The sequence below is a fragment of the Topomyia yanbarensis genome, chromosome 2 (assembly GCF_030247195.1).
Source record: "Topomyia yanbarensis strain Yona2022 chromosome 2, ASM3024719v1, whole genome shotgun sequence".
In the NCBI taxonomy this organism is placed as follows: Eukaryota; Metazoa; Arthropoda; class Insecta; order Diptera; family Culicidae; genus Topomyia; species Topomyia yanbarensis.
This window is the reverse complement of record NC_080671.1, coordinates 430572569-430691548: the sequence shown is the minus strand read 5'-3', so window position 1 is coordinate 430691548 and position 118980 is coordinate 430572569. Positions and strand designations below refer to the sequence as shown.

The 118980-nt window shown below is 40.5% G+C and overlaps 7 protein-coding genes, 1 long non-coding RNA gene and 1 pseudogene across 9 annotated transcripts; 3 read left to right on the top strand and 6 right to left on the bottom strand.

Annotated features, from left to right (window-relative positions):
* Nucleotides 1–33206: 33206 nt before the first annotated feature.
* Nucleotides 33207–34915, bottom strand: LOC131685391 (uncharacterized). The gene is made up of 2 exons (XM_058969093.1): nt 34760–34915; nt 33207–34643 (listed from the first exon to the last, which is right to left on the bottom strand). The coding sequence occupies exon 2, from the start codon at nt 34630–34632 to the stop codon at nt 33460–33462; it is 1173 nt and encodes a 390-aa protein (XP_058825076.1). The 5' UTR covers nt 34633–34643; nt 34760–34915; the 3' UTR covers nt 33207–33459.
* A 2572-nt stretch (nt 34916–37487) lies between these two features.
* On the top strand, nt 37488–43337 carry LOC131680985 (uncharacterized). The gene is made up of 3 exons (XM_058961693.1): nt 37488–39177; nt 39250–42988; nt 43061–43337. Exons 1-3 carry the CDS (start codon nt 37488–37490, stop codon nt 43335–43337), a joined length of 5706 nt encoding a protein of 1901 aa, XP_058817676.1.
* Nucleotides 43338–44932: 1595 nt separating this feature from the next.
* Nucleotides 44933–46430, top strand: LOC131685394 (uncharacterized). The gene is made up of 2 exons (XM_058969095.1): nt 44933–44989; nt 45106–46430. Exon 2 carries the CDS (start codon nt 45117–45119, stop codon nt 46257–46259), a length of 1143 nt encoding a protein of 380 aa, XP_058825078.1. The 5' UTR covers nt 44933–44989; nt 45106–45116; the 3' UTR covers nt 46260–46430.
* Nucleotides 46431–57977: 11547 nt separating this feature from the next.
* Nucleotides 57978–79086, bottom strand: LOC131685388 (uncharacterized). 2 transcript variants are annotated; one of them, XM_058969086.1, is made up of 3 exons: nt 78680–79082; nt 78272–78361; nt 57978–59418 (listed from the first exon to the last, which is right to left on the bottom strand). In XM_058969086.1, exons 1-3 carry the CDS (start codon nt 78914–78916, stop codon nt 58078–58080), a joined length of 1668 nt encoding a protein of 555 aa, XP_058825069.1. In that variant the 5' UTR covers nt 78917–79082; the 3' UTR covers nt 57978–58077. The 2 variants fall into 2 exon arrangements, with proteins under 2 accessions (XP_058825069.1, XP_058825070.1); XM_058969087.1 differs by lacking the exon at nt 78272–78361 and having other exon boundaries at nt 78680–79086.
* Nucleotides 79087–88721: 9635 nt separating this feature from the next.
* On the bottom strand, nt 88722–89077 carry LOC131685411 (uncharacterized). The gene is made up of 3 exons (XR_009304794.1): nt 88936–89077; nt 88818–88879; nt 88722–88758 (listed from the first exon to the last, which is right to left on the bottom strand). It is a non-coding gene; the product is annotated as an uncharacterized LOC131685411 (long non-coding RNA).
* Nucleotides 89078–91059: 1982 nt separating this feature from the next.
* Nucleotides 91060–93001, bottom strand: LOC131685390 (uncharacterized). Its single transcript, XM_058969092.1, has 2 exons — nt 92856–93001; nt 91060–92787 (listed from the first exon to the last, which is right to left on the bottom strand). Exons 1-2 carry the CDS (start codon nt 92878–92880, stop codon nt 91529–91531), a joined length of 1284 nt encoding a protein of 427 aa, XP_058825075.1. The 5' UTR covers nt 92881–93001; the 3' UTR covers nt 91060–91528.
* A 2931-nt stretch (nt 93002–95932) lies between these two features.
* On the bottom strand, nt 95933–97751 carry LOC131685396 (uncharacterized). Its single transcript, XM_058969097.1, has 5 exons — nt 97146–97751; nt 96757–97086; nt 96555–96669; nt 96358–96482; nt 95933–96301 (listed from the first exon to the last, which is right to left on the bottom strand). Exons 1-5 carry the CDS (start codon nt 97251–97253, stop codon nt 95975–95977), a joined length of 1005 nt encoding a protein of 334 aa, XP_058825080.1. The 5' UTR covers nt 97254–97751; the 3' UTR covers nt 95933–95974.
* A 15399-nt stretch (nt 97752–113150) lies between these two features.
* Nucleotides 113151–114682, top strand: LOC131685406 (uncharacterized; annotated as a pseudogene).
* LOC131685395 (uncharacterized) lies at nt 114633–116023 on the bottom strand. Its single transcript, XM_058969096.1, has one exon. The coding sequence runs from the start codon at nt 115891–115893 to the stop codon at nt 114790–114792; it is 1104 nt and encodes a 367-aa protein (XP_058825079.1). The 5' UTR covers nt 115894–116023; the 3' UTR covers nt 114633–114789.
* Between the last annotated feature and the right edge of the window lie 2957 nt (nt 116024–118980).

The following is a 118980-nucleotide window of genomic DNA, read 5'->3' as shown; positions in this document are numbered from 1 at the left end:
AAATTGGGTAAGCAAACACCAACATGTCTCACTAGGGCGAAAATTTGGTAAAACCAGTCTTTGTACATGAAGGGCACAAATCCTAACTTATTAGTCATGGGTGCGTTTCGACTTCGTCTCACCAGAAACCGTGTCTTATCGGCATAAACAGAACTTCTGGTCGGACGGGACATCACGTTTGACCAGTCGTTCGATTGCGTTACGTTGTGACGATGATTTTGGCGGATTGCACACTGACTTCATGACGTATGACTGCTGATTATCTAATAAGAGTTACTTAGGAAGTGGTTAGTAGGAATTCATACCAATCCGACCCATATTAAAACCTCAACACATGATAGCCATCATTGCCGGCCGCTCCCATCTCCATCGTTCACGGGGAAGGATAAAGGATAAGGTAGACGGGAAGTGTTGATGCTCCACCTACTTAACGGAAGGACGACGATTCATCAGACTCTTCCATAGGTGTCGCAGAGTTGGTGGTTTGGAAGGGTTCAAGGTCTAGGATTCGCTCCAAGCAAGCGATGCCATCTGTAAAGAATATTTTATTATGTAGTTGTTTAGTTAGTCTTCGAGTACACGATCACTCGAAAAAGAAAAGATCTTGTTTAGTTTTTGGTTCTTTTTAAACTCTGGGCAGCCGGCTACCGAGAGTATCCCATGTTTCCTAAACAAAAGCAATTTGAACTTCACACAGCCGACCGTGGGAGTATTGTCTAGAAAAGCTAATCTTATCTGCGTAATGGGCCGGATCCTATCTATTGAAACAGTATTTAGACAGAATTCGCTACTTCTTCTCTACGGTATATTTATTTGGTTGAAAACTACCACGTTATACAGACAAAGAGTTATGATAGCGCGAGATGTTATAAATCAAGGTATGTATTTCCTATTTTACGTATCGGATGATTTGTAAAATACACGTATACAAGCGAAAATAACGACCTTTGAAGAGAAATATAAAGAATTGTTAACCTGATGCACGGGCTGGTTAGCAATAACGGAACTTGAAATTAGATTCATAAAAACAGACGCGGCGAATTTTCAGTACGTATTAACCCGCGATCATAGATACTAGTCAGATTAAAGTCTTGTTGCGGCTGATTTCCGATCAGCTATTCATTTTTACGGTAGTGTTTCCTTGATTACATCTGTTCGCACCATCTCATTCTGCTACTATCGGTAGAAGGCTGATAGCACCCAGTCGTCGCCGGTCTAAGGACCAAACGTCATCAATAGACTTAGGGTGCTTACAGAGTGGCGGCGAGAAGCTGAGCTGGCGCTGGAACTGACATTAGAATGCGAGATGCGAGAAACCTGCTTGCTGCAAACCAAATGGGTGATGTCAGAGTGAAAGCCGAGCGGATCGGCGCCGACTGCCCGCTTTCACTCTGACAGGCTCCATTCAATATGCTGCAAGCAGGTTTCTCGCATCTCGCACTCTAATGTCAGTACCAGCCCCAGCTCAGCTTCTCGCCGCCACTCTGTAAGCACCCTTAGACTCGCGTGGAGGCATGAGATAGGAGACTTGTGAGAACTAGAGATTAAAAAACAAAGAAACGACATGCTTCGTCCTGAATCCGAGCTCAGCTATAACCCAGTGAGCAAATTTTCTGGCAGAGACCGCTCAGCTAGATTTCTGTACGTCTTGGTTTGGCAGCCCTGTCAGATTTCTGCGCGTATCCTGTCGGATTAGTTGAGCTAGGGCGAGCTCGGTTTTGCTCGCGTTTTCTGGCAAATTTTGACAGGAACCGAGCTAAGCCCTGGCATAACTCGGACATAAACTGTGCAAAGATCCTGGCAATTCCTACCTGTTAAAATTTAGCACGAATCGAGCAAAACATCTGACAAATATGTGGCAGGAAGCGTGCAGAGATCTTGGCCGTACATTTCTGGCTGGATTCTGAATAAAAGTGAGCAGCATCGGTTAGTTTAACCGCTTCTGTCAGAAACGGTTGTTGCATTTGAGCGAATTCGTTGCCAGAATTCTCGCACAAATCGCGCAAAATGCTCGCAGAAACTCTGCCAGCATCAATTTCGCTTTGCTCAACTTTTGCTAAATTTCTGCTTGCCACGCTGACCGGGTAGAAGCTTCCCGGTCAGCGTGGCAAGCAGAAAGTTAGCAAATGTTGAGCAAAGCGAAATGGATGCTGGCAGTTTCTGCGAGCATTTTGCGCGATTTGTGCGAGAATTCTGGCAACGAATTCGCTCAAATGCAACAACCGTTTCTGACAGAAGCGGTTAAACCAACCGATGCTGCTCACTTTTATTCAGAATCCAGCCAGAAATGTACGGCCAAGATCTCTGCACGCTTCCTGCCACATATTCATATTGTATTCTTTGAGCAAGATTCCATACTGAATCCATTCAGGATTTCAAACTGGTTCCGGAATGGATTTTACGGATAGGTGGAATATGTTGGTGTGGCGGCGCTAGTGTTTATCGTATATTAATTCAAATGTTTACACACGTTTTTTAAATATTTTTGTTCGATCATGGATGTCTGTTCTCTGTGACTATGTTATATCACCGTTTGACAACCAACGTTTGACCAGTCGTTCAATTGAAACACAAAGTGTGTTTTAGTTTTAGAGATTTAGCATCAAGCCGGCGCTAATCTATTCCGGTTTCTGATGAGATGAAGTCGAAATGCACCCATGACTAATAAAATATAACCCATTAATAAGCTTTTGGCAGACTTATTTCATTCAACTTCAATACCATAACCGTACGTTCGCAACTAACGCTTAACTTCACTCATTGGGTTCTGCACAACATGTGGGTTCTACTTCTTCTGTAAGAAACCCACTTTTCTTTATGTCTTCCTCAGATTTGACCTCTAAAGCAACCATGCGCGCAGGAGGCGAAACAATTTTTCGTTCTCGACATTTCTTTTCATTAAAAATTGAAAATAGCAAAAATTTGTCAAATTTTTATCTACCCGCCCCGTAGTGCTAGAAAAGTTAAAAGAGGTTCCTCTCAACGGATAACCAGGCACGGTGTGTCATTCAAGAATGACTAAACGACAGTACAAGCGGGAAATCCACTTTGGTCGTCAGTTATATTCCAGCTGAAAACTAGATACAAAGTTCGATGCCCACATCAAGGTCTATCACAATCCCCTGGACGTTAATTGCTGGGAATCACGAAAGATGGCCGGTCAATGAAAATGTATGCTTGATGATTCAGTTAAAGTAGGCAGTCGAAACTTCAGAAGAAATTCTATGCGATAAGCCGGGGATCCTACAAAGAGGATCGCTAAAATTTGTAAGTTATGAATATAAGAGAAGGATATCTGCCACCAAAATTGAACCAGTAAGTACTACATATTACCATATTGAATACATAGTTCGAAATCATTAACGTTTCCGGGATATGTCGCTATCATTTAGGGGAGACTGAGGAGACTTGATCCCCTTTTTTATTTTTCAGTCCAACTCCGTGGAATGATAAAAAACTATGTATTTTTTGTAGTTTTATATTGTTTCTAGGGATGACTAATAATCATAAAAAAATTACATGGAAATATTATACTGGACATGAGCTATGAGCATTTCTGGAAAACAACAAAAAAATGCAAAATTCTTAGATTAGTGGAGACTCGATCCCTAATTTGGGGACACTTGATTCCTTTATGAAAACGTGTTAAAAAGAGCATGTAGGGTAATAAGTCTATTTTTGCCCTGTTTCTACTATCATCCTACCCATCTGAATCCTTTGGTTAGAGCAGCGTCTGCCCTTTTTGCTCCACGCATTGACTCAAATGGTATTGCGATAATGGGGGTACTCGATTAGAGATTTTGCTGCGCTCAAACTGAAGATTTTCGCCATTCTCAAGACAATTTTGTTATTATATTGGCTCTTAATAAGAGGCGAAGGACCTTAACGTTAAAACCTCTATAATCGAAATAAAAAAATGAACCTTAATAACAAATCAAAGAAGCTGAAATAATAAAATTATTATTGTAATAATGTGGTACCCTTCTTAATACGGCAAAAACGGGTACATTACCCCATTCAATTTTATAAATGGATTGTAGTATTGATTAAATTGTTATGATTAGATATTGTTATTTTTGTTACTACATATTACGCATCTCTCACCTGATTTTTTTACGAATTCCCCAAATCTCCGTGCAATTATTTGAAAGCTGTCTTTATTATGGTTGAGGAACGTCCAATGTGGGATGAATGGTTGCTACGTATACTGTAGTAACATTTTTTTATGACAACAATGACTTCAATTGTTCTGGTGTGAATTTGGTTATTTTCAGTGGTGTGTATGAAGTATGGCGAAGGAGATCAAATCTCCACGAATTTGAAGGGATCAAGTGAACCCATAGCATCTATTCCAGCAAACTTTAGTAAAAATATAGTTGAACAAAAGAATCAGCTCAATCATAACATATTCATATAATTGACATTCTCCTGTAATTCTGTATGCAAAAGTAGAGTATGTAGTGGGTGATTTTATCAACTTTATAAAAGTTTGAAAATTTAAAAAATAAATCTTCAGTTCTTCTGAGATTTTTTTTTAAATCGGTAAAAATTCGGTTACACAAAAGTCCAATTTCTTTTTTCTGTGTTAATGAAATTTATGTTTAGATAAAACTACGCAACTTTATAGTAAATTCGATTAATGTATTCTGATTCGCCTTTGAGTTACAATGATGGGATCAAGTCTCCCCGGGGATCAAGTCTCCTCAGTCTCCCCTAGTGATCTTTTAAATTGGTAAATTTTTCGATTTCGTGAATATATTGGAGTAGTCTGCACTGTGAGTGTGAATCTTCCACAAGCTTTAGTGAGGGTCCATCGAAATAAATCTCAGATAGGTTCAGAGTTGCACACCACTTTTCGAATTCATTTTGTGATTCCGAATGGAGGTGAATTACGCTGCTGTCAGTTTTTTTTGAATGAGTGACTTTCATTTTGTGTTCTATATCCTGCTCCGTGGTCCACAATCAATAAGACCACATTGGTTCCGTAGCTTTCGGATCGTCAAGTGTTTTTATTTCCATCGTTTGTGCGGAGAGCGACAATCCAATGCCGAGCCGGGTATAAAGAGACCAATCGAGAACCCGAAAGTACTCCGAAGTATTTCATTATTTGTGAACGGATAGACACGTTTTCAAGTTTATCAATACACTCTGGGATGGATCGCAGGCTGTGCACAGTTTAAATGAATGTCCATCAGCTTGTAACCGTTGGTTCCATCATTTAGCTTTTTGATGTAAATAATATGTGTCGTTTGTTGAACATTCACGTTTCATGTGCTACAATACACAACAGTAAGTAGGGAAGCTAAAGGGTGCGTACCGCTGTAAAGAGAGTTTGCCATCTTTAAGAGAACGTATGGCACTGATCGCGGATGGCGCGAAACTTTTAAAAATGGATTGCCGATAAGGAATTGGAGGAAAATGCAACCTGAAATTCTTATAAAAGGACCAGCAGTTTTCAGCTCTGGTCTCTTTTAATATCAGGCGTCCATATGCTGTAGTTTATTTTAACTGGTGAAGTTAAGTGTATAACCCCCCCTCCCCCCCCCATTTGGGGCGGGAAGTTGGTATCAATTGTTGCGATTCATTCAGGTAGCCAAAGATTTACCCTGTGGAATCGATGGAGTTATTTAGCAACTTTGCGTTGCAATTTTCATCACCAGGACCTCTTAGCGCGATATCAAATCGTCCAGCACACGGTTCGGCTCGCGAATCCGGGAGGATTCCGCGCCTAACACATTAAGGATCACAACACGTCATCTGGCGCTGCACGCCAGCAGTTCACACCCTCGGGCAAAGGCCCTAATCGCAAAGGAGGGTCCCCTCTCGGTGTTGACCATTGCGGTCAGCCACGGTCAAGCCAGCAACGCCCGCTGGTCCGTCCACCCGCTGCATCAGGATCACCATCGTACCGGTACCGTTGAGTGATAGCAGTAGTGCACACGCCACATTAAAACTCAAATTGTATATGTCATCCCACACCCACACACAACAAATACCTCAATGAAAACTGTGATAAGAAAAGTGAATGTTCTAGGTTTTTGTTCATGATCCGCGTAGCCCTTGATTACCCGGTAGCTAGCCGACCCTGCGATACCAGCAAATGAGTCGGTTCTGCCGTAGAGCCTTGTTAATCGTTAAGTTACAAGCTTTACTGAAAATCGGTGAGGTCGTTTCTTGTTTCTTTATAAAACTTCTCCAAACCATTCCAATTTGGAAGTAGCCATATGCTACAACTTTCGTTGTCATTTTTTATGAATATGCTTGAAGTGCAAAGGTAGTGTTTTCAAAATACTATTAAATTTTGTTTAACACAGTGTGGCTTTTGACATCATTTGCTGAATCTTTAGGAGAGTCAATCAGTAGCAATCCTACACGAGTTTGCATACATTGAATGGTTTTCATAAAGAATTCGCAGACGGTGTGGCAAAGAGCGAGTAAAGGCGCTTTAACCTTGGCTTATTAGCCAGAGCAAGGTGTAAATACCTCTGTCCCATCGCAAAGGACCAAAGGAGTGACATTAACCTTCTTAGCCAAGTCACTCCCAACGATTTATTGTATACCCCTTAATGAAACGGTCGGTATGGTTGTCCTCGTTTCTTCCACTATTAAGATTCAAAAAGATTCGTTAATTAAATTATTCATTAAATGAATGATTTAATTACCATATAATTTTGAATCGACTTCAAACCCAACTCTGCACAGTAGGCTTGGCCGTTTTAATATTTGCGGCATACGAAAATATGCTTCAAATATTAATAATGACAAGAAAAACACTAGACTAACTGTAGTGTTTTCCAGGATGCTTTTCAATATTGGCTGCGTAAGGGTTAGAATAGAATAGAATAGAATAGAATGTCTTCCTCAGATTTGACCTCTTTGGGATACTTCCGAAGTGTCTGCTTCATAGTTGCCCAGCATGTTTCGATAGACCTTAGTTCCGATGCATGGGGGGAAAGACTTCATGGCCTTGGGTACGGAAGTTACCCCGTTGGCTTCGTATCACCCCAGTACAGCGTGTGAATGGTGGCACGTAACTAAATCCGGCCAGAAGCTCGTAGGGCCCTCGGGTTGCTTCAACGGAGGAAGCAGACGCTTCTGTACACACTCCTTGAGATAGATCTCCCCGTCTACAGTCCTGGTAGTCACGAACGGCGTACTTAGTTTGCCAATTGAGCAGATGGCTTGCCAAATCGTGTATTTCTTGGCAAACTTTGAAAGTTTCTGCTACCTTACTTCCACCGGAACATTAACCTCGTGCTGGGCGGTGAAGTACAGTAGGCCCGGAAGCTGCCGGAAGTCCTCCTTGACGTAAGTCTCATCCTCCATCATGAAACAATGAGCCTTCGTCGGCATCTGGGTGTAATTATAAATGATATAAAACAATATTTGCTTCTAACATTTGCGGAAAACATAACTTACATAATAAAAACGAATACAGTGGAGACCCGATATGATCAGCCCCCGATTTTGTCTTCATCCGATTTTTTCTGATTTTGATCCGATTTTGTCAGCTTCATATAAAATTGATAGTTGGTAGTTTGATGGTCTCTAGCAGACGAACCAAGCTGAACTCGAGTGAATCCTTTATTGAGCATACTTTTCTTATCTTAGAGATCCGAAATATGCAAAAATTCAAATTTTAAATTTTGCACTGTCAGACCCCCTTAAGGGAAATTTAAACTAAGTAATCAGAAAGGGTTATAACTTACATAATAAAAACGAATACAGTGGAGACCCGATATGATCAGCCCCCGATTTTGTCTTCATCCGATTTTTTCTGATTTTGATCCGATTTTGTCAGCTTCATATAAAATTGATAGTTGGTAGTTTGATGGTCTCTAGCAGACGAACCAAGCTGAACTCGAGTGAATCCTTTATTGAGCATACTTTTCTTATCTTAGAGATCCGAAATATGCAAAAATTCAAATTTTAAATTTTGCACTGTCAGACCCCCTTAAGGGAAATTTAAACTAAGTAATCAGTATGCTAAATTTTCTATACGCAGGAAAATTTAGCATATTTAAACCAAAAATATGTGTTATTAAATTCAATCATTTGTTCTTTATCACTTCAACCAACAAAATGATTGGTTTGAAAATATTTTTTATCAGATCAACAATAAATTTTTGCTTTCATTATAAACATTTTTAATTTCAATAATTTTCCTTTAAATTCAATTCAAAATTTTATTAAAAAAGGGAACAAAAAATGGAACTATATTTTTTTTTATTAAAGCAATTCAATAAATAAATTTATTGTCTCCCGACAAATAATTTTATTTATTGAATTTAATTCATATTTTTATTGAACCTACAAATCCTTTTTCTGCGTGTAGGGACTAAAGAAGAATATTTTAAGAGCTTCTGTTTTTTAAAAAGAAAGAACAATATTTCTCCCGATGTTCTCAATGTACCCGTTTTATCAGTTTAAAATTCACTAAGGGGCTGATAAAAACGGGTCTTTACTGTATTACAAAAAAAATCCGGTGAGTTCATGCGAAAATGCAACTTGTATTAGACTTGAGAATTATGGATTAGCACGTTAAAGGAAGTGTAAAATGATATTTGGGAGCTTCCCCCGGGCTCATGTCTAAGTCGCCTTCTATACAATTTTTATTTCAATGACATTGATAGATGTCTTGACAAAGCCTGCTGGCACCCAAAGCTATCGACTTACAAGCAGGGATGCCAAGTGTTTTTCCAAAAAATCTGTATTTTTTATGAAAAAATCTGGAATTGTCTGGATGACGCTTAATTTGCACCATGCAGCATATGGATTAAATTGCGTCTCTGAGCACCTTGGATTGCTGGAGCTTCCATCTGATGAAAATTCGACAAAATTTGTCCACTTTTAGCGAATAAACTAGGGTATAATGTGTTTCCAGCTTCTCTAAACAGTTTTGTTATGAAGTGTATGTAAGGATAGTGAAGACAAACGGCATGATTATCTGTCAGTAATATTCCAAACGAACAAACGACCTCTCAAAATACATGGATTTCACCGTTTGGAATGACACTGACAAATAATTATTGTTCCAATTTTAACATTGACGTCACTCTCCTTATATGCCCTCAGGAAAAGTTGAAGCTCAAAAGGTGGTTTAAAAATCAACTATACATTCACGCAGAAAAAATTAGCATATTTAAACCAAAAATATGTGTTATTGAATTCAATCAATTATTGTTTATCACTTTAACCAACAAAATTATTAATTTCACAATATTTTTTTATTAGAAAAACAATGTATTTTTGCTTTCAATAAAAGCATTTTTAATTTCAATAATTTTCTTTTATTTGCAATAAAAAAAAAAAATTTAGAAAGCAAAACGATAAACTTTTTTATTGAAACAATAAATAAATTTTATTGAATTCAATACATAAATTTATTGTCTCCCGACCAATAATTTTATTTATTGAGTTTAATCCATATTTTTATTGAACCTACAAATCATTTTTCTGCGTGTTCTTGTAACTTATTTTCTTGTTTTTCAAATTGTCTGGACAAATCTGGACGTTAAAACATAAATCTGTATGTCTGGATGACGCTTAAAAATCTGAAGGAATCAAGATAGATCTGGAAAGTTGGCACACCTGCTTACAAGGACCATTGATCAATTACAAGGACCATTGATCAATTTGAGCTGGGTATCGAATTCTCCACGAAGCGTGAACCAACAAAACTACAGCTTCTATTAATGGGTCAAACTGTCGATCAGGTCTTTCCAGTAAAATTCCCCGAGATTTGGTTCGACTCGAAAGGTACCTGGGGATGTCACATTAGGTATCTGAAACGAAACTACCAACAACACTACCTGACACTTCCCCTGTGCTGCCTTGGTGGTGCCAACTCACACCAGAGTACTGCTACGTGATCGACTTCATCCTCTCCACCGTACCTGTATTGAAGCCGGGAACGACCTGACGATCTGACCGGTTTTGAAGGTTTTCCTGCGGGTCCGACCCGATCAGAAATACATAACAGAAATATTTCAAAACTATATCTCGCATTGTTACTTGTTATAAATTTTTGTTATTTTAACTACTAACGAGACCTAATTTATAACACAATATGATACAAAAATTGTGTTCTGATATAATCTTGTTATTTCATTCTGATCGGGGATGAGGACCACCGGACGTCCTACTATCTGCTATCTTGGTAGTCCGAAACTCGTCGTTGATCTTACGTTTTCCATAAGGATAAGCGTGTATTTATTTGTATTGTTATTATTTTTCCTATCATTGTTGTCCGCACTCTCCCCCTCGTCTTTTATACTGCTGTTATGCCGATGTTGCAATCAATTTTTTGACATTGAAAATGTCTTACTGCACTATCTGGGGCAGGGTGCCATTCTAAAATCTAAAATCAAACAATGTCACGTTTTTGTGTCACTATTTTGAACGCTAATAACTTTGTTATTTATGAACGGATTTTCGTCTGGTTATCACCAAACAATTCGGAATTAACTAAAATTATGTTTTATTGCAATACTGATTTTGTATTTCAATAGCACACTATTGAAAAACAAGCAAAAATGAATAGATCTCGGACAACGTGAAAACTCTCATACATCAGTCAATCTATCCCCGGCAGAGCCATCAAAAGGTAGCACCTTAGTGACTCAAACGAACACGAAAAGTTATAAATAAATGTGCCGCGTGCCTGTTTGAATCAGTTGTTGCTCTTTTTCCAGACAAGTAACATCATGTGTATAGCATCTCGTACGACAGATTTGAGCACCTAGCACACTACGCTTCTATGAATGACGTCATCTTCGACTATTTAAAGAATATCATTCCTCGAACAAGTTCATTCTCCCGTCGAACGTCGGGCCGTAAAAAACAGCGGTAGCAATCAGGCATGTTGGCAATGCGCTGCGATGAGTGCTGCATTTGATCACTGCTACCGCTGGGGGCGGGGACGACGACAGATCTAGGCATTCAGCGGCCAAGTGCTCGTGATCAGTAAGCCCACAAGTACAGATTTATCTGGAAAGGTATAGATTTTTGAATCATTTTTAGTACAAATTCTGTACGGTACAGATTACAGATTTTCATAAAAAAGTACAGGTTGGTAAAGATTTTTTACATGACGGCCAGGTAAAATAATTTAACCCTGCGATGCATCCCAGTAAATAGCAGGTAAACGATGAGTTAGGCAACAGTGATGGCAAGGATCAGAAGTGTAACTGATACTGATTGAGCTTGAACTGAAGCTGATATTAGAATATGATATGCGAGAAACCTGCTTCCAGCAAAGTAAGGAATCTTGCTCAAAGAAAACAACCGATTCCGACCCTATCGGTTGATGCATTTGAGCTGGAATTCATGCTGGAAGTCCGAATCGGTTCCGGACTAGTTTGACTGGGTAGAGGAACAACCGCTGTCAATTCTCTCGAACTCAGCCACAAAAAACATGACGACAGTAGCGCACCTGGTTTGGATATCCCAACTACCTTCGAAACCGTTGGAGATTTTACACAAGTTGAATGCTGAAGATGGACGTCTATTCTCTGTGGTCAAATGTAAGCCAATGTTGTGCATGAGTATATTTACCAACCTTTGCAGTCTTTTTATGACTTATTCGCAAAATTTTAAAACTATATCCTAAAGTGGGCCAAAATACCTTTTTGGCTTTCTCATATAGAAAGGTAATGCAATCGCTCTAAAAATCGTCAACCTAATTTTTTTTTGGCTTGTATAGGCTTAGGTAGGAGTATGCAGTAAGGGATTGCTACTTTAAAATTATAACTAGTTTCAAATTTCTTAACGGATCTTCCTCGTTCATTCGCCGCTTGTTTCAAGCGATGTTTCAGTATCGATACGTAGTATTAAAAAATGCAAACATGTCGATTTCGGAAAAAATGTGGGTTAGCCCCTTTTGCACGCCAACCATGCATTTTTTGAGTAACCTTACCATTTTGAAACAAATATCCCAAATGGACAACAAATGGCCTTTTCCAGTTGCGTTGGTATTGAACCATTGCGACGTTTCAATTTGGATCAGGAAAACGAATTATTTAAAAAGCAAGTTGGAGGCAAACAAATGGCATCTGGCGTATGATATCTCAATACAGATTGTAAAATCATCGATTTTGCAGTCAATAGCTGATTACATCTACTGTTGCTGTATCCCGCAGCAAAGTTCATCAAAACATCATTTCGTAAGATACGGATTTAATAGACTTGTACATCAAAATCCAGCTGATGCACGATTTGGCTATTGTTATTTCGAGAATCATCCCCTACCCAAAACAGACCGAGGAGCAAGGACGAAACTAGCAGAGTAGAATGGCAAGAACAGTCGGCAGAACGAATAAAACACATATTTATTTGTAGGAAAATTTCACCCATCACTGGCATAGCGGTCGAACATCTTTCATTCTTTTTTCAGAAGCATGAAGCAACGATGTGCTCATTCCATGCTGCATTTCGCCTCAAATCTCTCCCTCGCATTCAACAGAAGCCTATTGTTGCTTTGTGCTAATTCTTTCCCTTTCTGGGAACGATGAAACCTTATAACTCGCGTGTTCCTTGGTGCATACAGGCAAAATCCTATTGTCGGTTATTTGCTCATTCCTATTTACCAACGTCGTTAATAGAATTTTAAATAAGATACCATTGAACTCGAATATTTGTGTTGTCATGGGTTCACCCGTGCTCACACACATAGCAGATATTCTTTGTTGGAGATTGACGTCTTTAAGTAACTGTCGGCCGAAGGAGAGCATAACCTGAGTCCTTACTGGTGTTCCATCGAACGTAGAAGGTAAGAACGCAAGTTATGTACTTTAATGGTAGGTAAATCCTTCACGAATGGATGCGACAACACCACACCACGCTTGCAATATTAGAGGATTCCGAGAAGATCCTTAGCCTGTAGGAAATGTTTAGAAAAAGCTAAAATCCAATTTTTAAAATAAACATAACCTAGAGAAAATTATTCAGATCCTCGTAAGCAATTCTTAATACAGTAAGCGTCATTTGATTTATTTTATCTGACAGTTATCAAAACGCTCAATACGCCAGAACCTATTTGTTTAGACTTTCGTAACAACCTAAATGTGAATACGCCTTGACGGAAATACCTACAGAATTCTCGAATCCCCCCAAAACAAGCTGGCATGTATCACTCCTTCAATAAAAAACGGCTCCATCTTTCAGGACAAACGAAAAAACTGGGACGACTGACATACCGCATCATCTAATAAGCTGACAGTCAATTATTTCATTCCTCGGTCACCACTCTCTTGCAGTCAGCTGGAAAGGACAATTTCGTCAGAACTATCGAATAGCTGAAATGTCGTTATTTTTCCCCCTTGTCTTGTCAGTCGGTTGTTTCTTTTTTTCCCAGAACATCATATTTTACACATTTTTCTGGTGAGCGTACGAGTTTTTTTTCCCTTTCTGTCATAATGGAATAGGGGGATACATTGATACACACAAAGAACCGGCAATGTCTTTATGGATCTTTGACGGTTTCAAGTAGATGACTCTATGGATTATGCTTATTTATGTAAGGAACAGGAGGAAGCGGTAAATCGCCGTAAAAGCATCGATAGAGGGACCGTCGATGAACATTCTAATCATGGTTTTATGAGTATGTCTGCTACCACTGAGTCATGATGAGTTGGGCAGTTTATGTTTATGCTCGTATCTAAAATTTTAGGATAGAAGGAAGCTCGAACCAAAAATATGATTGATTGATATTTCGGTATATTTTAAATGTTTTTAAATACGACTGATTCTAGGATACAGAATAATGCCTTGATAACATTATAACAAGGGAATCGTTACTTTTATATAAGGATCGTTTTTTGATTCAGTCTGTTTATTTTATTAGGCACGGTACCGTGAAGCTTGACGGTACCAATTTTTGCATTATACATTTTAGAATTCTGAAGAGTTACGATATTAAGTTTTTGAAAATAACATTTAAAACTATGAAACAATTTTTAGACTTTTAAAAAATATGTAACCTTTGGACGACCAGACAACATGCTCGATGTCGTGATCACTATCCCCACAAGGGCAGAGACTGTTTTTCAAAAGTCCAATACGCCGCAGATGCACATCCAATGTGTAATGATTTGATATGATGCGGGACATCACACAGTTGGAATAGACCATTTGAACCGACCAATATGAATTGTGATCGCAGGCTGATTTTCCCTGTTTCGAGAAATCTAGTCTTGAGAGATAATGCTATTCTCAAATAACTTGTTTAATACAATCAACAAACTCCTTTTCGTCGAATCAAGTAAGGTTCTTTAGCAAGTTGATGTTGATGCTAACCCAGGAGAGTTGTGCAAAAAAATAAAAAAAATTGGAATGAACCAGTGTTAGTGCGAAAGGACACAATACCTAACTTATTTAGTATTTAGCGTTTCGGATTCTCCTCATCAGTAAGTAGCACCTTCTTGGTACCAGTTAGATGCTAAATCTAAACTAGTACCGCAGAGAACAGACATCCATGATCGAACAAAAATATTTAAAAAACGTGTGTAAACATTTGAATTAATATACGATAAACACTAGCGCCACCACACCAACCTATCCCAACTATCCGTCAAATCAATTCCGGAACCGGTTCGAAATCCTGAATCCCAGTTAAGCTCAGCCGGGAATGAACCGGAATTCTGGCTGGTTCCAGTTCGTAGTCCGGCTCTAGTGACACAACCGATTCTAGTTAGAATCGGTTGTGTCGCTGGAGCCCGTGGACGAACTGGAACCAGCCAGAATTCCAGTTCATTTCCGGCTGAACTTTACTGGGATGGACTCAGTATGGAATCTTGCTCAAAGAAAACAACCGATTCCGAGTCTATCGGTTGATGCATTTGAGCTGAAATTCATGCTGGAAGTCCGAACCGGTTCCGGACTAGTTTGACTGGGTAGAGAAATTACCGCTGTCAATTCTGTCGAACTCAGCCATAAAAAAACATGACGACAGTAGCGCACCTCCCTCTAAGAACGGTTGGTTTCAAAATCGTCCAATGAAGGACGTTCGTTGGACCAATTTGGACAACGTCCAAATAACCGTTCAACGAACGTCCATTGTTGGACCCGTGTTGAACGATTTTGAAACAATTTTTTGGACGTCTTAGTGGGCTGGTTTAGATATCCCAACTACCTCCGAAACCGTTAGAGATTTTACACAAGTTGAATGCTGAAGTTAGGTATTGTGTCCTTTCGCACTAACACTGGTTCATTCCAATTTTTTTAAATTTTTTTGCATAATTTCAGGCGTTTGGAACTTAAACCAAAGGAATGTTTTGAATTACACTTTTCCCATCAGCAAAGCCCGAACTTGACTTCCGAGACATCACTCGGGACAAGCCAGTCTAGCTAGTGCCAATCTTGGTACTAGTTTAGATGTAGCATCTAACTGGTACCAAGAAGGTGCTAGTTACTGATAAGGAGAATCCGAAACGCTAAATACTAACCTGAAGAGTTGTTGACAATAGAGCAAGTGAGAACTCCACCATCGTAAATGATTCGTTTGCTGTATCGTGAGGGGACGCGACGCGGTATGTACCGGCACAAGGTACGGTCAGACTTTTTTTTTGCGAAATCGAACATCCAGCGTTTGGAGTAAACGACGCTTTCGTTGGCATTGTTTCGGTTGCGCATACGTCGGACCGTGCCCTAAAGAGTTTCGATGCTTCTTTTGTCAACCTGTCGACGAATCAGCGCCAATAATCGATTTTTTGGCTTTCATTATTATTTATTTATATGATGTTACATCAATTAATTTGATATAATCTGATCAACGATTCATCTCCATAACATTTGGTTCACGGCTGCTTCTCTCCACCCACGGTTGTGTCCGATACCTTCCACATAGACAGCTGTGCTCATTGTCGTCTTGTACCAGCCGGATTTGAGCAGAACACAATTTCAGCAGGGTGCCCTGCTCATCGTATCCTTACGGCCTTGGCCACCTTCTGGATACTTGATTCGCTGTAGAGCCTGGCGAGCTCATGGTTCATCCTTCGCTTCCACACACCGTTCTCCAGCAGGCTGCCAAAGATAGTCCTAAGCACACGGCGAAGCCAGGGCCGTTGGAACACTTTTTTCCCGAGTGGGTAGTAAGATTCGGAATGATTTTTACCCGTACTGCCGAAAGTTCAGACATGGCGTGTGTGAGTGAAAATGCCCTTTGTTAACGGGTTGTAGGACCGACGGCTCAGCGAAAATGTGTTTGATAATTACTGAACTACAAATGTTCCACAGCGAAGTACCAATTACTCCATTCTTTTAAATTTCGTCGCATTAATTTTCCGTTCCTTACGATAAAACCTTCTTTTCGCGGATACTGAAGCCCACATGATAGTGGTGACTAATGAGAACGACGACTGACTTCCTTTCAGGCTTAATGTAGATCGATTTGAGTATTTCTCCGATAACACAAATAATGCCGATAAGTCTCCTTTTCGATACAAATTATATCCATTTAATACAACTGGTCGCTGGATGGTTTACTTCCGGACCAAAGATAAGCCTTTTAACATCTACGATATATGGCGTGATCTAGCTAAACAACGCTCGACCATGTACGCAGAAGTATTTTGTCTGCGTACCCGCCCGGGAAGTAGAGATTGATGGTGTGGGAAGTAGAGATTGATGGTGACGGTAGAGATTGATGTGGGGCCTTAATTATGAATATGGGGTTAGCTCCTTCCAGAACCCTTTGCTTTAGTCAGTGAAAATTCTGGTATGCAAGCAATTGCGTTCAACAACAGTCGAGGAGTACAAGTAAACATTTTATTTTCCATCAGCCTTATTTCGAGCCTCTCGCAGGATCTGTTCGTCCAAAGTTTTTTTCTTTTGAACTGGGTTCGTTTACTTGGTTCCCATTTTGTACCGCGGGAAATGTACTGCCGTCGTAGCGAACGATGAGCCCATTGCAGAAATAAGGCACGGTGTGAAAATGCGGTGAAAATCATGAAAAATTTTCTTTCTGTGGCAAGACTCCTAATGAACTATCGACATATCCCGTATATAAATTACATGGGGATAAACCGAAATAGTTTTTTAGGGGCACTCCGAGAATTAATGCTAAAGAGGGCTACGCCACCGGCCACAACTAATTTCTGCGCTCAATTGTTTACTAAAGAGCGAGATTCTGACAATCCCATTGAGGAAACATCTTCTTATGTGCCTATAAATTTTCGAAAGAGTAGAATCATTTCATCTCATAAGCTTTCTCGTAAAGACCTAAGAGTGCCCCTTGATGGATGCTTTCACAAAATCGAAATGAGTGGCTCAGAAAGTCCACAAGGGACATCCAATAGTCCAAGTGTCTTTATATTTCTGCCCTATTATTTTCCAAGGTTTTACACAATACATGGTTAACTTTCGACGTAGATCTTCCACAAATTTAACATTATTCGCCCGGGTAGAGAAAACACTGCGGAGGAGCGTTTTGAGGATCAAAACGTGCTATTACTTCAATCGGATTTGCCTTTGCTGGGTACCAAGTCCAAATCAAAGGCTTACTGGAATTGCGCCTCAGCTGATTCTAGAAGACTTCAACTCCAATGGTATGCCCTTGGGTTGTCTTCACAATGATAATCGATCTATCTTACTGCATGATATTCGCAACGATTTCAATATGATTATCTGGAATACGGTGGAAATGACACGAATGCCTACTCCATTTAGTTAGATTTATCGTTGTACTAGACCTCGCTAAACCCGCAACAATCGAATAAAAAAAGAAAGTCCTCCGGTGGAAGCTTACAACTTTTTGACTGGCTTGAATCTCTACACTGCGATTAAAGGTAGGACGAAACGAGTACCCGTGGACGGTCTCCCACTCCATGCTGGGCAAAGAGTGCTCAGAATTGTGCACGAAAGGGTCCTATGAGGTATTTTTGAACGTCGGATTGCCTGATTTTTTCCGAATATAGCGACGTTAGAAACGCAAATGAAAAAATTGATGAAAACAGAAAAAACACGGTTATTGGCACCGGTTCGTTGACGGATTACGGAATTTTTCGTCCGGTGGTTAGATCCTTCCTGGTGTACTCGATTCATACTTTGATCTGAGTACACGGATCCATCAATCATTTTGCGGCGAAAAAATCCACATTCAAACATTAGACGTTTCGCGATGGAAAATGATAGTAAATAAATATAAATGTAATTATTGTTCTTCAAACATACAAATTTATCTGACAGCAAAGATGCTCGCACCAAGTATTGTAGTGCGCATATCACCGTAACCACAGAGAACAGACGTCCATCTTCAGCATTCAACTTATGTAAAATCTCTAACGGTTTCGAAGGTAGTTGGGATATCTAAACCAGGTGCGCTACTGTCGTCATGTTTTCTTGTGGCTGAGTTCGACAGAATTGACAGCGGTTATTCCTCTACCCAGTCAAACTAGTCCGGAATCGATTCGGACTTCCAGCATGAATTCCAGCTCAAATGCATCAACCGATATAGTCGGAATCGGTTTTTTTCTTTGAGCAAGATTCTATACTGAATCCATCCAGGATTTTGAACCGGTTCCGGAATGGATTTGACGGATAGCTGGGATAGGTTGGTTTGGCGACGCTAGTGTTTATCGTATATTAATTCAAATGTTTACACACGTTTTTTAAACATTTTTGTTCGATCATGGATGTCTGTTCTCTGTGGTACGATTGAGAACAGCTAACAAAGACATTTTACCGGCACGATAATATGTTACATACAATAAAGGGCGTCTGCCCTCAAAATCGCGGAGTCCCTGGCCCTGCCCTGTATGAAATGTGTGAAGACAGTACTACGCCTTCTTATACAACACGAGAACAGGAATCTAGCGAGTCAATTTTTATTTGAAATTCTTCAACCCGCCGAGTGTCAAACGACTTCTAGGCTGATTTATTTCGGAGAGAGATAATTGACTATTGTCTGCATCCAGTTTCATCATATGAGATATGTTGTACTGATATCCACGATATTGTCGACGTAGAAATCTTTATTATTCATCCAGACTAGTAGTACGACATGAAAAACGATAACGTTAAAATCAATATTCTCACTAAAAAAGAGTATTTAAAAGATTGAAAGATGAATATGAATAGATTATGAAAGTACTAATTTTATGTAGCATATTTATAACATCAGTACAGCATCCCTAGGAACTATACGAAAAAATGCTCTACACTCCAGTTACAAATTTCTATAACACCGCATCGCCGGCTGCAGAAAACAGCTATAGAAGTCACAACAAAGAACTTCAAAACACGACAATCTGCAAAGCATTTGTGGTCGCCTTCTCAAAAGCCATAAGTAGCAACAAATGTGTTTTCAAGTATCCAGATTAGCTTCGGAGAAATAATGTAGTCATTTGATTTCTTCTGGCTAGAGCTTATGTTGAGGGCTTAAATGATTTAGTTTCCTTTGGCTGCACATTGCTTGACATCAGTTTTTTTCTGTCCCCTTCATCGGTCCCTCCCTCTCCATTATGACCTAGGATTTGGGACAGTGTGTTTTAGAACCAGACGCAGGGTGCCGAAAGACAAAAACACAATTTACATACTGCTGGTGCTGGGTACCAACTTGAACTTGCAGATGTTTTCTTTTCATACTTTCGGCTCTCAGTTTCCCACCATCAGTTGATTATTTTTTCTTTGAAGAAATCAAGGGATGTGAAATATGATAACTGTCGCGTACGGTTCCATGAGTTTTCCGACAGCTTGGAAGAGAAATGTGTGAAATTTTCAATTTTACAGCGGTTTGCCATCGAACGTTCCCAGAATGTTCAAGTGTTTTGGGAAGTGTAATTTTCAAGCGGTAATTAGGGAAATTATGCGAAAGAATAGTTCATGTGAGAATTGGGCAATCCATGGTCTCATGGATTTCTGATCAGCTGATTATTACTTCTGACGTAACTCGGGTGGGTGCGACGTCCGACAAAATCGTCGATTCGATGCAACATCAAACGAATCGGGCTAACGAAGTATGGTCGTCCGACGGGTTTTTCTATTCGGAGGAGTAAACTTGTTGACAAACCCCTCGCTGAATTGTCAAACAAACGTTGTGGTGGATTGCATAAGGCTGTGAACCATTCGGCGGACCATTTTTAACTTTTAGTTAAAATCTGATACTTCGAAAGTTATTTGCAAAATAACCCTACGCTGGAGCATGGTTAAAATCGACAGAGCGATAGTTAAATTTGACAGCTCGATGGTTAAAATGTTGCCCATGGTGCAGAATAAAAAGGTGGATACATATTCTGTACCTGATTGAGGCTGTCAATATTTTTCATAACAAAATAAAGGGATAAAAATGGAATCGACAACGTCAAGATTTGTTTGGATTATTTCTAAGAAAAACTAATTTTAAAATATTGACAAATGTTCACACCTTTACCACAGAGAACAGACATCCATGATCGAACAAAAATATTTAAAAAACGTGTGTAAACATTTGAATTAATACACGAAAAACACTAGCGCCGCCACACCAACCTATCCCAACAATCCGTCAAATCGATTCCGGAACCGGTTCGAAATCCTGGATGGATTCAGCATGGAATCTAGCTCAAAGAAAACAACCGATTCCGACTCTATCGGTTGACGCATTTGAGCTGGAATTCATGCTGGAAGTCCGAATCGGTTCCGGAATGAATGCTGAAGATGGACGTCTGTTCTCTGTGCCTTTAGCAACTTGCGGTCATCGTAGCTATCCAAATGTCAACTATTGAAATGGTTCGCTCTCTCGGTTAAATTTTACCATTCGAGAGAAAATAATTTTCGAACTGTTAAATTTTAACTAAAAGTAAATAAAATCGCCAAATGGTTCACAGCCTAATTACTATATATAACTGAAGTGACATGAAATACAGTTGCAATTGGCTGTTTGGGCACTTTAAAATTGGACCGCTTTTTATTTGTAAACTAGTATGTTTGGCTGCAAATGTTGACACTTCGCTAGTCTGTGTATAGTGTCTGTAACTGCTACCATCCTTTTTGGACAAATTTAAACATCTGTCAATCGATTAACGAATCTGTCCTGTAATTATTTGTTATAAAACTGCAATAGCACAGAGCATAAATTCTCTAGTTTTCCATGGTCCATAGTTTCTGTAAAAGTAAGGATAATGCTTATAGAGCTACTTTGATGTAGAGAGATCATCTAGTCGCCGATCAATCCCCGTCATCGGCATTTTTTCCGTTACTGCGATTGCAATCTACAAATTTCGCCTACAGCCTACTACAATGCTGCCGAGTGGCGATAAATGCCAGATAAGAGCTCCCTCCTGGAATTAAATGCAGGAGGATGACTCGAGTGGTTTCTTACTGTTTTCGCTGTGGGATTTGATTGAACAAAAAAAACTAATTCTCTGCCATCGTAGAGTTCGAGCGTAACTGCTTCCATACGACAAATAAGCCCCCGTAGGTCGTCTGTGTAAAGGCGAAACGTCGGGTGATATATGACCCTCTTCAAACTTCATCTTTTCCCGTTTACATTTCTTTGAAAAAATTGAAGAGAATAGCAAAAAAGTGCTTTCATATTACAAAGAAAAACGAAAAAGTATGAAAAATCTATTGAATAGCAAATAAATTGGAATCGAACAGCACGAATATAGCTGAATGCGCCGAAGAGCGGAGAGGGTCGCGGCTCAAGTGGACCATCTTTCCAAACAAACCTGCAGGTATGGAAACAAGAATTCGGACCCGAAGAGGCAGATGAAAGCTAACCGAATCTCACGACCGTGAAGCATTCGAAAGGAACCTCAGAAAATCGCATCGAGGTCAGTTTTACGACTTTTGATCCTTTTTTTTTCATTTTCTCTTTCTCTCTCTTGAAGACCCAACTAGGATAGGCTTTGACATTGTTATGGTCCCTATTGTTGTATGCTGTTATAGTGAGGGAAAACGCAGATGTAACACTTTAGCAGCATCCATCCAATGTTCCCGTTTCTCACATTACCGAAGACGCAGAACAACGCTTTCCCTTCTTTGCTACGCAGAAAACGTTGAATTGAAAGAGGACCAAAAGTCTGGGACGATCATCTTAAGACCATTATTTATGATGACATTTCCACACAACACCAAGTTGGGACGTCCTTCCCAAGAATATTACGGATGGGATCGAGTATCGATTTGATAGTAACCGATCGTTTTTTTAAGCCTGGTCAAAACTAATCCTATCAAGTGCATTTCCCGCCGAAATGATGCCACCGGTCAACCCAATCTGTGGGAGAAGTCGGTGCAGTTACATACGTGTCTCACAAATTTCCTAATTTATGGCTCAACCATGTCTGCACGCACACCTTAAACGTAATTAAAAGCCAACATAAATTATAACTTTATATGTGCGTAATTTGAAGCACCGAAGACGCGGCGGAAATAAAAAAATGAGAGAGGGATTAGAAACGTTTTCTTGTCGGTTGAAAAGGTTGTAGCATCGGGCAATTGCCTGAATTAACACATTCCCCCAGGATTTTACATCGCCTGGGAAAAATGAGCACAGAATGAACATCTAAATTCGTGTCGCGGTCCATCTTTCACTGCGAAAGGATGTTAAAAACGTCGGGCGGTGTGCTGCACTAACCAGGTCACGGGTTTTATTACGTTGCGATTAGGTCGTAAAATGCGGAAATGTAGACAAAAATTGTCTAAATGGGATTGTATGGACATTTTTATGCATGACAAAAAACAACCTATTTTGAATCCTTAGACAAAAAAGTGGGTATGTCTTTCACGGACGACATATTCTGCGGTCGTGAACTCGTCCAGATGCTTGCACTGGAGAGTCATTTCCGCCCCTAACGACCTGATCTGGGCGCCTTCACCAAGGACCTCTTGGGCCAAGGCCTTGTACACCGCACTAGATTGTGCGCCTCGCTTCAGCATCAGAAGCATTTCTCCTGTGTTGGTGCGTCTCACGCTACGCACGTCTTGCCCAAGGGAGGTGCTGATTCTAACTTGCTGTTGAATATACGCAAGTTAGAATCAGCACCTGCCGTACAAATAACTGCAACTTTGGGTAGAACTACTACCGATGTCTCCGGTGCAAATTCTATCTCATAATGGCGGCTTTCGTGGTTGAACTCCCTCAGCTGATTCTCCTAAAGTTATGATGAAATTTTGCTGATGTTACGATGAAAAAGATTTTAATTTTATTTTAATCAGTTGTAAATAAAACAAATGTTACCGTTAAGTCCCCAGTGAAGTAATGTTGCCTTGGCGAGTCCACAAAAAATAACGACTGCAAAAAAAAAACAGAAAAAATAAAAGCACGACATGCTTGGATCTGTTCTAACAAAACGCGTTGCCATTTCTTATTTTTCAGACTTTATTACTTGCCAAACAAAACTCATGCATAGGGTTCTTTAAATCTAGTTTTCGGTGAGTCAAAAGATGATGACCCTTTTGTATGGGACCTTGGCGTATTTAATTTGTATTTGCTCATACCCACGATCAAAAGAGTCGACAACTAGTACATGCCCCCCACCCAAGCGAATTGATCAACTTGCAAGTAGGACCACATATCGACCAACCAGCCAAGAAGACTTCGGAATCAATGAGAATGGACCATGCTAGTCGAAGGCCACAGGCCCAGCGCCATCTCGTACAGTGTCATTGTCATTTCTCAGCCCACACCCTGGCAGACGTTCATCCGCCCATCTAGACTCTGTCAAGATGAGGACCTACAAAGCCTAACTGTTCGTATGTGCTAGTCCGTATGGCACACCAGTTTCTTCCACAAGCAGGCGCCGGCTGTTAACCAGTCCCACAAGTTTCAGATACATTACATAGAGGATAGTCGGAGGCAGAAAATGAAGAAATAGTAGAGATTTTGGTTTGCTGAAACGTAACAAGAAAAGCAAAATATATGTGATTAGTATCGTAGTTATAATAAATAAGTAAACGATTTCTCATCTGTTGTTTGTTTCCTTCTTCGTAGTCCTTCTTCCTGTTCCTGATCTGTTTGGACTATTGGCTTTTCGTTTCTTTGGCCGTCACGTTCTCTTGCACCGAGTTGCATATATTGTAGCAAAAGAAAAAAATGGACTAAACAAAAAAAAATGAAAATAAATGGACGTCTGCTATCTGTGTTTAAATTGATGTTGCTTCTCAGTTTAGCACGACCCAGAGGGAACTTGGCCTTGATCCCAATGCTCTGTCGCCGATGTTACGTGATATTCGGTATGGAATATTCTTTGTTTGGGGGCCATTCATAAACAATGTTCGTTTTTTATCCCTGATCCGCTGATACGTCTAAAATTCATTTTTAGTTTTTATCTCGTTACGTGACGCCAGGGCCGGCGGAACACTTTTTTCCCGAGTGGGTAGTAAGATTCGAATTGATTTCTCCTCGTACTGACGAAAGTTCAGATATGGCGTGTGTAAGTGAAAATGAAAATTCCCTGATAATATCTGGTGGCTATTTGGAAACACTCTTTGTTAACAGGGCTGTTTGTCCGACGGCTCAGCGAAAATGTGTTTATTGAATACTACACCCAAAATCCAACGGGCATGTTTCTATTACTTTTGGGTAAGATTCTATTGCCTTTTTGGTAACAGACCACGCAATTGCGCATTGCGGTGTTGAACTCATATTCCCGCAAAGGTAGTAAACGGTGGAATGACGATGTAGGATAATTCGGTCGATTTCTATAATAGTATTAGTCAAACCAGCTGGAGTTCTGGCCGATTTCTACTCAAATTCAGGCCGGATTTTTTATAGGGTAACTTGGATAGTGAAAGAAATATTTTAGGCAGTTTTCGGATCCGGCCTAGGTTCCGGATCCGACACAGCTCCCGATCTGGACCAGTTCCCAAATTTGGATCTCCCGGAACTGGATCAGTTTCCGGATCTGGACTTGTTCCCGACCCAGACCAGTTTCCGGATCCGGACAAGTTCCCGAATCTGGACCAATACCCGGTAATGGACCAGTCCCTGGATCTAGCCCATCCACTTTTCCCCTTACCAGGTCAGGACTTGAACCAGGCCCAGATTTGGTGCTTAAATCCAGACAAGAGTCTGGATCCAATAAATGGATCTAAACTATATGTCTTGCTTTCCGTACATGACGGGAAGGACTGTTAATGTTTTGTGCAGTCGCTACCTTGCTGTTGACGTTCGTGATAGAAAAAAAATCAATTTAGCTACCCCACCACTATCCCGAGTCGGTTTTTTTTTCTGACTGTGCTATGAAGCTAGCTGAGTGTGAGCCGATGGTTATCTCCGGCGACCGACATCCTTTCAGGTTTAGTAGAGGTCGATTTGAATATCTATCCGATGGCAAAAATAATACCAATAAGTCTCTTTTTCGATACAAATTATATCTAATACAACCGGCCCCCGGATGGTCTACTTAACGAACAAAGACAAGCCATTTAACGTCATCGAAAAATCGTATTTTGTCTGCGTACCCGCTCGGGAAGTAGAGATTGATGGTGTAGTCTCCGAGAAGGGCCTTTTTTGCGAAATAGGGTGTGGCTCCTTTCAGATCCCTGTGCTTCAGTCAGTGTAAATTCTGGTAGGCAAGCAATTGTGTTCAGTAAAAATCGAGGAGTATTACAAAACTTATTCTCCATCAGCCTCATTTCGAGCCTTTCGCCGGATTTTTTCTTCTAAAATTTGTTCTTTTGAACGGGGCTCGTCTACTTGTTCGCCTTTTTGTAGCCCGGGGCATGAACTGAAGAACTGAACTGTAGAAATAAGGCAGGATGTGGAAAATGCGGAGAGGATCAAGACATTGGCTCCTGGTCTCGGAAAGTCCACATGGGACATCCAAAACTTCAAGTGTCTGTATATTTCAGTCATATCATTTTTCTAGGTTTACTTCCGACATAGATCTTCCTCAATTTTACCATTATTCGCCATGGCCGAATACAATGTTGAAGAGCGTTTTGGGGATCAAAACGTGCTATTATTTTAATCGGATTAGCCTTTGCTCGGTACCAGGTATTGAAGTTGTCGCTTGTTAAATCCGAATCATAGGCAAAGATTTATTGATATTCTTTCCATATACATCGCACCTCAACTGATTCGAGAAGATTTCAACTCCCACGGCATGTCATGGGGTTGTCTTCATGCTGATAACCGATATATTTTACTGCAAGATATTCGCGACAATTTCAGTATGACCATCTTGAATACAGAGGAAATGACACCAATGCCTACCAGCGCGGCCAAGTGCGTTAGATTTATCGTTGTACTCTACCTCATTAGTGTGCCCATTGATTCACTATATCCGAAACAATCGAATCAAAATGAAAAATTCCTCCGGTGGCAGTGTGCAACGTTTTGACTGGTTTGTTTTCCTACACTGAGATTAAAGGTCAGACAAAACGAATACCTGGCGCGAACAATCGTGGACGGTTTCCCACTCCGTTGTGGGCAGAGAGTGCTCAGAATTATACGCGAAAAGAAACGCAAATAAAAAACCTGATGCAAACTGAAAAACGCGCTTATTGGCACCGGTTCGTCAACGGATTAACGAGAGAAACAATATTTCGTCTAGCAGTTGGGCCCTACGTCGTGTACTCGATTCGATCTTTGATCGGAATACACGGAACTAAGAATTCTGTATCGGCGACAACAGCATTCCACGTAAATTCACATTCAAATGATAGACGTTTCGCGATGAAATTATAATAATGTATATAAACGTAATATTTGTTCTTCAAGCATACAAATTTATCTGACAGAAAAGATACTCGCGCTAAGCATTTTCCCCACAAAACTTATGATTATGTCTACATCGTTACAGTTCCAAGTAGGCGCTTCGATCGATGGAGCATGGAAAGCACTCCTAATTTTCCCGGAGAGAATATGGACGATTCTAGATTCTTTATATTGAAATCGTTCCGGATTGCTTGATACAAATATTAGTTTGAGTTCATTCGCATTGATCTATTCCGGGTAATAAGAAAAGTGACACTTAGATTAGAGTCGTAATGAGAAGGCGGACACTTGGGCATTAGAAAGTAATATTTGTGAGACATCGCGCAGCTTTAATGAATTTTTCAGTTAGATTTAGAGTTAGAGAACGCTCGAAAATTGGCAAATTTTGTGGGATAATGGAAGTTTAGGAATCCCAAAGGTATCAACCAACCTTGGTTAAAAAGGATGGATGAGCGTCGTGACTTCCTTCGGGTGGCATCTCGGATCATGTCCAATCATTATACGTTGAAAGCGCATCTCCGGCGTATTGAGGTCGCACAGTGGGGCAGAATGCTACTTTCGACGCTCAAAACCACTAGCGCCCTGGGTATGTATCCTGGAGAATTAGTGTCTTCAGAAAAGTATCTTGGATAGAAATGAGCATTATTTTGACAACTTTCGTTTTGATCTAGATAAGTATAAACTGATCTAGATCAGTTCTATCTTTTGACAGACGCGTTCTATCAAAAAACTTTCTTCGACAAACTTGTTTGTTTTGATATTTTTAGCATATATACCAAAGACACTTATACTCTATAACCTATGTAGATGGCGCTACCTGACATTTAAATAAAGTGCTCGAGAAAATGAATTATTCCATTGTTTTATCATTGGATTATCATTTATCATTAGATTAAAATGTTTTATTCCTAAATCTTTGAAAATATACAATAATAAAACAATTTACAAGGAGTGATAAATGTTATTATGATATTTAAAGGGTGTTTTCATCATAAATAATAAAAAAAAAATGTTTTACAAAATTTGTAATAACCCACAAAGCAGCAGATGGCGGCAGCTGGAATTTCGTTTGTGACTAGTAGAGACCTTTAACTTAATAATCACGAAGAGAAAAAAGTGGGGCAAGCTGGGGCTTTTTTTCGGCAGACACATAAAATGAGGAGAAAAAATATATCAATCACGTGAAATAATCCCTAGTTCTCTTGAAAATTTTTGAGTTATCAAAAAAATTTGAAATTAATTTCTTGTTTTTTTTAATTCAAATATGATATGTCGGACTGAGAAGAAATATATAAAGTAATTTATAAAGAAATTTTATTCAAATGCCTATAGTTTTCCAAGTTGTAGTTCAGTCATAAGGCAGTGATTATTCTCTTCAAGAAATGTTTCGTGAGAACGATTTGAATTAATTCACTTCCGCTGATTTTTTAATACAACAGCTTTGCTTACTTTTTTCTTTCAGCATCACTTTCAAGATTCCTTTTTTTCTCAATCTGCTTTGATACATGTAAATACCTTTCACTCCAACATTCGATGTCATGCTCGTTAAACATTTCAAAGATAGTTTTCATGTTTTGCGGAACATTTCGTACATTTGACAATTTAACCACGATAAACCAAATCAGTGCAACCACAGAAAACAGACATATAAGCTAGAACAAAGTTTCTCGAAAAACCTGTGCAAACATTTAAAAGAAAATACGTTGATAATCACAATCGCATACCGGTTTGCATCTAGGATAGGATCCGCCAGCTGGCTTCTTCTTATATTTTGCTAATCCCTGCTGAAAACGTCATACCCCCACTCGACCAATGTTGCCAAAATATTTGTTTTGTTACAGTCGTGTCCAAAACTTAAATTGTTCTGAATAAAATATTCTATATTATGTATCAATTTCACGCTCCGGGAAAAACCAATGATGTAGTCTTTATATCCGCATTTAAATAATCATTACGGGTCTTCCATCGGAATACAGCAAAGCAAAATAATATATATTTGTTGTTGGCCATTACGAAAAATATTTCCATGCTCTTCATTTTTGTAAGTTGCTTTCTGAGTCGAGCAACCTCATTCACAAGATCAATCTTCTCTGTTCGCATTTGGTTTAAATATTCTAAAACTACTTTTTTGCAAGGCTTAATTTTTGTTTAGTTTGTATAGGTGTTTAGGTTTGTTCCAGTACTTTATGTGATTTTTTCGGAGAAAACAGCAGTAGAAAATAACACGCATCTATTTACACCGATGATTGATGCAGTTGAAAACTGTAAAATTCAACTGTATCGATAATACTAAAAGAAGAACAACAAGCGATTTCCAGGATAACTTTCTCATGGTTTGCCCCAAAGTATTGCGAATCTTTTCTTAAATCCACATTGCGACTTTTCAGCCATGCGCCACCGGGCCGTGCGTTGAATTACGCGCCCATCTAGTTTGCATCAGTGCGAGTGAGAAAACATTTTGACGTTTGTTTTTGTTTCGACCGCACTCGTGTGTATCCCATATAGCAACAACTCGACGAAATGCTATATTATCTCGCGATAGACAATACTCCCAATTTACTCGGCGCTGGAACAAAGACAATTTTTACATGAAGTTGAAATAATTTTCATACTTAGGCTAAATAGTCACCCAGGTAACCAATAAGCATGCTGAATGCGTCTTAACGGCTACTTGATAAGCACTTAAGTCGTTTTAAATGCTATTTAAAAGTCGCTTTTGGCAAAATATACGGCTACATTACTGCTGTGCTATGAAAATGCTTTTTTACTACTGTTGTGCATTCAGAATGCTGCTTCCTGACAAGAAGTTTTCAAAAAGTTTTTCAAATGCTGATTAACAACAGTTATGCATAACGAATGCCAGCATACTGCAAGAAGCATCCGGAATGCAAATTTTACGCTACTTTACTGCATACACTAATGCTTGTTGGTTACCTGGGCAGTTACTCGGTTAGACTTCGAAAAGAGACATTTCCGCATTAATCCGCACACCGCGCTACCGGATCTCTCGGAAACCTGTAGAACTTCAGTTCTGGATAATATGTTTGAATTCGTCTGCCAGAAAATGCCTTGCACTTCATAATTACAGACGGACGTTATGGAAAGAAAGCGGAATCTTAAGAAAACAAAAAAAAAACAAAACGGTAAACAAACGTCGTTTTACGTTTTATATCACAATTAGGCAATCCATTAGACGTTTGTTTGACAATTCAGCGGTGGGTTCTGTCAACAAGTCTACTCCTGCGAACAGAAAAACTCGTCCGACAAACAACTTTCGTTAGTCCGATTCGTATGATGTTGGGTCAAACCACAGATAACAGACGTTTAGGCTCGATTTGAATCGTGTGTAAATACCCGCTACTGAAATTCCGAATAAATCAGATGTCTGAAACATGTTTGGCAAACGTTTGCAGATGGCGCAGTGATCACTACAATGCAGTTAGAGTGCAGCTGTCAAACACGTGTAGCAAACAGTTGCGCAGATGGCAATAGTGAAACACGGATTTTCAACGTATATCAATTTGAAAGTTTACACAGGTTTTTGAAGAAATTTTGTTCTAGCCTAAACGTCTGTTATCTGTGGTCAAACCAACGATATTGTCGGACGTCACACCCCTCGGAGTAACGTCAGAATAAGTAAACAAGAAATAATCAGCTGATCAGAAACGTCTCATGGATTGCCTAATACGACAACACCTCCAAGCAGCCCTTTAGTACTTTTAGTTTCCAAGCCGAACGTTTGCCAATGTCACTTTCGTCCAATCACGAGCTGGTTCAGAATTGGTTCAAAAACAGGGGACAGAGCTGGCGGATCCTATCCTAGGTTTGCATGCGTGAGTCACCATTGTATCCAAGTTTGCAAACAAGTGCCGTATAGCGATTGCTGGCCGATCGCAGCGCCGGTCAGTGGCAAGTTGCTACTTGCTGTTGTCATTTCAAAGCGACAGTTTTATTTCTTACACAAGTTGAAAACTGTACTTGTATGTCAGTTCTCAGTGGTGCAACGGACAAATCATGACAAACTGACAGAATTAGCACCTTACATGCTCGTTAGAAAGTTTTATAAAATGAGTTTTACTTACGCAAATTCACAGAAGAAACTACTGCTAATAAATCAGCAACTCGTTTTAGAGTATATGAACTTGTTCTTATTATTGTTATTTGTCTTATACTTTATGTATTTTGCATGGGCTTAAACTAGCTCTTAACGCCTACCAAGATTAGAGTTGCGACAAAATTTCAGCTGCAGATGCCCATTGAGTAATGATTGCGGAATTCGAAAACTGGCTATTTATCGTAGAAATACATCTTTTTCACCTAACCTCAAGGTCTGTAGATAAAAAATAAAGATAAAGATAAAGTTCTCTACTAGTCACAAACGAAATTCCAGCTGCCGCCATCTGCCGCTTCGTGGGTTATTACAAATTTTGTAAAACATATTTTTGTAATATTAATGATGAAAACACCCTTTAAATGTCATAATAACATTTATCACTCCTTGAAACTTGTTTTATTATTGTATATTTTCGAAGATTTTGGAATAAAACATTTTAATCCAATGATTTTTTGATAAAAAAATGTAAAAATTCATTTTCTTGAGCACTTTTTTTTAAATGCCACATAGCGCCATCTACATAGGTTATAGAGCATAAGTGTCTTGTATATATACTAAACATATTAAAACAAACAAGTTTGCAGAAGAAAGTTTTTTGATAGAACGCGTCTGTCAAAAGATAGAACTGATCTAGATCAGTTTCTACTTATCTAGATCAAAACGAAAGTTGTCAAAATAATGCTCATTTCTATCGAAGATACTTTTCTGAAGACACTAATTCTCCAGGATACATACCCAGGGCGCTAGTGGTTTTGAGCGTCGAAAGTAGCATTCTGCTCCACTGTGGGTCGTAAAGAGCGTTCTCTGTGCTTGCGGTGACGGCTATCGCGACATTAAACATGTTGTCTGGTCGTGCACCTAGTGTTCTACACACCAAAAAAAAACTAAATTTTACCGTTGATGTATTTCAAAACTTACCACAATCTAACAAACCGTAATTGACGAAATGACGAAATATAACCGTGTGCTGTTTAATTTTACATGAAAGATGTACTTTTCAAGCGTAGTGCCAAAAAATTACACATTTTAAATAAACGCCATATGTGGAGTAAAATTACGTGACTCGCAAAATTCAACGACATGTTAAATTAAAATCAAATGTAAAACGATATCATTTCTGATGCTCGTATAGTCATGGTCAAGAGACCTAAATTTACACGATTTTTTCTAGCTGTGTAGTGCCAGATCTGCGTTAAACGAATCCCTTCGGCCTGGTTCTAGTCCGAGATATGCTGGCTATCCTCCAAATTTATTTATATCTACTCTTTTGGTTGACTTACTGACAGGTACCTGCAAATGTGTTCCCAAGAGTTCCAAGCGGATCCAAGGAGGCCAGTTGTCGATCCGGTTCATGATGTTCTGATAGTGATCATCCGTTTGCCACAAAGCAACAAGTTTAGTTTCTTTTTTTCCTTGTCATTTTTCTCCGATTGTTCTCTGATACGGTCTCTGCTACTGATGTTGGGATCAACAATCTTTTGCCTTCCTTATACAAAGTCTACTAATTGTCTAGTGATTGTTTTTCCTTGCTTCAATTTTTAATCAAATGATTATTCATGTTAAAAAATTACAAATTGTTTATATTGTCCTTAAAAATATTTCTAACTTAAGATGTAGATGTGTCAAAATGTATTTCCATGAGTATAAATATAATAAATAATTTCAAATAAATCCTAACCATTCTCAAGAAATTTAAATTGTAAAGAAATTTATATCTAAATAATAATATGCAATTGTTTTACATCGAGGATTTCCAACGCAAGAATTTTGTGCGAAAAAAACACATACGTGGTGAATCTCAGGTTGTGATTTGATCCAAACTTTCGAGTGGGTAATTCCCCCCTCGGTAATTTTCGAGTGGGTACTACTAGAAAAACTCTAGAAAGAGAACTGCGGAGACTCCATTTTGACTCGATTGGATTCGCGTTTAGCTGTCAAAAAAGGGATCCAATCGAACATTGCCTATCCTTATAACATTGGACGTGTTGCCATACAATGCCGGGACATACGTTGCCAAAAATGCTGTTTTTCTCTCCGCAGTTCTCTTACTAGAGTTTTTCTAGGTACTACTACCCATACTACCCACGCATTCCGCCGGCCCTGCGTGACGCTCTTCCCCTATTGTAAATATCCGATATGGTTTATGAATGGTCCCCTGGTGATATATTTAGAACAGACAATCCAATGAAAAATAGGATTGACAGGATTTTAGTCCGCTCTTGGCGCCTTGTGTCACATCTTCATGTTTGTTATACATACTAACAATACCAAAGCATGTGATGTGATGACCAGAAGATTAGAGAAGCAATTTCTCCCCAGTAAGGCAAAAATACTTCTATGTGTAAAACCGTGGCTTAAATTGGAAAACAAAATGTAGACCACAGCAATCCAAGTTCGTTCTAACGAAAATAAACGAATTGAAAAAATAGTGTAGTGCAAAACATTTTTATATTTATTTTAAACAAAACAAATCGTGGATGAATGAAAACGGCTTGAATATAATTCTGTTGAATTCAAATAGAAGCATGTTTTTTTTTAAATTATGCTGTTCAAAAAACGCCATGTATAATGAATTTATACATAAATTGGCTCGAGGATACTTTCCAATAGATCCTCTCTGAGAAATTTAAACAAACCGACATTTAACAATATATAATATGCAAAATATGATGTTTCTTCCATTTAGTGATGTACATCCTTGACTGAATTATAGGCAGAACTCATAAGGTCCTGTTGGAGAACCAGTATTCATTCCCATTTCTTGCTTGGCCGCTTCAAGCATTTTGCGAAATCGTTTTTTGGCGGTCTTTGCTTTCTGGTAACATCTCGGCTGCACACCGGCGCGTAAATCTTCATAGATTCTACGTTGCGCTTTTTTATCATTTCTACTCTGAATCTTTATGGTTTGGGATTTTGTTGGTCCTCTTCGTAGCGGTTTAGCAACGTATTGTCGACCAGTGTTGTGTGATTGTAGTAGCAAAGATTCATTGGGGTCACCTAGTGCCCAGCGTGTTACTGCATCATTCTCGTTCACTTTAAGTACATCGGGATAGTTTTGAAGACACTGTTGAATATTATGTCGCAAATCATCTTCCAGATATCGCTGTTTCTTTAAATCGTTGGGCACAGGAACTGCATTCCATAAGCGCTGGGCATTTCGAGCCTTGTGCTTACCTTGCGTACCGCGGTATTCTACCGCTCCGGTTTTAATGTCATATTTTACTGCGCACACAACATGACCGTAGCGGGCCATGTGCTTCTCGAAAAATTGTTGGCTGAACACAAAACCTGATTTCATATTTTTAAAGTAAATGGTACGATCCGCTGGAAAGTAGACTGGTTCACGCCCGTCCAACACATTTAGCGTGTAGGCTTCGAATATGGTCCGATTACATCGTTCAATAGCCAGTTGGGCGTCCTTTTCTGAAACGAAATACACTAACATGTCATACAATCCAGCACGTGTCTGGAACTCCCGATAATAGTCATCCGTTTGTTGAAACCACCAGCGTACGAACAGCCCTTTGGAGGCAAAGAATCTCCGAAGTGAAAAATCTAGCTTCGTGACATCAGCACAGCGAAAATTGCTCACAAACACGGGCCAGAGATTCGCCAGCGGCCAGTTCGGGTCACAGCGAGGATCCTTCAATGTAGGATGCAAATCCTGCAATGTATATTTTCGCTGCATTTGATACTCTGTCGAAGTGCTAGCCAGGGCAGTGGAATCATTAAAAGAACTGCCAGCTTGGTTATCATCCTCCTGTTCAACCCCATCGTCGCAATAATCTTGGATTGGTTGTCCATCGTTGTCGAATGAATCCTCATATTCCTGCTTCAGGTCGTCCATCAAAGTTGGGTTGCTAAAATCCGGTTCCGACATTGGAAATAAATCTGCATAAGAGAAAAGCAAATCTAACTAAACATCTAGGATGAGAGACGCGGTAAATCTGGTTTTAAAAATGCGCGGGTGATTTTTGCTCGCGGCCGTTAATCTTCCTGCTACTTACAGTTATTTACTTTGATATTGAAACACTTCAAATAAGGTGGAAACAACCGTCGAAATAATCAGCGTCGATCTTTTCTTGTGGACAACGGCAAAAAAAACCGAAATGACGCTCCAGTAAATCCAGCTCAGAAGCAGTCCCAACCAGAGATGCCAGATTTGAAGATTTGTCTTCATCCCGGTCAGCGTGGCAAGCAGAAAGTTAGCAAAAGTTGAGCAAAGCGAAATTGATGCTGGCAGAGTTTCTGCGAGCCAGAGATGCCAGGTACTTTTTTCAAATGTCTGCAATAATAATTTTAAAAGTCTGGGAAGAACAGGGAAGAACAAAAAATGTCAGGAAAGCTAGTGTAACCAAAAGCCTTTATATTCAAAAATCTGCAACCAACCTAGAAAATCTGCAAATATCTTCAACCAAACTAAAAAATCTGCAAATATATGCGTCATAGAAAAAATCTGCAGCTTAAATCAAAAGTCTGCGAATTTGCAGACTTGTCTGCAAATCTGGCATCTCTGCTGCGAGCATTTTGCGCGATTTGTGCGAGAATTCTGGCAACGAATTCGCTCAAATGCAACAACCGTTTCTGACAGAAGCGGTTAAACCAACCGATGCTGCTCACTTTTATGCAGAATCCAGCCAGAAAAGTACGGCCATGATCTCTGCACGCTTCCTGTCACATCTTTGTCAGATGTTTTGCTCGATTCGTGCTAAATTCTACCAGGTACGAATAGCCTGGATCTTTCCACTTTATGTCCGAGTTATACCAGGGTTTTGCTCGGTTCCTGACAAAATTTGCCAAAAACGCAAGCGAAACCCCAGTGAGCAAATTTTCTGGCAGAGACCGCTCTGCTAGATTTCTGCCAGTCTTGGTTTGGCAGCCCTGTCAGATTTCTGCGCGTATCCTGTCGGGTTAGTTGAGCTAGGGCAAACTCGGTTTCGCTCGCGTTTTCTGGCAAATTTTGACTGGAACCGAGCTAAACCCTGGCATAACTCGGACATAAACTGTGCAAAGATCCAGGCAATTCCTACCTGGTAGAATTTAGCACGAATCGAGCAAAACATCTGACAAAGATGTGGCAGGAAGCGTGCAGAGATCTTGGCCGTACATTTCTGGTTAGATTTTGGATAAAAGTGAGCAACACCGGTTGGTTTAACCGCTTCTGTCAGAAACGGTTGTTGCATTAGAGCGAATTCGTTGCCAGAATTCTCGCACAAATCGCGCAAAATGCTCGCAGAAACTCTGCCAGCATCAATTTCGCTTTGCTCAACTTTTGCTAACTTTCTGCTTGCCACGCTGACCGGGCTCCTGCCAGAAAATATTTCGACATAGATTTTTCATTAGGGCTTAAATCGCAAATGTAAACAAACTGCGTTTTCCCTATTATGGCATTATGCGACTAAAATACTACAAGATTGAGTTGAAAATTAGTTAAAATAGTTTATAGATCGATTTATAATTAAAGAAAACAAAACGGCGAAACATTCATTTTCTTCGAGGTTTCGACTTAGGCCCTTCTTCTCATATGGAATATAAAGGCTAAACTTACATTTTTTGACAGAACCGGGCGTACGGTTATTATTCACAAAATTATTCTTTAAATGGCGGTTCTATTATATCAATGATAAGCAATATCTACTATGATCATGTCTACTCAATAGTTGTTGCACATAAACATTCGAATATTTCGATATTTTCATGAAATTTGAAGAAAACATGCACGCGCCCTTTAATTTACATTGGGTTTCTATGCGCCCATTTGCTGAGCCCTATTAAAAAGTATACTGTCAAGCTCGCCTATTTACCCAGCCCTACCCAGCAAGACAGAGTCAGTTTAGCCCAGCCCTCTGCTAGACAGCCATTTTGTCCTAGCCAACATCTGCCTTTGTTAAAATCACAACAACCCAATGCTATTGCACGGGCGACGTGGGCCTAGATGCAGCTAGGCCCATCATATGTTGACTACTGTTGTCACATCACTATGGATTGTGACGCACCTCTTACTACACCTCATTGATCGACCGGTCGAACAACCGCAGCTCCGACCCTGTACTACTTAGCTGTCATACATCCGCCGACCGAGAAGTGACACGTAGGTAAGAAAAAGTGCAAGTCAGAGAGTTGAATTAACGTGATAGCTGAAGTAGCGTGCAGGAAGAATTAATTTATTATCCTACAGAATTATTGATTATTCTACTTATATCTAGAGTAAAATACCTAGGGCAGTGATTGACATATCTTACACACGAAACATTTATTTAACAAAGAACACAGAGGGTAAAATAATCTTGTAAAAATCTACATATAAAACCTAACCTAAATCATGCATTTACAGTTAATAGTACGGATAGTTGCGTCTAGTACGGGCAAATAAGTATCACAAGGAAACTAAACGTGAGTAGTATAAGCATTGTTTGTTAAACCACACCTATGTCATACACACAAATCCCATGAAACCATGAAGGTAAATAATTATAATGAACTTATACCTTTATTCCCAAAGGGATTTTATAACCTCCCTCTACGTTTCGGTACAAATATACGAGAGTTACAAAACCGGAAATCATCTCCTTTATTGTCCGTTTACTTGCGCAACATTTTATAAAATCCGTTTATCAATCGGGGGCTCTAGTCGGTATGTCAAAGAAAGGTGACGGTCAGGGAACTTCCCCAGCAAACGATGCTCTACCGCCGGGAGTGAGCTGCGACATATGTAAGAATCCGGATAACAGTCGGATGGTAGCGTGTGATTCGTGTGGGCAGTGGTTTCATTTCGCGTGTGTTAGTGTGGATTCAAATGTTCAGGATGAGGAGTGGAGTTGCAAGAAATGCCTTGAGGCGGTGATTCAACTTCCAGCCGGTGCATCTACACCTAATACCGACACTGGAGTAATACCAAAACCCGGAACCAGGCTAACAGAATCTAATCTGGAGGAGTACGTGCAGAAACAGTTGGCGGTGATGCAGGTGGGCTTTGAACGCTTGTTGAAGGCGAAAGATGATCGGCATCTGAAGGAGCTCAGAGATCAACGGAAGAAATATGAACAGGTGTTGAAAGACACGGAGCGACGTGTGCTAGAGCGTGTGGAAAGGCAAAACTTAATTAGCTCAAGTGGGGGTGGATTAACGGCGAGTTCAACTGTAAATCAACCGGCACAGATGGTGTCCAGTGGATCGACTGGTAATCAAAACCCGAAATTGTTAGGTAGCAGATCAACAGCGAGTTCTACGAGTTATCATCCACAGCAGGTGGCAGGAGGATCAACGACAGGTGCGATCGGAAGTCAGCCGTTGCCATGGACGTTGGGAACCGGACCGACAGCAAGTTCGACGGAAAATCCACTGCCACAAATTAATGCACAAGAGGTGAGTCAGGGCAATGAGGCTCTAGCACATGAGTTGATGTTGCTGGAGGAGCAGCAGGCATTAGAGAAGAAACATATGGAGGAGCGAAGCCGCCTTTTACAACGGCATGCGATGTTCGGCGGAGGAGCAGCCGGTGGAATCGGACTGAATCCTCAGGCGACAGCATTCCAACCGATTGGTAGCGGGTTTTTCGGTGTTTCTTCGCTAAGTCAAGGTCAGATTTCAGCGCGTCAAGCTATCAACAAGGAGCTTCCCATATTTTCCGGCAACCCAGAAGAATGGCCGCTTTTTCTAGCAAGCTACGAGAACTCGACCAGGATTTGCGGATATAGCGACGAAGAAAACATGCTTCGACTTCAACGAAGCCTCAAGGGAAAGGCAATGGAAACGGTACGTTGTCGTCTGTTGCATCCTGCCAACTTACCGGGGGTTATAGCGACGCTGAGAACCCTGTTTGGGAGACCGGAAGTCATCGTCCATTCGCTGGTGAATAAGATCCGGGAAATGCCATCGCCGAAAGCTGAAAAACTGTGCACGCTGATCGATTTCGGAGTTGCAGTTCAAAACGTCTGCGCGACCATCACAGCTTCAGGTCTCGACGAGTATATGTGCAACGTGGCGCTACTCCAAGAACTGACGGAGAGATTGCCGCCTTCTATTAGACTGAACTGGGCGTACCATCGGCAGGGACTGAACAGAGTCACTCTTTCGGAATTCGGAGACTGGCTTGGGAAGTTAGTTGAAGCAGCGAGCATAGTCACGATGCCAACCCTCAACATCTCGAAACCAGAGAGACGTGGAAGGAAAGACGACAACTACATCAACGTTCACTCGGAAAGCAACTCTAGTTGCGAAGTTCTCTCGTTAGATCGCCCGATTACTGCATCAAAGGGCTGTCTCGTATGTTTGAACGAATGCAGCGGTCTGGACACGTGTGGCAAGTTTCTCGCCTTGGGCGTCGGGTCCCGTTGGACAGTTGTGAAAGAGCAAAGGTTGTGCAGAAAGTGTCTACGGAGGCATTACGGTGCCTGCCACGTGAAAACACCCTGTGGAAGAAACGGTTGCTCGTTCATGCACAACACATTGTTGCACGACGACAAGTGATATAACAAACGTTTGACTCCCGAACCAGCGCAGCAGTCTAACGAGAGTTCAACAACACAGAGCTGCAACACGCATTCGAAGAGGGCGGGAAAGGTTTTATTTCGGTACGTGCCTGTTACGATCTACGGTAAGGGAAAGCAAGTGACAACCTATGCTTTCCTCGACGATGGGTCGTCGGCGACTTTGATGGAGCACAGCCTACTGAGAGAATTAGATCTTAAAGGAACGCCCTATCCATTGTGCTTGAATTGGACGGGTGGCCACCAGCGGGAAGAAGATGAGTCAGTCTTACTGACGTTGAAGATCTCCGGTGTAAATGACACTCGTGAAGTGTTCGACCTTCCAGAGGTTTATACGGTTAGGGATCTTTCTCTTCCGAAACAGTCGGTCTCAGTCTCGCAGTTGGCAACTAAGTACAGCTATCTCAAAGGTTTGCCATTGAAATCCTACGATGATGTCTCTCCACGGATCCTTATAGGGATGAACAATTGCCGCCTGGGTCACGCCCTGAGAAGTGTCGAAGGTGGTGAGAACGAACCGGTGGTGTCCAAAACCCGCCTTGGATGGATGATATACGGACCTTGCACCATGGAATCTGGTACGACGAACTCCGGCTATAGCAGTTATCACAGTTTCCACATCTGTCCCTGTGTTAGGGAAGAAGAAAGGGATCTGAATGCGGCACTTAAGGAATACTACTCAATTGAGTCGTTGGGAATCTCTGGTTCACAAAAATCACTACATTCAAAAGATGAGGAGCGCGCGATTAAAATTCTGTCAACCGAAACACGACTGGTAGGGAATCGCTACGAGACCGGCCTATTGTGGCGCTATGATCAAGTACAGCTACCCGACAACAAGGGAATGGCTGCAAAGCGCCTAGCTTGTCTACAGAAGCGAATGAGACGGGAACCCGAATTAGCTGCGGCGATGCGATCGAAAATGCTTGAGTACGAGGAGAAGGGTTACGTTCGGCGACTGTCGGCAATGGAGAAGGCGGAGAAACATTCTAACGACTGGTATCTACCAATCTTCCCAGTAACCAACCCGAACAAACCAGGGAAGCTACGAATCGTATTCGACGCGGCCGCCAAGGTCAACGGCGTCTCACTGAACTCGTTCCTCCTAACGGGACCCGATCAATTGGTGTCACTGCTTACAGTTCTGTATAAGTTTCGCGAGTTTCGCGTCGCCGTAGTGGGAGACATTCGGGAAATGTTCTTCCAAGTACAGATGAAGAAGCTAGACCAACGAAGCCAGATGATTTTGTGGAGCAACGGTAATCCGGAGGATGAACCCGAAGTGTATGCGGTAGCAGTTATGACGTTCGGTGCGGCATGCTCTCCAAGCTGTGCGCACTATGTCAAGAACCGAAACGCTGAAAGATTCGAAGAGTATCCACGAGCGGTAGAGTGCATAAAGTATGAGCATTATGTCGACGACATGTTGATGAGTGTTGAGACTGAGGAGGAAGCTGTAAAACTAGCCAGCGAGATACGATCTATCCACTCTCAGGGAGGATTCGAGATACGCAATTGGTTATCAAATTCCCGTTCGGTCATCGATAATCTGCACGAGGTCAGTACCACGGAAAAGAACATGAGCCTTTGCGCGGAGATGACGACGGAAAAGGTGCTCGGTATGTGGTGGGACACCACAACAGACACGTTCACGTTCAAATTATCACCGAAGCACGACGAGCAGCTACTTTCCGGAATCAGGATGCCAACAAAACGAGAAGTTCTGAGAACATTGATGGCTATATACGATCCGATGGGATTCATTTGTAATTTCCTCATCTACTTGAAGATCCTGATGCAGGAAATCTGGCGTTCCGGATGTGGTTGGGATGATGAAATCAACGGAAAGCTGGCCGAAAAGTGGCAGACGTGGATCGAAGCGTTGCCGAACGTCCATCAAGTTAAGATTCCTCGTTGCTACCGAATTATAACATCTGCCAAACCAGCCAACAATGTGGAATTGCATATTTTCTGCGATGCCAGCGAGAATGGGATGGCTGCTGTGGCCTACTTCAGGTTCGAGGAAGAAGGAAAGGTGGAATGTGCGATGATTGGATCTAAAACACGCGTAGCCCCTCTGAAGTTTCTCTCTATCCCTCGACTTGAGCTGCAAGCTGCCGTTATTGGAGCTCGTCTAGCCGACTGTATCGCCAAATCACATCGTATTAAGATCATGCGCCGTGTTTTCTGGACAGACTCCCGTGATGTGATATGCTGGTTACGATCTGACCATCGGCGCTATAGCCAGTTCGTTGCCTTCAGGGTCAGTGAGCTGCTGGATACAACTCAAGTGGACGAGTGGAGATGGTTGCCAACTAAGATGAACGTAGCGGACGAAGGTACGAAGTGGCAAAGGCTGCCAGACTTACGCCCTAGTAGCCGCTGGTTTCGCGCACAGGATTTTCTTTGGGAATCGGAAGCCGAATGGCCTGGTCACAATCGAGATCAAGGATCAACTGTAGAAGAAATTCGACCCAGTGTCCTACATCATACAGTTACCGAGCCGCTAGTGAGTTTCGAGCGCTTCTCCAAATGGAAACGTCTGCTGAGATCGATGGCATATGCCCGTCGTTTCATCACGAATCTTCATAAGCGCATCGAAGGGGCCACCGCCGAGCTGGGACCACTAACGCAGGAAGAGCTGAAACTGGCGGAAAGCACAATTTACCGGATTGTTCAACAGCAGGCGTACCCTGACGAAATGCGCTTGATCCGTAGCAATAGCTCAGATGCCAGTCCGTGGAAACGTACCTTGCCAAAAAGCAGCTCGTTGTACAAGCTGAGTCCAGCTATCGATGAACTCGGTGTTCTACGGATGCGAGGGCGTATAAACGCATGCGAATGGGTTGACGAGGCGACCAAAAACCCCATCCTGCTTCCAAGACGGAATCCCGTGACTGATCTGGTGCTCGCTGAGTACCACGCTTCTTGCCGTCATCAGAATCATCACACAGCGCTGAGCCAGGTTCGATTGAAATTCAGCATCCCTCGTCTTCGTTCAGAGTTCGATCGTGTACGCAGAAACTGTCAGCGTTGTAAAGTCCGACAATCAATGCCACAACCTCCAGCGATGGGAAACCTCCCGCTTGCCCGTATGGCAGCATTTCAAAGACCGTTCTCGTACACCGGGATTGACTATTTCGGGCCAATGTCGGTAACAGTTGGCAGAAGGGTCGAGAAAAGATGGGGAGTACTACTTACCTGCATGACAACCCGAAGTGTGCACATTGAAGTAGCACATTCGTTAACGACGGATTCTTGTATTCTGGCACTGCGCAATTTCATTGCGAGGAGGGGTTCCCCTTTGGAGATTATAAGCGATCGAGGAACTAACTTCATAGGAGCGTCGCGAGAGCTGCGCGAGGCCATGCAGAAAATCGACATGACGAAACTTATGGTTGAATTCGTCAGTCCTAACACAAAGTGGACGTTCAATCCACCGGCCGCTCCACATTTTGGTGGCTGCTGGGAGCGTTTGATCCAGTCGATTAAAAAGATCATGAACGATTTCGACGTCCCACGCCTGCCATCCGACGAGATTCTGCGATCCATGCTATTGGAGATCGAGATGATCCTGAACTCAAGACCGCTCACTGACATACCGCTAGAAAACGACGCGGAACTTCCGTTAACGCCGAACCACTTCCTATTAGGATCGGCAAACGGGACTAAGCCCCCGATTATCTTCGATAACGAACCGGCAGCCCTCAAGCGGTCATGGACGATGGCCCAGCTGTACGCCGACAGGTTTTGAAAAAGATGGGTGGCCGAGTACCCGCCCACGTTGACACGCAAGACAAAATGGTTTCAACCGGTGAGGCCCATCCAGAAGGGTGATCTGGTGCTAATCGTGGACTGCAATCTTCCACGGAATTGTTGGCCACGAGGACGTGTGGTCGAAGTGGTTCAAGCCAAAGACGGACAGGTTCGTCGAGTCACCGTGCAGACTGCGACTGGGCTTCTGGAGAGGCCAGCGACCAAGATTGCGGTGCTGGATGTCGGTGCTAACGGTGGTAAGCCACATGGACAGTGGCGTACCGGGGGGGAGTGTCACATCACTATGGATTGTGACGCACCTCTTACTACACCTCATTGATCGACCGGTCGAACAACCGCAGCTCCGACCCTGTACTACTTAGCTGTCATACATCCGCCGACCGAGAAGTGACACGTAGGTAAGAAAAAGTGCAAGTCAGAGAGTTGAATTAACGTGATAGCTGAAGTAGCGTGCAGGAAGAATTAATTTATTATCCTACAGAATTATTGATTATTCTACTTATATCTAGAGTAAAATACCTAGGGCAGTGATTGACATATCTTACACACGAAACATTTATTTAACAAAGAACACAGAGGGTAAAATAATCTTGTAAAAATCTACATATAAAACCTAACCTAAATCATGCATTTACAGTTAATAGTACGGATAGTTGCGTCTAGTACGGGCAAATAAGTATCACAAGGAAACTAAACGTGAGTAGTATAAGCATTGTTTGTTAAACCACACCTATGTCATACACACAAATCCCATGAAACCATGAAGGTAATTAATTATAATGAACTTATACCTTTATTCCCAAAGGGATTTTATAACCTCCCTCTACGTTTCGGTACAAATATACGAGAGTTACAAAACCGGAAATCATCTCCTTTATTGTCCGTTTACTTGCGCAACAACTGTCAAAGTCCGTATATCTCCATAGCGGATGACAGGAGTGACACCCTCCTGGTTTAGCCCATTTACCGCGCCCTTCTGAAAATTATGTACACAGTTTAGCCCTTCCGCAAATGGTGGTTGCTGAAGGGCGAAATCACGACTGGGATCCAAATTGGTCGTAAGCATTTTTTTAGTTTCTTCCCACTAAAACCACATAGGAATCAAATTCTTTGTTATATTGTTATAAGGTTTAACCAATGATGCTTTAGAAAAAACATGATCATAAAATAATTTATACCTACAATAAAAGTTACATTTAAAAAAGCATCGCCGAATATTGAAACTGATTTTTCTCCATTTGAGCACATTGCGACTTAGGCCCTAATGAAAGATCTGTGTCGATTTGCTCACTGGGTTGACGCCTGTTGTTCCAGGGGCTGGATGTTGTTGGCTCGAATCAAAACTTGTCGAAAGTAAACAAAGTTCATTTCATATCGTCAACCTGGCGCCCAGGTGGTGAAATCTACGGAGTGCTGGAGCGTTGCCAAAAAGAATTATTTTCAGATTAAATTTTACTAAACATCCCAGTTTAACTCAGCCGGAATGCTGGCTGGTTCTAAATCGTATTCCGGCTGTTGTGACACAACCGATTCAAGTTAGAATGTTCAAGGGGTACCATTTCGATGCGGCTTAGCCGCATAACCGAGGCCTAGGAACCGAAGCGGCGCAAAGCCGCTGAGGATCCGCCGGGAGAGGTGGCCACCGACATGCAGTCAGAAGCAAGCGAACCTGTGACCCACTCGTTTGCCCGGCTTACTCAAACATAGGGGCTATCCCTAGTTTAAGTCCGACTGAGCGGTAGCGAAGTCGGATAGCACGCGCAAAAGCGATGTGGCGTAGCCACATTGGGTGCTGGACACAAAATAAAATTGGCAACGCTAGTAAAATGTAAACACAAATGAACACTCCGGATGAACCTATCGTTAATTGACATTTCGACGAGTTTTGATTCGAGCCAATAATATGGGCCCGTTTGTCCGTTGTTTCCACTTTATTCGAAGTGTACACCAGCATCAAAATAAAAAAAAACTGTAAGTATCGGGAACATTTAGAGTCGCGAGTATCGAGAATAATAATTTTCTTTTAAACCAGATTTTCAGGTGCGCAGTTCCCTCCTACCCAATTACGCACTGTTTTTCTCTTGCAGATTTATTTTCAATGTCGGAACCGGATTTTAGCAAACCAACTTTGTTGGACGACCTGAAGCAGGAATATGAGGATTCATTTGACGATGACGGACAATCATTCCGAAACTATAGCGATGATGCTGTCCAGCAGGATGATTACTACCAAGCTTGCAGTTCTTTCAATGATTCCACTGCACTCGCTAGTACTACGCCAGAGTATCAAATGCAGCAAAAGTATACATTGCAGGATTTGCATCCCACAGTAAAGGATCCTCGCTGTGATCCGAATTGGCCGCTGGCGACTCTGTGGCCCGTGTTTGTGAGCAATTTTCGCTGTGCTGAAATAAAGATGCTAGATTTTAGACTACGAAGATTCTTTGCATCAAACGATCTGTTCGTGCGCTGGTGGTTCCAGCCTGCGGATGACTACTATCGAGATTTCCAGACACGTGCTGGATTGTATGACATGTTAGTGTATTTCGTTTCAGAAAAAGACGCCCAACAGGCTATTGAACGATGCAATCGAATCACATATGAAGCTTTCACGTTAAACGTGTTGGATGGACGTGAACCAGTCTACTTTCCAGTGGATCGTACCCTTTACTTTAAACATATGATTGCAGGTTTTGATTTCAGCCAACAATATTTCGAAAATAACATGGCCCGCTTCGGCCATATTGTGTGCGCAGTAAAATATGGCATTAAATCCGGAGCAGTAGAATACCGTGATACGAAAAGTAGGGACACGGCTCAATATATACAACGCTTATGGGATGCAGTTCCTGTGCCCAAAAATTTGAAGAAACAACGATATCTGGAAGATGATATGCGAGATAATATTTTGCAGTGTATTCTGACATGTCCCGGAGCATTTAAATTAGACGAGAATGAAACAATCACTCGCTGGGCACTAGGTAGCCTTGATAGGTCTTGTCTAGAAGAACCAAACCACACTGTGCAGCGCATTGCTATAGCGGTAAAAAAGAAGCCAACGGAAGCCCAAGCTATAAAGATTCAGCGTAGAAAGGATAGACAAGTTAGAGAAATACGACGACGGATCTGTAGAGATTTACGCGCCGGTGTGCCACCGAGATGTTACCATAAAACCATGGGAGCTATAAGACTATTTCGTAGAATACTCACACAGATCAAGCGGGAAAAGAAACTGCCTTGAGTGTCCTCAAGCAGTTTTTTTGCTGAATACATTTTAATTCTATAACGTTGAACTTGAACAGAATTTTTTCAGGCATAGCTTAACTTGGCGACAAGTTAATTTTTTTTAACTGAAATATACTTTACAATTAAAATATATTTCTATTGACAGGTTGGTTGATGTAATGTTGAATTATAGCAAATCGTTTTTTTGTTTCTAATTTGGAATAAAATGTAAAATAAAACTTCGTTGTTGATCCTATCACAGAGAACAAACGTCCAACTCGTTATAAAGTGAAAAAATAGCAAATAGTTGCGAATGTAGTTGGGAGGTCATTACCAGGTGCGCCACTGTCATTTCCTTTGGTGGCTGAGTTCGACGTCAATCGGGCCTTAGCTTAGTCCGTTAACTAAGTTAGTGTCGCATTCTGATGAGAAGTCGAAACGCAAATTCCATTACTAATGTAGTTATAGGTTTTGTGCTCTTCACGCGCAAAGATGGTTTTAAACAATTTTCTCCTTAAGGCTCAAGTTACCTATTTTGAGCATGTGTTAGAATTGAACGCTTGGTAGTGTGCGTAAGAAAAACTGTGTTCAGCTTTGCCACCGGATTATTCATTTAAACCTTTTCAAAACTCTAAAAGAAGAATATCAGTCGATTTATTAAATCATCACGATTAAAATCATGCAAAATAGCTGGTGGAAAAACCATCGGCTTGGCTGAATGGTGCTTTTGAAAAAGTGGCTGTGGTTTTTTCACTACGCAGTTGTGTTGCGTGCCCGTGACAGTGTGGTGGTGTGGCGAAAAATCACCACCACTTTTTCAAAAGCACCATTCCGCCCGGTCAATTGTTTTTCCACCAACTATTTTGCATGATTTGAATCGTGATAGTCTAATAAATCGACTAATTTTCTTCTTTTAGAGTTTAATGAATGCTTTATATGGACAAACCGGTGACGAAGTTGAACGCATTTTTTTCAACGCATACTATCAAGCGTTCAATTCGTGTAGACGCTCACCGAATAGTCTTTGAACCTTAAAGAAAAACTGTAAAACTTCCTATTCAATAAATTTATCGAAACTGTATGGAGCTAGATTATTTACTCAATTAAATTGGCAACTTCTCCATACATTCTTCAGAAATCAAATAAGCATGCCTCTACTGTCAAATTCCCTTTTCTTTATTCGCGAATTCTATTTCGTTTTATTTTTGAACAATACAATTCTATTCTTCAGCTTCAGTTTAATTTTAGAACGGGTTTAAATTTTCGCATTCTACTAGTCACTACCTTTCAAATGACATCCATATTGATGGTGGTTTTAAGTCTTTAATGTGGTTTTTGTTTGAGGCGAAACTGAGTCAGTTCCTAACCCCAACTGCTGTCAAAATGTATGAACTGACAGCGGTATGACTGCATTAAAAAATCCGTACCGGTTCCGGAATGAGTTTAACTGGGTGGTAGTAGAAAAACTCATAGTAAGAGAACTGCGGAGAAAAAAACAGCATTTTTGGCAACGTATGCCCCCGCATTGTATGGCAACACGTCCAATGTTATAAGGATAGGCAATGTTCGATTGGATTCGTTTTTTGACAGCTAAACGCGAATCCAATCGACCCAAAATGGAGTCTCCGCAGTTCTCTTTCTAGAGTTTTTCTACTGCCTACCACCTATAGAAAAACTCTAGAAAGAGAACTGCGGAGACTCCATTTTGGGTCGATTGGATTCGCGTTTAGCTGTCAAAAAACGAATCCAATCGAACATTGCCTATACTTATAACATTGGACGTGTTGCCATACAATGCCGGGGCATACGTTGCCAAAAATGCTGTTTTTCTCTCCGCAGTTCTCTTACTATGAGTTTTTCTAGTAGGCAGCGGTGGAAAACCGCCAGTGTTCCCAGTCGTAACAGTATATTAATTCAAATGTTTACACATGTTGTTGGTGACCCAACAAATAATAGACCGAGATATTTCCGGCTCCGTATTCAGATTTATTGAATAAAAAGTTCCTGAAATTGGACGGCTATCTTAATTCATTGTTCTTTAGTAAGACCCTGCGCTAACTTACGTTTAGTGATTCTCGGTCTGCTTGCCAATTTTATCGGTTATCTGGCCTACACCTACTCTTCGTCCAGGAAACTGCGATGCTAACAAAATCATAAATTTAAGTAGATTTAAGTACATAAGTAAATTTAAGTAGGTTTAAGATTTCAATTCCAATTTAGTTACCTTTACGCTCTCGATTAATTCACGGCAATGATTGTTTTTATGATAGGTTAATTCCATTTAGCATTAATTTTAGGTTAGTTTTATATATCGCTACGTAGTTGCAAGCCTGATTTTCAAGCTCTTTTTACTTCCCTTCATAATCCTCCAAATGTCAATTTGGCTCATGGTTGAGTTCATGTTGGTTGTTGCCCCGTTTTCCCAGGGGTTTGTGTTGCTCGACATTGCGCAGGTAACACTCCCCCCGGAGTGCAACCAGATCCTCCTTGGTCTGCACTAGCATCAACGCCAATGTCGAGTACCGCCAACTTCACCGCTGGACGTTCATATATCCCGATAACTGTAGCTCGTCTCACCTGTCCGTCTTTGGAGTAACTTACAGCAATCACCCTCCCCTTTGGCCAGCTGTTCCTTGGAGACTTCGAGTCAACAATAATCACCATGTCGCCACAGAGAACAGACATCCATGATCGAACAAAAATATTTAAAAAACGTGTGTAAACATTTGAATTAATATACGAAAAACACTAGCGCCGCCACACCAACCTATCCCAACTATCCGTCAAATCGATTCCGGAACCGGTTCGAAATCCTGGATGGATTCAGCATGGAATCTAGCTCAAAGAAAACAACCGATTCCGACTCTATCGGTTGACGCATTTGAGCTGGAATTCATGCTGGAAGTCCGAATCGGTTCCGAACTAGTTTGACTGGGTAGAGGAGTAACCGCTGTCAATTCTGTCGTACTCAGCCACAAAAAAACATGACGACAGTAGCGCACCTGGTTTAGATATCCAAACTACCTTCGAAACCGTTAGAGATTTTACACAAGTTGAATGCTGAAGATGGACGTCTGTTCTCTGTGATGTCGCCAACTGCAATCGGTTTAACGAGGTTGAACCACTTGGTCCTTCGAGTCAGAGTTGGAAGGTAATCGGCAAGCCAACGGTGCCAGAATATATTGGCCATCGTTTGTGACATCTGCCAGCTACGCTTCAGTACAGTGGAAGAATCGTCGAAGAGAGCGAGAGGCTTTAGTCCATCAGAAGACCCCAGTAGAAAATGATTTGGCGTGAGAACGGATGCATTTTCATCATCGAGTGGGATGTGCGTTTGGAGGTTATTTTTAACTGTTCGAATCATCCGCTCCCACGCACCACCCATATGCGGAGAGGCTGGGGGAATGAATTTCCATGCTGTGTTTGGAGATACTATTTCGGCAATTAGTTTTTCCTTGTTTATTTTTTGCAATTCACTGGTGAGTTCCTTGGATGCACCTTGGAAGTTTGTACCTCTGTCGCTATGAATTTCTACAGGAACACCACGTCTGGCCATGAAGCATCTTAGGGCCATGATGCACGAGTCGGTACTCAACGAGTGGGCGAGTTCGATGTGAATCGCACGAACCGTTAAGCAGGTTATCAGTACTCCCCATCTTTTTTCCGTTCGTCGTCCTAGTGATACAGTCATTGGGCCAAAGTAATCTATTCCTACGTAAGCAAATGGCCTAGTGAATGCTGCGAGTCTGGCTGCAGGAAGATCTCCCATCGCGGGAGCACACGGGGCGGCACGTTCTAACTTACAGCGTTGGCAGTTTCCTCGAAGTTTCCTGTACATTGTTCGAAGTTTTGGTATGTAAAAACGAAGCCGAAGCTTATTGATGGCTGTCTCGTGATTGCGATGGAGGAGATTTTGGTGGTAGTACTGAACGATAAGCTGGGTGATATGGTGTGTTGGAGAAAGTATTATTGGGTTGTGAGATTCTAAGTCGGTGTTTCGACAAGCACTGGTCCGACCCCGGTTACGCATAACTTTCTTGTCATCTAGGTAGGGAGATTCACGAAGTAGCCGACTCTTTGCTGGGAGCCTCGGATGTATGTTACCATTTGCTGTTTTCAGGACTGCGAATTCCTCTGGATACGCTTCTTTTTGAACTTGTCGAAATAGAACATTCTCAGCTTGCAACAACTCTTCCTGCGTTAGTGGATAAATTCTGCAAACTTTCTGCCGCTTCTTGTTGCTCCTCGACTGGAACCTGTCCACGAGAGCTTTGAACCGATTGACCGCACGTAGTATGAGGGCTGTCACTCTACGTAATCGTACCCAGCTGGAGAATTTTGTGACGTCAATGATCCGTATGGTTGCTTTAGCATGCAGCAGCAAATGAGGTCGAATTTCTTCATCAGTGCTACCCAAACTCGCTGGCATTGCAGGCCACTCATTTGTTGGTCGATATACAAATTCGGGACCTTTAAACCACCTGCTAGTCTCTGACACGTCAGGAAATCGTTGCCATTTCGTACCGTCATCTGCTACGTTTTGTTTTGTTGGTACCCATCTCCACTCGCTCAGATCTGTGCTCTCTAGGATTTCGCTTACCCGAAATGCGACGAATTGGCTGTACCTCCTGTGGTCGGAATGCAACTAGCATAGCAAGCAGCATAGCATAGCAGAGGTACCCATCTCCACTCGCTCAGATCTGTGCTCTCTAGGATTTCGCTTACCCGAAATGCGACGAATTGGCTGTACCTCCTGTGGTCGGAATGCAACTAGCATAGCAAGTCTCTGGAGTCCGTCCAGAATAAACGTTTAGTTACTTTAATCGTAAGGGATTTTTGAATGCTGTTAGCCAGGCGAGCCCCAAGAACTCCTGCTTGTAGTTCCGATTTCGGTATCGATAGAAACTTTAGCGGGGCCACGCGCGTTTTAGAGCCGGCAAGAGTGCATTCCACAATTCCAGCATGCTCAAATCGTATATATACTACTGCTGAAAAGCCGCTTTCGCTTGCATCAACAAATGTGTGCATTTCAATTTGGGTGTCATTAGATATGGGTATCGAGGTTCGAAAACATCTGGAAATCTGGACCTTTTCCACACTCGGAAGGATCTTCAACCACAGAAATCATTTGCGTAGTAACTCGCCGTCGATCATCTCATCCCATCCGATTCCCGACCTCCACATCTCTTGCAATAGCACCTTGAGATACATGAGCACGTGTCCAATTAGACCCAGTGGATCATAGAGCATCATGAGGGTTCAAAGTACTTCTCGTTTGGTCGGTCTTCGTGTACCAGTTAGCAAGTCAGGATCATGTTGAGACGATAGCCGGAATGTGAATTTATCAGACGCTGTACACCAATACATTCCCAAGATCTTTTCAGTTGTCATTCCGGAGCCAAGGTCCAAGTTTTTGTCCACTAATTTCTCTCCGCGCAGCGATTCGAGTACTAACGGTGAATTTGACAGCCAGTTCCTCATCTCAAATCCTCCTAGGCTGTGAATCTTTTTAACATCACGAGCGAGTTGAATAGCTTCGCTTTCTGTTTCAACGCTCGTTAGCATGTCGTCTACATAATGTCTTCGAATGATCGCGTCGGCCGCCAGTGGGTATTGCGACTCGTACTTCATGGCGTTCATGTTCTTAATAAACTGCGCACTACTCGGTGAACAGCAGGCTCCGAATGTCATGACGCACATTAAAACACGCTGGGTTCGGTTTGGGCACAGAGAACAGACATCCATGATCGAACAAAAATATTTAAAAAAAGTGCGTAAACATTTGAATTAATATACGAAAAACACTAGCGCCGCCACACCAATCTATCCCAACTATCCGTCAAATTGATTCCGGAACCGGTTCGAAATCCTGGATGGATTCAGCATGGAATCTAGCTCAAAGATAACAACCGATTCCGACTATCGGTTGCCGCATTTGAGCTGGAATTCATGCTGGAAGTCCGAACCGGTTCCGGACTAGTTTGACTGGGTAGAGGAATAACCGCTGTCAATTCTGTCGCACTCAGCCACAAAAAAACATGACGACAGTAGCGCACCTGGTTTAGATATCCAAACTACCGTCGAAACCGTTAGAGATTTTACACAAGTTGAATGCTGAAGATGGACGTCTGTTCTCTGTGACTTTACTATCCGGCAGCCTAACGTCCTCATACCTCCACAGGAGCCCTGTCTCGTAACGTCCTTCTTTCTCAACCGACAATTGTTTTAGTAGATCCTGGACTCGTTGGTTCTCTGCTGATTGTAGAATAGTGATAGCCCTGTGGAGTTCATCGTCCTTTTCGCAAGCGCACTTATTTACACGAATGGAATGGTGGTTCACCGAGTAGTTGGGGGTATGGCTATCACAGCAGCTTCCATACACTGTCCATCCGAGTCGTGTTTTGACCGCTACCGGTTGGTTCTGTGTACCTTCTCGACTCTTCATCACATGACCAAGGCTGGTGTGATCCAGGCCTATGAGGATTCGTGGCATTGCATGACGGTACGTTGTTATAGGCAACCCCCTAAGATGCTCGTACTTCTGTTGTAGTTCCTCTATAATCATCGTCTGGTGAGGTAGTTTAAGTTCCTTCACGGTACGTACACCAGAAAGCCGGTGCTTAGAGTGTGAGTTGGCGGCTGCTGAGATATCGAGAATTCTCTTCGAAGCGTCACGTTCCTCCTGTCCACTTGAGGCAAAGAGATCTCTGAGGTCCTTCCAAACTTAACTCACTAGCCAGTCCTTCCTCGATCAGGGTTAGCTCTGATCCATCGTCCAGGAAGGCATACGTTTCCACTTTCGCGTAGGGCCCGTACAATGTTACTGGAACGATCCTAAAGAGGACTTCATTAGAGTGTGCCTGATGTAGATTGCAGACCTGCTCGGTGTGTGGATGTATCACGTTCAGTTGGGGGTTTGTTTGGCCTGTCGTTTGATTCCAATTGTGTAGAAGTGGGTGATGTTTGTATTTACAACCATTTTGCCCACATTCCTTCTGCTGCCGGCAGTTACCATTGTGACGGCGAAAACACCTTTTGCACAGACGTTGGTCTTTCACTACTGCCCACTTCGCGTCATGACTCAAGCACAGAGAACAGACGTCCATCTTCAGCATTCAACTTGTGTAAAATCTCTAACGGCTTCGAAGGTAGTTTGGATATCTAAACCAGGTGCGCTACTGTCGTCATGTTTTTTTGTGGCTGAGTTCGACAGAACTGACAACGGTTATTCCTCTACCCAGTCAAACTAGTCCGGAACCGATTCGGACTTCCAGCATGAATTCCAGCTCAAATGCATGAACCGATATAGTCGGAATCGGTTGTTTTCTTTGAGCAAGATTCTATACTGAATCCATTCAGGATTTCGAACCGGTTCCGGAATCGATTTGACGGATAGTTGGGATAGGTTGGTGTGGCGGCACTAGTGTTTATCGTATATTAATTCAAATGTTTACACACGTTTTTTAAATATTTTTGTTCGATCATGGATGTCTGTTCTCTGTGACTCAAGTCGTTAAAAACCTTGCACTATACGATAGATACGCAGCTTCCCCTACAGACTCCACACTGTTGAGGGCCGCTAGATGAGTGGAACTGTTGCTGTTTTGATTTCACCGATGAGGATGGTGACGAAGAGCGACTGTCACCGTGGAGGTTCACAAAACGATGATTCTTACTTCCACGAGATCGGTGATGGGTAGGTGCGGTGACTAGCACAGAACTAGCATCTTCTGCTGTGAAGTACAACCACGCACTGAAGTCGGACAGTTTGGGAATGCGCAGACTTCTGGTGTGCTTGGCCCAGTCTAGCTTTAGACTGGATGGCAGCTTCTCGATCAGCTCGTAGCGGAGGGATGCATTGTACAGAAATTCTTTTATTTCACATGCTTCAATAGTTGCGCACAAGTTCTCAACCGGGGAAGTGCTCGAATTTTATTAGTGATCGCTTGTATGATGGTTTCCGGTTTGCCGTATAGCATCTTCAACGTTGACATTACACCAGTAACATTGAAAGGATGTAGGAGGCAGCAACGCACCGCGTTTAATGCGTGACCTTTCAGGCTCTTTCTCAGGCGCAACATGTTTTCACAGAGAACAGACATCCATGATCGAACAAAAATATTTAAAAAACGTGTGTAAACATTTGAATTAATATACTAAAAACACTAGCGCCGCCACACCAACCTATCCCAACTATCCGTCAAATCGATTCCGGAACCGGCTCGAAATCCTGGATGGATTCTGCATGGAATCTAGCTCAAAGAAAACAACCGATTCCGACTCTATCGGTTGACGCATTTGAGCTGGAATTCATGCTGGAAGTCCGAATCGGTTCCGGACTAGTTTGACTGGGTAGAGGAATAACCGCTGTCAATTCTGTCGCACTCAGTCACAAAAAAAACATGACAGTAGCGCACCTGGTTTAGATATCCAAACTACCTTCGAAACCGTTAGAGATTTTACACAAGTTGAATGCTGAAGATGGACGTCTGTTCTCTGTGATGTTTTCATCGTTAGAAAACCCACACATCTGGGTTGACGAGTTGAATACCGACAGGAAAAGTGGTCAGTCTTCAGGATCACCACTAAACTCTGGAAGATCCTTCGGAACCGCTTGTCTGGCGGCGAGTTGACTCCGATTTAATGCGAATCAGTCTACCTCTGCCATGCGGAACTGCTGCTGCTCCGACCTTCTCGGCTCTCGTCGATCGTTAGGTGTAGATCGTTGGCCAGGAATGAAATGATCATCGTTCGGTTCCGTCCCGTTCCCTCGGGGTGTGGTTATTGTGCAAGAGCAGCTTCGATTCTGCGAGTTGGCCGCTGTTTCTCGAACTTCAACGTCTGGTTGATTTCGGTCCGAAAATATCTCATTCCTGCTTTCGCTCATAGCACCCACCCAGTTAAACTCAGCCGGAAATGAACCGGAATTCTGGCTGGTTCCAGTTCGTATTCCGGCTCTAGTGACACAACCGATTCTAGTTAGAATCGGTTGTGTCACTGGAGCCGGAATACGAACTGGAACCAATCAGAATTCCAGTTCATTTCCGGCTGAGCTTTACTGGGCACCTGGTTTTAGCATTTTTGAACATCCTTGATCCACTCTGATATTCTAGGCATTGCACGTTCTGTTCCACCGTCGCTCATACCAGATATGCTATCCGCTGCTTCAAAAAGCACACTAAACTTCTTTTCCTGGTATTGTTGTTCTAGTTCTTCTTCTATTGCCAATCTGCGCATAGCAAACTTCTCCTTTAGTTTTTTCTCCTCTTCCAGTTTAAGCAACTGAAGTTCTAGCATTAGCTTACCGGATCTACGGGATGAGTGCGATATGGGTTTCCTTGTATGTTGTCCAGAGGATTCGCGCATATCATCGCGACTTACTGGTTTATTGGCGCCCTCACACTTTCCGCAACTCCAGTCTCTATCAGCCACACCGCCCGTGACGTCAACACACATAAAGTGAAACCATGTGTCACAGGTATCACACTGAACCATATCACTATTGTCTGGTTCGTTGCACAGTTTACAGTTGCTTTCTGGATTTTCCGCGCCGAGTCCCTGTCCGCTTTTTGAGTCTTTCGTACTTCCAACGTCGGAACTCGCGGACTTCGAAGGACGCCGTTTATTAAGATCCTCTCCTTTTCCGGCAGTCTTAGTATCCTTGGATCTTTTAGAGGTTGTGTCAGGCATCGTGATAAGATAAACGAACTTTTTATATTGTTGGTGACCCAACAAATAATAGACCGAGATATTTCCGGCTCCGTATTCAGATTTATTGAATAAAAAGTTCCTGAAATTGGACGGCTATCTTAATTCATTGTTCTTTAGTAAGACCCTGCGCTAACTCTAAGAGAAGAGACGACAACAGGCTTCTTGCTCTTCTTAATTTTATCTACCAGGCCCTGTCGTAATTCCAAATACAACAAGCATCCATCGTTGCCAGATTCCATTTGCATGTTTTTCACAATTGCTGAAAATTATTGTACCACAGAGAACAGACATCCATGATCGAACAAAAATATTTAAAAAACGTGTGAAAACATTTGAATTAATATACGAAAAACACTAGCGCCGCCACACCAACCTATCCCAACTAACCGTCAAATCGATTCCGGAACCGGTTCGAAATCCTGGATGGATTCAGCATGCCCTGTAAGAACGGTTGGTTTCAAAATCGTCCAATGAAGGACGTTCGTTGGACCAATTTGGACAACGTCCAAATAACCGTTCAACGAACGTCCATCGTTGGACCCGTGTTGAACGATTTTGAAACAATTTTTTGGACGTCTCAGTGGGTGGAATCTAGCTCAAAGAAAACAACCGATTCCGACTCTATCGGTTGACGCATTTGAGCTGCAATTCATGCTGGAAGTCCGAATCGGTTTCGGACTAGTTTGACTGGGTAGAGGAATAACCGCTGTCAATTCTGTCGAACTTAGCCACAAAAAACCATGACGACAGTAGCGCACCTGGTTTAGATATCCAAACTACCTTCGAAACCGTTAGAGATTTTACACAAGTTGAATGCTGAAGATGGACGTCTGTTGTTGTTGCATTTGATTTGGAATCCATAATGACTCCATTCAGAAATCCGAACCGGTTCCGGAATGAGTTTAACTATGGGATGGAATCTAGCTCAAAGAAAACAACCGATTCCGACTCTATCGGTTGACGCATTTGAGCTGGAATTCATGCTGGAAGTCCGAATCGGTTCCGGACTAGTTTGACTGGGTAGAGGAATAACCGCTGTCAGTTCTGTCGCACTCAGCCACAAAAAAACATGACGACAGTAGCGCACCTGGTTTAGATATCCAAACTACCTTCGAAACCGTTAGAGATTTTACACAAGTTGAATGCTGAAGATGGACGTCTGTTCTCTGTGAGCTGATTATTTCTTGTTTACCTCTTCTGACGTTACTCCGAGGGGTGCGACGTCCGACAATATCGTTGATTGCCTAATAGTGACTAGCAGAAAATTTCCTTCTAATCACCACAGAGAACACATTCATGATCGAACAAAAATATTTAAAAAACGTGTGTAAACATTTGAATTAATATACGATAAACACTAACGCCGCCACACCAACCTATCCCAACTATCCGTCAAATCCATTCCGGAGCCGGTTTGAAATACTGAATGGATTCAGTAGGGAATCTGGCTAAAAAAAACCGATTCCGACTCTATCGGTTGGATTTATTAGATGTTGCCCAGTAAAGTTCAGCCGGAAATGAACTGGAATTCTGGCTGGTTCCAGTTCGCATTCCGGCTCCATTGACACAACCGATTCTAACTAGAATCGGTTGTGTCACTGGAGCCGGAACACGAACTGGAACCAGCCAGAATTCCGGTTCATTTCCGGCTGAGCTTGACTGGGTGTTGGCGCACTCTCAGAGGAGGACATCTTGGGACCCTTACGAGGTAGTCTAGGGGAAGCAAGATTTTTCCTCTTCCTGGACTCCTCCGGATTAACGAGAGATGTTCCCTCTTGAGGATCATCAGATTCTTGCACAACGCTAGCCAATCTTCTAGTCACTACGTGACATGACTGTGAGAATAGGGCCCAGTCCCGAAAGACGCACCCCCCCCCCCCCCCTCGGAGCACCCTGGCTTGTGTTGGGCTGGTGCAAAATATAAGAACACAAAAAGGATCCTCTTGGTCTCCTTGACGCCCCACTATCGAGGCGTAATGCATTAACCATCTTGAAACAATTGAAAAAATGAAGTAAAAAATCGTGTATTTTGATTATTATATATTTCTATTATTCATGAATTCAATAAACAAAAATCGAAATCCATTTAATGTCGTCTTCTTCACTGGTACTTTGCAGGTAGTTCACATTATTACCTTGTACTTCATAACTTCCGCTGCCTCCTTGCAGGCGGCAACAAATTTCTGATAGTCTCCGCCTTTAATGTTGCTAGCCGTGTTGCGCGTTTGCTCGAAATAGTCAGTGGACATCATCGGTGGAATAGAGACCCGGTCGGTTTCGAAGCGGAAGCTTTCCTTCGGTTTAACCTGCCCATCCAGCACGCAGATTCCATATCGCGTCCAATCGAACTGATCCCAATAGGCGAAAAAATCTCGCGTCAAACCGAGAAGATCTTTTGGTCTGCCCAACTGGGTGATATCGATGTTTCGACGAAACTTTGTATTGAACAGGCCGTTCTGAACGATTGGTCCAATAATCAGTTTATTGAGTGGGGGTAGATACTGCTTCTGTTGCATGAAAAATACAATCAACATAATCAGCATATGATTATGAAAGTTCTGCGTAAATTCTGCTAGCTTTTTCCATTCTTTCAGGCAGAAGAACAACTTACTAGCTAATGGTTGTAATCGTAAAAAATACTCGATCAGTTCACTATTAGCGACCACGTAGGAACTTCCGAAAGTCAAATCCATGGCAAGTTTCAACGAACGCACATTTACTCGTACGAATGAAGGTCTTTCGAAGACCATGCGTTCTATTTCAACCTCCCCTGTGTCTTCAGCCCATGCGATAGTCTTGCGTAAAGCTGTTATATCGTCCTGCCCGGAACGAGATTTGATGCATACATCAAGGTCAGCATTTGATTCCGCCAACCCAGTAACGCGCGAACCAAAGAAAAATATTGTTATGCCTCCGAGTGATTTCGAAAGATGTCTTCTCAAGTAGGTTTCGACCGTTGTGAATGGAGTGTCCCGAGCAATTTGTTGTCCAATTGCAACCTTTTTATCGAGCTCCATTTCGCGAACCTGCAGCAAATATGAAGCCGAAGCCGAGTTGTTATTGATTTCCGGTCGCGGTGGAACATCTACACGATCCTTAGGCATTCCGCGAAGACTTTCGGCATGCTGAATACTTTCCAAGTGTAATATTGCATTCGCGGCCAACGAGCTGGCATGAACCATGTACCATGCAATGGCACTTTGAAATCGGCAGCGTTTAATTCCTTTGCTGTCACAGGGATGGCAGGTGTAATCGAAGACAATTTTCCATTTACGAAAATTCGTCCGGATGAAGAAAGCCCGCGCAGCCGTATTCAAGCATACCGGTTTACGTAAAATGCAATCGATGTAGTCACGTGTTTTGACCAGGTGCTCAGCCGTGGTTTGATCTACGCATTCGTAGTTGTTGTCATAGCGAACCAGAATATCGGCCATCGTTTGTACGTATAGGTTGAACAGGATCAGCTAGAAAGTAATGGCCAGCGTTAGAATTGTTCGTACTGGGTAAATGGGTTAAATATCCGCTGAAATCTTCTGTGGTGCGGCTATGTACTACTGCGTTAAAAAATATTTAAAACTCGGTTCCATGCTTGCCGCTTGGACAGCGCTGCAGTCACCGAAGAGCTGCAAAGATTTATCGATAAGCTTAGACACTATATTGCGGTAATCCAGGCGTTTAATTGTGTGGGGTCGAGACCGTAAGGCTGAAAATCATAAGTCCGAATTTACATAAGGCCGAATCTAAAAGGCTGAAAAATTAGAATACGATCTTTTAAAAGGAAAACTTTTCGTGAGGCGAAATTTCGTAAGGCCAATTTTTTAGAAAGCAAAATCACCATTCGGTTTACGTTCGTCGCGTGACGCAGTTGTTTTTCGTAGTAGCCTAGTAATTTCGCGTATATACTTTTTTCTCTCGTATTTTCACCCTCTCCGCAAGTGGATACGCGGAAAAACCGGGCCGCAGCCCAAAGTATGGTCATCGGAAATCGGCCAATGCCACAATCAGCACAATAAAATCTGCCGATGTTGCTGCCAGCACACCTGCCCGGTCAGCGTGGCAAGTAGAAAGTTAGCAAAAGATGAGCAAAGCGAAATTGATGCTGGCAGAGTTTTTGCGAGCATTTTTGCGTGATTTGTGCGAGAATTCTGGCTACGAATTCGCTCAAATGCAACAACCGTTTCGGACAGAAGCGGTTAAATCAACCGATGCTGCTCACTTTTATCCAGAATCCACTCAGAAATGTACGGCCAAGATTTCTGCACGCCTCCTGCCACATCTTTGTCAGATGTTTTGCTCGATTCGTGCTAAATTCTACCAGGTAGGAATTGCCAGGATCTTTGCACAGTTTATGTCCGAGTTATACCAGGGTTTTGCTCGGTTCCTGTCAAAATTTGCCAGAAAACGCGAGCGAAACCGAGTTCGCCCTAGCTCAACTAATCCGACAGGATACGCGCAGAAATCTGACAGGGCTGCCAAACTAAGACTTACAGAAATCTAGCAGAGCGGTCTCTGCCAGAAAATTTGCTCACTGAGCACTAGCTTTCGGTGCCATAGTGACGATGACGACGTGACGCTGTTGCTGCTATGTGCGAACTGAAACTGATGAAAAAATCCTACTACTACTACTACTAAACTTTGTATGATTTGATACTCCGAATTTGAACATTTGGTTGTAAAATTTTCACATTCTTTTCTTAGTTGGTCTTCTATGGTGTCTATATCGTCGCTGTTGTGCTATCTTATGACAAACGCCATTTTGGGGTAAACTGACTTATATATGCCATATTGTTGGTCTAAAAAATCTCTACAAAATGGCGTTTTCGGAATTTTGACACCCTGCTTGGTTACTGAGATATAGCGAGAAACGTGCTGAAAAATTCTATGATATTTGCTTAAAATGACTGTGTCTGGGCATTGGCACAAATTATCTTGATGTATAAGATGTTTTTCTATGTAAAAATGTCTGAAAACACAACGGCATAATCATTTTCAAAATAAAAATACACGAAATGTGAGAAAAAAGCAATTTTATTTTGAAACTGGAAATATAGCATATTTGGCAACACTGCACCCAAATTTTTTTTTTTTTCTAGTTTCCCTGACTCATTTCCTTCAAAATGCATCTCACCGATTGTTTATAGACCAAATAAAGCCAAAGATATGAATAAAGGTTAATAATTGATGATTTTTTTCTTTTGAAAATTTTCCATGCACGATTATGACACGCCATACAAATTTTGTCATCAATACACACCTATGACACGTATGAGAGCGACTTTTGTTTACATGTTTAGCAAAAACTCGTAGTATAGTCAACCGATCTTTATAATATTTGAGAGATTAATACAGGATAGACAAAAGTATCAATTGTATTCTCTTAATTCTTTCTACTATTTACCAATTGCAAGATATTCAATCTCAAACTTTAAAAATCGTTTTTCTCGAAATGTGCAAAATGGCGCTTGTCATAAGATAGCACAACAGCGACGATATTGGCTAATCTATGTACGTCTGCTGTTCGTGTTCTCCATAGTAGATTCAGGATCATCTTCAAACATTTATTTTGTAGAATTTGAAGTTTGTTTTTGTGACTTTTGGCACAGGTTACCCAAACTGGCATTGCGTAGCATATCACGGGTGCAATTATTTGTTTGTAAATTGCTAGCTTGTTCTGTTTGATTAGTTTGGACCTCCTGTTGATTAGTGGGTATAAACGTTTGACCAATAGAGAACATTTGTTGTGTATTTTTTGGATGTGGCTTCTGAACAGTAGTTTGGAGTCAGCTGTCAGCCCTAGGTACACCGCTACAGCCGACCATTCGAGGCTCGCTCCATTAAGCACTATTTTGCAGTCGTTCGGTGGGATGAGCTTTGGTGATTGTCGATATGAGAAAAGCATTACTTGCGTTTTGCTGGAGTTTACCTTGATCTTCCATGTGTTCAAGTATTGGCAGAAGCTGTCAAGGCAGCCTTGAAGTTTCTTGGTGATATGACGCTTGACCCTGCCCTTACACAGAATGGCTGTGTCGTCTGCGAAGACTGAAAGGAAGCAGTCATTTGGCAGCTGGGGGATATCCGCCGTGTAGATGCTATAAAGCACGGGACCCAGCAAGCTTCCCTGAGGAACACCAGCTGCAATATGAAACGCTTCGGAAAGAACACCGTTTAACGAGATCCTCAAGGAGCGGTTTGACAGGTAGCTCTGAATCATTTTGACTAGGCAAACAGGAAAATTGTATCGGTATAGTTTGTAAACCAGACCTTTGTGCCATACACTGTCGAAGGCCTACTCGATGTCCAACAGGGCCATCGCTGTGGATTTCGACACTGCCTTGTTTCTGCGGATAATTTTCATTACCCTATACAGTTGCCGAGTGGTGGAATGACCGGCTCTGAATCCAAACTGAACGGGGGGGATGATGTTGTTGTTAGTCACATGGTCGAGTATTCTATCCAACAGCATTCTTTCAAAAAGTTTGCTGATCGCGGACAACAGACTTATTGGACGGTAGCTTGTGGGATCCTTCCCTGGTTTTAGCACCGGAACAACTTTAGCCAACTTCCAGCTCGAGGGGAAGTATAAAAGATCGAGACATCTATTGAAAATTTTAGCGATGTGTGTATATGCTTCTGTGCTCAGTTTCTTTAATACGAGGTTGAAAACAGAGTCGGAAGCCTTCATATTTTTGCAACGACGACAGGTGGATGCTACTTGGTCGAAGGTGATTTTTTTGTTGGCTGGGACGTAGCAAGCATTGTTTTCCAAAGTGATCATTGTATCGTTGACTACGCCCTCCATCGGGCTGATGATAGAGGTTCCGAGATTGTGGGAGTTTACAAAATGGTTGCCTATAGCGTTAACTTTTTCGTTTGGTGTCACTAGTCATAGTGCCTGATTTTAAAGGGGGAATCTGCTGTGGTTTTGACTTTAATATTTTAGTCACTTTCCAGAACGGTTTAGAATATGGGTCTAAGTTTTCAATTTCACTATGGAATCTATCGTTTTTAAGTTGTGTAACATGATGTACAATGAGATGATTAAGGTACTGTACAGCATTTTTCTTTTGAAGATAGCCGGTTCGTTGGAATTGTCTTCTAAAGACGTTCCTTGCTCGGATAATGCTTTGTGTGATTGGGTCAAGTTTAATGAGCTTACCTACTACTGGCACCTTGCGGACGCACTCGTCTTCAGCTGCGAGGATGGCACGTTGTAGCTGCTCCACAGAACGATCAATGTCTTCAGTTGTTACAATAGGATCCTCGAAGGAGATTCGACGGTCCACTCTGCGACGGAACTCAATCCAGTTGACATGGTGATAGTCTTTCCGATATTGCCTGGGCCCACGAGTGGCGGTTTCGTAGATGCACTGTACCACCGGATAGTGGTCGGAACTCAGCTCGTTTATGGTATTCGGCTTAGGTATGTTCAGGTTCGTCAGGAAGATGTCAATTGTAGAAGGCACGCCAGCTGGAGACAGGTATGTTGGTTGATCTGGAGCGTTAACGACGGAATATCCGAGCTGCGCTTCGTCGAACAGCATGCATCCATTCTTGTTTCGCCGATGATTGCCCCACATTTCATGCCGGGCATTGAGATCGCAAGCAACCGATAATTTTTTTCTGGTGCCTCGTGAATCTAACCAGGTCGTTTTGGAATTTTCTGGCCAGGCCGTTACCATCAAAACATTGACGGGGACAGTAGGCGGCGATGATCAGAAGTGGGCCACTGCGCGTTTCTATCTCCACATCTAACGCTTCCATAACCGATGTTTGGTAGTGAGGTTGAATGGTAAAATGTATGGGTTTTTTGATCGCAATGGCTACTCCTCCCCCTCTAGAGTGTGTGCGGTCGAGTCGTGCTATCCTGTATCCTGGTATGCTGAAGTTGATCTCAGGTTTCAGTAACTATTAAAATATCGACGTCTTCCCTTGTCGTCAGTTCGATGAATTCCATGTGCTTGGATTTGACAGCATGGGCGTTCCACAGCATGATTTTTAGCGTGTTAGTGCCCATACTGAATGACTCGCCCAACACACGTATTTGATCAGCACGTGTGTCGCACTGCTGAAGTTTGGTCCACATGGTGGTGAAAATCGACAGAAGTTCCGCAGAAGTATATTTGGGGGTTGGCTGCGAGCAATCCGGGCTGGGATTCGGTTGAGTAGAAGATTGTCCCCAAACTGGGACTGGTGTGTTGCTGGTTCTTTGAAACCTGGTGGAGGTCCGCTGTACTGAATTGCTTCGCGTGCAATCCGTTCATCCATACCGATCGATGGGAGTGTAGGAAAATTAGCTGCTGTATACGGTGGTACCTTGTTTTGGCGATGGTTGGCTTGGTTTTTCGTCGACGCTTCCTTCCGAATACGTTTATAATCCTCTCGTGATTTGCATGCTCGATCTGTTGCGCGATGCTGTTTTCTACAGTTTGCGCACTTATATTTTACAGCCCCTTCGGTGGGACAATTCGATGATTCGTGTTCACCTGCACAATAGTTGCATCTAGCGGCCAGGTGACAGTTGTGTGTGCCATGTCCGAAGTGAAGACACTTCATACACTGCGTGACATCTTTGTGGATACCACAATAAGGTTCGCACGAAATAACGACGTTTCCGATGATTTTCATTGCTTTCAAGGCTCCTAGTGTCACTGTTCCCTTTCGAAAGTGTACGAGGTACAGGCAGTCTCTGTACATGTGATTACCAGGCTGCTTCCTAGCAATGACGTACACTGCCAACGGTTGAAGCTTATACCGTTCCATTAGCTCGGCTTTGATGTCTTCTGGCCGCATTACCGGTAGGCCTCTTACGACAACCTTGAATGGCTTCTCCGACGGCATGTCATGGGTGAAAACTGCGCGTTTTGTTGTTTTAGATGTGCTTTAGTTTTGGTAAATTCGTCCTTTGTTTGCAGCATCACCTTGTTGCCGATTCTGGTGAGCTTGAACTGAGCCTTGATACCTTTCGAATGGAGATCCTGCTGTAGTTTTTCGAGCGGAAACGATTTGACGATTAGCGGAGGTAATTTGACGGCGACGGTGTTTTGGGGATACTCTTCCTCTTGCTCCTGCCCGAAGCCGTTGAGATCGCTGACATTTACTGCTGTATTATTTTCACTCAGAATACTGTACTGGTTGGCGGAGAGTATTGACGTTTCATCATCCTCTCGAACTTTCTTCGCTGGTTGCCCCGGCGTGCTGGCAGTAACATCAGCAGATTTTATTGTGCTGATTGTGGCATTGGTCGATTTCCGATGACCGTGCTTTGGGATGCGGGCCGGTTTTTTCCGCTTACCCATTTGCGGAGAGGGAGAAAATACGGGAAAAGAAAGAAAAAAATGTATATACGCGGAACTACTAAGCTACTACGAAAATCGACTGCGTCACGCGACGAACGAAAACCGAATCTGATGAGAAAACCGGCTGTACCTATCGTTTATACTCGACCGTAGCGAAACGAAAGTCCATCCTTTTTATGATTATCGCGTTTCGTTCGTTCGTTGGCCCGCCCTTTTAGTGGACGATGTACTGTGCTTTGCGAATGGTATCGGCGAAGAAGAAAGAAAGGAAGGCCTTCGCAACCAAAATAGCATTTCTGGTCGAAACTATGAAAAATCCTCCCTTATCAGGGCGACTATTTTCGTCATATATAGAATTACTTTGATGTTATCCGTTAGTCTAAATTAACGTACAGTCCTTATAGCTGGAATGTGAAAAGTTTCTCTTATATGTGTCCTGCCCTCTTGCTTGCTATTTTTCTATTTGTAATACGCGGCCCAAAAAACCCTATTTTTGATTGAATGACAATTTTTATTGACGATTCAACTTAATCCGTGCTCCACCACTCTGCAGAACAAAAATTCACTTTCAGATTTGGTGCTGTGATCGCCTTTATCGCATGCATACGACGACTTCAAGCCTATTTGAAATCAGTCGTAAGCTTTTTTTCAATACTTTTCAATGCGAGTTTTACACATGCTACTGTTGACCGATACAAGGTCGATAAGTTGTTTGCTGGAAAAAGATGGGTGGGTAATGTCTGCGACATAACCGGAGAGATGTAGAATACATAAGTAACACGTTCTTCAAATATGTTGATACTCATTGGAATTTTCGGACAAAAGGTGATTTGGGCGAGGAATATTTCAAATTATTCTTTACAAAAATGATGGTGGTCCTGAAAAGGACCAGTTTTGTTGGCGTTGTTGGCCTTGGTGAGGGAGATGGCTAACGATGAAATTAATTGTTAGCATGAGGAAGTCGCGTAGTACTGGCCAATGGAAGAACAGATAATAATTGATTCCTGAAAATCAATTTTTCTTTATTCATGTAAATTATACATACTTACAAATCTAACAGAAGATTCCTGATCATATTTCTGAATCATTAGTGCGAACATTGTGTAATTTGGTTAAGTACAATGAAAGTTACAAACTTTCCAAACTCGACCTTCTGTTCCTTCAGAAATATTGAAATGGGGTGTCTATATTAAACCGTTAGTCGTGGTCACAATAAAAAAAGATGGGTGGGTAATGTCTGTCACATAACCGGAGCGTCGTGATTTCAATTCGAGACGTTAATTTAAATCTAATAATATTCAACAGAATCACGTTTGAATGGGAAATTTTCAAATAATTCTCTATGGTAATAATGGTGGTTCTGAAAAGAACCTTTGGTATCGGCGTTGGTGTTGATGGTGATGCGCTGGATCGTTGGATATTTTTGGCATGATAGTTACGTGCCTGGCGAACTGTTTTGTAGCCTCGAACAAAACGACAAGACTGGCTTCTTCGGGTCCCATTACGGCTGAACTTTATAAGCTTAGCTCGACTTTGAAATCTTGCACAATCTCACGAATCAGACACTAGTAGGGCCATTTTGTTTGCTACTAGCACGGAGCTGCACAAAAAAACCATTTAATGCAGTTAGTTCACGGGGGCTGCCAAAAAGCTTGAATATAAGCATGCGACTTCAACGTTTCTCTTAAACACATGCAACAACACATTCGTTTTGGTAATACTGATAATAACAGTAGAAAGGAATGGAAAAGCAGTGCACGAAACGAGCGAGAGGATAATTTAAATTTTTGTTCCGTGTGCAAGCTACTTCTTTCCACCCAACGTATTATGTTGCTTGTTGAAAATTTCCTACACACCTTAAAATGAAAGTTTCAGTTTAACTCTCACTAGAACACAATTGATTGGTCCTGAAAAGAACCGTTGCTTTTATTGTAATTTACGCCCACTCCCACAAACCGACCAAGTAGGCATCACTGGCTTCATTACGGCTGAGTTTTGTAAGCGTAGCTCGACTTTGAAGTAATACACAACCTTACGAACCAGACGCTGGAATGTTAGCCAGCGGATTAGTTGCTCCGTTGCCCTTTAGTTGGGGCGAAATACTAGCACGGCGACAGTTCCTGATCGGTAGTTGATTGCGATGGGCCACCAGTAGCTGGGGCACTTTTGCGGACCGTCATCATCGCCAACTTCTTTCCTCCGGTGGACTGGCTGCTTGCTAGTGCTTGAACAAATACGAATGATGAGAAAAACCGACCGACCAATATTCATATATGAAAACACGAGAAAGCGCTACTATCGCTCGTTTTCGTGCCATTCCTGTGCCTTTCCTTTCCGTTCGGCTACCAATACTAGCATAACCAAAACGAATATTCTGTCTTTCCATCGCCTTCAATCTAGTGGCCAGTGCTAGCAAACTTGCATGTTCAGTTTTTCAATAACAACATTTTCAATATTTTCAAAGAATGTTGCAGATTTGAAAAGAAGGAAGGAGAAGATTTTCACAAATTTAAATTCTTTTGTCTTATTTGTTAGCGCTGATAAAGGCTATTTAGTTTGCTACTAGCAAGGAGCTGCACAAACAAATCGATTTATGCAGTTAATCAACGGAGGCTGCCAAAAAGTTCGAATAAAAGCATGCGACTAGTGTACTTTGCATATTCTATATTTTATCAATACTAGAGAGGATCAATAAAATAATTCAAATTGTTATAGCAACATGCAATTGTGGCAACACTGGCCATGAGATGGTGGGAGAACGCGCACATTCGTTTTAGTTATGATTGTAGTAGCAGCAGAAAGGAATGGAAAAGCAGTGCACGAAAACGAGCGAGAGAGGATAATTTAAATTCTCTTTCTTTCTTTCCACACATCGTATTTCTTATATAGCTTTCTGAAAATTATTTGTTATACACCATAAAATGTAAATTTCAGTTTAACTCTTATTAGAACACAATTAATTGGTCCTGTAAAGAACCGTTTATTGTTTTATTGCGGGAGCATAATTCAGACGTACTCCCCGCGGACACGGTGAGCCCGTTTAACTCTTATTAGAACACAGATTAGTTTCTCTGTTGCCCTTTAGTTGGGGCGAAATTCTTGCAGGGCGACAGTTCCTGATCGGGTTGCGATGAGTCACCAGTAGCTGGGGCACTTTTTCCGACCGTCGTCATCGCCAACTTCTTTCCTTCGGTGGACTGGCTGCTTGCTAGTGCTTGAACGAATACGAATGAGAAAAACCGACCGACCAATATTCATATATGAACACACGAGAAAGCGCTACTATCGCTCTCGCTCGTTTTCGTGCCATTCCTGTGCCTTTCCTTTCCGTTCGGCTACTAATACTAGCATAACCATAACGAATATTCTGTCTTTCCATCGCCTTCAATCTAGTGGCCAGTGCTAGCAAACTTGCATGTTCAGTTTTTCAATAACAACATTCAAACAATATTTTCAAAGAATGCTGCAGATTTGAAAAGAAGGAAAAGATTTTCACAAATTTAAATTCTTTCGTGTTATTTGTTAGCGCTGATAAAGGCTATTTAGTTTGCTACTAGCAAGGAGCTGCACAAACAAATCGATTTATGCAGTTAATCAACGGAGGCTGCCAAAAAGTTCGAATAAAAGCATGCGACTAGTGTACTTTGCACGTTCTATATTTTATCAATACTAGAGAGGATCAATAAAATAATTCAAATTGTAATAGCTACATGCAATTGTGGCAACACTGGCCAATTGCTGGCTGGGGGAACACGCACATTCGTTTTAGTTATGATGGTAGTAGCAGCAGAAAGGAAAGGAAAAGCAGTGCACGAAAACGAGCAAGAGAGGATAATTTAAATTCTCTTTCTTTCCACACATCGTATTTTTTATATAGCTTTCTGAAAATTATTTGTTATACACCATAAAATGTAAATTTCAGTTTAACTCTTATTACAACACAATTAATTGGTCCTGTAAAGAACCGTTTATTGTTTTATTGCGGGAGCATAATTCAGACGCACTCCCCGCGGACACGGTGAGCCACAAAGCACTATTTTGCATCCTCGAACAAACCGACCAAGTAGGCATCGTTGGCTTCTCGGGGCATCATTACGACTGAGCTTTGTAAGCGTGGCTCGATTTTGCAGTCCTGCACAATCTCACGACCCAGACGCTGGAACGATAGCCTACTCTGTTGCCCTTTAGTTGGGGCGAAATTCTAGCAGGTCGACAGTTCCTGATCGGGTTGCGATGAGTCACCAGTAGCTGGGGCACTTTTTCCGCCGTCGTCATTGCCAACTGCTTTCCTTCGGTGGACTGGCTGCTTGCTAGTGCTTGAACGAATACGAATGATGAGAAAAACCGACCGACAGATATTTATATAATCGCGCTAATATGCACTACTATCGCTTCCTCGCTCGTTCTCGTGCCGTGCATGAGCCTTTCCGTTCCGTCCGGCTTCTAATGGCCTAACCAAAGGAATATGCCGTCTTTCCCCCACCAACTGCTCTCGTCAAGCAACCCAATGCGAATAACCATAGGAACAAACATGTAGTGGACCTATATATAAACTTTTCATTATTTTATTGTTCGGTTGGTCCACCATTTTGACGGCTCTGTGCGGGATGGGCTGAAAATTTTCACTTTTCCGAGTCGTTTTCGAAAGATTTTTCAAAACACAATTTTTTGTTATTAGTGCATGTTATACATACTTAAAATTTTAATACAGCATAGAGGAACATATTTGCAACAAATTGGCCTAAAAATCAAATCATTCTGTTAAGTATGATAAAAGTTATTAACGTTCAAAATCTGACGCGGCGCCGCAGCCGATATTTTGAAACGGGACCCCTATATTGAAAGCTTAAATGTATTCTACATTAAAAAAATACCCCCTCCCCCCGCTTTCCAAGAAAATACACATACACATTTATCCACCTGAGACCACTTTTGGAGGAAAATTTCTGCTAAAATTCTTACTAAAATATGACTGGTTGATACTGAAAAGGACCGCTTGTTGTTTTGTTCTGGGGGATACACCGAATTTAGGCCCGGATGCGGCGAGCCAGTTGGATGTCTTTCGGCATATGATCGCTCGCTTGGTGTGGATAGCACACAGATTGGCATTCTCGATCAAACCAACCAGTTAGGCCTCGCTGGCTTCTTGGAGGGCCATTACGGCTGAGCTATGGCAGCGTCGATCGGTTTTGAAATCCTGCGTCCATCTCATGGACCAGACGCTGAAAGAGCAGCTTGTGGATTAGTAGCTCAGTCGACTTCTGAAAGCGATGCATTTCACGCAGGGCGACGACAGTTCCTGGCCGGTAACTGTGGTTTGATTGGTGGTCTGAAAGCAGCTTCTCGGTGGGCGACACACGTACGTGTGTTCTGGTCTGTGTCTTACACACGTATGGCTTTGAGAAAAGTTGTGACACTCATATTTATAGGTTTCAGCATTTATGTTGATTCGCATTAAAAGTAGTTTTTGAACCATTTAAACAAGTTTTACACAGCAAATAAGGTATTAGTAGCAAGCGTTGAACGTTTTTCTTTCGATTATTGAAACAAGATAAGTAATTTGTTTAGTAGGAGGAAAGTTATTAAGGTTCAAAGTGTACGTAACGCTTCCGTTTTGAAAGTATTGAAATGACACCCAGTATAGTAGAGAAAGACGTATGTCCTATGTCAAAAGTAGTAGGAGTGATTTTTACAAAATTAGTCAAATTTTCGAATAAAAATATTGAAAAAATTCTTTATTTACTCCTACACTGAAAAAAATCGATTTTTGAAATTTAAAGTCGATTTACAAAAAAACCATTTTTGATATGGATGAAATTTTATTCCAAGATTAATTCCAATTATGTTCCTTACCTACAGTCAAAAATTCAAGTCGGGCACTTTCAAAGAAAAAAAAGATGGGTAGGTAATGTCAGAGACATAGAAGTAGAATACACATAGGCTGTTAATTCTAATGCTGCAATTTTTGCTACGTTCTGCATTAAAATCAGCTATTTCGATATTTGTTATGATGTATTGTGCACCGTTGTTGTGGTGCATTTTACCCTTGCACAGGTGTGTTTTGGCCTGCCCATTTTTCAAAGAGCAATTTATATTGATTTTGAAAAATTGAATATTTTTAATGTTGAAAATGTTTAATGAATATTTTGCAAAGCGATTGTGATTTCAGAGTAACATGTTGGCTAAATGATATCATTAATTAAATTCTCCCAATTGATGGTCTTTAGCTAAGTTATGATTATATTTTCTTAGGGATGTAGTTTATCCCATCTACCTCTACATACGCTTGCATTACTTTCACATAAATCACTTGCTGCGACGCGTTTGTGCAAATAGAAGCTTGATCATACCTTGAAAATTTCAAACGTGCACCCGAGACACATGCGTTGCAAAATTCAAATGTTAGGTTTGTTCCAATGTTTCGAATGGGCAATTACCAACTCGATTATTTTCAAGTGGTGCCAAGGTGCTTTTATTCTCAGGTGATATGATCCTCGAAATCGCCGATCAGCCATGTTGGTTCTAGAAACGACAGCTAACATTGTTTACTACATCCACATGCATGTTTGCTTGGATTCCAGTATGTAAACAAAATTGTTCGCCGTCATTTTTCTACTCCGCAGTTTGCTGCACGCTTACCTCACTCCTCACCTAGTTACTGCCATATTACCCACCGGCCCTGATTATTGAATATTTCATTACACATATGTATAGTGAGATCAAAATGCATTCACTTGCTGAATATTTTTAGAAATAGGCTACTGTAAAGTATGGCATGTACAAATAAAGTAAATTAAGGGCCAAATCGGATAACAAATAGTTTTTGGCCTTACTGTAAATTGTACTTACTTTACAGTTAAGGGCCAGCACAAAGGCATTTGCGCGTGGAATGTCAGCATTAGAGAGTTAAGATTACATAATATGTTCAAACCTTCACCAAGCAGGTTTCTTAGCGTGGAGTTTTCGCAATAACCCTGCAATTGCCACGTATGATAATAACCAACAACAAATGTAGTGCCAGGCAGCGATTATGAAATGTCTGAAGAAGAATAATTAAAATGTCTGTAAATGTCTCTAGATGGTTGTGTAAATCCTAGTTACACTAGAATATTAATTTAAAAATACACAGAATACAATACATATTGAACTCCGAAAAAGAGCGTTCTGCTTTTTCTGCGATGTGCGCTGATCATTGTGTGCACGCCACGCCTGTGCATCATTGGGTGGAATGATGCCTGGCGGCAGTCATTGAATATATTCCAACCGAAGAGTTTGAGCTGACACAAAACGTAGCAGCTACTACGAGGTCAGAAAGCAAACTGACGAATTTTCTCTAATGTGCCGTTTTTATACCTGGCGAAGTTCATTGGATAAAAAAGAGGCAGTCCTAACAACGCTCGCTGCTTGGTTGAATTGTACGCACCAATCAGCGCAGATAATTACCACCTTTACAAATTACATTATTTTCGTTATCTATAATAGACGTACATTTTACGGGATCAAATATAATATACGTGCACATATTTCCGAGCAGATAGTGCAACAATATAGCGATTTCGATCAGTACAACGGAAGTTAATCGCATTTGAAGACTGGGAAAATATCTCAGCAGAAATTTCTGAAAAGGGACCCCCATATTGAAACGTTAGAAGTATTCTACTTCAAGTGATTTGAAAAAACTTTTCCTTGCTCAAACTTAATTTTTTTAGTATATTTTTATCAAAAACTAAACCAATGAAAGTCATAATCATCTCAGAATTCATTTTCCCAGCATCTAGTTGCCTGATACATGCAAAAAGTATCAGTAACGAATATGGTAAATATTCATAACAAACTTGAATCACAGACTAACAGACATAACACTATGAGGGAATTCCCTCAAATAACATCGATCCGACAATTTTCCCGGAACACCTTTTATTCACAGTCCCGAACACTCATTAACTGCTGCGTTACTCCTCAGGTTTGGGAACAATTTTTCACTAGTGGTCTATCCCCCGTATGCTTGTTCATATGTCAGTGGCGCCATAATTTCAAATGTGACCACAGTCCCAACTACAAATATATTAAAACTGACCGTTAAAGCGGGCGAAGCTTTGTTTTTGAGTGTTATGTCTGTTAGTCTGTGCTTGAATGTAGACTGAAAGGCTGGAAGATTGGAAAATCGGAAGACTTGAAGACTGCAGTTCATTTATTCTTCTCAAAATTGATAAATTTTATGACACGCACTTTTCTAAAATTTATTTTATGTCTGGTGGAGCAGCAGCACAATACAAAAATAAGAAAAACTTCGCAAGCTTGTGTAGATTCCAGTCAAATTGTGAGTTAAGCGCAGAATGGCATTTGTTTGCAGCATCCCATGGAAAAGGAACCTGGGTTGCAATTGGTGACACTCCCAAGCGAATAGCGAAAAGAGCCAGTCTTGCTCTCGACTATGGAAATACCATAATAACTCCCCGAGAGTTATATAACTGGGCAGTTGAACAAACTGATAAAAAATATCACAAAATTAGTTTTCTGCTACATATTCACTGAACAGTACAACAAAATGTCAGAAGAACTCGAAGAGCTGTATAATAACGCCAAAACAATATCTGGAGCTCAAAAATTTCACAGTTTTGTGCCTATTCCTGGTGGCAAAGTATAGACGAAAAGGTATTCTAATTCAGAAAATGAACCAAAAATATTTTCCTTGCATAGAAATAATACAAAATAGCATGCATGAAGATAGTTTTAAGACAAATGTTATATATAAAAATAAATAAATCATTACGTAAAATTCAACACATAATGTTATGGTGGTTATTTCTAATGAAATATTTGTTTAATGACAAACTCTTTTCAATGGGATCCTTGATTAAGGGGTTACATACCTTTTAGTGATAAAAATGCGAAGAAAGTGTGAATTTACGTAAAGGTATAAAGCAATGATTTCATTACATCAAACTTATAATATTTTGGTAGTACATTTTTCAGTAAAATAAACAAACATAAGTTTATAAAATTAAATTGATAATAGGGATCTTTAATTTGGAAAAATTGTGCCAGTTTTTCGTATGTATTGATAGCAGGTGTCCTTACGAGTGCACTCATATAATTTTTAAACCTTAATTATTCTTTTCTGATTTTTAAATTTAAAAAAACCAAATTAAATTCAACCTACAAACTGACAGTTGTCCCACTAAATGACGTATCTGCAAATATCTCGTTCGCCTCATTGTTAACCGGGACAGCACCCCACACAGCATGATCTGGTACTTTGTCAATCCGCTAGCAGCCTGCTATCCCAAGTTTCATCTGCAAACTATGGTAGATCTGATAAGGTAACCTATAGAGTCGTGCAAGTCGCATGGGTTTGGATGTATTATTGTCATAAAAGGAAACAAACTAAAAAATGTTTTTTTCAATAGTTTCGGGCCAAAAAATGGAAAAGGACTGAGACATTAACTCACGGTACTAATCTGCATCAGAATATCCACCCACCATCATCACACCCATAAAGATCCCTATTGGCGGAGTTATGACTTTATCCCCGAATCATTTTTTTATTTAAGAGGTTTGCGGTGATCACGATTGAAGACCAATAGATCATCTAAAATCCCAAAACTCAAAGAATTCTATTAGTATATGACACATTCTTTCGTGAAGTATTTGAAAATTTAAATTTCTTTGCGATCTTAAACATACTCTTTTTCAATTTGGTATTTTTTGTAGTGTTCATTGGTATTGGTATGTTTGGGACTTTTAAAATTGTTGATATACTTTCTATTCTTTCCATACTTGCTTTTAATTAGTAACTAATAATTTCGGAGAAAAATATAACGTTTTCGAGGTCTTAAGAATAATAATGATAATTTCGAGTTAATTTGAGCCAATAAATTACAAGAATATTCCTTTCCAGAAAAAGGAAAAATATTACTGGGAGTGTGCGTATAGAGAGCACAAAGCCAAAGCACCGGACAATTGCCCTGGTAGGTTGGTAACTATTTTTAGAAGCAACAACCACACTGTCTTACACAAAAAAAAACATCCACGTTTCGAATCCGATCGATGTGGAAGAAATAGCATATCGGAATGCATTGAAACGAAAATCTGATCTGAGTGACGATATCCCGCCCAAAATTTTTCACGATTGTGCTGCGGAAAGCTCTTCAATTGTGCAAACGAGGCTGAGTAAACAGGCCCAAAAAAATTTAATTGATCGTGTAAGGGCGAAAAAATTAAGAATACTCGAAGAAGATCATGCACAGAGTGAAGATTTCTCCATTCCAGAAAATTTAAAAAAACGATTACCAACGAACCTTTTTTCCATATTATAATATTTGTTAGTGCTACTAATTTACTACGACTATCGAGATCAAAATATTGGATCATGGATGGAACGTTTTCCACAGTACCGTTGGTGTACAGACAACTGTATACCATTCATGCTCCAGTAGGTCACGACGAATCGGAAAGAGTTGTACCGTTGGTGTACATGCTACTGTCTAAAAAAACTCAAGAAATATACACGACGGCGCTAGAATTGTTGGTAGATTTGGGGAACGAGCATAACATAAGCCTATGTCCGAAATATACTCTCACCGATTTCGAGAAAGCTGTTATCAATTCTGTCAAGGAGGTATTCCCTACCTGTATTCCATTTGGATGTTTTTTTCACTGGACCCAAAACATAATAAAAAAAACTCGGTGGTGTTGGTCTCAAAAGAGAGTACATTCTCAATAAAAATATTTACATGGCAGTTAAAAAAATACAAGCATTGAGTTTCTTGCCACCCGACAGAATCCTTCAAGCATATTCAGAATTAAAGCCAAACTTGCCGAGCACCCTTGATAAGTTTCTGGAGAGCTTTGAAGAAACTTATTTAATAGGAAGAAACAACAATGGTCACCCAATGTACCATCCGCCTTTATGGTTAAACTATAAAACCGTTATGGAAAAGATGCCTCGAACCACAAACAATCTTGAAAGCTGGCATAACAGGTGGGCAAACCTTGCTGGAACCCATCACCTTAGTGTAATCAGAATGATTCAAGAAATCAGAAAAAGAACAACATGTTATAGACGGGAAAATCATGCGCATCCTTGCAGGAGAACGTTCGAATATATCTTCAAATCATTTTTAAAGAAGTAGACAAAGTATATTGCAAAATGTTTCAACGGTGGATGATTGGAACAATCTAGATTTCTAGGTATTGCCACGTATCTTTCGAAGCGATGCAGCAAAAAATGAACTTTTTCTTAGTAGAAATATGATAGACAAATTATTTATATGTTATTATTTATATATTTAGTATTAAATTATATACCTCGAATAAAATAATTTTGTTTTGTTTCGTCCTATAAAAAAGTTTGCCTTTCAAAATTCTGCCTTCTGAATAGTTTGCCTTTTGAAGTTCCGCCTTCCAAAAAGTTTGCCTTTTGAAAGTCCGCCTATTGATTTTTCAGCCTTTTGAATTCGGCCTTATGATTTTCAGCCTTACGGCCTCGACCCTGTTATTAAGTATTAATTCAACAACATACATGTAACATGATATAACAATTTGGAATCGTCTAAATGCCAGAAAAGGATATATATGCGCCTGTGCACGTTGACGACGTCGACCGATAAATCGACACACAATGACTCCCACTGCGAGCCGTGCTCAAAAAGACAGCCGTTAAGCTGTTGAACAATGTCTGCAAACACAGCCCACAGAAAAAGTAAATCCACGGCGACCCGCCAATCGGCCACGCCAGTATGCACAGGCTCTTGGCTGACTGTTAGTTTGGGCTGGTGCAGAGTATGAAATAACACAAAATATAAAAAAGGCCCATAAGCCCAAAGAGAATAGGGAAAGAGATGAAGAGTGAAAATCAGTCAAAACGGCAACACTCTCTTTATGATGATTTGAACACTAGAATTTTGGCAACCGCTTCCACAGGCAGCACTTTCAATGACTCCTATTATATTTTGAAAACAAACCGTATGTCGATCGTTGGATTTGTTTATCAAATAATGCGCATTTCGAAACAAAGAGATGAAATAATTCTAAAGCTTGTTTTTACTCATGCATGTACTCTAGAATGCACCTTACAATCACGACTGTACTAAATTCTGACGAAAATTCAAATTTCTTTTTTGATAGATGTACAATACTTGTCTCCTCCAACTCAGGCATGAGTAATGTTTATTTACATTGCACGATTGGTCTGCTCAATAAGGTATTTTTGGCTTCACACTATTCGTCGCTTTCCCTATTCTCTTTGCATAAGCTCTCTCGGTCTCCTCGATGCACCACTATCGAGGCGTAACGTAATAACCATCTCAAAGCAATTGTCTGCTCAAATATGCTTGAAAATGTTTGCAGTACCGTCAAACCCGTCAACCTAGGAGAGGGAAGAACACAATGTGAAAAAATCGAACATAAAAAAGTTTGCCTTGCAAGTTTCGGCCTTTTGGGTTTTCTGTTTTTTGAGTTTTTGCCTTTTAAGTTTTCGACCATTTGATTTTTCGACCTTCTTAGCATATGACCTTTTGAATTTTCGCCAAAATTTTCGGCCTTCTGATTTTCTGACATTCGATGCTAAATCTAGATAGCGGTGCTGTCACAGAAGAGCTACAAAGATAAGCTGACACTATACTGCAGTAATCCAGGCGTTTAATTGTATGAACCACTAATCAATTAGAAACTGATTTCCAATACGAAATAATCCACTCAAAGTATGCCATTTAAATTGTCATTACACTTTTCAAGCAATGCTGCATTCATGATTTTTCTAAATACATTAGAACCATATGGATACCAAATGCTATTCTGGCCAATCGCTATCGAATCTCGGTTTGTAATTTTTCGTAGTCTTTAACAAGTTGTATTTTTTTTTTTACAAAAAATCAATGAATATTTCATATATAATTTGCGTCCTAAAATATCCTAGCTTCACAAAGCCGTCCTTTGTCAACAATACATCCCCAAACAGCGAGACAAATATGAATATTATTTTGTGAGTAGGTATTAAAGAGCATAATTTATTACTCACCAAGTGTTTCGAACCGTCGTCAAGTGCACAGTCAGCATGATCGCCGCTAAGCAAGTGTGGGATAAGCGTTCCGGTATGCTTCAGAATTTTCTGCATTCAAGAGAGACGAATCAAACACAAACAAAATGAAAAACTGCTTAGTCGCAAAAATGGTAAACAAACTGAACGGAGCTGTGTCCCGTACAATCATAGAAAATTTGCGATTGTGTTGTAAACACATATATAATAATCGGAACAACACAATTCTATTAGACCCGCATTTAACACAGAAACGGGATTGATAAGCAAATGCCGACACACAACGGTTGAACCGATTTTCAATCAATCGTCGCCGATCTATCTTCTGTGGCTACCCTCTATCCTTCCCATGTTGTACCCCAATAGTTAACCGGCAAAAGATATACTTACCCCGCAACACTCCACTGGTCTAAGGAAATGCAACACATCCTTCTCAACCTCCAAATCGTCAAAAACCAGCGAGCGGGAACTTTGAAAACGTTGTTTGGTGCACATTCCGAGGATCGTTCGCTGTAAATTGAGCAGCGAATCTACGGCCGGCTGGCCAACCCAGCTAATCTGACGAAGGTAGCTATCGGCCAGATCGTTGAAGCGCCGAACAAGAAGCTGCAGATGCAGATGAGCCATGTCTCTCTGGTGCTTATAGTTTTTATACTATATGAGATGAGCCGTGCACTCCGGAACCGCCGCCAAAGGAACTCAACAAACCGACAACGACAAAAGTATGAACTACTGTGTCGACTAGTTCGAATAAAACACAGCAAGCCAAGAAAAGCTATAAACTTCATGTGTGTGCGTGTAGATATAGGATATAATGCACGCAGAGAAACGATTTGCATGCTTTAAAAAATTGGAATGAAGTCAATAAATATTGATCGGGAAACAATAAAATATATTCTGTTCATTGAATTAAAACAAAAGTAAATATTTAAAAAACAATTTAGAACCGTGTCCTAAAGCAATAACATTTGCATGAATTCGTATTTGTGACTGGAACAGGGACCCTATTGATGTATTGAATTTTCAGAAGATCCGGTATAGAATTGGACAATTCATAAATTTGATCTCCAAACTTAGTAGTTTTTTCAAAGATACTTTTGAAATTTCTGTGAAATTATTTCATGAACCCGATTAGATTCGTAATGATTCTTTCAATAAGTTTGGCAATAACCTTGCAGAATAATTTTCCTAGAATCAGACTAGACTATAATAACAAAGGGACGACATGCTCTGTTTGGAATTTGAATTCAGCTATAACCTTCTACAACTGTGTTAGCGACAGCAACAGGGACTGAGTCAGGTTCGTACGGCTCACCTGGACGGTACAGAGGACCAATGAACAGTGGGACGGGAACGACTAAACTAGACGACAGACTCAAGAGTTTCCCATGGCACAAGAGGTACTGTACCATGAAGTACTAGACGGTCCCTCGAAATGTCGAACAGAAAACGCGTTAATAATCTTGGATGCTTTTCCCTTGTGCGTGTTGCTTTTTCTTCTGACATGTTATCGATTATTCGTGGAGCAATGGAGAAGTTCTTGGCGTTAATTGAAGAACCAGTTTTGTGGAAGCTATTCCTAATAGCGAGCGATTCGCCCGCTAGCGATTCACGGCCAATTCTTCCAGAATCGTCCCTATGTAAGAGTGATTGAATTCTGGACCATATTTGTTTTCCGAAGTATTTTGAAACATAAACCTAAGGCCGATGACATGCTTACGCGATTTGCGATGCGGCACCGGTAAGCAAAGTGAATGCGTTTGAACTATGGAGTGTGCATACCCAAGCAACCAAAAGTTAGGATAATATTTAAAAAGCACACTTTAAAGTTCATATAAAGTTCTTAGCGAACTTTAAAGCTGCTTAAGCTTTAATGGAACTTGAAATCTGCGTAAGCCGCTATTAGAACACGAAACGTATCGAAAAATTACTTGAAACGAGAAACTTATGCAGCCCCCTTATACGAACTTTTGGTTGCTTGGGTAGGGTTGTCACCCCCCCCCCCCCCCCCCCCGGTAGAGGGCAATCCTTGTTCGGCTTATCGTCCACAGCGAGAATGGTCGGATTTTGGATTTTTTGGTGTAAGCCGGGGAGTTGAAATTTCACACATATCTAAATCGCCGAAATGGTTTACAAATGCGAGAAATTGATATTTTAATAAGAAAAGCTCAGCACAGTGGTGTCCAAATGTGTGAACTTAAGTAATTGATACCTTGACGAGTTACAAAAAGACTGCAGGTCTGGTTTCAACGAATAGTCGTGCTTCTATACTAGAAAAACTCTAGTAAGAGAACTGCGGAGAGAAAAACAGCATTTTTGGCAACGTATGCCCCGGCATTGTATGGCAACACGTCCAATGTTATAAGGATAGGCAATGTTCGATTGGATTCGATTTTTGACAGCTAAACGCGAATCCAATCGATCCAAAATGGAGTCTCCGGAGTTCTCTTTCTAGAGTTATTCTATTCTATACAAACCTATCCCAGATCGGTAAAAATCTCCGGATGGAAGCCTTGCCGGAGGTGGCAAGCCTAAGTGTGCATGTAGAACGCGTAATACTGTCATAGTAAAAGCGGGGCGCTTTCGGCGAAAGCGGCAAAACACTATGTAAAGTGCTCAGACGCGTTCGCAAACGCTTCGCTTTCCGCTTCAGCTTATCATCAGCTTAATATTAATATAGTTTACTAGCAACGGATGGCATGACGTACCTAGTCCCTATCAAAACGTCCCCGGTCATTACGTCAGGCAGAGAAAGCAACAAAATGACCGATACCTAAGAACTGTACAAGGAGCATATTGTTAGCGACAATAACAGGGACTATGTCCGGTTTGTACGGCTCACCTGGAGGGTATGAAGGGCCAATGTTGGCGACAGCAACAGAGACAGTTCTGCTTAGTACGGGGCAACTCTTGGCAAATGAGGAAAAAAAGACTGGTTCGGCATATAAACTATATTTGCTTCGGAAAACGCCTTCTGAGATCAAGTCTGCTATAAAGGAAATCTTAGCCATAATAATTTTTTTTGAATTCTCATGGTATCCAGCTTTTTACGTGACATAATGGCGGTCTAAACTGTTCAGTTCGTAATACGTTTAATAGCCCTTTTTTGACAATAATCGGTTACGTCAACCACCCAGTGAGATTAAGTCATCCTACGTTAGTCCAATGCGTTGTATGTTTATGACATCTTCAACTGCCCCCCGGTCAGCGTGGCAAGCAGAAAGTTAGCAAAAGTTGAGCAAAGCGAAATTGATGCTGGCAGTGTTTCTGCGAGCATTTTGCGCGATTTGTGCGAGAATTCTGGCAACGAATTCGCTCAAATGCAACAACCGTTTCTGACAGAAGCGGGTAAACCAGCCGATGCTGCTCACTTTTATCCAGAATCCACCCAGAAATGTACGGCCAAGATCTCTGCACGCTTCCTGCCACATCTTTGTCAGATGTTTTGCTTGATTCGTGCTAAATTCTACCAGGTAGGAATTGCCAGGATATTTGCACAGTTTATGTCCGAGTTATGCCAGGGTTTAGCTCGGTTCCTGTCAAAATTTGCCAGAAAATGCGAGAGAAACCGAGTTCGCCCTAGCTCAACTAACCCGAGAGGATACGCGCAGAAATCTGACAGGGCTGCCAAACCAAGACTTACAGAAATCTAGCAGAGCGGTCTCTGTCAGAAAATTTACCAGAAAAATGCTTGTTAAACTCATTCCGGAACCGGTTCGGATTTCTGAATGGAGTCATTATGGATTCCAAATCAAATGCAACAACCGATTCCGACTCAGAATCGGTTGTTGCATCTGATTTGGAATCCATACTGACTCCATTCAGGATTCCGAATCAAATTCCGAATGGTTTGACCGGGACGGTGTGCGCCAGTAGACGTAGGTTACTGGCAGGCGTTGCCGTATCTATCCTCAGGTACCGCGGCCCGTCATGGTCAAGATCACTGAGGGTAACCAGTTACCTACAGAAACTGGAGAACACCTACCACGTGATGTGCCTCAGAGTGATATCTGCCTACCGCACGGTATCACACGATGCATCCTGCGTGATAGCGAGCATGATGCCAGTCGGGCTGGTCATTCTGGAAGATGAGGAGTGCTTCGAGCTACGTGGAAATAGAGGAGCCCGCGAGCGCACCAGGGTGACCTCGGTCGCCAGATGGCAGCGTGAGTGGGACAACTCCTCGAAAGGTAGGTGGACCCACCGGCTGATACCTAACATATCGATCTGGATGGGAAGACCCCATGGGGAAGTTCACTTCCATCTAACACAATTCCTGTCAGGCCATGGCTGTTTCCGACAGTACCTCCACAGGTTCGGACACGCGGAGGTCCCAGCCTGCCCGGACTGCCCAGGTGTAGATGAAACTGCCGAACACATACTGTTCGTATGTCCTCGTTTCGACGTCGAAAGAAGAGCAATGCTTGACGTCTGTGACTGGGACACAACCCCTGATACCCTTATTCAGCGGATGTGTCAATCGGTGGAGAAGTGGAACGCAGTCTCTGCTGCTACCACCCAGTTTGCCTGTAGGCTTCAGGTAATTTGGCGAACCGAGCAACAGACGACGGGCACGACTAACTAGTGATTGGTTAGTTGGAGCGGAAAAGGCCGAACGCAGAAAAGTGAGTGAATGGTTTGTTTATGCTGAGGCAGGTTTGGCGCAGCGACTGACAACCGCGTAAGGGGTAAACCCAGCCACTCCGAAGCAAGGCAGAAGAGCGAGTGTATATGCGTATATGTGGACTGCCTCATGCCAAGACGGGAGGGTCGTAGCGCAGTATGTTAGGACTTAGCTATCGATGCCTCGTGGCGTGGCAGAGGAGTGAAAGGGTGAGCATTAGACTGCCCAGAAAAATATTGAATTTTTGAAAACTCAATCGGCCCACCCCTGATTCGATTCCTAGTCCCACCAGGAGTTCTTGCACCAAATTTGAAGCAAATCGGACAAGTCTAGCTACCGGACCAACGTGCCTGAAGTTTGTATGGGATTTTTCGACAATTTACATGGAGAAAACCCACTAACTCGCATTTTTGCCGCTAGATGGCACTGTATGCATCGTATTATCACTGTAAGTGAAAATAAGAAAGATAATTTAATTGTCTACAACTTTGTCGAAGACTGTTAGTCTATCCGGCTTTGTTAAAAGAAGTTATTAAAATTTTAACGAAGTGATGTCTGAGTCAGTTTTCCATGGGGCCCAGAGTTAAAAATAATCGAAGCTCTTTTTTGACGGCTGAAAATGAACCTGTTGCGACTCGCGGTGAATAGAAAAAATATTCATTCAACTATGGATAGATTATTCATTCAGTTGAATATCGTACAATATATTCATTACACTAATTAACTAGGAAAATGTTTTCAAATGCCGATAAAGCATATGAAACAACAATCATCATCGCTTACATTGTGCCAGGGCCTACTTTGAAGCGTTTGATTCGTTGCTGAACGGTCGCTTCGTGTAATAATCGGAGACGAATGAAAATATGCATGGATGAATGGGTGGTTTGTTCGTTTGACGTTTTCAGCTGCGTCACTGAATATTAAAAATGAATGCGCCTGAATATGATCAATTTTCATTCAATGAATTTGAATATTTTTAACTCTGATGGGGCCTAGCAGTGCATGGTTGTGTATCAGTACTCGATTCCCACGAACTATACATTTTTGTGAAATAACCGTTAGGTTTAGCTCAATAGTATATTCAGAAGAATTATACCACATAATACGGGTTATATTTTGGCTGGAAAATTTTAGTTCCAACTGTAACCGCATAGAGGGTGCCTATACTAACTTGTCAACGGAGAGAGATAGAATATCGAGATTTTCGGGAGAATTATTGCAAAATGCCTGTTCTACAACTTTGTGGAAGACACCTAATTTCTATCTCTCTCCGTTGAAAAGTTAGTGTTGGCGCCCTCTATGTGGTACAATGTGGAACTAAAATTTTCTAACCAAAACATGACTCCTATTATTTACTACAATTCTTCTGAACATACTATAGAGCTAAATCTAACGGTTATTTCACAAAAATGTTTAGTTCGTGTGAATCGAGTACTGATGCACAAGCATGCACTGCTAGGCCCTATGGAAAACTGACTCAGACATCACTTCGCTAAAAGTTTAATAACTTCTTTTAACAATGCCGATTTGACTAGCAGTCTTCGACAAAGTTGTAGACAATTAAATTATCTTTCTTATTTTCACCTACAGTGATAATACGATGCATACAGTGCCACCAAGCGGCAAAAATGCGAGTTAGTGGGTTTTCTCCATGTAAATTGTCGAAAAATCTCATACAAACTTCAGGCACGTTGGTCCGGTAGCTAGACTTGTCCGATTTGCTTCAAATTTGGAACAAGTACTCCTGGTGGGACTAGAAATCGACTCAGGGGTGGGCCGATAGGGGTCATTTTTTTTCCTGTCACTCTAGTGAGCATCCAAGTCAGTCTCACACGGCATGTTAAGGGTGAGCACAAAAGTCAACCTCACATGGTATGGTCACAGAGAACAGACGTCCATCTTCAGCATTCAACTTGTGTAAAATCTCTAACGGTTTCGAAGGTAGTTGGGATATCTAGAAAAACTCTAGAAAGAGAACTGCGGAGACTCCATTTTGGATCGATTGGATTCGCGTTTAGCTGTCAAAAAACGAATCCAATCGAACATTGCCTATCCTTATAACATTGGACGTGTTGCCATACAATTCCGGGGCATACGTTGCCAAAAATGCTGTTTTTCTCTCCGCAGTTCTCTTACTAGAGTTTTTCTAGGGATATCCAAACCAGGTGCGCCACTGTCGTCATGTTTTTCTGTAGCTGAGTTCGACAGCATTGACAACGGTTATTCATCTACCCAGTCAAACTATTCCGGAACCGGTTCAGACTTCCAGCATGAACTCCAGCTCAAATGCATCAATCGATATAGTCGGAATCGGTTGTTTTCTTTGAGCAAGATTCCATACTGAATCCATTCAGAATTTGGAACTGGTTCCGGAATGGATTTGACGGATAGTTGGGATAGGTTGGTGTGGCGGCGCTAGTGTTTATCGTATATTAATTCAAATGTTTACACGTTTTTTAAATATTTTTGTTCGTTCATGGATGTCTGTTCTCTGTAGTGTGGTAGAGGCTAGCACAAAAGTCAGCCTAGCAAGGAATGAAAAAGGCGAGCACAAAAGTCAGCCTCATGTGGAGTGTTAGAGAGTGAATCAAGGTGCGATAGAGAGAGCACCCAAGTAAGCCTCATACAGGACGTATGAACGCGTGAGTGAGAGTGAATGAGTACATCAAGTACAGCCATCCCCCCAGAAGTAATACCGAGAGGTAGTCCCTGGGGGGAACGATGGCGGAGCCCAATGGAGTTTAGTCGGTATTAATGGCAGCGTTACCATTCGAGCCCGACTCGCCCCCAGCACACCCCGTGTGGTAGCTTGGACACCTACTACCCGGTCAGCGTGGCAAGCAGAAAGTTAGCAAAAGTTGAGCAAAGCGAAATTGATGGTGGCAGAGTTTCTGCGAGCATTTTGCGCGAGAATTCTGGCAACGAATTCGCCCAATTTCAACAACCGTTCCTGACAGAAGCGGTTAAACCAACCGATGCTGCTCACGTTTATCCAGAATCAAGCCAGAAATGTACGGTCAAGATCTCTGCACGCTTCCTGCCACATCTTTGTCAGATGTTTTGCTCGATTCGTGCTAAATTCTACCAGGTAGGAATTGCCAGGATCTTTGCACAGTTTATGTCCGAGTTATGCCAGTTACAGAAATCTAGCAGAGCGGTCTCTGCCAGAAAATTTGCTCACTGGGCAGTACCGGTAGAACCGGTATTCGAATATTTTTTTCAAAAGATTCGAGAAACACTTCAAAGTGAAATTGAATGCTCAAATTGATGTCTCATTGCAGCAGAAGTTATTTTTCGAAGGCGGCACCTTCTTTTATTTCTAGGTCTAGGCCAATTTGAAGTCAATAAGCGGTACGGCTTTCGTCGACTTCAACAGACGGTAATATAATGTGGTTTTTGTTTTGTTTGAGTTACTAACCTCAACAGCTGTCAAAATGTATGAACTGACAGTGGTTGGGGTTAGAACCTGACTCAGTTTCAGGTTCAAGCGAAATCGCCATAAGAAACCCTATTATCACAGAGGTCAGACGTCCATCTTCAGCATTCAACTTGTGTAAAAAATATTTTAAAAAAAACGTGTGTAGACATTTGAATTAATATACGATAAACACTAGCGCCGCCACACCAACCTATTCCAACTATCCATCAAATACATTCCGGAACCGGTTCGAAATTCTGAATGGATTCAGTATGGAATCTTGCTCAAAGAAAACAACCGATTCCGACTATATCGGTTGATGCATTTGAGTTGGAATTCATGCTGGAAGTCCGAACCGGTTCCGGACTAGTTTGACTGGATAGAGGAATAACCGCTGTCAATTCTGTCGAACTCAGCCACAAAAAAAACATAATGGAGTCATTATGGATTCCAAATCAAATGCAACAACCGATTCCGACTCAGAATCGGTTGTTGCATTTGATTTGGAATCCATACTGACTCCATTCAGGATTCCGAATCAAATTCCGAATGGTTTGACCGGGTAGTGGCGCACCTGGTTTGGATATCCCAACTAGCTTCGAAACCGTTAGAGATTTTACACAAGTGGAATGCTGAAGATGGACGTCTGTTCTACCCTCTAAGAACGGTTGGTTTCAAAATCGTCCAATGACGGACGTTCGTTGGACCAATTTGGACAACGTCCAAATAACCGTTCAACGAACGTCCATCGTTGGACCCGTGTTGAACGATTTTGAAACAATTTTTTGGACGTCTCAGTGGGTAGGCTGGCGCACGCAGACCGAGATGCATTATAGTATAGGTGTTCACATTCGTCACGTTTGAGTGTTTTGTTTTGTTGCTAGTGAAATTAATCATGGCGTCCCAGGACCGCGAAGCACATAATCAACAAACCGACCAATCGAAACGAAGCTTGTAAGCACGTGGTAAAAATAAGTATGGCGTCCAGGATCGCTAAAGAGCAAATGTTTACGTCACTAACCAATCAGAATGAAGTATGGAACCACGTGCTTCTGTTTTCTTCTTCATTTCTTCTTGTTTGTCTGAAAAAAGTGACAGCTGATGCACACATAGAAAAAAATGTGTACACCGGTATACACCTCGCACGCAGACGAAGTCGACATAAATGATGACTTTTGGTGCTTTTACTGTGAGCCATGTTCAAGACGGATATAGGTGTGCACATTTTTTTTCTGTGTGTGAGTGCGGTTGTCATTTTTCTTTGATGAAGCCTGAAAAACAAGAGGATATGAAGAAGAAAAACACAAACAGTTGACGTAGCGGGCCCTTCTGTTGTCATAAGTTTCGTTTCGGTTCGGCAATAGTTAATTTAATCGGTTTTTTTCGAGGTAAAAAGTGTCCATAAGTGTCCTAATCGATAGATCCGAAGTGAAGCTCGGTCTTTTCTCACTTTTCATCGTGCGCCAAAGAATCAGAATGCTCGTTCGGATGTTGATGTCTACTTCAAGGGCCCCAGCCGCCATGCTTAATTTTGCAAGTATAATACTAATACACTCAAAAGTGTCAAATGTTCCCACCTTTCTCTCCATCTTGAGCCATGTTTACCAACACTGCCATTAAACTGTGAAGCAATATGTTTGTAAACACGGCTCACAGTAAAAGTATTTTTTAATGTGGTTTTCGTTTGAGGCGAAACTGAGTCAGTTCCTAACCCCAACTGCTGTCAAAATGTATGAACTGACAGCGGTTGGGGTTAGAACCTGACTCAGTTACAGCACAGAGAACAGACATCCATGATCGAACAAAAATATTTAAAAAACGTGTGTAAACATTTGAATTAATATACTAAAAACACTAGCGCCGCCACACCAACCTATCCCAACTATCTGTCAAATCGATTCCGGAACCGGTTCGAAATCCTGGATGGATTCTGCATGGAATCTAGCTCAAAGAAAACAACCGATTCCGACTCTATCGGTTGACGCATTTGAGCTGGAATTCATGCTGGAAGTCCGAATCGGTTCCGGACTAGTTTGACTGGGTAGAGGAATAACCGCTGTCAATTCTGTCGCACTCAGCCACAAAAAAACATGACGACAGTAGCGCACCTGGTTTAGATATCCAAACTACCTTCGAAACCGTTAGAGATTTTACACAAGTTGAATGCTGAAGATGGACGTCTGTTCTCTGTGGTTACAGGTTCAAGCGAAATCGCCATAAGTCGACTTCGTCAGTGTTGCGGGGACAACCAGCTGGATCCAAATTAAATAATTTATTCCTTGATGACTGAAATACAATTAAAAAATTCCTATAATATAGATTTTAGTTATAGAATGTTCAATAATTTCATTTTCTTCTTTATACTTTTAGTGATCCAGCTAGGACCCAAATAAACTGGCAACACGGTCTGTTCCGAACAACTGTTTCCTGCACATATAATATTATCGTTAATCTATGTTGAGCTCGAATCTAGAGGATCCTCTTACCTTCTAATAGCACTAGTTTGCGGTAAATTAATTAACCAAACGCGCCTCGTATCTATTTTAACCTAATCAAATAAAAACATAGTAACATAAGCATTCATATTGCTAGCACAATTCTCACCTAGTTTTAAGTTATTGCTCACTAATTGTAAGTCTAGGTTTAAGCTCTAAATATAATTCCACCCGTAGGTATAAGGATGCGATAAATAGCAAAAAAATATAGTATTAATTAGTTCACTTTAGTTAAGCTCTTCCACGTAATCAACAAGTTGGATTTAATCAATGATGGTTGTTTTGTTTTTGTATATGCCCTTTCTGTTCTGGCCAATCCCCCGAGCAGACCGGGTGGGTGTATTTCGATACAGCGGCACGCAGTAGATTTAACTAACTGAGGTAGATGTAGTTAACGACGGGGCGTAGTCAACAGTCAGCGTCTAAGAGTCAGCGTGCACAGCCTAATAGCTGTGTTTTGATGACTTAGGTTATACAATCCCAAAACATTGACAGTTGCCAACCATTTACAAACTCAGATTACGCGTTAATTCACCTGCTATTTATTGATTACCATACCCTCAACTCCGCATCACTGATCTATCGAACGTTTTCTGGTCGGCTTCCTCTGCTCTCGGCGGCTTTGCATAGATGAAAAATTGCAACACAGTTTTGCACGTAAACAACGACAGATGTACTTAACGACGATCCTAGCTACTAAAGACGCTGAATCCCTCTGGACCAGTGTTGCCACAATTAAATCTGTACCGGGAGTTGAAAAATCTTTTCTATCTGTACTCTTCTCTAGAAAAATCTGTACCGGATTCTGTACCCAAACAATAACAAAGTTGTTTTAAAAAAATCATTTTTCTTATGCTCATTTTTTATTCGAGGAAACCAGACCAGAACTCGGAATCGGTTGTTTTATTTAAACTGGAGTTTTGCAAGAAAACAGTCAGAAATATGGATCAGATTGACTGGGTAATGTCAATATCAGCTCGCCGCCACTTTGTTTGTAACCTAATACCGCTGATAGAATAGCGGCGAGAAGCTGAGCATTACCATACATGACGATGCGAGAAACCTGCTTGCAGCAAATCAAATGGAGCATGCCAAAGTATACGTAGACACTTCGAGTAGATCCGCTCGGTTTTCACTCTGAAAGGGGGAAAAGGGATGATTTTGCTGGAAGCAGGTTTCGCGCACATCGCTTTCTAATGTCAGCTTCAGTTTATTTATTTATTTATTTATCAGTTCAAGTTCAGTCAGTTCCACTTCATCTTCTCGCCATCACTCTGTCAGCGGCCTAACTCTACGTTTACCTGCTATTTACTGGAATACATCACAGTGTTAAATTACATAACCTTGCTGTCATATAAAAAATCTGTACCAATCTGTACTTTTTCACAAAAATCTGTAATCTGTACCGTACAGAATCTGTACCAGAAACACTTCAAAAATCTGTACCATTCTAGATAAATCTGTACTTGTGGCATCACTGCTCTGGACAACGATTAATAAATAACTACTACCAACTTTGCAAATCTGACGTCATGTTCGTTTTTGACAGTTCACTATTTACACCGGTGTAGTCGGTGCTATACTCTTTCAAACTTGTGTGTAATCAGTCTGTCTCTTTTTTTACACTACACCGGTGTAGCACCAGGTAAAAACGCCATGAAAGAAAAGGATATCACTAGATTGGTTTGGTAAAATTGGCAGAACTGAAGGAACCGTAGTACTTCTACTAGTTCAAAAGTTCTAGTACACCGTGTACCGCAGTATTTGAGTATTTCGGTATTTCTTCGTTAGTTGGTAGTTTTGATTTTTTGCTCCTGTTTGCTTCGGAGGGACTTCCCTGTACTGGAACAAACCTAATGTATCCATTATTCTATCAAACTAAAACTTTAATCCTTCTAGGAAATTTATAATCATCCCATACCTCTCATTTACAATAAAGTGAAGATTGATACTGCTGTCGAGGATCTGACCGTCGAGCATACGTCAGACAACCTTAATTGACCCGCTTCGACATTAGCTTGACCTTACCAAGTCGTAACGTGAATGGCTGTGTGGAAACTGTCTAATAAGGGGTTGAAAACAGCTTGAAGCAACATCTGTTTTTGCCCCAATGGTATGTGATCCAAGACTGACTTGGATAGTCCATTGAGCCTAGTTTACATACCGTACACACACCGTTCTCTATTCACCCACTTATCAGTGGAAGCCTATTAATGAAAACAAGACAAGAGTATGCAGTTCTGCAGTAAATCTTTATTGTTACATTCAAAAACCTCAATTCAAAAGAGCAAGACATTCGTATTAATATTCAAGGAAATTGAAAACATGATTGCTTCACAGAGAATGACATCCATCTCGAGCGTAAAAGTTGCGTAAAAATTACCGGCACATTCAAGGATATTTGGTATCGATTAATAGATGAGTTCGACTGAATTGTCAGCTGATCCGGGTTCCCCGGTCAAACCATTCGGAGTGCTGGATTGAATTTCAACTCAACTGTAAAACCCGATTCCGAAACCGATTGTGCCAGAATCGATTGTTGCATTTGAGCCAATAGAATCCAGTCAGTATTACGAACTGGTTCCGGAATGAGTTGGGATATGCTGGCATTAGTGTTTTAACCGGTATTTGACTGGAGTCAAATGTTTACACAAGTATCATACGCTTACTTGTTCAGAGATGTCTGTTCTGTGGTGAAAATATTACGGGTGGAAGTTTTTGCCTTTTTTCTTCATTGTAATGTTTTGTTTCATCTTTTGTCGTTTGTTCATTGCGGTGTGTTTATCACGGTGGGCAGCTTTTGCGAAAGATGCCTTTTTGGCCAGTTTGTGTGCTCGTAAGTTTTTCAAAAATTCCTTGTCTTCACGGAGAAACGTATCAATTCCACGTGCCACTTCCTTTTGCTTGGCCGATGTCTTTTCCGTATTTACTATTTTCGAGTTCGGTCCGCTTAGGCTGTTCTCTCCATGCATTTCGCGCCTTTGCTGCTGTTGTTTATATAAATCGAATTCTTCCACAAGGGGTTTATCATGATTCATCCATGATGTGTCTACTGGGGGTTGTGTCCCATCGTACAGGGCTTGAAGTATACTTGGCCCGGGCTTCATTTCCATAAACGAAGGATACGTCTTTATGGCCCACTCGATACGCTGTTCCGCGTCCTCTTCTAGGAATCGCTGTCTCTTAGTTTTCTTATGTGCTCTGATCGGAATGTACAAAGACTGCGTAGATATAGCCTTTAACATTGCTTTCTTGTTAACAAATTGAACCAACGTTCGTCGGACGGAATCCTGCATAATATGACTCACATTTCCCCCTAATTCCTCCTCAACAATCGATTCCGTTTTATTGTGCATTTCATCGGAAGGCAATAAAAATCTCACGGTTACACGAGTATCGAAACATTGCGGCTTCCGTCCAGGAAGAACGTTTAATTTGTGCCCGTAGTATACATCTCTATGACAAAGTTTAATTGCCTGTAGCGCATCTAATTCCGTAGTAAAATAAACGAGCATGTCTATCAAACGATTGACTTCCTGAAACTTTGTAAACGAATCGTTCTTATTCTGGTGGAAGTAGACCATTCTTGTTAACAACCCTTTGTAAGCAAAGTAACTAGAAATCTGCTCGTACCACACTTTCTTATCCCAGGCAATGACTTTAAAATTTCCGACATATACCGGATGGTATGCACTGAGCGAAAAGGATTCATCAGGTTTTTTCATCGGGTAGAGATCTTCAGGTCGATACTTTTTGCATTGAGGGATACCACTCATGACCGCATGTTTGTCCATTTTCCTACGGGATTTCTTACCTTTCTGGGACTCGTTTGCGACCATAGGCAGAATACGTTGATCATCATCACAGTCCTCTGCGTCGTTTGATGGTTCATTACAGCGTTTAGTAAAGTCCGGTTCATCTTCGCTTTCCTGTGGGCTATCGAATACTGCTTCGCCTTTCGCTTTCGTTTGTGAAAAATATAGTTGCAAATATCAATTGGACGTTCTTAAGCGAGAAAGAAATATTTACCCTTCCGTTTTATTGATGTTTTCATCCTTCTATTGGAAATCAAACGCCTTTACTTTTCTTTATTTTGGAATACTCCCCGCTTAAAAAAAACTTAAAACCATTAGGCTGTGCACGCTGACGAAGTCGATATAAAAATGACTTTTACTGTGAGCAGGGTGGCCAGATAGAATTCCTTAATATTGGTAAGGTCCAAGACGGATACAGGTCGACATAGATCTTTCATTAGGGCTTAAATCGCAAATGTAAACAAACTGCGTTTTCGCTATTATGACATTATGCGACAAAAATACTACAAGACTGAGGTGAAAATTAGTTAAAATGGTTTTTAATTCGATTTATAATTAAAGAAAACAAAACGGCGAAACATGCATTTTCTTCGAGATTTCGACTTAGGCCCCCCGGATAGAATTTTACAATAGCATTTACCCTACAAACAATCATAAAATAATAAATATTATAGTTATTACTGTTTCAACATTGTTCGATGCCAAGTTCTCACAGTAGATTTACAATAAAATTTCATGTAACAATAAATTTCACTGTTCAGCAAAAAACTGATACAGTGCATTCACATTAAATTTTACTGTTTTCGAGAAAAAAATGTATGGGAAAAAACTGATTTTTTTAATGTTAAGATACATAACCACCCCCCTTTTTCACTGTAAAAGTCTATTTTACATTGAAATTTACTATAAAAACGTTAAAGTTTATTGTTTTTGTATTGTAGCATAACACTAAAACTTACTGTAAATTATTGTAAAAATACTGTACTGTCACAGTGAAAATCAAGGTTTTGTTACTGTACATTTCTATTCGGGCCTTCATGTCATATGGAATATAAAGGCTAAACTTACATTTTTAGACAGAACCGGGGCGTATGGTTATTATTCACAAAATTATTCTTTAAACGGCAGTTCAATTATATAAATGATAAGCAATATCTACTATGATCATGTCTACTCTATAATTATTGCACATAAACATTCGAATATTTCGATATTTTCATGAAATTTGAAGAAAAGATGCACGCGCCCTTTCATTTGCATTGGGTTTCTATGCGCCCATTTGCTGAGCCCTATTAAAAAGTATACTGTCAAGCTCGCCCATTTACCCAGCCCTACCCAGCAAGACAAAGTCAGTTTAGCCCATTTACCGCGCCCTTCTGAAAATTGTGTTCACGGTTTAGCCCTTTCGTAAATGGTGGTTGCTGAAGGGCGAAATCACGACTGGAATGCAAATTGGGTGTAAGCTTTTTTTAGTTTCTACCCACTAAAAGCACATAGGAATTAAATTCTTTGTTATATTGTCATAAGGTTTAACCAAAGATGCTTCAGGGAAAACATGATCATAAAGTAATTTATACCTGCAATAAAAACTACATTTAGAAAAGCATCGCCGAATATTGAACCTGATTTTTCTCCATTTGAGTACATTGCGACTTAGGCCCTAATGAAAAATCTGTGTCGAGGTGTGCACATTTTTTCTGTGTGTGAGTGCGGCTGTCATTTTTCTATGATGAAGCCGAAAAAAACAAGAGGATATGAAGAAGAAAATTACAAATAAATCAATATTAATTCGTTAAAAGGGCGAAAGTTTTTTTTGTAAACAAACTTGTTTCGCTCATTAGTCTGCTGCAGAGTGGAATTTCATGAAAAACATGCGTTAATGTAAATTTTTACCCTTCGTAGAAGTAATTTCAATTGTTTTATGCTTTAAAATTATAGTAAATTAAGAGAAACCATCAAAATAAAAGTTTGTTTACAAATCTTATTCGCCCTTTTTCAAATTTAGTATGGAAATGACTTAGTGCGCCTTTCTGTTGCCATAAGTTTTCTTTCGGTTCGGTCATAGTTAATTTAATAGGTTTTTTTTTTCGAAGTAAAAAGTGTCCCTATGTGTTCTAATAGGTAGATCCGAGGTGAAGCTCGGCTTTTTCTCACTTTTCATCGTGCGCCAAAGAATCAGGATGCTCGTTCGTTCACTTCAAGGGCCCCGGCCGCCATGCTTAATTTTGCAAGCATTAAACTAATACCAAATACAATTTGTATTTGTATTTGCGAATACACTCAAAAGTATCAAATGTTCCCACCTTTCTCCCATCTTGGGTAAGGTCACTATTCAGCTTTTTGTTGGTGGCTGCGTTCCCAAATGCGCACCCTACTATGACAAGTCGACCGTCCAGTGTCAATTTTGACAAATCGACAGTACACGCTCGTAAAAAGTTACTCAAAAATGAGTTTAATCCCACCCATTTCCAGATAAAGTGGAACAACCCTTAAATTGAGTAATTCCGGAGTTACTCAAATTTGAGTAAGCCAGCATGAACCAAAAACTGAGTAATTATTACTCGGTTTTTGAGTACAATATTATCTACACTAAACCCAAAAGTGCTTCACTAGTACTCAGATTTTGAGTTCAACATTGCTCAAATTTTGAGTTCAGTACAAATTTAACAAAACCAAAAATTAAGTAATTATTACGCAGACTTTGAGTTGAACATTACTCAAATTTTGGGTTCAGTAGAACTTCAACAAAACCAAAAATTGATCAATTTTTACTCATATTATGAGCAGAAGCTTACCCAATTTTTGAGTAGACAACAAAGCCAGTTGTAATTCCTCAGTTTTTGGGTAGAATATTACCCAATTTATGAGTGCAATATTTCATTAAAACCCAGTAAAGTTCAGCCGGAAATGAGCCGGAATTCCAGCTGTTTCCAGTCAGTATTCCGGCTCCAGTGACACAACCGATTCTAGTTAGAATAGGTTGTGTCACTGGAGCCGGAATACTGACTGGAGCCAGCCGGAATTCCGGCTCATTTCTGACTGAACTTTACTAAGAAACATCCGGATTATGACTTGCAATTCTGAATGGTTTCTGTAAGAAGAAATGCAACAACCGATTCCTATTTAAATTGGTTCATGATCGATTGTTGCATTTGAACTGGAACTAAACCGGTTTACATCCAGTGAAGAAATTGGCCGTCAAAATTTTGTTTTGGATACAACACAATGCAGTCTTTCTTTTCTTATGGAATATTTTTACAATAATAATTAAAGAAACTTCTGTTTATTAAATTTTATGGTTTTTAGTAAGTATTGTATAAAAAAGTTGTCCTTTTATTTGTTGTCAATACGTGCGCGGGAAACTTCAATAAAAGTTTGGACGAGTCTATTCACAGTTGTCCTCTGACTGTGCGGAATTATATTATATATGGCACATGCCAGAAAGTCCCAAAACATTCTAAAATTAGGTGGCACCTCCACTCCGAGAACTGCGTAGCATTTGAATAAAATTTCCACTGCATGAATAGAATTGTTAGTCTCGAATATAACTTTTTTCTCACAAATGACGGCATAATTTCCTCTTTTCATCGGGCTTGCTACGCACACCATGTGTAGTTTGGAATCAGTTGCGGGGGATGCCACGTATGTATCTAAGCACTCCTAATGATGATATAAAATCATTACATCTAACCTTATGTATATTATATTGCATTTACCCCAATCCAACGAATTAAAATTGAAGCCGAATGTTCTTCGCCTACAGTTGGACAGCCTACCAGCGTTCTTTTTTGTCCGCGAATTGGCATATGAGAAATTATTCTCAAGCATCCTCGAATGTGATCTGTGAATAGTTTTACAAATTTAAAATTTTATGACAGACCTTTGGGCTAAATTAAAAAAAAATATATCTCACCATCTTCTACTCTAGAGAATCTGGACGGTGAATAAGATAGACACTGAGAGAAGACATCCTCGATTTTGAGACCTTCTGTTCTGTTAGGATACAATCTCTCAAACATTTGACGAATCTAGAAAAAGTGATATGATATAAATATTCATATGTTCCGTGAATACCATAAAGTGAAATAGTAAATAATAAAAAATAAACATGTTACCACCAATCCTTCATATGAACACAGGTGTGGAAACATATCCAAGATATCATTAACGGGTTTCTTTTCTTTTAATAACAGTTTGAGGACTGGAAAGCATCGGTCCATTTCATCACAAATATGTTCTGCTACTGATGCCGATGCAAGCATTACTCGGAGCAATTGAGCCCGCTCTACAAGTTCAGTTGAAACGGACTCTTCTACAGGCATAGTTCCTCGATTATATTTATGTTTTCCTGCAGGTAGCTGTTTGATGACATTCCGGATGCGATGAAATATCATGCCAGTATGAGCACCCTTTTCCTTGCCTCCGTTGCGCCAAAAGAAAAATGACTAGCATGAAAATAATTATAATTATATTAGAGAAATTAAATAAGCATAGAATAACAAACCTCATCAGGAGCAGTTGGTGTGACTCGCGTATTACTAAGTTGTGGAAATAATTTTACGATTTGAACAGCTGCCGCATGCTGTTGATCAACAGAAGGATACCTGCGCATTTAGAGATCATTGGTTCGTTACTCCGAAAAAGACCAAAAAGATTCCGTGAAAGATTAAGTTCTAAATTTCTTAAAAAAAATCTAAATGGTAAAAGTATGAACGGTATTTGATTCGTAATTCTTTGCATGCTGGGACACATCTATTATTTTCTGAAGAAAATCGGTCAGTTTATTACTGTTTTAAAAGTCTGTAAATGTCTGGACCAGGCATACGCAGAACTTTTTTTTAATCACCGATATCATACTTTTTGATCTGCCTCTCGTTTCTTCTGCTGCAAATTTTGTGCATTGGACGTATTCGGTCTATCCACTCATTGAATATTTACTAGAAGTATATGCTAGAAAATGCATGAAAATTCTCGACAAACATATGATTACGGCCTAAAAGCCAACTGTCAAAATCCACTTTGAATGGAAATTCCGGACAAACCGTTACACGCCAATCACAGATGTTGGTAGTAAACGAAAGAGAAAAGTTTTCTCTTTCATAAACTGTTGTGAGCTGTGTTCGACTAGTAACGGTTTGTCTGGAATTTCCATTCAAAGTGGATTTTGACGGTTGGCTTTTAGGCCGTAATCATATGTTCGTCGAGAATTACAGCAAAAGAGACGGGAATGAAAGTATGCTAATTCTGCATATTTTGACATTAAAAATGTCTTACTCCACTATCTGGGGTTAGGTGTCATTCTAAAATCTAAACTATCTCCCATGTAACGAAACTATGTAAGGTTTGCACGCTTATAACTCCGATATTACTAGATGGATTTCAATCATTCATACACCAACCGATTCAGAAACACCTAACTTAAATATTGATAATAATTTAATATCTCCCCAATAAAAGTAGATTTTTGGAAATTGGTAAAATTAAAAAGTTCACGAAAAACGGGAACATTACCATTCGTGAGGCAGATTTCTCAGACACAGCCGTCAAGAGAGGGCAGCTTAGTTGCTCAATGAAACACGAAAAGTCATAAATAGAAGCAACGCATGTCCGTTTAAATCAGTTGTTGCTCTTATCCCATATGAGCAACATCGTCTCCGGGCGATGCAATAAGCGCTATCGATTTTCGGTAACGTTGGCATTTGCACACACTCGCACCTAAGTGACTAAACCATATACGGTTAGTTTATAAATAGAGGTGACGCGTACCCGTTTGAATCAGTTTTTGTTCTTATGTCGAACGGGTAAGATCATGGCTGCAGCCTCTGGGCACTACAATAAGCGGTAGACGCTATGCATTTTCGGCAGCGGTCGCCGTGTGCGGATTTGTCGGGTACCAGCATGGTGTCACAGAATGATTTGCAAAGTGGGTGGGCGGGGTGGTTTGGATTTAATTCAATACGGTGTGTGCTGCTTAAGAGTGTTGCGTTTGAAAAAAATATATTTATTTTTATGCATGCGTGTGCGTTGTAACTTGTTAATCCATGTTTACGGCGCTTTGTAGCTGCGTAGGGTAAAGAGCCAATTGGTTTTCATGTTTCATATTTCGGTTATATGTTTTTTATCAGTAAGGCATCTGACAACGTGCTTCTGTAGTTATTGCACTGCTCAGCAGCGTAGTATTTTATATAGGAGAGTACACTCAGGTTTTTTACGCGGATTTTGAAATTTACGCGGTTTTCATTAACGCGTTTTTTTGACATTGAAAATGTCTTACTGCACTATCTGGGGTAGGGTGTCATTCTAAAATCTAAAATCAAACGATGTCACGTTTTTGCGTCACTATTTTGAACGCTAATAACTTTCTTATTTATGAACGGATTTCCGTCTGGTTATCACTAAACAATTCAGAATTAACTGAAATTATGTTTTATTGCTATAGTGTTTTTGTATTTCAATAGTACACTATTGAAAAACAAGCAAAAATGAACAGATCTCGAAAACGTGAAAACTCTCATACATCAATCTATCCCCGGCAGCGCCGTCGAAAGGGAGCAGCTTAGTGATTCAAACGAACACGAAAAGTTATAAATAAATGTGCCGTGTGCCTGTTTGAATCAGTTGTTGCTCTTTTGCCAGCCAAATAACATCGTATCTATAGCGTCTCGTACGACAGATTTGAGCACCTAGCACACTACGCTTCTATGAATGACGTCATCCTCGACTATTTAAAGAATATCATTTCTCGAGCGACTTCATTCTCCCGTCGATCGTCGGGCCGTAAAGAACAGCAGTAGCAATCATGCATGTTGACAATGCACTGCGTAGAGTGCTGCATTTGATCACTGCTACCGCTGGGGGTGATCCGATGTAAAAAGCGCGCGGCTGGAAGAGTTGCCCAACCTCAGTTGAAGCCGACTAATTGTTCCATTCTGCATGTTATTGGTAAATTAAAAACCCTTTTAAGGGCTATAACAAACAATGAAGAACAAATTTGAATATTTCCAATCATTGACAGCGATAATTCAATTGCGCAGTTTATATTCGTTATTTGTTGCTTGCACACGCGCAAGCAATCTGAAATTTGCAACAATCTGTTATTTGTTTAAATTTATCCTTCCGAAACAATACAAAAATGGGCAGCTACTTAAAGTACATCTCGAGGCTGAAATTGGTGAAAACCTGCGATTTATTAAAAAATAATCTTTCGGAAACATAATCCAAAATTCTGCAATGTTTCAGAAAATTGGAGAATGTAGCAACACTGCCAACTAGCGAAAGCCGTACCAAAAAGAATCCGCAAATTTTTGTTCGTTATTCTGCATGAAGGCAGTCCTTCCATCAACAATGCGAAAGTGATAAAAGCCAATGTCACGTTTCAAACTATTAGTATTTCAAATTATCTGTTGAAGGGGAAGGTTGTTTGTTTCTTTCCAATTTTTATTATTTATCCGATGTAAGTAGCGCGTGGCTGGAAGAGACGGCAAACCGTTATTGCGGCTGACTGTTGGTTCCATTTAGCATGTTATTTTTGTAAATTAAAAGCCCTTTTCAGGGCTATAACCAACAATGAAGAACAAGTTTGAAAAATTCTTGACGATGACAACGATAACCTAATTCCGCCGTTTATATTCGTTACTTGTTGCTTGCGCGTACATTGACAATCTGAAATTTACAACAATCTGTGATTTGTTTAAAATTATCCTTCCGAAACAATACAAAAATGTACAGTTATTTAAAAGTATATTGTCATGCTGAAATTGGCGAAAATCAAGCCAAATCCAAAAGTCTACAATATTATAGAAATCGGAGGATGTGAAAAATCCGCAAATATTTTTTCGTTATTCTCGTGAAGGTAGTCCTTCCATCATCAGTGCGAAAGAGATAAAAGCCGATGTCACGTTCCAAGCTATCAGTATTTCATATTAGATTCTGAAGGGAAGGGTTGTTTCTTGTTATTTCGAAATATTTATCTGATGTAAGTAGCGTGAGAAGGCAGACCTTGTTTTGCAGCTGACTAATTGTTCCATTCTGCATGTGATTTTTGTTAAACCAAAAGCCCTTAGTTAGTTTAGTACTTTTCATTCCATAGCACGCGTGTTTGTGGATTCCACAAATAGTCCTTTTCAGGATTCCACCAATGGACTCCAAATATAGAACCTTTCAGAGTTAATGTTAATTATACTACCGAATATATAAAGATACATATGTTAAACTTTCTTTGTTTACGAATAGTTTGAGTTATGACCAGTTAATTTTCTATCATGCTTGAAAACATTTAATTTGATAGCAGGTATTTAAAGATAGATGTAAGGTTTTGTTTGTGAGCATCATTAATTGATGTTCCTATTTCATGGATTTGAATAAAACTTTTTTAAAACTTGAATTTATCACACTATAGGTTATCGATTTTAATTTAAAAATTCAACAATTATCTCTAGTGAAGAATAGCATGCCTGTGTGTAGTTCTAAAACAGTCTATGGCATTAAGGGGTTTTAATTTGGCCACGGATAATATTGATTGCTTATAAAACTGGCTACATTTTTAATGTCATCGTGGTCGTGTCTTGTACACAACCCTTAAATTTTTTGTTTCTCAGTGCAGCAAATCTGTCCACAGTCTGTAAATCTGGCATCGCTGTTGCTCGATTCAACGACATTGCGGCTTAGTTAGACCCTTTGGTCGATTTACGATTGAACTGTATATGTAAACAAATAAACACGCTCGCTATAAACAGAAATTGTATACCTTTAAATTCTGTTGGTTTAAATGTTTAAGTTATTATAATTCGTCGTCGTCGGTCGTCTTTATAATTTTGTGCCGGAACATGACGAATTACGCTTTCTAAGTACCACCGTCAAAGACGCATGTACGTTCTTATGCCGAAGTTTATAAATCGAACCAGATTGAAGATGTGTAAAGAATGGTCAATATTGAAATCAGGATGCGAAGAACTGATAACTATGTGGTTTCCTCTAGCAGTTTGTACTGTGTTTCATACATTTCTTTATATTTATAATCAGAAGTGAAGTTGTTTGGCCGTGCTTCATTACTATGCATACTTCATAGTTTCATAGGCTCAATGAAGTAATAATGCATGATACTGATTGACTACGATGTTTTTTGAAATAGAAGCTTCACAACGAAAGGCATTGCTTTTCTCTGCTCATAGACAGTGTTAGATCACCTGCATATTTGCTCGAAGGACTACTAAGGGCCGATTTCTTCATTCTCGCCTAACGTCTTAACCAGGTTTAAACGTACTGGTGAACCCGGTTTAAAATTTAAGCGAGGATAAAGAAATTGGCCGTAAGCCCTATAAATATGTATAGGCATTGCGCATTTCGCCGCAAGGTTGCTCTAGCGGAGAGACTCGTGCGGTTCAATGTAAACAATTCATTCTATCACACTTTAAGGAGTGTTCATAGTTTGATGCACTAGTAGAGTAACAAATAAAACTTTCTACTTGCCTTTGACCGTCCATTATTTGAGTCTCCATTTGCTTGCATGCGACTCGTGTAAGATGATTTAAACCGTCCTTATCTGGTACGATCCCTTGATCCAAAATTGGATACAAAATTTTCATTCGGAATTTTGCGTCATCTTCGAATGTCGAACGGTTAATCTGAAAACGTTAAATATGTATAGTACGACAAGCGCTTACAGTAATTATAGTAGAAAGCTTACCAAATTTTGAACATTAGTGGAAGTCTCATCAATTTTATCTTTGGTCGGATTAGCTTCAGAACTATAGTTTTTTATTATGTTAAGAATTGTTAGACAGGATCCTTTTTCGATTATCCCCATTTCAACTAGGTCGGCATCGTTGAGCAGAACTAGGTTCTGATCGTTTATTTTTTGGGCTGAAAAGAGCGAATAAGTATATATAAAGGTTTAAAGTGACATCTCAAGTTGTTTGCACTACCTTCTTGATTGTTGTTTATTTTATTATAAATTTATTTCCAAGTTTATTTCCCTACTAACTATCTACATATTTCAAACTTATATAGTAGTTTTCTTCTGAATCTCCGTATATACTCCATAAGTTGTATGTTTTTTTCGTTTGCAAGTTCTTGTGTGATATGCGAATAACTTGACTGTCAGTTTTGAGTTTGTAACTGTTGTATTGTAAACAATATTCGCATTCGAGATGCTGTATTAGGCAAACAATTTGATTATCCGATTGCAATATATCTATTATCAAACCATAGGACATTTCGTTGCATACTTGGTATTTCGCTATCAGTCCCGGCCGAAAGCTTGTGTTATTTATTTTCATATGGTTTATATATTTGATTGAATCTGGTAGATCCCGGATCAGGAGTAAATTACTTAGAGATTTTTTGTGTATGTGCTTTGACGAAACGATATCTACCGTACCAATTTCGTATGAATGGTCAAGAATAGTGGTTATCTGTGCTAGATTCAGGCGCTTAGCAAAGCTGTTTGTTAAATTGATGAAATTGTTGCATGTCTTCGCTTGGGATTTCGACTCCTTGAATTTCGCTTCGAAGCGTAAGCAACTATGATTAACAACTGGCCCATCCTGACGAATTATGTAGGGATAATGAGAGATGTGATGGAATTTATTGGTAGGGTTGATGGCAGGGAAGCAGGATTTGAACAACTTGTAAAAACATTCGATTTCGTTTTCCAGATCGTTAATCTGATTCAATGTTAGCTTATTGGAGAAACTATAATAAGTTATTTTCATGAGAGCTCTAAGCAATGATGATAAATTTGAATTAAATCCGAGAATCTGGTTGAACATAAAAGGGAAAGCTCGAAGGAGAAGCCAACATTGCGAAGCTGACTGAGGAATAGCATGTCCACGTGCTTTTAACTTCTCGCAAGTAAAATTAGCGGTAGGTTTATCAGCCGATTCAGTTATACCGTATTCGTAATGCTGTATAATTTGGTTGACTTGACTAATCGTTATCACTTTATGGATATTTACAGCTTCGTTCAAAACACATTTGATTACGACCATGACGACGCCTTCCAAAAGATCATGCATTGGATCAAACGTGTTATTTTCCGCTATGTTGAAATATTTAACTTCATTCAGTGCTGATTTTCGAATGATTCCGCATTGTGAAGGTGGTTTAGTTCCGCTTTGAAGTGCATTTAAATCACATTGTATGCTTTCTTCAGTGCGATGAGGGAAGGTATCACCAATGTTTCCACAATGAAGTGCAGTACGCGTCGCATAGCACATTCTACAGAATAGACTTGATTGGGGCCCCATTAACTCGAAAATTTCATGAATTGCCAGCGTGTCCCCCAAAACATGCACTAGAACTGCCCTCATCGTAAACTTTTCACTCCCATATTGTACTACAACACCATCATCTGATTCAAGCTCACGCAAATCTTGAATCAGCGGTTTCATAACGTTATTGTAGCCATATTTTTTTACATCTCTTGAGCGAACTGTAAGCGTTAGATATATCCTGTTGGAGGATGAATTAATTGCGGGGTGGAGATTCTCAATTTTAACACTGAAATTGGTAAGTTTTTTTTTTTTGATTTGCGTGATCCCAAAGGGTTCAGATATTCGACATCGTCCAGATGAAGCGAGAGTCGTAATGCATCGGGAAACCGTGTCAGGAATGGGTGTGTTTTGAAACGTTGACCATCTTTGAAACCGCACAAGATATCGTCATTCACTGCTTCTTCTGCTATCATCTTGCGAGCTCCGGGATTCTTCATAACCAGTGCTAAAATGCTGGTTAGTGGAATATAGTGAGCAACGTCTTTCACTATTTGTACACTTTTTCTTTTGCCTAGTTTGGTAATCGCGGGGACAGTTTTAGTGATTCTAGTTCTTCCCAAGACTTCTTCCCTAGGGTTTGGCACAGCACAACCCGCAACTCCAGACAAATATGCTAGGTTATCTTTTGGAGAAGCTACGTCTGCAAAAATTCCATCCAAAGATGCGTCGTTTATAAATTTCAAAACGTCGGTATCGTTTAATGGGATCGACTTCGATTTCAAAAATTCTCTGAATAGATTCAACATGTAACACTCGTAATCTTCTATAAGATTCGAGGTAACCTGTAAGAACTTTTTGATTTTTGTCTCGGGAAGAGATACATCTTTTCGCAAATCTGTGGCGAATTTACTAATTTTCTTAGTAATTTCATCCAACGACGGCGCCGTTTTAAAGAATATAGTATTCGTTATTCTCAACAGATAATCATCATCTACGAGCATATTTTCCGGATGATTATTTTGAATTTGTTCAACAGCGTCATGGTCGTATGAAATATTTGTAGAATTTTCTGTAATTAGTGGATGAACACTCTCTATGTGCCGTTTCAAGCTCTTAAACCTCTGGTACAGTGAACCACATTCTGAACAAAGGAAAGGTTGAGCGGCTGCTTTGCTGGTGTTCAAATTGTGTACCAACCGGAAGTGTTCCTTCAATTCATCCAATTCATCTTCCCACAATTTGGCACATGGCATGAGAAACCTGAAACCTTACACTTTTTTTCCAGTATATATATATATATATATATATATATATATATATATATATATATATATATATATATATATATATATATATATATATATATATATATATATATATATATATATATATATATGTATATATATATATATATATATATATAAATATATATATATATATATATATATATATATATATATATATATATATATATATATATATATATATATATATATATATATATATATATATATATATATATATATATATATATATATATATATATATATATATATATATATATATATATATATATATATATATATATATATATATATATATAATATAACGTGAATATTACCTCGCAACTTCATTGCAGTTTCAGCATCCACCTCTTCCGAAATCTTCTGCATGCTGGTTGTTCAAATCCACTCTTTCAATTAAAATGTATTTTACACACTACAACTCTAGCTTCAACTATTATAAATATTTGAACAAATTTTTATTTGTGAAAAAGTGATGAGCGATAACTAAACGAGCGTGTACCTACTAATGGAAAATGGCGGATGACGCTTGGAATTTTTAACTTGGCGAGAAACGGCTTTTCCGTTTGGTAACTCCAAAACGGTTTCTTGTGTAATACCCAAAAATAGAGTCAGAGTTACTCAGAGATATTATACATGACAACTCAATTTTTGACGTTTACGAACATCATTCAAAACTGAGTTAAAAGTACTCAGAATCTGAGTAACTTTTTACGAGCGTGTAGTGTCAATTTTGACAAGCCTTCAGTGTCACAAACTTTAACCTACCCTGCTCATTCATGTTCTCAACTCCAATGTTAAACGTCTAATTTAAAATTTGTTAGTTTGTTTTCAATAATCTTTTTCATTGATATCAATCGCTTCGCGCATTTTTTTGTTGGCTGATTAATAGTTTTATAACATATTCTCAGTTGTTTGGATGCTACTATGAGTGTTGAGAGAACTAAGGGATTCAAGCTTCTGCTCTTACATGAATTCATCACGTACGATATGACCAACGAAACTCGGTGTAAAATCACCCGGAAAAGCACTCCATCTTTTTTAATACAGTAAATTAGCAAACCTTGTTTAGAGCTGGGTGATTTTTTCAAAATTACCCATTTATCACAACCACCCTTATTCGTAGTAAGCCCATTTGATTTCGATGTCGTAAACGGGAATACAAAGCACTTTCGAACGAATCTCGCAATCGTCGTAAAAAGAAGCCAAACTAGAAAAGCGATAAAAAACAATCTCATAGAAAATTGACGATTGCAGCTGCAATGACGAAATCGGTTGCAATTCAACCGGCTTATTTGTTTCAACTAAATCGAGTGTCGCTGATAATTGTTTTTCCTCAGTATATCAATCGGCGAATTGAATTAGAGATGATCCCCAAAACAAACAACTTAATTCACTCGATTGTGCCGACCCGAATGGAAATCGGTTTTTTTTATTTTCAACGGAAAAATATACAAAATTTTAATTTGACGTTTAACGTTTTAGTTGAGAACATAAATGAACGCCTACCGTGATGTGAAAATTGAAACTTAAGCGACGGTTTGTCAAAATTGACAAGACTGATGATTTGTCAAAATTGACATTGGACGGACGACTTGTCAAAGTGGGGTGCGCATTTGGGAACGCATCCACCAACAAAAAGCTGAATAGTAAAAGTTTATCGGTAGCAGCGATGCCAGATGTGAAGACATGTCTTCATTTTGAAGACATTTGAAAGCAAGATAGAGAGAAAGATGGGAGCATTTTACACATTTGAGTGTATTAGTATTATACTTGCAAAATTAAGCATGGCGGCCGGGGCCCTTGAAGTAAATATCAACATCCGAACGAGCATCCTGATTCTTTGGCGCACGATGAAAAGTGAGAAAAGGCCGAGCTTCGCTTCGGATCTATCGATTAGAACACTTATGGCCACTTTTTACTTCGAAAAAAAAACCGATTAAATTAACTATTGCCGAACCGAAACGAAACTTATGGCAACAGAAGGGCCCACTACGTCAACTGTTTGTGCTTTTCTTTTTCATATCCTGTTTTTTAGGCTTCATCAAAGAAAAATGACAACCGCACTCACACACAGAAAAAAAAATGTGCACACCTGTATCCGTCTTGATTTGAAAGGCTGTGAAGCAGCCCACTGAGACGTCCAAAAAATTGTTTTAAAATCGTTCAACACGGGTCCAACGATGGACGTTCGTTGAACGGTTATTTGGACGTTGTCCAAGTTGGTCCAACGAACGTCCTTCATTGGACGATTTTGAAACCAACCGTTCTTAGAGGGAGGGATACCAGGCATATTTTTCAAATGTCTACATTTAATGAAAAAATGTCTTCATTTGTCTTCACCGACCAGGATTCTGAATCGGTTTTAGATTTTGAGCCAGAATTTTGCCAAACAAATTTGTCTTCCAAATGAAAAACCCGTCTTCACAGCCTTTCAAATGTCTTCAAAATGAAGACATGTCTTCACATCTGGCATCGCTGCTGTGAAGACTAGAAAAACTCTAGTAAGAGAACTGCGGAGAGAAAAACAGCATTTTTGGCAACGTATGCCCCAGCATTGTATGACAACAGGTCCAATGTTATTAGGCAATCCATGAGACGTTTCTGATCAGCTGATTATTTCTTGTTTACTTATTCTGACGTTACTCCGAGGGGTGCGACGTCCGACAATATCGTTGATTCGATCCAACATCAAACGAATCGGACTAACAAACTTGTTTGTCGGGCGAGTTTTTCTGTTCGCAGGAGTAGACTTGTTGACAGTACCCACCGCTGAATTGTCAAACAAACGTCTAATGGATTGCCTAATAAGGATAGGCAATGTTCGATTGGATTCGTTTTTTGACAGCTAAACGCGAATCCAATCGATCCAAAATGGAGCCTCCGCAGTTCTCTTTCTTGAGTTTTTTCTAGTGAAGACGGATTTTTCTTTTAGAAGACAAATTTGTTTCGGTTGTCTGACCGATTTCTGGTAGAATTCTGGCTCAAAATTTTAAACCGATTCAGAATCCTGGTCGGTGAAAACAAATGAAGACATTTTTTCATGAAATGTGAAGACATTTGAAAAATATGCCTGATGGTATCCCTGATCGGTAGGCCGGGTTGTTGTCCTAAAAACGTAGTGTTGACATTGTAAAATATTGAAAACTTGGCGAGATGGACCGTGAGCGGTCTTAGCCGTCCGCAAGTGACACAACAAAGAAAAAATACTGAAAACACAGATCTCAGACCAAATCCAACCCAAAAATGAATGTTGAGTAGGATGTGTCCAAAATCAATACAAATCGGTAGTTTTCGGTAGGGATAACAAAATATCGGTAGTTTTCCCTTGGTCGTCTGTGAATCGGTAGGGAAGACCAAAATCGGTAGGACTGCCGATAAATCGGTAGGTCTGGCCACCCTGACTGTGAGTCGTGTTTACAAACATTCCCTCTAAGAACGGTTGGTTTCAAAATCGTCCAATGAAGGACGTTCGTTGGACCAATTTGTACAACGTACAAATAACCGTTCAACGAACGTCCATCGTTGGACCCGTGTTGAACGATTTTGAAACCAACTAGAAAAACTCCAGTAAGAGAACTGCGGAGAGAAAAACAGCATTTTTGGCAACGTATGCCCCGGCATTGTATGGCAACACGTCCAATGTTATAAGGATAGGCAATGTTCGATTGGATTCGTTTTTTGACAGCCAAACGCGAATCCAATCGATCCAAAATGGAGTCTCCGCAATTCTCTTTCTAGAGTTTTTCTAAAACCAACGACATAACCCGGTCAGCGTGACAAGCAGAAAGTCAGCAAAAGTTGAGCAAAGCGAAATTGATGCTGGCAGAGTTTCTGCGAGCATTTTGCGCGATTTGTGCGAGAATTCTGGCAAAGAATTCGCACAAATGCAACAACCGTTTCTGATAGAAGCGGTTAAACCAACCGATCACTTTTATCCAGAATCGAGCCAGAAATGTACGGCCAAGATCTCTGCACGCTTCTTGCCACATCTTTGTCAGATGTTTTGCTCGATTCGTGCTAAATTCTACCAGGTAGGAATTGCCAGGATCTTAGCACAGTTTATGTCCGAGTTATGCCAGGGTTTAGCTCGGTTCCTGTCAAAATTTGCCAAAAAACGCGAGCGAATCCGAATTCGCCCTAGCTCAACTAACCCGGCAGGATACGCGCAGAAATCTGACAGGGCTGCCAAACCAAGACTTACAGAAATCTAGCAGAGCGGTCTCTGCCAGAAAATTTGCTCACTGGGAAACTGTGCAAAGATCCTGGCAATTCCTACCTGGTAGAATTTAGTACGAATCGAGCAAAACATCTGACAAAGATGTGGCAGGAAGCGTGCAGAGATCTTGGCCGTATATTTCTGGCTGGATTCTGGATAAAAGCCCGCTCGGACGTGCATGGCAGAATTCCCCCCAGATAGCCGGCAGCGAAATAAAAAGTTTGGCAGAATTTCTGGGGGTCTGGCTGGCAGAGCGCTGCCCAGCCGGCCGGCTCAAATGCAACAACCGTTTCTGGCAGAATTTTTCGCCTTACGGTTATTAACGGTTTTTTCTGCCGGATTTCTGCCAGGCACGCACCGGCAGGACCGGTTTTGTACTGCTTCAGGTTTTGCTTGAATTTTTTCTTAATTTTTTTTTTTAAATTTTATGTAAATTTATGACAAAAACATGTCTGGAGACATCGAGCATGAATCGACCAAAGGGCCGTAGTCGCAATGATATCGAATCGAGAAAAATAGCTTTGAAAATTCGGTTCAGAAAATTAAATCGTATTTTAACAGTGTTTGCATACTGCGCCTTCAAATGTATTGAAACACTTTGAAACAATACTAGTTTTCGGAAGCATAATTAAAATGTTTTATATAATAACGTTTTCGTTGATAAAATTGAAAACAGATTATTTCGCCGAGTGTTGTTATGAAATGTTGATTAGGCCATTTTTGAGTCGCCCTCTTGTTTTGACGACTCTCAATTTCGCCCTGCAGTGTCGCCAAAAAACAAAAATCAAATGTGGCTTTCGCCGTGCTCGCTGGAGGGGAAAATTTGTTATTCTCCCTGGGCGTAACAAGCACTTGGTTTTTGTTTAGGGCGAGTCTGTTTACGGACCTTGTAAACAATGATGCTGTCAATTTCGCCTGTATACACTACCTTAGAAATGCAGAGGCGTAACCCGCCTGGCTTTTTGTTTACAGTCGAAAGTCGGATCCGCCGTTTTGTTTTTTATTGATTTTCATGAAGTGTGAAATATTTATAAATGAGTTTTTATATTTTTTATAAAGTATTTTTACTCCTCTTTCAGATATTAATCAAATCTCTCTTTGTGTACATTTGTTAGTTTCGCCCATTTGTCGGTTTACGATCGAAATGAAATCCATATTACTTACCATGTTTGAAACCAAAATCTTTGTTTCTCCTTATTTCTTCATCTGCCAAAACTATCCTTCTCGGAAAAATGTAAATATGGCGAAAATGGAACAACGATAAACAAACCAGAACCGGCGAGGCGAATCTGCCTGCCATAACTGGAAGGAGTATAGCTGAATTCTGGCAGCGCCATCTTGATAATTTTGACAGCTGCCGGAATCCTGTCGGATTTTTGCTGGCTGCCCGTTTTTCTTCCAAGCGGGAGTGAGCAGCATCGGTTGGTTTAACCGCTTCCCACTGAGACGTCCAAAAAATTGTTTCAAAATCGTTCAACACGGGTCCAACAATGGACGTTTGTTGAACGGTTATTTGGACGTTGTCCAAATTGGTTCAACGAACGTCCTTTATTGGACGATTTTGAAACCAACCGTTCTTAGAGGGTTCTGTCAGAAACGGTTGTTGCATTTGAGCGAATTCGTTGCCAGAATTCGCTTTACTCAACTTTTGCCAACTTTCTGCTTGCCACGCTGACCGGGAATGTGCGGATTATTTGCAGTGTAGTTGAATCGGTTTTCATTGGAGCTGGAATACGAATTAGAACCAGTCAGGATTCCAGCTCATTTCCGGTTGAACTTTACTGGGTCGTTAGTCCGATTCGTTTGGTGTTTGATCGAATCAACGATTTTGTCGGACGTCGCGCCGACAGCCCAGTAAATTTCAGCCGGAAATGAACTGGAATTCTAGCTGGTTCCAGTTCGTATTCCGGCTCCAATTACACAACCGATTCTATCTAGAATCTGTTGTGTCGCTGGAGTCGGAGTACGAACTGGAACCAGCCAGAATTCCTGTTCATTTCCGGCTGAGCTTAACTGAGCGGGTAACGCCAGAAGAAACAACCAAAAAATAATCAGTTGCTGACAGAGATGCCAGATTTGCAGACAAGTTTGCAAATTCGCAGATTTTTAATTTAAGCTGCAGATTTTTTCGATGACGCAGATATTTGCAGATTTTTTAGTTTGGTTGCAGATATTTGCAGATTTTTTAGTTTTATTGCAGATATTTACAGATTTTTGAATATAAAGGCTTTTGGTTACACTAGCTTTCCTGACATTTTTTGTTCTTCCCTGACTTTTAAAATTATTATTGCAGACATTTGTAAAAAGTACCTGGCATCTCTGGTTGCTGATCAGAAACGTCTCGTGGATTGCCCATTAGGTTTTACACCAACCGACATAACCCAACAAAATGAGCCGGATGAACTTCCTTTGACAATTCTCGGTGGTTTGTTTACTTGGGAGTTACGTGAGTTCAAAATTTAATGAAACAGATGAGCATACACTGAACCAAAAAATCACATACGTTTCATGTGAAAAAACACCTAAATTTTAAAAACGATTATGCACATCAAATTCATATGCATCAAATAAAACTTATACAGTCACCGATGAATTTCAAATACAAAATGAATAACTTTCAAGCGTGGCCCACATACATGTTATGTGTCTTCACATACTTCTAGGTTTATGTGTAAAACACATTATTATTACGGGAATATATAATGTGAAAAAAATCATACACATTCAACATGGCGTCAAGGAACAGTACGGCGGCGAATACATTGCTCCTGGACTTGTGATTTTTCTAATTAAACGTGAAGACGTTAGAAATACATATATATCCGCTATAACTGCTCCAGATTGAAGATTCCAAGATGGTATAGAATGCATTACAAATCAATGATCAACACAGACCTGTAAGTCCAGCCGGAAAATGTGCCAAAGTTCTGGCTGGCTCTAGTTAGTAGCTGGTTCCAGTGATTGTTTTGTAACTGGAATCGGTTATTAACTAGAGCCAGTCAGAGTACCGGCTGAATTTCCAGCTGGACTTTACTAGGATTATCCGCACATTTATTCAACCAAGCTACATTACCTAACAAAACATTTGAATACTATTATACAAGCAACTAACAATCACATGAATATCAGATAAACCCACTTCACGTAACATGATTGCTATTATACATTCAGTTAACAATCATCTGAATATCATATAAAAGGTATATAAGTTTCAAATAGAAAATATGTGGCATTCCGATAGCAAGTAACTGAACCTCACGTAAGATATATCTGTAATCAATACTAGTTTTTATAGGGCGGAAGAGAGAACAGATTATGTGTGAAAATAATAACATTCATGTGAAAAGTATTATGGAAAATATTTACATGTTTTTGCATATGAAATGTAAGTGATATTTTGGTTGAGTGTACGTTGCACTCGAACTCACGCAACTGACAGAGTAAACAAACCACCGAGAATTGTCAAACATGAACTTCATTCATCATGAGTTCATTTGTGTCGTCATCTTGTAGAACTTAATTAGGTTTTACACCAACCGACATAACCCCACAAAATGAGCCGGATGAACTTCGTTTGACAATTCTCGGTGGTTTGTTTACATGGAAGTTACGTGAGTTCGAATGTAACAGATGAGCACCCGTTGCACTCGCACTCACGCAACTGATAAAGTAAACAAACCACCAAGAATTGTCAAACATGAACTTCATTCATCGTGAGTTCATTCGTGTCGTCATCTTGTAGAACTCAATTAAATAAGTTCTACAAGATGACGACACAAATGAACTCATGATGAATGAAGTTCATGTTTGACAATTCTCGGTGGTTTGTTTACTCTGTCAGTTGCGTGAGTTCGAGTGCAACGTATGCTCATCTGTTTCATTTGAACTCACGTAACTCCCAAGTAAACAAACCACCGAGAATTGTCAAAGGAAGTTCATCCGGCTCATTTTGTTGGGTTATGTCGGTTGGTGTAAAACCTAATTGGAATCCTGCCTTTAGTAATTTGTAATTTGTAATTTTATTGAGCACGTCAATTTTTTTTTAAATTATTTATCTAACTATAATCTCTTCCATTCAACCAGCAATGAGAAATGCCGGATGACAGTGATTTTGAGCCCGATTACACCGATCCCACACGAATAACGTACAGTTTTACCTCGTGTACGAACACAGCACCGGAGTATTCGATGGATATGGAAACCCACGTTCGTTTGCCGGAACATCCCAGGAAATACAGCGAAGCGGATCTAAACCCTACGCGGAAAGATTCACGATGTGATCCATATTGGTCTTTGGCGTGCTATTGGCCAGTTTATGTAAGCAACTTCAAATTCAACACCACCAACAGAAACGAGTGGCCCAAACTGGTGGCCGATTATTTTGCCTACAAGGGACTGATAACGCGAACCATTTCCAAAAGAAATTAACCCTCTTTTCGAAAAAGCCGCGATTCGGAACAATTACCGATTCTGTTCCGGAGAACGAACGACGAGCTCTTCAATACATGCCAACGTTTCACTTTGGTAGTGGATATGTTAGATTATTTCACCAGCCAGAAGGATGCGGCGGACGCAATACGATACTGTAATCGCGAGAGCTACTACGGACACCGGTTGAATGTCCTTTCTGGTCGGGATGCTGATTGTTTTGACAAGGAACGTAGTTTCAGAATAAAACAATCTTCAAGTCTGTACAAAACCGAGCAGTTCTACGAAAACGAACTGTCCAGGAATGGCAAGGTGGAATGTTTGCTCCAACATTCTCCAGTTCGTGGTGCAATTCGTAAACCAGGATGAAATGGTTCAGGCGGTTTGTAGAGTAGCTGGAATGGTGCCAATCCCACTGATTGGGCGCATCCCGAAACAGCGATTCCTCGAACAGGACGTAAAAGATGAACTACTAGATAAAATAAATTCCGTCGCTTGCTTCATGGCGATGAAACCGAGAGAGACAGTTCTTCAGGCGTTATTGGAAGGCAAACGACCGGAAATCGATCTCAGTTGGCAAGGGCACATTAAACCAGTGACTGGAAGACGGTTTAACAAGAAGAACAAGGACGAAGGGCGGCTTAGCATCCAGGTTGGGTATGTACCAACGGAGAAACGATTGAAAAAACTCATTGAAACACAAGAATTGGCCAAACTATTAGGACGTTAGACGTGGTACCTGCGACTAAAGCGCATTTAAGAAAAAGAAAAACCAGATATCCACGTAAAAAACGACATTGAATGACAATGTAATGATAACTCGTTAATTTTACTACAATATATTATGTATTTTACCTAGGATGCAAACTACAAACTAGACATATATATTTTTTAATTCGCACTGATACTGAAGCACAAATCAGGGAACCTTTTTCGAAGCGTTTTGGAACGTTTGAACCGCACGCCTTTTAGAAATTGTATGCTTCATTTATCGACCCTGGCGAGAATATGGCAGGGAATTCGATCTGCGGGATTCACACCCATCTTTTGTAGAAAATTTTGAGCATTTTCCTCAATTTCTAGCAACTTGGTCCGCGTGCTTTCGGTTGGAGTGTATTGGGTATTCTGTCCAAGTAGCTTACGTTCATTTCGAATCATTTTCACTCGCTCTAAATATTTTTTGGAAGTCGCCAGCTTTTTAACTTGCCTTCGCGACATCAGTGGTTTTAAATATTTCTGCCACCTTAAACTAACCTGCGGTTGTTTACCTTCGCGAAGTGCCTGCATTATATGTTCCTCTGGTCGCATTTCCAAAAAGTTTTCGAAACGAATTCGCTTATGGAGTAGTGTCTTGACATCCTCCTCAAGGTATCTCTGCTTTCGGGTAGGCCCAGTCAAAGGTGTCATGACAAATTTATTCATCTGACATAAGCTGGAAATCATATCAGCCTTACTGACAAATTGAACCACAAACTCGGTGGGGGTATGTCGAATCAATAGCTCTACCTTGCCATATCTGGAAAGAGGGCGTTCATAAAAATCTTCTGTTTTGTACAGACTCGAGCTGGACAATTGCTTTATTCTGAAGCTGCGTTCGTTATCAAAATAATCTGGGTCTCTACCAGACAGGACGTTCAACCGGCTCCCATAATACGTCTCGCGATTACAATACCTGATCGCGTCCTCGGCATCCTTCTTACTGGTGAAGTAAACCAATAAATCCACGATTTTGTACTCATATTGGCATTCTCTGTAAAGCTCATCGGTCATCCCGCGAAGCAAAACTGCTTTCACTAGCAAACCTTTGTAAGCAAAGTATTCGGACACCTCTTTAAATGTTGCGTTTATCGCTAAAACCCTAAGGTTGCTAACATATACAGGCCAGTAGTATGACAATGAACATTCTGGATCGCAGCGTGGATCTTTCTCCGTTGGATAGAGATCAGCTTCAGTGTAGTTCCTCCGATACGATGGCAGTCGATGGTAGGTTTCCGAGTCTATCTGTTCATCAGTTGCTTCATTTTCAGTTGTTGAAATTAGTTTTCCTTCAGGATCAGTAAAATCAGGCTCACAATCACTTTCGGTCATTTTCTAAAGAAAGTCTGACACCAATAGGATTGACTACTGAAATCTTAACGTGAGAGATAGCTTCACCAGATAAACCGAAAAAAAACTCCAAACGATCCTCAATAAAACTTGTAAATTGTATAGATTTTTTATAAATCGACACAGATCTTTCAATAGGGCCAAAGTCGCAATGTACTCAAATGGAGAAAAATCAGTTTCAATATACGGCGATGCTTTTCTAAATGTAGTTTTTATTGTAGGTATAAATTACTTTATGACCATGTTTTTCCGGAAGCATCTTTGGTTAAACCTTATGACAATATAACAAAGAATTTAATTCCTATGTGCTTTTAGTGGGTAGAAACTAAAAAAATGCTTACGCCCAATTTGCATCCCAGTCGTGATTTCGCCCTTCAGCAACCACCATTTGCGGAAGGGCTAAACGGTGTACATAATTTTCAGAAGGGCGCGGTAAAAGGGCTAAACTGACTCTGTCTTGCTGGGTAGGGCTGGGTAAATGGGCGAGCTTGACAGTATACTTTTTAATAGGGCTCAGCAAATGGGCGCATAGAAACCCAATGTAAATGATAGGGCGCGTGCATCTTTTCTTCGAATTTCATGAAAATATCGAAATATTCGAATGTTTATGTGCAACAAGTATCGAGTAGACATGATCCTAGTAGATATTGCTTATCATTTATATAATAGAACCGCCGTTTAAAGAATTTTGTGAATAATAACCGTACGCCCGGTTCTGTCAAAAAATGTAAGTTTAGCCTTTATATTCCATATGAGAAGAAGGGCCTAAGTCGAAATCTCGAAGAAAATGCATGTTTCGCCGTTTTGTTTTCTTTAATTATAAATCGAACTAAAAACCATTTTAACTAATTTTCACCTCAATCTTGTAGTATTTTTGTCGCATAATGTCATAATAGCGAAAACGCAGTTTGTTTACATTTGCGATTTAAGCCCTAATGAAAGATCTATGTCGAAATGCAGGCAGCGATGTCAGACATTTCTAGGACAACATTTCAGAAGAGCGTTACCAGCGTTAGTACAAAGAGAATAGGGAAAGAGACGAATAGTGTGAAGCCAAAAATACCTTATTAAGCAGACCAATCGTGCACTGATAAAATCAAGTACCCATTAATGCGTAGAAAACTACTCATTTTCAATAAAAGTGGAATAGCCCATTAAATGGGTAAAGCGTTTGTACCCATAAATGAGTACAGACCTTGTACGTCAACCTGGGTATGTTTCACCCATTATTTTTCGCAGTTACAACTGTTACAACAAAATGCATAAAAAAGACCCATTCATGAAATTCGCGCCAGAATTAAAAATACTGTCAATAGAATTATTTCTGAATTAAAAAAAAAACAAAATAACATTCATTTCACATTATTGTTTCCTTATAAAGGTATAGGAATCTAGCTAGAAATCCTATTCTAAAACTACTCAACAAAATAAAACCGCCAACTGGATATATTTTTGATGGCTGGATCTTTTGGCTACTCTAAAAATGCCGAACTGGCGCATATTTTCAACATCCTCAGTAGTCTAAACAGACGTTGTTTTCGGAGCATTGCCGAAATGTTCCGTTTCCGCCACGGACTCCGATGCAGGGCGACAATTTGCAGGTTCCACTACGATCCTTAGTTTGCAGGTTAACTCGCTTGAAATAATGCTTAAGGATTTTTCACCCATTATCAAGATCAATATACCCATTGACATTACCTCATCGAGTAGTTGTGAAATGGATAAAAAGTACTCATTGTTAGAAACAAAAAAATACCCATTTTTTGACAGCTCGAATAACTTCCGAAAATGGGCAATTTGAATACATAAAATGGGTATAGTTTTTTTACCGTGTGCAATGTAAATAAACATTACTCATACCTGAGTTGGAGGAGATAAGTATTGTACATCTATTAAAAAAAAATTCAATTTGGTTCAATCGCGATTGTGAGGTGCATTCTAGAGTATATCTTGAGTGTTTTTTCAAAACGTCATATCTGCAATGAGTTACTCTCTTTGTTTACTTTCTCTTTCGATTTTTACGGCATCACTATAACACTTTTCGCTTATTTTACAGTGCAGATTGAAAGACGGTGGTTTTAACTAGTATATTATGCAAAGAGTTGAGGGATAAATGTTAAAGTGACCGAATTATTAACAGAAGAGAAAGTAAACAAAGAGAGTAACTGTGGTACCTATCACACAACGTAAGTATAGTAGTAGTATAGTGTACTCGTGATAGTATTAGTTGCCGTTAGAGGTTCAGCGGTACATCGGATGAACACTGAGACTCACTCTTAGATACACTGTAGCGTACATCGGTCATCACATATTGGCGACGAGGTGAAAATTACCGATAAAAGTAAAAAGTTGTGTAGAGTGAAAAACGGAAAATATTTTTGGAAGTTTTAATTTACCGTCCACGTTTTGAAGAGAAGAAACGGTAATTTCGGATGGGGTGTTTCCTGGAATATGCAGTAGAAAAAAAAGCCGTTCTCAACTGGGTGGCGTGTTTTATATCGGCCATATTGGCATCGTGATTGTGCATTAATGGAAAAAAGAGAGGTGCAATAATAGAAAAAAATAAATAAAATAAACCGTTAGTTTCTGTGCCAAAACCCATTTGCCAGTTAAAAAGCATGGGCTCAAAAAAAAAAAAAATGTGTGCTAGAAAAAATTATGTGAAAGTTGGATAGAAAAAAAATGGTGATAAGTATGAATGCCTGTAATGGAATGTTTGATTGAAGATGCGTGTTGAACTTTCCCCCGCTACTCAGGTATGTACGTAAATTTTCCTTTATTTTGAGACACTGCTGCCCTTGATTGATTTCTAGATAAATCAAGAAAAATTGCAATCTACCTTGGTATATCTCCCAGCAAAGTAATTTTAATTCAAAATGGAGAATTTATTCAGTGTTAGTGACTTTGATACCCTTGTTTTATACATTTGCATGCTTAGATTCATTCTTTCCAATTGGAAATGTGGATTGTGCTAAGAGAAGTAAACATCTACGTACGAAATTAACCGAACTATCCTACGCAGACTTGTTCATAATGAATAACTTTGGCATTAGTATGAATGAATTATGT

Bases quoted from the DNA above. Each gene is read 5' to 3' on its own strand.
- LOC131685390 (XM_058969092.1), bottom strand. From the start codon at position 92,880: ATGAAAACATCAATAAAACGGAAGG. The intron at 92,788-92,855 runs GTAAATATTTCT...CACAAACGAAAG, and splicing joins AACATCAATAAAACGGAAGG to CGAAAGGCGAAGCAGTATTC.
- LOC131680985 (XM_058961693.1), top strand. From the start codon at position 37,488: ATGGTAGCGTGTGATTCGTGTGGGCAGTGGTTTCATTTCGCGTGTGTT. The intron at 39,178-39,249 runs GTTGCTCGTTCA...CTCCCGAACCAG, and splicing joins AACACCCTGTGGAAGAAACG to CGCAGCAGTCTAACGAGAGT. The intron at 42,989-43,060 runs GTTTTGAAAAAG...TCAACCGGTGAG, and splicing joins GCCCAGCTGTACGCCGACAG to GCCCATCCAGAAGGGTGATC.
- LOC131685391 (XM_058969093.1), bottom strand. From the start codon at position 34,632: ATGTCGGAACCGGATTTTAGCAACCCAACTTTGATGGACGACCTGAAG.
- LOC131685394 (XM_058969095.1), top strand. From the start codon at position 45,117: ATGTCGGAACCGGATTTTAGCAAACCAACTTTGTTGGACGACCTGAAG.
- LOC131685395 (XM_058969096.1), bottom strand. From the start codon at position 115,893: ATGACCGAAAGTGATTGTGAGCCTGATTTTACTGATCCTGAAGGAAAA.
- LOC131685396 (XM_058969097.1), bottom strand. From the start codon at position 97,253: ATGCGCAGGTATCCTTCTGTTGATCAACAGCATGCGGCAGCTGTTCAA. The intron at 97,087-97,145 runs GTTTGTTATTCT...TTTTCATGCTAG, and splicing joins CACCAACTGCTCCTGATGAG to TCATTTTTCTTTTGGCGCAA. The intron at 96,670-96,756 runs GTAACATGTTTA...CACTTTTTCTAG, and splicing joins GTTCATATGAAGGATTGGTG to ATTCGTCAAATGTTTGAGAG.
- LOC131685388 (XM_058969086.1), bottom strand. From the start codon at position 78,916: ATGGCTCATCTGCATCTGCAGCTTCTTGTTCGGCGCTTCAACGATCTG. The intron at 78,362-78,679 runs GTAAGTATATCT...TCTTGAATGCAG, and splicing joins GACCAGTGGAGTGTTGCGGG to AAAATTCTGAAGCATACCGG. The intron at 59,419-78,271 runs GTGAGTAATAAA...ATTACTTTCTAG, and splicing joins ACGACGGTTCGAAACACTTG to CTGATCCTGTTCAACCTATA.